General features: G+C 40.2%; 4 protein-coding genes across 7 annotated transcripts in view; 2 read left to right on the top strand and 2 right to left on the bottom strand.

Moving 5' to 3' along the window:
- Nucleotides 1-23,652, top strand: part of GRIA4 (glutamate ionotropic receptor AMPA type subunit 4) — a 398,719-nt gene extending 375,067 nt beyond the window's left edge. The window contains exons 15-17 of the mRNA XM_079788918.1: nt 15,623-15,737; nt 17,997-18,131; nt 23,295-23,652. Of these exons, the coding sequence (XP_079645044.1) occupies nt 15,623-15,737; nt 17,997-18,131; nt 23,295-23,459 (415 nt within the window). The 3' untranslated portion in view covers nt 23,460-23,652. The remainder of the gene's footprint in view (nt 1-15,622; nt 15,738-17,996; nt 18,132-23,294) is intronic.
- Nucleotides 23,653-32,555: 8,903 nt separating this feature from the next.
- MSANTD4 (Myb/SANT DNA binding domain containing 4 with coiled-coils) lies at nt 32,556-42,983 on the bottom strand. Of its 3 annotated transcripts, none has more exons than XM_079787362.1 (4): nt 42,911-42,983; nt 41,779-41,865; nt 36,168-36,766; nt 32,556-35,814 (listed from the first exon to the last, which is right to left on the bottom strand). In XM_079787362.1, exons 3-4 carry the CDS (start codon nt 36,627-36,629, stop codon nt 35,239-35,241), a joined length of 1,038 nt encoding a protein of 345 aa, XP_079643488.1. In that variant the 5' UTR covers nt 36,630-36,766; nt 41,779-41,865; nt 42,911-42,983; the 3' UTR covers nt 32,556-35,238. The 3 variants fall into 3 exon arrangements, with proteins under 3 accessions (XP_079643488.1, XP_079643487.1, XP_079643489.1); XM_079787361.1 differs by having other exon boundaries at nt 42,869-42,975; XM_079787363.1 differs by lacking the exon at nt 42,911-42,983 and adding an exon at nt 42,576-42,850.
- Nucleotides 42,984-76,111: 33,128 nt separating this feature from the next.
- KBTBD3 (kelch repeat and BTB domain containing 3) lies at nt 76,112-105,924 on the bottom strand. Of its 2 annotated transcripts, none has more exons than XM_079789255.1 (3): nt 105,795-105,924; nt 83,369-83,614; nt 76,112-81,514 (listed from the first exon to the last, which is right to left on the bottom strand). In XM_079789255.1, exons 2-3 carry the CDS (start codon nt 83,587-83,589, stop codon nt 79,912-79,914), a joined length of 1,824 nt encoding a protein of 607 aa, XP_079645381.1. In that variant the 5' UTR covers nt 83,590-83,614; nt 105,795-105,924; the 3' UTR covers nt 76,112-79,911. The 2 variants fall into 2 exon arrangements, with proteins under 2 accessions (XP_079645381.1, XP_079645382.1); XM_079789256.1 differs by lacking the exon at nt 105,795-105,924 and adding an exon at nt 99,200-101,940.
- Nucleotides 105,925-106,096: 172 nt separating this feature from the next.
- AASDHPPT (aminoadipate-semialdehyde dehydrogenase-phosphopantetheinyl transferase) lies at nt 106,097-133,618 on the top strand. The gene is made up of 6 exons (XM_079787437.1): nt 106,097-106,369; nt 108,200-108,425; nt 124,635-124,756; nt 125,312-125,473; nt 130,863-130,934; nt 131,503-133,618. Exons 1-6 carry the CDS (start codon nt 106,226-106,228, stop codon nt 131,665-131,667), a joined length of 891 nt encoding a protein of 296 aa, XP_079643563.1. The 5' UTR covers nt 106,097-106,225; the 3' UTR covers nt 131,668-133,618.
- Nucleotides 133,619-144,179: the final 10,561 nt, after the last annotated feature.

Genomic DNA, 144,179 nt, shown 5'->3' with positions numbered 1-144,179 from the left:
TTACCCTACCAAAATCTGTGAATCCCCTGAAATTGTATGCCAGTCTGTGGTTTTTTTAAGTTTGTACATTTTTTCTGAGACAATATACATGGGTTTTATTGACTTCTAAAATATGTCCATGACCCAAAGGAGGATAGAAAATTCTACTCTGTGATCCAAAATTGACAAAATGCATAAAATATCTGTTAAATGAAAAGACACACTCAACACTAAAAATATAATTAAATTTTTCATTTGTCAAAATCTCTTGCTAGGCTCAAACTAAATTACTGGCAGATATCCTTGCAAAAATCACAATGTTCCTTCCAAGAGTTACATTTTTCAGACCTAGTTCTCAAATAGGAATTAGTCATGCAAATTCCAAAGAACACACAATTTAGAGACAATGCTTGGAATCTAACCCAGTATCTACTTTTTCAGTAGATACTGTATCTATTTGTTCAGTTCTTATTGATTCACCTTGTGTATGAAACACGAAGGTCTCTATACACTAACTTAATTGTCTATATGTCTTATCAAAGTGGTTTTCAAATTATCATAATACATCATGTTGGATCTCAATTGTCTTTCAACATTGAAAAAAAAATGTTTCCTCCTAATTTTGATACTAAATTATTGATCAGTAGTGCCATTTAGGCAAATCTTGCCAATGCATAAGCAAACTAGAGTGAAAACTTAGTATCTTTTCTAAAAACTTTTGCATAGCAATTTAGTTCTAATTCTGCTTTTGAAAATTCGTGCAAAAATCCAATGAAGCAAAAAGAGTTTTGTGCTTGTTTACTGGAAGGAATGATTTGGGAAGAAAAATAATAAGACAGCTACAAGTTAAATGGAAAACTTAGTGGAGCATTGATAATGCTGAGAACTGGTTACTCTCCCAGGCCTGATAGTCGGTGAACTCAAATACCTTTCCTTAGAGCAGACATATTTGGTTCTTAACTCCTTATTATTCAACTAGAGGCCCAGTGCATGAATTCGTGTAGGGTGCGGTCCGGCTGGCCCGCCCCAATCAGGGCCAATTGGGTAGGGCGGGCCTGGGGGAAGGGCCGTGGGCCGTTGGCAGGCTGGCCCTGCCCCCTGGTCAAACTCCCAGTCCAGGGGACAATTTGCACATTAGCCTTTTATTATATAGGATAGCCTATTGATTTGTATTTAATTTTTATATTTTCTTGATTGATATAACAGGGTTTTTTTCAGTGAGTTATTTACTTCATACAAAGTTGTTGTTTTTTTGTTATAAATTATCAGTTTTTCTGCTAATTTCCTCCATCCACCTTTATTTGGGGGACATCATTAATTAAACCACAGAAGTCAAATCCCATGTGATTTTTCTCCTCTCTACCTATATCATCTTGTTCTATGAGACAGACTTTTATGTGACAATATTGACAACACAACCTCATTTAAATAACAAAATGAATAGTCTGTGCAGTTTATTATTTATTTTTTATGAAATTACTATTTTCTTATTAGAATAGTCCTGAAAAAGTTTCTGCATATATTTCACTGCTGCATGACAACGTTTAAATCAAATAAGTTTTCCAATCAGGAATTTTAGTTTGACTTCAGAAATGGGGTACAGTAAATATGTAGATCTTTAAAAATTAAATTTAAAAAGATGCATTGAAATACACTTTTTTCTTAGGATCTCTAGCGTAGTTGCCAGGCATGCAATCTCTTTTTCTAATTGCAAAGATATATACTTTTTCTTTAATGGCCCACTTAGCACGACTCAAGTCTATTGCCAATCACAATCATTTAATTCAGCTTTAGGGGGGGAAACTCACCTTCTCTATCTAACCATGTGTGAAACAGCAAGTCTTCTCTCCAGGCCACTGAGAGTTCTATTAACCTCCTGCAGATCCTGTCTGATTGGGTAGGCCTCCTAATTGGTGCGTTACTCACACTTCTTTGCCTGACTTGTTCCCCTCAAATAAGGTAGAACTTAGAACTTCGGCAGAAACCAAATTCAACACATGTCGTCCAGCCTGTAACTAGAAACACAAAAACAAGTGGATCAAAGCAAACCATATAATCAGGAACAATTAATGTTTTTCTGAGATTCTTAAGAATAATTCCTAAATTCTATCTCTTCCTCATTTTTTGACCCAAAATAAAATATACATTTTGGTTTGCATAAAAACAATTGTATTAGTCATCCTACCTAATAAAAGAGTAATATGCAAATTAACCATCACTCCGCTACACCCACAAGCCATGCCCACCAGCCACGCCCACCAGCCAATCAGAGTGAGTATGCAAATAAACCCAACCAAGATGGTACAGCCACAGAGAGCAGGAGGGAGGCTTGGGTTTCCCAGGCAACGGAGGAAGCCAAGCTTTCCGCCTGCCCTTGCAGGCCTAAGCCTCCACTCAAGGCTACAAAGTTTCAATTATAGAAGGTAAACAAATCCAAACAGAAATGGCGGCAGCCATGGAGCCAGAAGAGCGGGAGGCTAGGATTGTCCCCGGCAATGGAAGCAAAGCTTTCTGCACACCCTGGCCTGCTCAGGCCTCCGCTTAAGGCTACAAAGTTTCAATTATAGAAGATACACAAACCCCAACAGAAATGGCTGCCAGCCACGGAGCAAGCAGAAGTCTTGGCTCCGCTCCAGGCTACAAAGTTTCAATTGTAGAAGATAAATAAATTCCAGATACCAGGGCCTCCGCTTGGGTCGCCAGGGGGTGTGGCCGGCCTGCAAACCGCCACAGGCCCCTCGCTCAGGCCGCCCCATGCCCCAAGGGAACCCCCACCCTGATCCAGGCCACCCTTCAGGGCAAACCAGCTGGCCCCCACCCATGCACCAGGCCTCTATCCTATCTAATAAAAGAGTAATATGTAGATTGACCATCACTGCAACACACAAGATGGCTGCCCCCATGTGGTCAAAGATCCTGCCCCCATGTGGACACAAGATGGCCACCACAAGATGGCCAGCAGGGAGGGCAGTTGGGAGCCACTAGGCCTGCAAGGGAGGGCAGTTGGAGGCGATCAACCCTGCAGGGGAGGGCAGTTAAGGGTGACCAGGCCGGCAGAGGAGGGAAGTTGGGGGCAAACAGGCTGGCAGGGGAGCAGTTAGACATCAATCAGGCTGGCATGGGAGTGGTTAGGGGTGATCAGGCAGGCAGGCAGAAGCGGTTAGGGGCAATTAGGAAGGCAGGCAGGCAAGCAGTTGGGAGCCAGCAGTCCTGGATTGTGAGGGATGTCCGACTGCCCATTTAGGCCTGATCCCAGTGGGATCAGGCCTAAACGGGCAGTCGGACATCCTTCGAGGGGTCCCAGATTGGAGAGGGTGCAGGCTGGCCTGAGGGACAACCCCCCACCCCCATGCACGAATTTCGTGCACCAGGCCTCTAGTTATATTATAAAATAATTGAGAGGGTTTTTGTTTTCTAGTGATTATTATAGTATCACTTTCATTGTAAAAAAATGTTGGGTGGGTGGAGAACCTTAAAGAACAAAATGCAATCCAAATTAATTATAATTCCTCCATAGCTATAGTTTTCCATTAATATATATTATATTTTATTCACATATTAAGATCACAATGAATATAAAAATTTATTTCTTTTTCACTTATTATACTATAAGCATTTTTTTCTTGTTTTTAAAAGCTTTTAATAGTTGTATAACATTCAGTCATAAGGATCATTGGTACTCATCAATACTACCACCTGGGGAGCTCTGTAAAAATGTAGAAACACAGCTCCCAATTCAGAAGAATTTCATTGAGCGTGGTTAGGCCTGAGCATCTGTATTTGTAATAAGTGGTTCTAATACTCATTTCAAGATTGAGGACCACTGTTATGCACCAAAATCTAATTAATTCTCCCCTTCTGTTGGGCATGTCAATTGTTTGCAATGTTTTGCCATGTAAATGTACAATGCATATATTACTTTATCAACATCATTGACTAATTTTTTAGGAATAATTCCTCAAAGGGGAATTATTATCAATGATTATCAAGGATAAGAACTGTTTTTAATCTTTTATTGTATAAGGTCATATTATGTCTTTCCAATTTTAATTGGAAGACACCCATCTTATTAAATTATAGATTATATTGAACATTATCTTTACTTTTGTCTTTTCCAACATGAATGACAAAAAAATGAATTTTCATTGTTTTAATTTACATTAATTTAATTCCAAGTAAGGTTGGATTATTTTTATATGATTTGTATTTCTTCTTGTGTGAATTATCTACCAATGTTCTTTGCTTATTTTAAAGGATCTTTTTTTTTACACAATTTCTTGTTATTCACACAAGTTTTAAGTATTTAAAAATATATTAAGATTCACTGGGGACTATGAAAGAAAATTTAACATCATTCAGGGAAATATTCTGGATATTTTAATACCTGATATTTAAATGTTATAGAGAGTTTAGTATGAAAAGAACACTCCAATTACGACAGCACAGGCCTAAAACTGAGGAGACTTTCTCATGTTTATTTAACTAATGGATTCTTTCTTATAAGATAAAAAAGCACTAGCAAAATTATACAGTAGTTTAAACAGCTAAACTGGATTAGGTCCATACATTATTGACATCCTTACCAGCAATGAAATGTTAATATTGTTAAGTAAAATGTAACTTAATTTGTTTTAACCAGACTCAATATAATATTGCAAATTATTTATTCTACAAACTATATATGCCCTACATATTCTGTGTGCAGACATTGACTAAACAAACCTAGGGCTTTTATATCAGTCCTTTACAATAATATATTCACAAATCCTGGCAATCATAAAAATACTTTACCAAACTTAAACTTTTAAATGCTTTCTATCTACTTCTGTAGACATTTTATCAAGTGTAAACTTTAAAACCTCACCAATAGAAAAATTACACTCTAATAAATATGTTCTAGAAGTAAATATAATGATTAAGTGCCGGGGTACTTGTCCCAGCCTTACAAAGGGTTCAGCAATCTGGAGAAAGGGGCTGATGCGTAGATTCAAGAAGGAGTCTAAGGACGAAAGATAATTTTGAAAGGCATTGGGGGTCAGAGGATCTTCAGCTAAAAGAACTGAAGACTACTTCCTTGTCTAGGACCCTGCTTTTATTAACACAATTTGTCCTAAGGCAAGGTGGAGACATACACTTCAAAGGTTAAGGTTTCAAAGGGTTTACAGAAGCATTGTCAGTTTGGGGAATAGCCTATAGCTGCTCAGGTGTTTGACCAACAGGATGCAATAAAATGCCCTGAGCTGTCTGGCAGCAGACAATCCTATTCAGGTTTGGGGGAGTGCCGTTTAGCCATTTCCAACAGGTAAACTATATATGTAGCTCAGCCATTGTTGAGTCCACCCAAGTCCCATCAACCTTTTGACAAAATTCTTGTAATTATTACATACTGGAATTGGTTTCCAGCAATTAAGGCCTAAAGTAAGCATAAAAACATGATCACATCTATAGACTTTAGCATTAAGTTACTATGAAAAGGTAGAGAGTAAGAGGTAAATATTTTAGCCTGAATTAAGCATGCCTATAATAAGAATATCTTACTTTGCACTAATTAATTTACTCAAAATCAATAAATGGAAAAAGTTAGGTCTGTTAGGTCCCATCCAAAAACTTCCATTATACTAGTATGTGATATTTCAATAAGATTCTTGGTAACAAAAATGGGTTCCAATGAAGTATGGATTTTAATAATCCCAAATTCAATTGAAGGAAATTTTAGGAATAAAAATCCTTCAAAGTTTTTCAGAGGCCTAGAATTTGTCCAGGTGAGCATTTTCTTTCCACCTCTGAATGAAGTTCTCCATCACCTCAGAACTATGGAAAAAGTTAAATAGGGTTGTTGATTTTTAACATAGAATTCTCCTAAGGCATAAAAGACAAAGGCAAATAAGTGACCTGGGTCTATACTAGAGGCCTGGTGCATGAAATTGGGATGGTGGGGGTGGTGGTGTCCCTCAGCCCAGCTTGCACCCTCTCCAATCTGAGACTCCTTGGGTGATGCCGACTGCTGGTTTAGGCCCATAGGGATCGGCCTAAACCAGCAATCGGACATCCCTCTTACAATCCGGGACTGCTGGCTCCTAACCACTCACCTGCCTGCCTGCCAGATTGCCCCTAACTGCTTCTGCCTGCCAGCCTAATTGACACCTAATTGCTCCCCTGCTGGCCTAATTGACACCTAACTGCTCCCCTGCCGGCCCAATTGCCCCCAACTGCCCTCCCTTGCCAGCCTGATTGCCCCCAACTGCCCTCCCCTGCAGGCTTGGTCACCCCCAAGTGCCCTCCCCTGCTGACCTGATTGCCCCTAACTGCCCTCCCATGCAGGCCTGCCCCCTCCAACTGCCCTCTCCTGAAGGCCTGGTCACCCCCAACTGCCCTCCCCTGCTGGCCTGGTCACCCCAACTGCCCTCCCCTGCTGGCCTAGTCACCCCAAACTTCCCTCCCCTAATGGCCTAATCGCCCCCAACTGCTCTCCCCTGTTGGCCTGATCTCGCCCCCAACTGCCTTCTCTTGCCAGCCTGGTCGCCCACAACTGCCCTCCCCTGCCAGGCTGATCGCCTACAACTGCCCTCCCTTGCCGGCCATCTTGTGACAGCCATCTTGTGGTGGCCATCTTGTGATGATGTCGCACATGACACCACCTAGACTTTTATTATATAGGAAGTCATTGTCAATACACCTGGCCTCTTAAATGTGGTCTAAACATCCAGCAATAAAGTGGTCACTTGTTTCTTCCTCTCTTCAAATATTAATTGAAAACAATATGTTTCAATTGATTTTACTCTGGAAATGCTGGATTTAATAGAATAAAAGGAATAATTAATGTAAGAAAGAACCCATAATATTTTTCTTTTACCTCTTATCAGCTTAACAGATCACTATTACAGCTTCTCTGATGCTTAATGAGGAGAACTTCTTCCCTTCTTATCAATATATTTCTCAAAACTATGTCTGAAATGCATGAAAGGGATTCCAACCGAATGAGAGAAAATGTGCTGCAAGGATCTACCTTCTATGTCCCTCATTTACCTGACCCCTTATAGCTGCCTTAATCTTGCTTATGATCACTCCTTCAGACTTCCTGTTCGTTTTTGCTTGGGTAAAGAACACTTTTTAAAATTTATTCTAGCAGACTGAGTGAAATAACTTTATATATATTTTAAAGTCATTTGCTGATTCTTATCATTAATAACATGTCAAAACAATGCATTCCATAAAATAGAACACATGTTCAAATGATGCTTACATATGTGGTTTATGCTGCAGTTTAATAGCAATTTTAAGAGGTTGTTAGACCTAAACTGTATAAAGAAAATTGTAGAAAACTGGCAGTTTTAACAAGCAAGGAAATCTTGAAACTCTGAAGACTATCTCTAAATATTAATTACCAAATGCCTTCTATATACCACTAAAGAAAAAACAATTTTACATATGGTAGGACAAAGTGGACTTTATTGAGGGACCACATGTTTCTGCAAGGAAAACATGTGAATGAATTGTGAACTGGGCAGTGAGTTATTTATTGTTCAAGTATATTATATTAAACAACTATAGATACATACACACACATATGTGGATAGCAGTGTGAAACTAAGCTGTTTTTACATGGCCTATTAGATGACATAAGAAATACAATTCTTAGAATAATTTTGTAGGAAGCTTATTCCAAATAATTTTCTCAATGTAAAGCTTTTTTTCCTTATCCATTCCTTTATTTTGTTCTTTTTTTTATTTGTTTGTTTGTTTTCTATTGTGCTGTGAAACTGTCTTTGGATATGGCTAATAACCCTGTTAAATAACCCTCTCATGAAATGATTTTAGTTTATCAAAGAAATGGTCTAAACCAACACATAAAAATAATTGGGATGTCACTTTATTTATTTTTTAATCTAATATGAATATTTAAGGCTAAAAAAGGTGGATCATAAAAACAATTTTCTCCAAAAAAAAAAAAATAGCAGTTAGGTTTAAATCATTGAAAGACAAATTTAGTTTCTTGTGGACACAAAATAAAACAACTTATTTGCAGCATTTTAAAAACAAAACAGGTGTCTGTCTCTATCATAATTGAATATTCAGCCTACATTTCAGTCTGGTCCTTTTGGTGATTAAACTAAAAACCTGATATTGTTTACTTTCAGAAGGATATTAATTATTTTACACCACTAATGTGGCACTTACTCGGGAATGTGAGAAAGCTAATTATTTAATTCACATTTAGTAAATGGCCGTCTAACCCTTAAAAACAGTTAACACTCTCAAGGTGTAGCTTACTCAGGGAAATGTTTGCTCTCCAGGTAGATCAAACCATCATAACATGAACATCATTGAAAGTGAGCATCAATTACCTGAAATATTACAAACACATTTGAAGAGAACAAACACTTTCATAGGCCAATTAGTAGTGAAATAAGCAACACTTTTTATTTGTCAACTGAATGATCACTTTCAAGTGCTACTCATTAATATGGGGTTGTTTGGTTTTATTTTATTAATTCATTTGGCGTTAACTGATCACCAAACTCAGTATTTATCAAATAACATAGCACAAACTATACCCAGATTCTCTCAGTATCTAAGCCTTTCTCCAGATTTAACAGAAATTACATTAAAGGCTGTGAAAACCTCTTGAAAGAGAGAGCTTATTTAGAAACTGTAGCTTGAAAGCAAGAAAGGAACCAAATGTATGGGAAGCAAGAGCCTATGAAACTTCTTCAGAAATCCTCTTAGAGAGTAATTAGGATATGCTACCTCTATTCCCCTGCAGAGATTAACATGGAGAAAATCTAATGTAGAGTGGTGTGTTTTGTCCAAGTCCACATCATACGCAGCATGACCTTTAGAGTTTAATAACTTAAACAGTCAAATTGGCTTTGTGATTTGAATTTCTAAATATCATCCAATGCCTTTAAGAATCAATACAAGATTTAAAAAAAAAAAAAAGAATCAATACAAGATTCAAATATAACAGCTTTTTCACTAAAAGCTGCTATTACCTTTCTCTTGACTTCTAGCTCCAAAATTGAACCAAACATGGAAATCCTAGATCCTGAGACCAGCTAAATCATGCAAACCAAACTCCCACAGATAAAAGAGGAATAGCAATTCATACTCTGTTGTCAGGAAATCAGTACACAAAAATTAGTGGCTATTTGTTGGTTTGTTTATTCCATTATGCTTTTCCTTCTGGGAATGAATTTTCATTTCAGTCTCTTTTAGATCATTGACATTCTCTGCAAAGGAATTCAAGACACAATTCTTTCTCAATTACTAGTAAATTCAAGTTATTACTGTTTTGAAAAACAATCCATGTAACTGGTTGATGATGATGTCGGTTATTTGACAATAAATGAACTGTGAAAGTGAACAGCGCTAAATACCACATGTTTAATACAGTTTGCAAGTAGTTACAATTGCCTTTGGTTTGAACTGGTGGAAGGGGCTGCAGGATGGCAAAATGAGAGGTTTATTTAGCGTCTGGGAGAAGCTTGTAAAAGAGCTTAAGTCCTCATTCCTTCTAACATCTTAACAGCTGTGCAGTTTCTTACAAAATATGTTTTATCGTTTCAAGAAATGCTGTTAACCTCGCAGTTTTAAAACTGAATGAACAAGGCCTCTTGGACAAATTGAAAAACAAATGGTGGTACGACAAAGGAGAATGTGGCAGCGGGGGAGGTGACTCCAAGGTTAGCCTCAATGTCACCAAAAGCGGGTAAACAGTATGTAAAGTAATAGGTGCATCTGCTGGGAGACTCGCAGTATGGATCTTCTAATAGCATCAGAATTGCTGGTCAAGTCCCTTCACAACTTAAGTATGCAATTACTGTCAAAGCAAAAATATTTGCAAATGTTATCCATGTGGGAACACATGAACAAACCTAATTAAAATAGTCACTGAAAATCTCTGGCTCTCAAGCAGTTGGGATCAAATATTATAGTTCTATACACCACGGTTTTGGAAGGCAGGAGGGGATGCTGGTTTTTGAAAGAATGATTTGGCAAAGAGAAGAGAGGGTATATCTTTCTTGTTCACCAGAAGTTCTACCTAATGTTTTTAAGTAACAGCAGTAACTCCACCTAGATCTATGTACTTACCAGAAAATCATTTCTCTGTCTAAACCCCACAGGCTTCCAATAAATAATAAGTTAAATGATAAATCAAAGATAGTCATGTGGAACCAGAAATGTTTGGCTTCCCATAAATGGATCAAACTACGAAATGAGCAGACTCTACACACAAGACCAGTTCAGCTTATCTTCCCTGACTCCATGGCATATGTCCAGCTTCATAAAATAATGTTTTATTAAATTTCTAAACAGTGTCTAAAGAAAAAAAATAGGTACACAAATAACAGAATATTCTACTTAGTGTCCCAGAACCCTTCTTCACTATGTATAGACTTAGAGAAAACAGTCCAGACTCTTCTGACTGAATTTTCTTTTCTTACATACCTACACTTGGTATATAAGAATATTGAAATTTTAGAAGTATACAGTCTTGCCTGCCTTTTAAAATCTAGAGAATTGCCCAAAATAAGAAGTCCTGCTTCTCTTCAGGTTCCGGATTGGACTCTAAATTCTCTCACTCAGCCACCCAACCCACAGAAAGATGCTGTTTTTAGTGAGTATCCGTCAGATGGCTGATAACTTCACCTTCTTTCAATGCCGCAAACTTGCCCCTCTCTCCTAATCTGAAGAGCCTCTCAAACCCAGCTCACTTGTATACCCCCCCCCCTAATAACCAGCCCCTCTGCAGGTTACCATATGATTATTCTGGCCACAGAGGGAGGCAGGAAAGAGAGAGAAACAACAGAATTGTGTGGACCCAAGGTCATCCATCTCCTTATCCCGAGAGAGAATCTGAGTTCCTGGAGAACAGAGCTGAGAAAAGCCAGAGAGAGTGCTTAGGGCACCTCCATCTGAGGCACCAACCATATGTTTTCTTAAGGAATATTAATTCTTTTTACTTTTTGGGGCCTTAACTTGCCTAGAATGTTCTGACAGTTTCCATACAATATATATGTACATGTAGATATATGGTGTCCCAAAAAAATGTATACATACTTTCTAGATTCTATTACATTTTGAAAATGAAATGTATTTTAATAAACACTGCCTTTATAATCAAAGTATGTATACATTTTTTTGGGACACAGAGAGAGAGAGAAGAGACAGAGAATTATTCCAGTTTACACTAACAATCTACTATTCCTTCTTGCAAATTAGAACTGTATGAAAGTATGCTCTCATAGCTCCAAAGAAAATAAAAACAATCATATTCTATTCCATTAGAGAAATTTTATTTGCAAAATTTATTTTTTATCACAAATAGAAAAGAAGTGTAACACTGCTTATCAAATAAAATTTTCCAAAAAAAAAAAAAGAATGAAGTCCTATTTTAGAGTACATTAAACTCTTTTCAGAAGAAAATTAAATAAGCAAGCAGAAGCAGAAATTTACACATAATAAAAAAGATCTATGTAACAAAACCATTTTAATTTATTTAAACAAGGTTGGACAACTCAGTTGGGTTTTAATCTGTTTGCATCCAACACATTGTTTGGTGCATAATGGACACAAAGTAAATATTTGCTGTACAAAGAAATAAATATGAATCTAACCTTGTAATTTTCAAAAATCAAACTGCTTGTTCTCATAGGTATTCAGTACATTATTTTCAATAAACATGAACTACAAAATGATATTCTAAAACATTATTTCAAATCTTAAGAAGTAATTTTCTAAATTGTTATGAAAAATTAACCTAAAATATTCCCCAAAAGGAAATTGCATTATGTTCTATTTTCCCTCAGGAATTTTGTTTTCATACTAAAAAACATCCCTAGTAGGCTGTATATTGACATATTTATCATCAAGAGAATAGGTGATTGCAATCTAAATGTTAATAATGCCCAACTCTGAATTCGTAATAAAAGGTGATATTTATATGTCTGCTTGACCTCACTTAGTTCAAAGTAAATTACCAAGAGCAGTTATTGCTTTTTCATTTTTGTTTTGTACCTTCTTCAGGTGACTGATTTTCTTTTTAGACTTACCTTGCGCCTCCCATTTAGCCTGGTTTTCCTCAAAAGTGGTAAAATAAGGAGCAAAAGTGCTGACCTGGAGACTGAAGGTAGATCCGGAGCCTTTGCTGGGTGTAGATCCAAGCAGAGGAGCCAATGAAATACTGTAGGGAAAACTCACACTCAGGGACTCAGCCCAAGCACTCGGAAATCGGTGTTATCTTTCCAATACCGAATCTTGGTAGGAGAAAACTAAGGGGGAACCATGGGAAGCTGTCCCACACATGAATAGGTTCCCAGGAAGAGACAATTGAGGGTTGCAACCAGGGAGAATATGTCCAGACTTCTATTCAGCAGAAAATTATGAAATCTCTAATTTAACTGGGACATGGAACCAGTATCTGTGGGGGGAAAGGGAATTACCCACTGTTTTTTTTTCTTCAAGGAACTTATGATTTAATATAACCAACAACTGAACTATTAGTCACTGTGGCCACTTCTAGTCACATCCCCTGGCTGCAAAATAATTAGCATCACCATTTAGCTGCGAGACATTCCCAGAGCATGAAGTTCTGAGCAGGCATACTCATCTTGTGAATAAAATAACAGGGGACCAATTTAAGAATATCATTGCAATGTCTAAAACTCATTTCCCCCTTTGATTAATCTGGGGGGTTTAGCCTGAGCACAAACCATATGCAGAAATTTATGCCAATTCTTAGTGGTTATTTAATCCTGATTCTAGATGGAAAATTTGGGAAATGCCTGTAATCAGTCACTAAAACTATTGATTTTTTCTGTTTTATACTTTCCTTCTATATATATCAAAATAGGCACACTCATGGATGAGGATGTTCATTTAAAAATCATTTTGTAAACATAACAAATATTGTGTCCTTCAGGAATTATATTAGATCACATAATACCCAGTTTTTAATTTAGCCCTTTGAAAAATACAGCCCATTCCTGACTTTAAAACATTTTATACTTATAAATGGCCTACGTCCCTTCACCACAGACATGGAAACCAATGCAAGAATAAAGGGATTATTATAGAAAACATGAATTCATAAATAGGTGGGGAAGGTTGTGGTAAACAAAAACCACTAAGGGAAGCTAACCGTTGGAGAAGGGATATCCCTGTTATGAATTACTTGCTAAGTGCTCTACATTCCACCAGTTGACTGTTAAGTTTGATTAATAGTAAGTATCTTATATTCAAAATCCCAATCTTACCTCTAAAACAAGACTGCTCAAGTGAGTAGCAGAAGGGACAAAGAGGCAAGGGGAAAATGAAGGGGGTAGGAAAAATTAGGACTTTAAGAAAAGGGAGAGAGATGGCCAACGGCAGTCTTTATCTAATCCTCAATTTTGCCTTCAACCTTCCCTTCTAGAAAAAATTTCGAAACTGTTCATTTCCTCTCTCTTTTCAGCATTGTCCTCCTCCTCCCACTGTACCCTATTTAAGAAGTGTAATATAGGGTAATATAATGTACCTACACAGGTTTCAAAAGGCTTTGGCAAGCTGGCCTGGGGATCTCAAACCTCTTGTAGTTATCAATTAAAGGAAAAAGCTTGTTTTCTATTCAAAATAGTTTGAATGTAGCCACTTTATAGAGCACTTACTCTCAGTGGATATCCTGGTAAATACTGTTTTACACAGATGAATGAAATGTGGCTTTTGTTTTCAAGGAGTTCACAATTCACCAACCATGTGGTTTTGTTAATAGTTGCTAAAGTGTGGAGGGGGGGGAGGAGGTTGTATAGATAGCCCCTAGGTTGGGGCTAAATTAACCAAGCAACCCAGGTAACCATCACCCTCACCCCACCTCATCCATCCTCACCCCAAATTCAGCTTTTAGCAGAAAGTGTTAAATCATGCTTATGTTAGATTTTAGTCCAAAAAACAATGTTCAAGGAAGGTGGCAAATGCATATTACTTCTTAAATGGAACAATGAACCTTGTAAGATCTTATAACATTCATACAAAAATTAAATTGTATTCAGAAATCAGATAAACAAAAAGAAAAACATATTTTGGAAACATTTTTGAGAACAAACAGTACAAAATAAATGGGTTTTAGTTTAACTGTTAACCAGAGCACTCGATTAACCAGAAACCCCATTTCCTGAGTCTTACATTGTTAATGCTTTTAATTGCACAGCTATGAAGTCAGACTATTACAAATCCTGATTCCTCTGCTTCCTAGTTGTGTGAACAGAGGAGTTAACCTCTCTGTGCCTTGGTTCCTCATTTGTAAAATGCAGATGATAATAGTAATTAGGTATGTAAAATGCTTTTAACAATGCCTGGTACATAGCAAGTACTCCAATACTCCGCAAATGTTTAGCTATCATTATCATTATAAATAAACTACCTCGTTTTGTAGATAGGTTTATGGAATTCATCTACTGATAACCAGAGAAATGCAGGCTATGTGTCTCTATGCACTCAGCATTTCCTCGGAGGGAGGCACTAGAAGATACGGCCAGACAAAATGATAGTGGCAGCCTTAGAAATGTCAAGAAGAATACAAGTCTCTCTCTGAATGTTTATAAAAGTGAAAAAACAAACACACACACACACACAATAACAACAAAAGATGCTAGGAGTTACTGCTTTCCTTTCATCTTCTTGCCCTTTATTTTGTATACAGAGAGATTAACATGAGGATGAAAACAGAATTCTTAGCTTCATTGGAACATTGGTGATGACTGACTACTGACCCTTTCCTCCTTGAGACTCCTTTTAAAACATTTAGTATTGAAGGACTCTGAGATAGTAGAAAAGAAAAATGGGATTTTACAGTCCAGGGAGTTTGTTTATTTGATCAAAATCTTTTTTATCCCTAACCTATCAGGGGTTTATTGGTAAGAATTAATAAAGTATATTATAGCCACTTCCCTTTGTACTTAAAGTAAATTAATGTGGTAGACACAACATGGATGAAAATTGCTTCTGGTGATACTATGAAAGACAAATACGAAAGTTCAGAAGGAAAACGTCAGCATAGGCTTACACTTTACAATAATGATTCACATATTTGTGTTTATAAGGACCTGCATGAGGTGGCCCTAAATAACATTTGAATCACCCACCTCTTTCAGTTCGTTCCTGGATGAGAGAGATGGAGGACTCCATTTAATAATGGACACTGTAGACATCCTTCCATAGCATAAACTAAAATCCCTCTAGCTGATCATATGCATGTGAGAGATGAAACCAGTCCTAGCTAGCTTCTATGTAAGTCCACCTGTCACCTGCAGCCACTTCCATTCATTTTGGAAAAAGACAAAAAGGAGCTCTGAATTTTTAATGACTCCCATATCCATGCGGGGAAATTATAAATGCTCAAGAAACCCAACCCAGGCCAATAGTTTTGGATTCACAGTAATTGCATACATTTTATTTAAAAATCCTCCCTAGCAGTATGTGCCTGTTACCTAAAGCGATGGAGCAGGCCCCAGTTTTATGTCTGATTCTAAACCTGGGCCTACGGTACAAGACATAGCGCCTACTGTGGCCTCTGCTCTGTCACTTTGCCATGCGATTCTAATGTAGTTTTACTTGAATAACATAAAATAACATATATAATGTTATTTATGTTATTTTCCACGTGAAGAACTCCTGTAAACCTTGCCGTTTTGAAACTCAGTGAGGCAGGCGTCTTAGACAAGCTGAAAAACAAATGGTGGTACGATAAAGGTGAATGTGGACCCAAGGACTCTGGAAGCAAGGTCAGTCGCTGCAGTTCGGGGCCTCCTCTTGTGTTCACAAAGCAGTAAACGGGAGCAATTGTCAAAAAATAAAAAAGCGTATGGACACAGTAAAAACTAAACATGTCTCTCTACACTGCCTAAATTCGAAGTTAATGTCACAAATTTCAGCCACAGGGACAGTCTTTATAGAAAATTGCAACCTGCTCCCCAATACTAAGGCTTTTAAGTAAATTTAAATTACCTACAAAAATACATAAAATATTAAAAATTCCTTATATTATTCTCAAGCTTACGTACCACTAATAAAAGTAGTGCTTTTGAGGTTTAAGATTTTTTTATTGTTTTGGAGGCAAAGACCATGAAATATATTCTTCCAACAAGAAATGTATTCACAAAACAAAAAATGGGAAATTGATCAGTAGTCATTCAGAAAAAGATTTTAAATATTAACTATATCTTATTCAGAAGTTCAGTCTTTTGTGACTATATTGCCAACCATTCCACTTTAGTTTGAAGAGGCCCTTTTATATTTTTGTGCTGACAGATCAACAGAGTGAATCTTTCAATTCTATTCTGTCAAAATGGTTTAAATAAATCAGTGTTTATGGATGATAGCCTCAAGTTCTAAGATCTGTTGTTCGTGAATTCCTTTTAAAATATTTCAGGAAGCTATAATCCTGATTCTGTTGAAAATAGTGTTAGAAACATTTGTATTTTAATTCCAAAGGGGAAAAAATGTAACAACCTATCAGTGAATCTAAATACTGCACAAATTAATAGAATGTAGTAACAGTGCCTGAAAGCCATAGTCGATGATTCTTAGAATCTTCTTTTATTATTTTTCTATATCTCCTTTTAGAAAGAAAAAAATAGATGACAGATAGATAGATAGATGATAGATAGATGATAGAGAATTCTAAGTCTAAACAAGTGACCAGCTTAGAAAGGAGAGCATCAATTAATTTAACAGAGACAAAGTAATGTTAATTGATCCCTTTCTAGGGCTTATCCCTATGTTTTAATCGCTTTTGTCTGCCTTTAAACCAGAGTGGAATGAGATAAACTTGGCCAATAAAGAAATAGCTATCCCAAATCCTATGTCAAGCATAAATACTTGAGTGATTTTTTTAAAAACGAAGTTACCCTAAACTTTTGGTTCAATCAGTTGATATCATGGCTAAGTAGACAGTGTACATAGTACATCTTTGGAATTAAACCACGTCCTTAATAAAATGATTTAAGTGTCTAAATCACATTTTTCACAAAACATACTGCCAAGAAGATGATGGCCAGAGGATGTCCTTCAGATAGTCTACCCAAAATACGTTTCAATTAATGTTATGTATAATATGCATATTTATAATTTATGAAAAAGTTCTGAATTCTTGTTATAATTTTAATATCTTTCAAGCATACGCTTGACTATATCTGAATTTATGTATACTAAGGCTCTGGAGAATAATATGTCTAAAATAGTAATTGATGAAGCATTTTTAAGTGGAAATGGAATCATTTTTAAATCAATAAAAATAGTAATATCAGTTTGTCCATACATAATTTATTTCTCAATTGACCATAGTAATTTGTGTATTTTTAAAAAGTTATCTTTTCAAAAAGTCACCTGTGATATGTATACAAATATATAATTATTCCTAAATAGTAGATAGAATGTAAAAGTGATACTTTCCATAAGATTTCCCACAGATGTGACTAAAAAAACAAATAATGTGTACCCTAGCACATTATCTGTATATATTTTGTAAAGTAATGATGAACAAATTGTGAAACTGATAGCTTAAAAAAAGCTTAGTTCCTTAATTAGGAAATGTGAAGTAGGGTTTATTCAAGAGCTATCTCAAACATTAAAAATACGTTTTAATGGCAGGAAAACCAAAACCCCTTTCCATGTAGCTGTATTTTAAACATGTCATTCTCAAACTTAATAATAAGCCCACTTCTGCCACCCTTTGCAAATACATAAATGCTTATTATGATTAAGTACAGTGGTTTTCATTGCATAGTTAACAATGATAAAATGTTTAAGATTTTATTGAATGTAATCCTATCCAATTTATTGGTAATCATCATAATTTCACTTCTGAGAGCTATAAGCTTTATTTTTAAATTTGTAAACCTACATCAGTGATTTATACATGTAAATGATGTCAGGTTAAATTAAGCATTTGTGCTAATTAGCTGTTTGGATTTCATGTGTTCTTTTACCGTCCGGATGTGACATTTCCACAGTTAACTGAAGCGTGTTTATCCCCCCCGCAGGACAAGACGAGTGCCTTGAGCCTGAGCAACGTAGCCGGCGTCTTCTACATTCTGGTCGGCGGACTGGGCTTGGCAATGCTGGTGGCTTTGATAGAGTTCTGTTACAAGTCCAGGGCAGAAGCGAAGAGAATGAAGGTGGCAAAGAGTGCACAGACTTTTAACCCAACTTCCTCGCAGAATACCCAGAATTTAGCAACCTATAGAGAAGGTTACAACGTATATGGAACCGAAAGTATTAAAATTTAGGGGTAGGACTTAGGGCCTACTACAGTGAGTGGGTGATGCATCCTGTAAATGCAGTGTTGTGACTGTCTGTCCCGTGGTGGTATTGCTTGCTTCTCATTAGAGCTTTATATTTTCTAAAACTTCAGCGCAAAAGTGGTTTGGTTTTCTTTGGCTGCAGATGTACTGTTCGAATCTTTATGTTGCCAATAGATATCTGCATTGAAAGGGTCCGAAAGACAAAAACAAACCATCAGAATTGCTCTGTGAAATTATCTAAACAGTATATTCTACCCCAAATTTGAGAGAAATTGGAAATTAGATCTGGGTTTCCTTTGTACATAGACTAGGCTAATCTTCTCTGGAACAAGTTTTAAAATAAGTGTTAACAAAATAAGCATAAAACCTAATTCAAATGACCAAAGCTTAGACAGCTGCCGGATAAGGTTTTCTGAGAAAAATTATATGTAACAGTTCCAAGGCAAAGAGTCAATGCTCAACAAATTTTAGCTCCTATTCTAGTTAGTTTTACATTAGCCATATTCTGTATTTTTAAAGAGTAAAACCTGTTTGCTCATCTGACAGTAGTCCTTGAGCCAGACCTTGAGGCAGGAGTCATCAGGATATTGACCACAATTCACATTTATTTCATGAAATTCAACTTTTATGTTCACAATGTCACTAAGGTGAGCAGACATTTTAGGCAATTTAGCAGTTTCCCCATTAAAAATATCAGTAATATATGTGTTTCTTAGGAGGAACACAGTAAAAGATAAAAATTGCCATGAGTTATTATGGATTTTTTATTTAAATTGCTTTTAAGTAAGCCAGCTCAGCCCCACTTACTCATATGCTCTCATCACGCCACAATAAAAAAAAAAAATTGTAGGTATTCATGTAGGTATTCAATGAAATATAGGAAATGGAGATCATTTTTAAAGAATCTAAATGTCCACCACGTTTTTCCTCTAATGGTTGCAAGTGGCTTTAAAATAAGATCTAAAAGCCTTTGCTATTGCTCTTCCTAAAATCAGGTCTCTAAAACTCATTTTCTAAAATTACATATAATAGCCAACTGAATAGGCTGCTCATTCTGATTAAAATGATAAATGAGCCTTTAAACCCATAAGAGACATTCCATGCTTGATGTCAAAAACATAATATAATTTTTATAGTAAGATGTATCTGAGCCCTACCAGGTTTAGCTCAGTGAATAGAGCATTGGCTCAAAGACTGAAGGGTCCTGGGTTAGATTCCGGTCAAGGGCACATACCTTGGTTGCACACCGATCCCTGGCCCTGGTCAGAGCACATGGGGGAGGCAACCAATCAATGTGTCTCTCACATCCATGTTTCTCTCTCTCTCTGGCTCTCCCCCTCCCTTCCACTCTCTAAAAATCAATGGAAAAATATCCTCAGGTGAGGATAAAAAAAAAAAAAAAGATGTACATCTGAGATTATGCCAGGTAAATGTGCTTGACTTTAAGATTTATTTATTCATATGAAAGCTATTGAAATACTTGTATCTTAATATCTAATTGCTTTTATCTACAATCTGGAAATCAATGACTAGATATAACTACACAATGGTAAGCCCAATTTTGTGGAAAAGAATTAAGAACAAAACCCTCAATTCACTCAGATCAGAATGTTTTAGCACGTTTTCTAATAGCAAAACAGCAAGCTAGGATGATATAGATGTCTGAGCCATTATAATTCTTTCATCTTAATATTTACAGAATTGAGAAGAGATTTTCTCAAACTGAGAAAAAGAATACTTGAAAGTTTTCAGAGCCAATTATTTAGACTTCATTCTGAGATGAATTTTATAACCAGTTTATTAAAACCGAGTTTTCTTTGGCATAGCAAAAGCATTCCAACCCTCAGTGAGGTCCAAAGGCAGAGAAGCAAAGCAAAGAAAAAAGAATATTAGAAAATTCTAGACCAAAGCCATGTTGGCTCTGTGGATAGAGCATTGGCCTGTGGACTGAAGGATCCCAGGTTCAATTCCAGTCAAGGGCATGTATCTCGGTTGCAGCCTCGATCCCATCCCTGGTTGGGGTGCATGCCGGAGGCAACCAATTGATGCATGTCTCTCTCACATGGATGTTTCTCTCTTTTTGTCTCTCAACCTCCTTTACACTCTCTAAATATTAATGGGAAAATATCCTCGAGTGAGGATTAACAAAAAAAGCAAAACAAAAATTCTAGAAAGAAATACTCATGGGTGTCAGTTTATTACAAAGTTCTGGGAAGGTGTTAAAAAGATATATAAATTCCCAGGTTATGTACATACAATTTACATGTAATAATGTTTTTAGTTAGAACCTGGCATTGCAGTTCATCACATGAATTGCCTTTTAGACCTGGGGTTGAACTTTTAAGACAATAAATTTCATATAAAAAATAAAGCATTCATTACCATACGACTTTTCAAAAGACTTAATAGAATTCAGGGTAAATGAAATGATCTGCACCTATAGAGAAGCCTTGAAAGTAAGTTATTTTTGTTACACTACTATATTAATGGCTTTTTCCTTTCAAAAACTCTATTGGCCATAATTATGCAAATACTTGATAATTTAGATAATATTGTCCCAGAATCTCAGAAACAAAATCTAAAACCTTCAATATAGAGTAGGATTCAACTTTAAAAGTGACCATCCCTTCAGGAGAACACTTACAATTAAGGTCATGACCATTAGTCACAACAAACCAACCAGGTGCAGAATATGTGGAAATTTTTAAGAAAATTTTTCAGTTTGAGCAGGCTCAATAGGTTCACACCAAGATGAATAGAAATGACCTTTTATGGAAGAATTGAAAAATACAAATATAGGATGCTGAGAACTAAGAATGCCAAGACTTAAAGAGAAATTAAGGAGTTGACAAAGATTTATTAACTAATACACTAGATTGAATCAATCTATAGAGAAGGAGAGAGTGCTCAAAACTACGTGGAATCTTTCCTCTTTGGATGTTTTCTTTTCCTCACAAAGGCAAACAAGAAGGGAAAAGAAACAAAAATAGATTTTATGGCAAAAGCCTTCTGCAAAAATTCAAAAAATCACACTGCTTGCCCGGCCAGCATGGCTCAGTGGTTGAGCATTGGCCTATGAACCAGGAGTTTACAGTTTGATTCCCTGTTAGGTTACATGCCCCAGTTGCTGCTTGACCCCCAGTGTGGGGTGTGCAGGAGGCAGCTGATCAATGATTCTATATATTCGTCGTAATATATTTTATTGACTTTTTACAGTGAGGAAGTGAGAGAAGGGAGAGGAATAGAGAGAAACATCGATGGGAGAGAAACATCGATCAGCTGCCTCTTGCACACCTCCTACTGGGGATGTGCCCGCAACCAAGGTACATGCCCTTGACTGGAATCGAACCTGGGACCCTTCAGTTCGGAGGCCAATGCTCTATCCAGAGAGAAGGGAGAGGAATAGAGAGAAACATCGATGGGAGAGAAACATCGATCAGCTGCCTCTTGCACACCTCCTACTGGGGATGTGCCCACAACCAAGGTACATGCCCTTTACTGGAATCGAACCTGGGACCCTTCAGTTCGGAGGCCAATGCTCTATCCAATGAGCCAAACTAGTCAGGGCTCATCGTCGATGTCTTATCTCTCTCTCTCCCTTCCTCTCTGAAATCAATAAAAAATATATATATATTTTAAATCACACTGCTTTTATTAATTGTATATTAGTATTTCTTTTTCAAAAAATTAAAACAAAACTGCTAATTTTTAAAAAATAATTATCTATTTTTCTAAATATTAAATGTTGAAAGGGAATTTGAAGAAGCAAATTCAGACTTTGGTCTTGGTTTGTTTTAATTTAATGATGACTAGGGTTTCTATAGAGATTGTATGCTGACCTCTGATTATGAAAATAAGTATTAATTTTTTAGTTGTTCACTAAAGCAGAACTATGATAATGACCTGATTTTTATCATAAATGTGTCATTGCCTAGCAATTTGACTTCAACTTTCTAACATTATAGCGGCCTGATCTCTAAACCTTTTTATTATAACTGTTTAACTCCAGTTACTAATTTTGTTATTTAATCAATAATTATTAAAATATTTAAATTTCATGGCAGAATAAATTCAGGATGGAATTTCCTAACAAATAAGGTTAACTTAAATTCACAATATGGAATTGAGATACATTATGAATTATGAGAAAGTTCTGATCTAAGCCATAACAAATTTAGGTAATATCTTGTTTAGCTTACTTTCCTCTTGAGCTAACATTAAAATTCAACTCTTGAAAGAATTTAAAGCCAATGAATGAATAATAAGATTTACATAATACCACCTGTATCTCCACTGTGTGATGTTGCTAACTGCTACCTAATGTGACAGAGAGCAAGAATTTAATGAGGATTTCAGAGACCTGACCCCATAACCTCAATCTGGGAAGCTCCCCAATGATGACCATCCTGATGGACTGAAAGATGCCCTGTTCAGTGTGACCCCTTTGAGCACTTACAGCTTCTTAATGAGCCTTAGCTCCATGTTAGGCATAGAATGAACTTTATGTCACTAACTGTGCTGTTCTGGGCCATGTCTGTAACTGGTGTGAACGAGTGAAGGTGTCTGTGGCTAGGTCTGTGTTCTGAAAACAGGAAGACCTGTCATGAACACTCTGTGTATATAGTTTGTTTAGACAATTCATCACAATTTTAAGAGCATAATCCTTGCAAAGGACTTTACAAATCCCTGTAAAGATAAAAAGACTCAAAGAATGGCGTAAAATCTGAAGTACTAGGGTGTAGAGTGCAGCAAGTTAAAAGATGTGACCTCCCCAGATTTGCTAAGCAAAACCTCCTTTGGTGATTTTTGAATGGGTTCTGAAACAGGTAGGACCACAAACTCTAGGCCGATTCATGCCTCCCTACCGGTGACCTTTTCTTTCTCCTGATAACCAGTTTTCACATGACCGAACGAATATGGGGAAAAATGCAGATGTCTACTAGTGATATCTTGGTGTTTGTTGTGTCCTAAATTGCTGAAGAAACAGACCTAGTGTAACACCCCACATTCTCTCTGTTTCCTTTCCATGCCCCCCAGCTGACCTTTTCTGAAGCCATAAGAAACAAGGCCAGACTCTCCATCACTGGGAGTGTGGGTGAAAACGGCCGCGTCTTGACGCCCGACTGCCCGAAGGCTGTACACGCTGGAACTGCAATTAGACAAAGTTCAGGATTGGCTGTCATTGCATCGGACCTACCATAAAAACCAAAAAAATAATTGAGTGCCTTAATTAAACTGTGTTGGTGACTGACGGGAACAGCCCGGGGAGCAGGCCCGCGGGGCCCTGGCTAGCCCCATCCTCCGGCTGAGAGCGCCGGACATCAGCAGCAGCGACGTGTGCATGAGCTCAGCTCGGGAACCCAATCTCAGATTTTCTATCAGGAAAACTCACAACTTAGGTTTTCTTGGGACGTGGGCGGGGGGATCTGGGACGGGTGTATTAACAGCAACAAATTTCACTCCGGTGGACTTCAAAACTAATCAGGCTTGCGAGTTAGCGCATCAACTCTGCAGTTCTTGCTCACCAAGGCCTTGGCCTTCACAAGCAAGGGATGAGATAGTTGTAGAAGTCAACGAACAGGCTAACTGTCTCCAGAGCACCCATCTAATCTACTGAAGACTGTCCAGCTGAGAAAACACATCACTAAACTGTGATAAGAACATAATAAACACACATGTAAATCCTGTGAAAAAAAATTAAAGGAAGTATTTACATTTACTTTGGAGAAAAAAATACTGAAACATGCTTGCTTTTTAAATGATGTAAATTCAGTAGAGGACAATACGATTCTTTTTTCTAACCATCTTAGGGAACAGTACATTGCAATAATTGATATAAATGCCATCACTGTAATAAACTCTAGAGACTTTTTTTTAATAAAAGTTGTTGGTCATCTTGTTTGCTGTAACCTTCACTTCGTCACACGAATCGGTAGCCACAGATTGCATTTGTCTCAAAACCCGGAACAGAAACAAAAGGAAGACGACGTTAACGTAAAATCATCAGTCTGCAATGTAGAACCAAGAGACTAGGGGTCACTCATGGTATCAATATTGTTTATACTCTTGTTCCGTGTACAAAATTGTGGTTTTTGTACCCACCAAAAAGAATAAAACAACAGACATTCTTACAATATCAACAAGGTTTTTTTCTTATCGTTATAAAAGTTATTTGAGAAATTTTAAGATTGTAAAGTGTGGGCCATATTGGAAACTATAGCTAGCCCTTATTATTTTTGCTTACCAAGCTAGCTTCTTTTACAGGTCTTTGCCTCGTTAGCAGGTTAATGTCAAAGAGGGCGTGTTTGAATTGGGAAATGAATCATTGTCAAAATGGCAACAAACCCTGTAATTGTGTGTTGAAATTTTACTTGACTGTATTTTGCTGCATAAAATAATTGTCTCTTTGGGCTTCTCCCCCATTCTCATTATTCCATTTAAATCATTTGAAGGCACTGATAATACTTTGTGGCAGGCAACAAATGAAGACTCAGTCCTTGTTTGCAACTGAAAATTGTGAAGAAAATGATACCCATGTTTATTTACAAAGTCACCTTATGTTGTGAATGGATTAACATGGATCAAAAGAAGGTTTGAGTCATTTGAAATAATAAATAAGTATTATAATACAGATAAACATCACAATACTTAGAGATCACAATACTTGACGGAAAGCACAAGTTAGGATTATTTTGGAAGTCTAGCTTTGGGGGGTAAGTTGAGTTCATAGGTGGAGAAGGTGCTAAAAGCCTTAGGGATGAACAGTGCCCCAAAGCTGCACATGGCAATGGCTTGTTTAAGGACTGGATGCAACTGAATAGACTGGAGAGAATACAGGGGTGATATCGTGGAAAATAACGTTGGAAAACGTCAAGGATTGATTATCTTGCCTCAGCGCTCAAGATTCCTATCCCCCTTTCAATCTCTGTGCTGCAGTAAGAGCAATTTGTAAAAGTTCAAATTTGTTAACAAAACACACACACAGTTCCCTCAGGAAAAATTCCAAGCTCTTGAGCAGAGCAAATGAGTCCCTTCATGACCTGGTCCTTCTGTATCTTTTCATGACTTCTCTCATCCCTACCCAACCTCTCCTTGCTGCAAACGAACCTCAACAGCAGCACATGGGACACTGTATGTACTATTTCTTCTGTCTATAACTCTTTCCTCTCTCCTCTTTTCCTGACTAACTTGTACTCACCCTTCAGTACTCGAATTTTACCTGCCCTGGGAAGATTTCCATCCGCCATCCCCTGCCTACGAGACTGAGTTAGGTGCCCTTTTAATGTTTTCTTCCCATCAATGCACTTACCATACTGCATTGTAATTGCCTGTGTACTTGTCTGTATAACTACTAGACTGTAAGCTCCTTGAGGGCAGGGACTGTGTCTATCTTGTTCACAGTTGTATCCCCAGCACCCAGCACAGTGCCTGGCATATTGTAGGTGCTTAATAAAATATTTGTTGAATGAATGAATTGAATTGAATTTGATTACGTGGAAACAGAAAGATACTTTTCCTCATTAACAGTCCCTAGAGTGTGTATTAAGTATATGATGAGTCAAAATGAAGGCTGAAGGCTGATTTCATGACCTTGTCTACCTCACTGGAAGGAGTAGTCATGAAGGAAGAAAAAGAGGAGAGAGAGGGAGAGAGAGAGAGAGAGAGAGAGAGAGAGAGAGAGAGAGAGAGAGAGGGAGAGAGAGAGAGAGAAAGGAAGGAAGGAAGGAAGGAAGGAAGGAAGGAAGGAAGGAAGGAAGGGAGGGAGGGAGGGAGGGAGGGAGGAAGGAAGGAAGGAAGGAAGGAAGGAAGGAAGGAAGGAAGGAAGGAAGGAAGGAAGGAAGATGAATTTTCTGATCCAATAAGAAGGCATTTCATGCAATTGTACCTAACTATGGAAAATGTTGTTTAGCTGGGAAGATTGTCACAGGCAATTAAATAACCTAAAACAGGGTTTTGCTTTGGTTTTCAGTCATACTTCTAAAGATATCTTTCACTTAAATCTGAGTGAATTAGTGATGTAAAGTTAAGAAGTTAATTTCTTTTTTTAATATGTTTTTATTGATCTCAGTGAGGAAGGGAGAGGGAGAGAGAAATAGAAACATCAATAATGAGAGTCATTTATCGGCTGCCTCCTGCACACCCCTACTGGGGATTGAGCCCTCATCCCAGGCATGTGCCCTTGACTGGAATCGAACCCGTGACCCTTCAGTCCACAGGCTGACTATCCACTGAGCCAAACTGGCTAGGGCAAGAAGTTACATCTCTTATAGTTTTATTTCTATATTAGTTATAGTAGTATATGCTTAATTTTCTACATTTCTTATAAAACAATTTTGCTGAAAACAAAATTTAAATTTGACTTTACTAAAAAGATACCTATCTGGACTCCAATCTGAGGAAATGCTACAAAGCTAGGAAATGTAACTTTAAAACATTTATGTTTAAGTTAAAAACATTTAAGTTAAAACATTTAGTTCCATAAAGAGGCTCAGTTGCTAATCAAACGAGAGTACCATCTAGTGCAGAATTACCTGATGTACCCAGCAAAGCCAATTTTGAAGCTGTATCAGCTAGTTAAAAGCATATAGTGATCACGTTTGAAAGATAAAAAGAGCCTTCAGGAGAACCATTTTGCCTCACTCAGTTCAATAGCTACTAATTGAAAGTGCCAGCCACACTGTTCTTGCACTTGCTTTGGTGTTAGTTCTGGCTACTCCTTGGTCTCCATCCCTGTCAACTGATTCCATTTCCCTGAAGCATAGCAGATAGTGGGTGTTCAATGTATATTTGTCAATGCATAAACACAACTTTATATATTGCCAGTATCAATGAAAAAATGTTCTAATAATTTTCCCAGAGAACAGAATAATGCTAATAGGAATAAGAACTAAATTAAAGTGACATCCAGGAGAGTTTCTGAAAAGACAAATCAAAATTGTGCAGATTCATTTTCCTTATTAACATAATGCTGCATGAAAAGTGCCCAACAATATTCTGTGTTTAACTCTATGCATAACAAAGACTGCCAGCATCATTCATCTAAGGTCACCACAGAACAGGCCAGATCTTCTGAATCTTTGGGCCTCAGATCTGCACAAGAATTTCTGGCACTTTGACTTGAGTGTCACTTGAAACTTTGAACCCTTTAGGCCTCCATTCATATCATTGTTGGTCACAGCCTCATGTTGAAATCATCCTAATAATCTCTCTCTCTCTCATCCCACATTCTCCTCCCAATATTTTCCTGCACTTCTTACCTTTCTCCAATTTATCTTCCCACTGCTTCCCTCTGTCCCTGACCTTGACACCATTCTTCTTACTGACTTCAGTTTAAACTAAGGACATTTCCAACATCCTCAACCACTTCCCACAGCTTTGTCCAATCTCCAGATAACATCACTCTACCTGATTATATCAGTTCATATACTATAAATTTAGAAAGAAAAGAGTGGCATTCTTTACTATTACATCTTTGCCCCATGAATTAAAAAACCCTCCTCTTTGTAACCATGCTGTAAAAATAGACTGCCTATTTGTCCATTTGGTTTTCTGACTTCTGTCTCATTGCTTTATATTTGTAAAGTGTTGCAGAAGACCGGAGAAAAACCAAGCAACGCTTAGAGAAATGGAGTCACGCTTTATTATTATTATGCTCAGGCCCATAGAAAAATGCCTTTCAAATTCTGGGCAAAGAAACATGGAGGAAGCTTTCCTATTTATACTTTTTCTAGCTCTTTGGTTCCCAAATAAGGGTTTTTTTGGTCCCCTTTGCAAGTTCTTAAAGAGCCCTATGCGCTGGGGCTTTGAGACCTCAACCAAAGGCCTGGCCTGGCACCAGCATTGATAACTTGTCTGGGGAACGTTTATGGCCTCTCTGGAATGGGAGTAGTCTTATTTTCCTTATTATTTAAGCAAGCAAGTGTTTACAGAAGTCAAAATAGCAGGGTTAGAATTTCAAACAGCAGTTTTTTTGTGTGGGTTTTTTTTTTGGGTTTTTTTTAAAATTTCTTTATTGATTAAGGTATCACGTATTTGTCCTCATGCCCCCATTCCCATCCCCCACCCCTCCCCACACATGCCCCCACCCCGCTGTTGTCCCCAACCGCTGGTTAGGCGCATATGCTTGCACACAAGTCCTTTGGTTGATCTCTCCCCTTTACCCCCACCCTCCCCTACCCTCCCTCTGAGGCCCGACAGTCTGATCCGTGCCTCCTTGTTTCTGGATCTGTTCTTGTTCATCAGTCTATGTTGTTCATTATTTCCCCTAGATGAGTGAGATCATGTGCTATTAGAAATACACTTATAAGAACTGAAAATGAGACAAGCAGTAATGGTTATGGTGACAGGAAATGAATCAGTCTGTAGTGAGTTTCTTTCTGGGCCAACAGTTCTTTTGAGACCCAATTACAATGTCCAACAGTTCCTTATGTGTACATGTCAGCACTAACATTACAGTTTTGGATGGTGGACAAATGGTGGTAATGCAGGTCCGACTCTCTCTGGTTTGGTCCTGGGCAACCTGCAGTGATGCACAGCTGCTAACTGCTAGTAAGGGAAGACCACGTCAGCGTCTTCCATCTCTGGACTGCTTCTCTTCTGTCTTCATGGCTGGAGTAGTCCTGTCGATTCCTCTCTAAACAGCAGTTTTTATATAAGATGGATGCTTCAAAAGGACTGTGGCATTTGGCTACTTTTTTCTTTACACCCTAAGTTTTATCACCTTCAGCAACTTCAAGGTCAGTGCAGATGCTGTATTTAAGCCCTAGTCCTGCAGTTCCTTGATTCCCATTGGTCTTAGTCCCTATCTTATTAAGTTACTCATACCAGTAGACATGTAGCAGGCCATATTATTATTTACCTTGTTGTCTTACTCTAGATGATAACTAAATTCTCTCCTTCCTTTCTTATCCTAATCACTGAAAACAGTGGCCTTTAATCCCTTATTTAACCCCTTTATTTTGCTCCATCACTTCACTAAAATATCCTTCCCAAAGTCACAATAAACATCTTGCAGCCATATAAACTAAACATTCTCAATATGGAACTAAGCCAATTGATCTTTTCAGTCTTTAGTTTTTCCCCTAAGCCTCTATTTCTTCCTCCTCAGTCTACTTTATGCTCCTCTTTTTCTTCAACCAAAACTTACGTGTTGATATTACTCAGGATTACCTTGTGCCCCTTTCTCTTCTCATAGGACTTATTTCACCTGGTTGATCTCACAATTATTAAATGTCTACAATCACCTATGTACACTATTAACTCAAAAATATCTAACTTCTAATCTAGTCCCATATATCTAATTTCCTACTGGTCATCTCTTTTTGACTTCTCAATTGCCACATGTCAAATTCCTCATTTTTTACTCTACATCTCTACCTCTTCTTGTATTTCATGTCTCAGTGACTGGCACAACTATTTATCCAATCTCCCAAATTAGAAACATGAAAATCATTCTAATACCCCTTTTCTTCATTATTCTCACATCCAATTAATCAAGATCTTAAATTTCTTGTATCTCCCAAATATTTCTTTACTCTGTTCCATGCTCTTCATCCATATTATGGACTGACTTAAGTCAATGGCTCATAATTTTTCACTGTTGTCATAATTGTCTCCTAATAGGTCTCCTTACTCCTTGCCTCACATATCCCCTTTTAGTCCATTTTCTACATGTCTGCCAGAGTGATTATCCTAAAATATAAATAACTCTCCTGATTCAGTATATAAATAGAAACTGAAGCCACTGGAATTGCTGAGCATCAAGGTAGAAAGTATAGACCTATAGTTTCCAAACAGTGTGCATGAGAATCACCTGAAGAACCTATTTAAAACATAGATTATTGGGCCCCATCCGAGTTTCTGATTAAGTGTGATGATTAGTTTTGTGTTAACTTGGTTAGGAGTTTAGGAACCTCATAGTTCAGAAGTCTGACATCAAGGTGTCAGCAAGGTTATTATTTCCTTCTAGAAGCTGAAGGATAATCTGTTCCATGCCTCTCTCCTATCTTCTGGTCATTACTAGCAATGGCATTCCTTTGATTACAATTGCATCTTTCCAATCTGCATCTATCTTCACAAATTCTCCCGTGTGCCATTCCCATATCTAAATCTCTCCCTCTCATAAAGACACTAGTCATTGGATTGAGGGTCCACACTGATCCAGTAAGACCTTAACTTGATTACATCCATAAATACTATTTCCAACTAACATTACATTCACGTACCTACCATTGGAACTTCAACATACCTTTTCAGGACAGAGTTCAACACAGCACATGGTTTTGGAGAGTGGAGGAGGATAGACTAAAGAGCCACAATAAAGTTGGCAGGCAGTGTTGAGAGTCCAGAAGGGACTGAGAATTTAGAATAACACCAATCTCGCAAAACTCTGGGGGGTGAGGGAATATATGGGAGTGGGGGGGGGGGCAATGGTAAGATATGTACACATATAATACCTTAATAAAAAAAATTGGGAAAAAATAGAATAACACCAATCTGCATAGGTATGTGAGTGAAATGGTGATCATGGAATTTGAAGTGGGGGAAAAAAAAGTTATGAAAGACAAATTGTAAAGGGAGTGGACTTCAAGTCCTGAGGATTATAAACACTAGCAACAAGTTGGGAAGCTTGGGGATTCTAGTCCCTGAGTTGGTGTTTGAATTTGTCATTATAAAAAGAGATGGCTCGGTCAAGAATATTGTGACAGCCCTAGCCGGTTTGGCTCAGTGGACAGAGCATCAGCCTGAGGACGGAAGGGTCCCTGGATCTATTCCGGTCAAGGGCACATGCCCGGGTTTCAGGCTCAATCCCCAGTAGGGGGCATGCAGGAGGCAGCCAATCAATGGTTCTCTCTTATCATTGATGTCTCTGAAATAATATATATATATATATATATATATATATATATATATATATATATAAATTTTTTTTATTTTTTTTTAAAGAATACTGAGACACAAGTGTTTGAGATGGAAGTGGAAGAGGTGAATGGGGTGATGAGGACACAGAACAAAGTGGCCAAAGATTTTAAGGATTCTTCACTTGGACACCAAAATTCCTTGGGAACTTCCTACGATTACCAATGGTAGAGATGAGTCAATGAATGTGACCAAGAACAGTAATGAAAAGAAGACAATGATTTTGGGTGTCCACTTCAAAGGTGCAAGAGTGTTTTTTGTTTTTCAATTGATAGTATTATAGATATATTATCTCCCATCCCCCCCCCCACCTCCTCCCAGCCCTTACCCCACCTCACAGGTATTCACTACCCTATTGCCCGTGTCCATGGGCTATGCATGTAAGTATGTAAGTTCTTTGGTTTATCTCTTCTCATCCTCCCAACCCCACATCGAGGTATGTCAGCCTGCTCCATGCCTGCAAGGATTTTTTGTTTGCCATATATTATATATATATATATATATATATATATATATATATATATATATATATATATATATATATGAATAAAGCAATGATCTAGAAATGGCATAGGAAGCAGAGAACTTAAAGCCAACAACTCATAGGAGGTCTCATAGGAGGGCACCAGAGTACATAGCTAATACATTTGAATTAAAATCCTTGTCACTCTTTTTACTTGTAGAATCAAGAGAAACAGTAGGTCTGGGTCAGAATGCAGATCATCTTTAATGGGAAAGAGAATCCTCCAAATGGCAATTACCTCAGGGAATGCAAGGCCATGCCAAATCCACTTCTGGTACAAGCGCCAATAGCACAGCCAAAGGAACAGTCACAGGGTACACACATGGCCAGGGCTCATACCTATAGTCTAGGAGCAGTGTTCAGACAAGTGGGGAATGAGTCATAAGCTGAGCAGACTGATGTTGACTTTAACATTTTTATTCAAAAGTTCCCTATGGAGACTTTGGAAGACATAACAGTACCAATTTTATATGGTAAAATATTCCAATTTTATTCAGCAAAATTCATTTTAATATGTTTAAATTATGGTAGAGAATGGTAGAAATGGTCAAGTCCCTGGATCTGAAAAAGCTTTGCTCTGCTGATTGCCACACAAGGATAAAAAATGGAAAGGTCAAGGAAAGCAACATGATTCAAGAAAAATTAATGGAATATTTGCCCTGGCCGGTTTGGCTCAGTGGATAGAGCGTCGGCCTGGGGACTGAAAGGTCCCAGGTTCGATTCCGGTCAAGGGCATGTACCTTGGTTGCGGGCACATCCCCAGTAGGAGGTGTGCAGGAGGCAGCTGATCAATGTTTCTCTCTCATTGATGTTTCTGGCTCTCTATCCCTCTCCCTTCCTCTCTGTAAAAAATCAATAAAATATATATAAAAAAAAAAAAAAAGAAAAATTAATGGAATATTTGGAGGGCAGCTTCACAAACATTTAATCATGTTGGTAAGAGAAAATCTTAAAGTAGGCAAAGAACATTTGAGGACTTGATACATGATTCAGAAGGGAACGGGAGACTCATTTTAGGTAGAACACATTTGCAATACTACTAAGTTGCTCTCAAGTTTTAAACTGTATTTTCATAATACTAATGCTATTATTCCATACATGGTGAGAGTCAAGCATGGCATATGTTTGATGTAACAGAGACTAGAACAATGGGGCTCAGAGACAATTACTGTCCACATCACCCGGCAGGTAAGTGGAGCTGGGACTGGACCCCGATCTTTCCAGCACTCTGCTCCTCTTGCACTTCATGCCCTGTTTATTCTCAGGACATGATAAAGGCAGTACTTTGGAGAAATATATTCTGGAAGTGTCATACAGGGGGAATTAGGAAGGAAGGAACTGAGAGACAGGAGGCTACTGCAATACAGGTTGTAAATGCCACAGGTGAGGTTGGAGGAGGTTGATCAGAAGCATCAGAAGACAAGACAGGACTTGATCAATAACCTGGGTAGAATGAGGAAGGCAAAAAAACTATGAAGCATAGGCAAAGCAGGTATCATTAAGCCCGTTTTATAGAGGAGGAAATCAAATCACAGACAAGTTAAATGTTTCACAAGTAGTATGTGGCAAAGCTACAGCACATAACTACACCTCCAAACTTTCACTACAACTTCTCCATAGAGCTCTTACACTAAAAACTTGGGTCAGGATTAATGTCATTTTTCAGGTATTTAATTAATTAAACTGATGAGGCACTGTTTCCTTTCTTATAAAAGTAGGCATAGATGACTTAGCTGAAGGGTTGTTCTGAGGAGTATATAAAAGAATGTATGAAAAGCAGGCAGCATAGTGCCTAACACAAATGTTAGGTCCCCTGCCCCCATTCACCATGATAAGGTTCTCTTCCAGGCTGGATAACCTCAACGCTCATAGCACAAGTCTTACTTGAAATGATAAGCTTCCAGAGAGTTAGTATAGGCAAATTTTATTTCTAGAGTAGAAGCATTTATTTCAGTTATAGAAAAATAACACTATGTCAAGTCAAGGTAACTAAGCAGAAGTCTATTTTTCCTTGTGTACCCATACTCCGATATCACATATGGTTTCAAGACATTCTTACATTAACAAGGAACAAACGCAGAATCACGGTAATATCTGTCAACAAAAGGGATATATTAAAGCTACACATCAGCCCTGGAAATCAGAAAATACAAAGTGATCTCGTGCAGTGATTCTCAACTTTGGTGTGTATTAGAATCACCTGGCTTGTGGAAAAAGGACCTCAGGGGGCTTTAAAGCAAATCACCAGGTTAAGCAAAAGCCCTTGGTCTCGGAACAAATACCGTACCAAAGGGACTGAAGATAAAAACTTTGTTCCTCAGGCAGGAGCAAAGACAAAACACACTACAGTATATGAGATCAGCCCTTCATTCAGTGTGTGACTTCTCTGAGCCTCAAATTAAGGAATATTAGGTACTACCCTCAAGAACTGTTCTACAGTTTAGGTCAGACAGTGCTTCCCTAATTCATAACACACAGCCACTATTATCATTATTTCATCATCATCATGAATCAGAGGACATTCTCTCCCACCCCTACTCCCAAAAAACTATTATTTATTTTAAAAATCAAATAACCACTCACTGAGTTCAAGCTCATGGACTACTGGTACCATTTTTACATTGGCATCATTTTTACTAGCTTCAACCATTCACTTACTTGAAGATTTCAGTACATGGTTGAAATGACAATTTTACAATGGATTCAAAGAAGAAAGGGAACTAAAGCTTAAAAAGTGTGTGTTGCTTCTAAAGCACCAATAGTTAGATGAATGAACTGTTTTTCAAAGTAACTCATTTTGGACAATCACTGATGTTCCCTGTATTGTTTCTGAAGCAGGTTATTTATAGATGGAAACATGGAAATAAATTATCTATAACTTCCATCACTTTCTAAATTCTACATACTACACAGTAATGTTTCATAAAGTTTGCTGGCCATTTAAGTAACTACCCACACAAATATCTGAGATTTAATATTCTGAAACTATAAAACAAAGCCATAGAGGTGCACAGTCAGGCTGGGATAGGGTTTCCCCCCTCAGTAATACTGACATTTCTGTTGGACAATTCTTTTTGTGGCGGGTTATCCTGTGCACTGCCGGACGTAGGCATCCTTGGCCTCTACCCACGACGTGCCAGCAGCAACGCCCCCACCTCCCAGTTCTGACAACCAAAAATTGCCAAACATTGCCAAATGTCCACTGGGGGCAAAAATCACCCCCAGCTGAGAATCACTGAGCTAGAATTTTACGCAGACATGATTGTAAACTGAGTGCACAGATTATACACACTATGTAATTTCACTACTTTAGTGTACAGGGCAATAGCTCCTGCTATGCTGTCTATGCTAGGGCACGTAATTTTTACATAATACACTATTAAGCATACAGTTACCCACATACAACTATCTTTTTTCCTACTGAAACACTGACATTAAATGGGGAAAAAAACCCAGCTAATCCTGCGACCATCTTCATATTACCTGATACAGAGAAAAACCTATGGTTTACAAACACTTGCTAATGGAGACCTAGAGAAATCACTGCAAGTGTCCTTCCTTCTGAATTCGGAGTCTCTCTTTCTCTACTTGTAAGCGTTCCTTTTCAATCTGCAGCTTCTCCGATTCAAATTTCAAAAACTGCAGCCTATCTTTTTCCAGTTGCAAGCGTTCTCTCTCGAGTTTTAACTTCTCTGTTTCTATGTCCTGGGGTTGAAGTATGGGCTTTTCTCCTTGACCGAGTTCATTTTCCAAAGACGGTTTCTCCGAGTTGACTATCTGTAACCTGAGCTTCTCTCTCTCAATCTGCAGCCTCTCCTTCGCCAGCTGCAGCCGCTCGTGCTCCATGTCTAAGTGCCGCAGCCGCTCTTTCTCGATCTGCAGGCGCTCCTTTTCAACCTGCAGTCTTTCGGCCTCGATATCCAGCCGTCGCTTTTCCAACTCAAGCTTCTGTTTCTCTATGTTTACAAGCAAATGGGGCTCATCATAGGCAGATCTAGATGGTGTTGAGTTTAGAGTAAAAAACTCATCGATGTGAGGGAAGTCAGGAAGTTCATTTTCCCTCCGGGAATCTGGTATGACCGATGACAGTATTTCCTCCTCCTCCTCGATCTCAAACTAAAAGAAAAAAAGCAATTTTCAGTATTATTTCTATCTCATAATTGTTATTTGTCTAAATATTTCTTAAAATCTTTTTGTATTGTTTGAGGACATAAAACCATTTACTTTGCATTTTGAATAATTTTGCAATGAATTAGCTGATGTCACTAACAGATAATTGAGAGAAGTATATTTAGGTGAGAAGAAAGAGATTAATGATATAAAGAATAGAAAATGGAATGAGTTTATATTCTATTTTGAAGTTAGCTTGAAAATGTGGGAGTTTCTTAACAGCTCCTGGACTATAATGAACTCACACATCACAACTGAAGAAATTAAATGAATAAAAGGGCTCACAGGCTAATACTTACCTCAGGACTCTGGGGATCTCTTTCTTCCTCTTCCACTTTGACCTCAGTTAAGGATCCACCTGCATCCCTGAAATCTGCCACATTTTGCCAATCAAAATTTGCTTCATTTCGGAATCCAATCTTTTCATCTATCTCTTCTGTAAGAGAGTCATCTAAATCAGATGAAGGAAGGGGAAACCCAGAACCAACCAGCTTAATGTTGGCTTTCATCCTCTTTCTCTTCATAAGTGCTCGCCAGTCAAGGTACCTCCTTTTCACTTCGGTCCCCGTCCTCTGTTCTCCTTCTCCCACGGCATTCACACACTGTGCGATCTCCTCCCAAGCCATGCGCTTCATCACATTAATTGTTGTGTTGAGTTGCTTGGAAAAAATGACTTCTTTCCTTTTTGTAATTTCTTTCAAAAGAGTCTGAGTTTCTTGAACACTAAAATTGCTTTTCCTTTTCCTTTTCAACTGCTTCATATTTCTAACTTAAATGCAGTTTTTAATGTAAGAGAAGATAGGATTAGAATTTTAGGAATGCTACAAAGTACAAAAATCAAGGTACTTCGTTTAAATCAGTTTCTGTTCCATAGTAGCAAAGGCAGGCTGGATAATTCCTAGAGAAAAAAGTAAAAACAATCAACCTGTAACTTCTGCAATGTACTTCAGCCCACTCAGCTATATACTTTTTTTTTTAAACCCTCTAAATATGGCTCAAAACTGCCAACATTTACTTCTGCCCTACAGTACCATCTTCTCACCTGGGCTTCTGTAATGATTCCTAACTAATTCACTCTTGATCTACTTCCTACTTCTCCAGCTCCTTCTCCCCAATCCATCCTTAGTCCAACTACACTGGCGTTCTTTTAGTCACCCATTCTCATCCAGCTCTTTCCCTGTTCAGGGCATTTGTGCACACTGTCCCCCCTGCCTAGGAATGGACTGCTCTCTTCTTGGCCTACTAATTCCTCCTCATGCTGCAGCTCCCAGACTAGACATCTGTTCCTCAGTGAAACTTTCGCTGGCAAGTCAAATCGCTCTAACAGAAGCTATGACTACACACCTTCCTTCCTTGTCCTCGCTAAATGTCACATTTGTGTTTACATGTAGCCAAGAGTCTCTCTCCCCATTTCACTAGAAGTTTCGTGAGGGTGGCAAGGTTCTGCTCACCGTCACCTTCCCAGAGTCTTGCAGAGTTTCCGGCACACAGCAGACATAGCATAAATAATTTTTTAATGAAAGAATGAGCCAATTTGTCAAAATGACCACTAGTTTGAGATGTCAAAAAGGAAAATTCAGACTGTAGAATAATTTTAGAGGGACATTAAAAGGCTGGCTAAAAAATCCATAAAATTCAGAAACAACTATAGACAATGTAATTTGATCAGAGAAATGACAACTACTTATATTTTACTATTTCTCAAATTAAAACTCATTTTTAGGTTACATCTACACATAAATACCAAGCTTGTTATAAAATTCCCGAAAAACAATAAAACTATTGTAAGAATACAACAGAATTAAAGGGGTAACATTAAAATGGCAAGCCACCCGACCTAATTAATCAGTTAAAAAAAAAAGATCACCAATTAAATTTTTTAATAATTATATTCTTAAACCTTATGGAAACCAATGCACATTTTCATGGTTCCCCATTGAAATTCTGTCACTCAATGCTCATCACATCCTCTCCCTCCTTCAATCCAAACCACCTAAACAAAAGCTCCTAACATCAAGCAAAACAAAGTTGAAGGCTATATTTGTTTCTAATTAATGCTTTTAATTATTTGCCTTTCTTTGAAGAACTTCTCAGTACCTTACAAATGTCCTAGACCATTTTAATAGCAGAGTTAAAGGCAAGTAAGTATACTTGGAGCCTCCATGAAATAAATTTTAAAACAGACATGGCTAAGTTTTAATATAAATTCTGAATGGGAATGATCCTCTTGTAAACATTTCTCTTACATGGATGCAAGACAGAATGTTTCTCCAGTTTCCAGAAACTCATGCTGTCAAAGCATCAAAGAGGGTATATGCACTGAAGTTTGTTATACACACACACACACACACACACACACACACACACACACACACTGAGTGGCCAGGTTATTATGCATTTAGAGATCATAATAATCTGGCCACTCAGTGTATATATTAGAGGCCCAGTGCATGAATTCGTGCATGGGTCGAGTCCGGCCAGCCTGGCCAGGGGGAGGGGACATTGGTGGTTGGCCGGCCTGCCTGCTGGTCGAATGGACAATTTGCATATTAGCCTTTTATTACATAGGATATACACTGAGTGGCCAGATTATTATTCGTTCAGAGATCATAATAATCTGGCCAATCAGTGTATATCTGATTCCCTTAGGTTATATCTCCTTCCACTTTATTAGCAGCAGCTTGTGATCCCTAAATCTTAGAAATGCATTGCTAAGTTTTGAGATTCAACTATTTTGGAAGATTTTCAAAAAGAGCAGATGCTAATATATGTGGAAGGTTCTGATAAAGTTCTGTATACAGGCAGGAAAACACTTCAAAGCTTCAACCAGGTAGGTTTCACTCTACCATGGTTTCTCCTCTTAAATACTTTAATATCGGCCAATTTAAAATTCTTATTAATGTAAAAAGTATTTCTCTAGTATTGGCAATTCAAATAATATCTCCTACTGAAGCAAAACATAACAATTGAGTAAGATTAACTAAAGTTAATTGAAAAGTAAACACATATTTTTTACCATTGTTTGAGTCTTTTCTGTTTAGGACTTAAAAGTGAATGCAAAGTCCTTATTTCCAAACTCAAATAAAAAGGTATTTTTATTACAATTTCACTGAAGTTTTTCAAGTTCCCAGTAATCTCTGTTTAACTGACTCTATGTATGTAATAACATCACCAAAAAGATGCCCATCACTATCTTTTTGTTTCCAATTACTCATGTGGCATAATTATACGAACTGCCACTTGCTGCTGAAATGGAGGTCAGAGAGAACTGAAATTTCAAAAGAGCAGAAAACGAACTCTCAAAAAATCAGTCAATTTCACACTCCTATAAAAAGGGCAAAGCATTCAAAAACAAAAAAGATTGCAAGCAAATCAATTCTAATGTAGACTTCCAGCTCAGTGGTTGAGCATCCACCTATGAACCCAGAGGTCACTGTTTGATTTCCAGTCGGGGCACATGCCTGGGTTGCGGGCTCCATCCCCAGGAGGGGGCATGCAGGAGGCAGTCAGTCAATGCTGTTTCTCTCTCTCATTGATCTTTCTATGTTTCTTCCTTTCTCACTCTCTAAATATCAATTTAGCCTGGCCAGCGTGGTCCAGTGGTTGAGCATTGACCTATGAACCAGGTGGTCACGGGTTCGATTCCTAGTCAGGGCACATGCCTGGATTGTGGGCTTAATCCCCAATAGGGGGAGTGTAGGAGGCAGCCAATCAATGGTTCTCTCTTATCATGGATGTTTCTCTCTCTCTTCCCTCCCTTCCTTTCTGAAATCAATAAAAATATATTTTTTTAAAAATCAATTTAAAAAACATTTTTTAAAAAGAAACAAGTAAAAATTATTATACTTTATTTAACCCAATATAGCAAAATACTATCATTTAAATACATAATCAATATAAAAAGTAATGCAGATATTTTACTTTTTTTCATTGTTTTCAAAATCCAGTGGGTATTTTACACTACATTTTACAGTGCAATTTGGACGAACCACACCCAGATTTATGTGGCTACTGGCTACTGTATTAACAGCACAGTTCCGGCTTTCGTGATCCCTGCCTCAGGACTATCATATGCATTCCTTTAGCCCAGCCTCCCAACTCTCAGGGTCCATGCTCTTTTGTCTGGCCAATGACTACTTATCCTCAGCCCGTGGCTTAAATATCTGTCCAAGATGCCTTCACTGTTCTCATTCATCTAACTCTAACGTCTTTGCTACATGCTTCCACTATCAAGCTGTATTATAATCATTTATTTTACATTAGAAGCAATAAGGGATCACAGAAGACTATAGTACTCCAGCTATTAATTTATAATCTTGTAAAACATTGTACATAAAAAATTTACATGAAAAATTATATTGAAGACTACAAGCTAGAAGTTGTGATGTGAATACAGACTACCTAGACTTGTATGTTAATTCTACCATTTACTAGCTCTATGTTCTTAAGCAAATTACTTAACCTTATAAACTTATTTCCTCATCTATAAATGGGAAAAATAGTGAATTAATACACATGATGTTTTAATGATTAAAATAGATAATCCAATTAAGAATATTACAATGCCTAAGATATAGTAAGCCCTCAAGAAATACCAACTATTAGCCATTTCCAAGTACAGTGTCTGGATACAGTAAGCAAATATTTCATTACTGGATGAATGTGAATATATAAAAAGTGCAACAAGAGAAGTACTAACAAAATACACTGGGTGTTCAGAAAAAGTAGAGATGTTTGGTGGGATCAAGGATGTGAGAAATCAGCATTTAATTTGGATCTTATAAAACAAAAAGACTAAATAGAGACAGTTATAAAGAGGAGAAACTAGGTTGGGGCCAAATGTCAACAAATCTTTAATGCTGGCTTACTAATACCTTTTCCTCTGCTAGAACACTTACTACAAGAGATAAATATATCTATGAAAGTTCAGATATATTTTTGAAATTCAAGCAGGTTACCTTCTATATGGAGGCAATGTTACTGTACTAATATATAAACTGTAATACATAAAATATAATGTGTCTAATAATAAATGATTACAGTTGTCAAGAGAATCCTAATTTATGCAGATATCCATCCTCAGATTTTGCTGCTCTTAGACTATGAGATCAATTTAGTAATTGGACTCTGATAAACGTATCATACCTGGCAAACATAACAGTCCTCTTAAAACTATGCCTGAGTCAACATGTTTTTACAATTTGGCAGCATTTGTTATTCGCATTTCCTATTTTTTCCCAACGATCTGTAGCTCCATGCCTCTATCTTACAAAAGCGGTATCTCTTTGTCCCTAACTGTTCTATGTTAAACTGATGGACTATTTCACTGACCAAATGCACTTTAACACACATATTTAACTTTACTGAAATTGATATTGGCATGTATCTTGGATTTCTAGCCAGTCCTGGCTTAGTAGTATAAAATCCTTGACATCTTCTAACGAATGGTGGAAAGCACCTTAAGTTTAAATTTGGTAGCTATGCTTGCAGGGATAGAAACTAACCAACTAACCTTTATTTCCATTACTGTAGTTTGTGTGTGTGTTTTTTTCCTATCCTCTCCTTTACATTTTGGTATTCATATAACAGAGCCTGGGTTTTCTCTCATCCATTATCCAATTCTTTACTCAAAAATATCTGTTGAGCTCCTACTATGTGCCAGGCACATATTCTTGGTTCTGGGTATATAATGCCTCATAAAATGTGAAAAGATGCTATTTTTTATGTCAAATGCTATCCCTTTTATACTGGTGGCCTTCCCTATCTTTACAGAAGGGAAATCAGTAGTTGCACCCTCTAAAAATTCATAAATCTCCCGTGCTCGGTCACAGCGAACAGCCATTTTCCTGAACCCAATCTCACAATCATTCTTTACTGGTTGGAAGTCGGTATAATAAGTAGTTCACTTACGTAATCCTTTTGAAGATGATGTACCGCCAATGGCATATGATAACTGGTCAATTTTTTCTCAAGGACTAACACTGGAGAATGAAGTTCCTAAATATTGCATAATAAGACAGAATTAAAAGATCTGAGGAAAATCAGGCAGTAAATTCTGGGTCCAAAAAAAAAAAAGGGGGGGGGGGAGAGGGGGGTTAATTCATTAGGCCATTCAAGAAAAAAAGCATCACAACATCTACAAGCTGCCCCCACCTGACCCACCACCCCAACCACCAGGTAGGACAGCGATTTTCAATCAGTGCGCCAGGGCACACCGACCTGCAGCAAGGAATTTAAAAACGTGCAATACCTGACTGGTCGAAGGCACCCACTCTTTTCCTTTACATCGTCAATTTTTAAAATATGACAGCCAATTCAATAATAGACATCAAAATTATATTTCCTTTTTTGTCAAATCGGCAAATATATATATATATATATATATATATATATATATATATATATATATATATATAAATTTTATTTATTTATTTTTTTTGGTGTGCCCCAGAATTTTGGTAGTTCACGTGTGCCAAGAGGTGAAAGGGGTTGAAAATCGCTGCTATTCACTACCTTGCCGTATAAAATGCTCTTCTCTAGAACTTGCAGTAGGTAAGTAACCAAAGTTTCCTTAAGGTCGCCAGACACCTGATTAATCAAGTACCCCTCACCCCCTCCTGCCGCTTCCCTGGGGACCGCCCGGCGACCATCCCCGGGAAGAAGCCAGAACTGAACTCCCAGGAGGCCTCGGGCGCCGGGAGTCGCACCTGCCTCGGTCACAGCGCTGCGGCTGCCCCCACAGGAGACGGGGCGACCTCAGACAGCCTCTCTCCAGAGACTACATGCGTGTCCCGACCAGGTGCCCGCCAACTTCTGCATCCCGTTCCCGCAGCGGCCTGGGCCCGCCCCACCCTCCGGGTCAGGCTGCAGCCGCGACTGGTGCTTCTCCCCAGCGTCGCAGTCCCGCTACGCCGCAGAGCCGGGGCCGAGCCGGCTGCGGGGGAACCCAGCCGCCGGCCGCTGACCCCGTGGGCACCTTCCTCGCTGCGAGGGCACCAACCGTCTGCGGAGCTGCCGCCTCGCCCGGGTCGGAGCCACGCACCTGCGACCCTGAGGCACCTCCGCCCTGCCGCTGCTCAGAGGTCTAGGAAAAAAGATGCTTCATTGACTCCCCGCCCCCCTCCTTCGCCCGCCCCCTTGCCACCACCCATTGGCTGGCGCGGCTGCCACTCGTTGGGTGCGGCTCGCCCATTGGCCCGGAGGGTACTGCCTTTCTGGCCGACGGCCCGCCCCAGGTCTGGCCTCACAATGGGAGACGAGTCCCCAACCGGTTCCGGGTTAGTGCCCTGGAATTCCTCCCCCGTGATTCGCGGCCTCCCGCCCTGCGCTCAGTCTTTGGCGCGCAGCTCTGTCAGTCAAGGGTGCTCTCGGACAGGATTGGACCTTCACGATCAGCCGGCCGCGCGGTTCCGCCTGGTTGGGTCGCTTGCCGCGCCCTCTCCAAACTCTACTCCTGTCCTTGACCCTCAACTTGTAAAAGGGCAGAGAGGAAGTGGGACTCCGGCGCGGCCTCCGCGGGTGCCCAGCCCAGCCCAGCATCACTTTCTGCTCAAGCCACTGCAACAGAGTTTGGCCTCAACCATTGCTCTGAGGTTTCCCTTGCCAAGGTCGCCAGTGCTTTCCTTATGGCTAAATCCGGGCATCACTCCTCAGTCCTTATCTTTATTTCACCTGACTCCTCAAAACATATTTGACTTGTTGACTGTTTCTTCATTGTTTTCCACAATGCGTGCTTCTCCGGGGTTTCCTCCCTCTAGGTCCTCTTTTCTTTTTTTAATATTTTTAAAATACTTTTATTCAGGGTTTTTGGAGAGCAGAGGGATGGGGAGACATTGACCTTTTGCCTGCTGCACGCCACCTGCCGGGGATGGAGATGGGCACGTGCCCTGATCTGGAATGGAATGAGTGTCCTTTCACTGCACAGGATGATGCCCAACCAACTGAGCCATACTGGCCAGGGCAGAGTATATTCTGGTTTTTTGTTTGTTCATTTTTTTAATTCTTTATTGTAGGAAGTATTATACTAGTATATGTCCTTTTTCCCCCCACTGACCTGCTCCAGACCTCCCCCACCCCAGGCTTTCACCACCTTATTGACTGTGTCCATGGGTTATGCATATATGCATACAAGGTCTTTGGTTGATTACCTCCCACCCACCCACTCTCCCCCACGTTCTCCAAGATTCCGCACTCTGTTCCATGATTCCACGTCTCTGGATCCAGTCTATTCATCAGTTTATTTTGTTACTTAGATTCCACATCTGAGTGAGATCATGTGATACTTGTCTTTCTCTGACTGACTTATTTCACTTAGCAGGATACTCTCCAGGTCCCTCCATGCTCTCTCAAAGAGTAAAGAGATTCTTCTTTTTTACTGCTGCATAGTATTCCATGGTGTAAATGTACCACTGCTTTTTATCCACACATCTACTGATGGGCACTTGGGCTGTTTCCAGATTAGGTGCTCTTTTCTATCCCCCTTTGCAGTTGCCTGTCTTTCATTGTCATTTCTGGTTTTGGTAATGGATCTGTTACCCCACCCTATTGAGATCCCCAATTACATCAGTCGCCTTCTTACTGCCCTCAGTATCCTGCCAGCTCTACTATAGTCCATTCTTCACATTGTAATCCAGACGGGCTGCTTCAAGTCTTTTTATGTGATCTCAGGTTTTATTTTTCACCAACATCCCCTCTCCACCCTCTTCCTTCTTCTTTACCCCAATTCCTTTGCCTCATTCAGTTCCTAGATTGACAGTTACGTTGGGACTTAGTTTGCACTGCATTGTTTCCACGTGGAAAGATTTCTTGTGGCCTCTTCCCTGCTGTGCCCAGGATTCCTTTTAGAAGTCACTCTGTGAAGGAAATCTTCCATTTTTCCACTCACCCTACCTCCACTTCCAAGTTGTCCCTCTAATGTAGGTTTGCCAAATAAAAGCTCAGCTAAGTTTCAAGTTCAGATTAATAATAATTTTTAGTATAAGTATACTTAGCATCCTATATTTTTATTTGCTAAATCTGGCAACCCTACCCTGGCATGCTCCCATCATAACCAGTACCTCCCCTCTAACAGCTTTATCACATGTTACATGCTATTGGGTCTTTCTTGTTCACTGTTGTAATTTCTTTGCTTAGCATCTTGCCAAGAATATAATAGATCCTCAAAAGAGATTTGGTAAATAAATAATGGAATATTCTGGACGAATGATGAATCCTTGGTGTATATTCCTGGAGGAACTGTCTTCCATAAAATAAGAAACTTAGGAAATATGCTCTTTGAAATGTAATAATCAGTTTAATCTTTCAGATTTTTACATATATTTTGTGAATGAAGCATGTCTTTACTTTTGCCTAAGTAGAAAATAAAACTTTTGTTGGAAAAACATGAGAACATCCTATCTAATAAAGAGGGATATGCTAATTGACCATCATGCCCTAATAAAGATGGTGGTGCCCACAGCCAATAAGGAGGGAATATGCCAATTGACTGACACATCCTCAAAGATGGCGGCGCCCACAGCCACAAGATGGCAGTACGCAGGCAAGCCTCAGATGGCAGCTGCCCAGCCGACGCCCGAGGTGCAGGCAAGCCTCGGATGGCAGCTTCCCAGCCGCCCAAGGCCAGCCCGAGGTGTAGGCAAGCCGCCGATGGCAGCTGCCCGGCCTCCCAGGGCCGCCTGAGGCTCAAGTAACCAGGGCCAGGCGAGGCTTGTGCTTCTTACAGTGGCAGCAGCAGAGGTGAGATGGGGGTGTCGCCTTCCCCTGATCACTGGATCGCCTCCCGCCCCTGAGGGCTCCTGGACTGGGAGAGGGGGTAGGCCAGGCTGAGAGACCCCCCCACTTCCAGTGCATAAATTTTCATGCACTGGGCCTCTAGTGTATTCCATAATTTTTGTTTTCAGGTATGGTGGATGGTTGTAAGGTGAATGCAGTCAGATTGTAAAAGAACTATCTATCCCTATTATGACCAGTCACTTTCTGTCTTTTTGCAGAGTCTGTTCACCACTTGAATCTATTTATTTGCATCAATAACAGGGATAAAGCCTAAAATGAGTAAATATTCAGAATCTTCTGCTTTTATATCAGAATTCTTTAAGCTTTTTTCCAATTAACCTCAGTTTCCTTGATGGTTGCAAGACCTTTTCCAGATAGCCTCACTTTTTTTCTCAGCTATATCTTGTCTGTGAGGATGTGGACCATTAAGAGAGATTGAAGGTAAACCAAAATGCCTAATATTAGTATCCCATTACCAACCTAATAATGTGTTTATTGATTTGGTTTTTGTTAATATTAATTTCAGGCTAGAGGTTTGAACCACACTTATGCTGGAACTGACCTGTCCAACAGCAGTTGCCACTAGTCAGATCTAGTACAACCAAATACAGTAACTGAATTTTAATTGTATTTAATTTTAATTAAAAAAACTGATATTCAATTTAGTGACTAGATCACTTCTAAGTATGTTAGGGAAACTTGAGTTATGTGAATCTACTTTTTCAACTAAATTTTTGGAAATATAAATACAGATCCAGTGTTTCTGGTAAAAAAAAATAGCATCTGACTTGAGCTATGTTGTAAGTGTAAAGCATATACAGGATTTTGGAGATTTATTATAAAAATGTAAATGGATCATTGATAATTTTACAATGATTATAAGTTGAAATTACTGTATTTTCACAATTGGGCTAAGGAAAATATATTATTAATTTTACCTGTTTTTTTATTTTTTGAAATGAGACTAACATGAAATTTAAACTTATACATGTGGTTTGTGGTAAATTTCTATTAGACAGTTCTGTTATAGACCGTGCCTGGCCACAGCTTATTAAATGCCTTAGAATGAAAATGTAAGTTAACTAAAATATTTCTATATCATTGCTTATTATTTAACCAAAGCAAAAGAACAAAGTCACTTTTCCCATCTTTTCTCCAAATTCAATTTAGTTAAAAATAAAACAACCCAGTGAACATATTATAACATATTCCAGCAATTACATTTAACAGTATTATGCTGTTTTCAGTCTCTGTTTTTGCCTTTGCACATGCTTTCCTCCCCCCTTCCTTTCACATGCCCTGCTTCTTCCTTGTCTTGTCTTTATTACACACTCTTATCTCCTTCAAGCCTGCTCTTCCCTAACAACCCTAGGACAGATTTTCCTTTTTTATATGAATTTTATGCTTATACATATTCTGTTGAGATACCATTCCGTATTGCCTCTTTATCTCTTTACCTCTTTATCTCTAGCACCCAGCATATTACCTAGCACTTAGGCTGGCAAAAATATATTTGATGAATTGAAATGAACACTGACATGATAAAACTCACTCTGCTTTGTTCTCTATGGTGTTCCACCAAATTGTTTGCAATTTTCATCATCAGGTAAATTATAATGGTTAATAAAATGACATTGAAAGCTTTTCACCAGCAAATTTTCTGTTTCTAAAAAAATTATGAATGGAAAGCCAATATGGTTCCTATAGCTATTGTGGCAATTATTTTTCTTTATACTATTTGTCTTATAACTGGGAAAAATAGGAGAGGTTAGAACATGAGCTATTTTAAAATGGTAATCATTATAGCAAGAAGTAGCATTGGTAGATTTTCGTTTCAAAGGTCAGTCTGGTATCAAATCTTGGGAAGTCAAATGGTCCCTACATTCCAACCAGCACCAACTGTAGTTAGGTTGCCATTTTTGTTTATGGTGAGATATTTGGTTTCTATGGGATAGCCTATGAAATAGGATGGGCCAGTGGAGAATCAGTAACAATACTTTTTCAAAAAAAATCATCCTGTTCTTTATTTCAGTACCTATAAATGAAGTTTCCCATGGAAGAAATAGATCAATTGCAAATCTAGTCTTGCACTTTGGAAACTTGTGCTCTGGTAACTTTCTATTATTTGAAGCTCATTTTTAAAAATCACTTTTGGTATAAATACATTTTTGTTTCTCCTGTTTGGCAGTCAAAGAGGTCTCTTGTTGAATAACAATTTTAGCAGTTTTGTAGGAGGACCACCTGTTTCTTTGATTCCCCTGCAGAATTAGTTTTATTTATGCAAAATAACCTATTTTTATTTCTTTATTTTGTTAATCCTTACTGGAGGATATTTTTTCCCATTGATTTTTAGGGAGAGTGAAAGAGGGAAAGAAAGAGGAAACATCAATGTGAGAGAAACACATTGATTGGTTGCCTCCTGCACCAGCTCTGACCAGGGCCCAGGCTGAGGAGAAGCCTGCAACTGAGGTATGTGCCCTTGACCAGAATCAAACCTAGGACCCTTTGGTCCACAGGCCAATACTCTATCCAATGAGCCAAACCAGCTAGGGCTAGCCTATATTTTAAATCACCCACCCCAAATACAACTTGCATATTTATTTACTTACTAGAGGCCCAGTGCACAAAATTCGTGCACTGGTAGGGTCCCTAGCTGGTGCTGGCTGCAAGCCGGGTACTCCCTCCCTTCACCCAGCCACCTGCCGCCAGCCAGGGCCTCCCTCCCTTACTCCAGGGGCCACCACTGGCCAGGGCCTCTCTCCCTTCCCCTGGCCGGCCCCAAACCCTGGTCGAACTTCTGGAAAACTCCTGGTCGAGAAGACAGTTTGCATACTATGCTTTTATTATATAGGATTTATTTCTGTTTTAAATTCTTTGTTGTTTAAAATATTACATATTAATCCTTTTTTCCCACTGACCTCTCCTTGCTCATTCCCACACACCCCCTGCACTTGCCATCATCCCTCCTACTGACTCTGTCCATGGGTTATGCTTATATGCATGCATACAAGTCCTTTGGTTGATCTCTCCCTGCTTCCCCACTACTTCCCCTCCTTCCCCCCACTTTACCCTTTCCCCCCTCCCCCTCCCCCTCCTCCTGAGTTTGGATGGTCTGTTCAATGCTTCTATGTCTCTGGATCTATTTTGGTTCATCTGTTTATGTTGTTCATTATATTCCACACTAGAAGCCCGATGCACTAAGATTCGTGCTAGAATGGACTTTCCTTTCCCTGGCTGCCGGCACCGCCTTTCCACTCCGGCCCAGCCCCTTTCTGCTCAGGCCCCAGAGCCACCTCTTTCCGCTCTGGGAAACGCCTCTTTCCACTCCGGCCCCGTCTTCCCATGCTGCCCAGAGGCCCTGAGAGATGGGGGTGGGGCAGAACACCTGCGTCATCGCCATGGCAACAACGCAAGCATCCCACCCCCGTCACTCGGCGCCTGTGTATGCAAATTAACCACCATCTTTGTTGAGTTAATTTGCATATCACTCCTGATTGACTGGTGGTATAGCGGAGGTATGGTCAATGTTTGTCTATTATTAGGTAAGATATAAGTGAGATCATGTGATATTGATCTTTCTCTGACTGGCTTATTTGGCTTAGCATAATGCTCTCCAGTTCCATCCATGCTGTTGCAAATGATAAGAGTCTCTTCCTTTTTACAGCAGTGTACTATTCCATTGTGTAGATGTACCACAGTTTTTTAATCCACTCATCTACTGGTGGGCACTTAGGCTGTTTCCAAATCTTAGCTATGGTGAGTTGTGCTGCTATGAACATAGGGGTGCATATGTCCTTTCTGACTGGTGTTTCTGGTTTCTTGGGATATATTCCTAGAAGTGGGATTACTGGGTCAATGGGAGTTCCATTTTTAATTTTTGAGGAAACTCCATACTGTTCTCCACAGTGGCTGCACCAGTCTGCATTCCCACCAGCAGTGCACGAGGGTTCCTTTTTCTCCGCATCCTCGCCAGCACTTGTCGTTTGTTGATTTGTTGCATATTTAGTGAAAATTGATCTGGTCCTTTTTGCATCATGTATCAACAGGAAAACATATGCATAAATTTTATTTTAGTAGTAAAAATTAATCATATTGTTTTCTCAATTTGAGAAATTACTGTGACTTTTTGTAACCTCTTGGTTGTGTTTATGTGTGTGCTTTCTTGAGTTTCATAAGAATTGTACAGAATTAGGAGCTTTTCATTTATTGGCTAGATCTCTTTCTTCAACTCATTTTATTTAATTTTTTTTTTTTTAATTTTTTGGTTAATCCTCACCCAAGGATATTTTTTTCCATTGAGCTTTAAGGAGAGTAGTATTAATGTATTTATACCATTTAATACATTATACCATATATATGTATACATAAGTCCAAGAAGGGAGGGGAAGAGATAGAGAAAAACTTCAATGTGAGAGAAACATATCAATTGGTTACCTCCTGCACATGCCCTGACCAGGGCCCAGGATGGATCCTGCGACCAAGGTACATGCCCTTGACCAGAATCGAACCTGACACCCTTTAGTTTACAGGCTGATGCTCCAATCATTGAGCCAAACTGGCTAGGATTTTTCAACTTATTTTTCTTTTTTTAAATATATTTTTTATTGATTTCAGAGAGGAAGGAAGAGGGAGAGATAGAAACCTCAATGATGAGAGAGAATCATCTATCAGCCACCTCCTGCACACCCCCCACTGGGGATTGAGCCTGCAACCCGGGCATGTGCCCTTGACCAGAATCGAACCCAGGACCCTTCAGTCCAGAGGCCGACACTCGGTCCACTGAGCCAAACCAGCTGGGGCTCAACTTATTTTTAAAAATAAATATTGAATACTATCCTATGCCAAGTACTGATTTAAGGGCTTCATGTACATTAATCCATTTGACTATTACAATAACCATATAGGGGAAGTTATAAGTATTCCTCATATTTTTATGAAGAAACTGAAGCAAAATAATAAGATTTTTTTCTCAAGCTTGCACAGTTAGTAAGTGGCAGAGCTGGAGTTTAAAACCCAAATAGTCTACACTTAAACCCCACGATGTACTATCATTCAAAATGGATATGATTGCGACTTGGAAGGAGATTACTTCAGCTGTGGCCACAACATTTGAGAAGATTCTAGTGGAGTAAGAGAACAACAAAACTTCCTCCACAAAACACTGTCTTTTTCCTAACATTTTTTGGACTGTGTTATAAGCTCCTCAAAGGCAGGGGTCATGTCACTTATCTTTCTTTTATCCCCAGCACCTAGCACAAACCTTGTATTTACTGTTTATTCCCAAATAAACTTAGATTTTGTGTTGTGGAATTAACAATGGTCATATAATTCCTTTAACCAGTAGGCTTAGTCAGTGAACCTGTCATTGGTTAGCAGCTGATTGAAAGCTTTTCTGTACTAAACTAGCTATTGCTTTTATTTCACTTCTTCACCAATTTCCATGGAATAATTTAAACACCACAACCTGTTTTGTCCATAGGCAAAGCTCTTGATTTTTTTTTTCTATTCAGATTGTTTGTGGGGAGTAATAGTGGCTGTGATCAAGATACATTAACAATAACACAAATGTAAATGGGATCCTGTTGGCCTAGAAAACTTGCCTTTGGTGACTTAACTCATTTAAATATTTAAATTTTTTAGAGACAGGAGCTGTGATTCCTGGAGAGACTTTTTTGGTTATTCAACTACTAGAGGCCTGGTGCATGACATTCGTGCCCTCTCACAGTCCAGGACCCCTTGGGGGATGTCTGCCTGCCGCCACCAGTCAGACGTTCCTCTCACAGTCCGGGACCCCCCACTCCTTACCACCCACCTGCAGCAGAGGCAGGAGAGGCTCCCACCACCACTGCTGCACTTGCCAGCCTTGAGCCCGGCTTCTGGCTGAGCAGCGCTCCCCCTATGGGAGTGCACTGACCACCAGGGGGCAGCTCCAGCGTTGAGCGTCTGCCCCCTGGTGGTCAGTGCATGTCATAGCGACCTGTCTTTCCACCTTTCAGTCGATTTGCATATTAGGGTTTTATTATATAGGATAGAAGCAAGAGAAAAAGCAAAGAGGACATAGAAAAGTGGGGAGAATCGCATTTCACAAGATCTAAAAATAGGGAATACCTCAAGTTTTAACCTACAAACACTGTATTTATACCATTTAATACATTATACCATCTATATGTATACATAAGTCCAAATATGAAAAATAAAGATTTAAACTATAGTTAACAAGATACTAGTAATATGGGGACTCATGTTGATTACTCATTTTTTCAAAATAATTTCTAACTTCCTAAAAAGATAAAAGACTATTTTATTATTATACTTTGATTTATAATCTGTATCCTTTCATTTCTTTCTCAGAATATTTAATCTCTATTTTACAAAATAGAAAACAGGTCTGGAGCAGTATGTGATTGTGTAGTCACTAACCAGTGGCCAGCCCGAGACCACGTCCTGAGTCTGCTAGCTTCTGCTCTGAGTTCTCTCCACCATACTGTGTTCTACTTCAAAGAGTCATGTTCTGCCACTTCAAATAGCATATTCTTCTATATCAAATTATCTGATTTCTTGAAAACTTCATGACTTGAGAAGCAAAAGATAAAAAACATAAAACAAAATAGACCCACAATGTGTCCTTTCCAAATTCGCCCCATTCCCAGAATTCCTAGCTGGGAAATACTATAACAACCACTGCACTGGGTAAGTGCTTACTAAGTTCTAGACACTATAAAGTGCTTTGTACATATTATCTCTTTAAAGGCTTTACAGTGAGGGAAACTGAGGCCTGGAATTTAGGACATGTTACTGCTTTATGAAAAAGGAAAACAAAGCTCAGAAAAGTTAGGAGGCTTACTCAAGATCACACAGCAAGGAAGTGGTGGAGCTAAGAGATCTCTGATTCCAGCCCCATGCTTCACCTAACCATTATGAAGACTTTTTCTCTGAGCAATCAGTAATTTTTCTGAATTACTATAGAGTTGAATAAACTTTTAGAAATCACTGGCAACTTATATAGCTGTTGATAATTCCAAATAAAATAATTTATCAAAAATCCCAATAGCATAAGCTATAAGTCACATAAAACATCCCTCTCAGAAATGTTGGCACTGTCTCCATTCAGATCATTCTCTACATTTTCATATTTTTTATTATTTTTATATTACCCCTAGTTTTGTTACATTATCACAAACTTAACTTTAATATCCTTTCTACACTGAATTCTTACTAAATGTCTTCCTATTTTTCTCCATTAACCAAAAATGTATAGCTGAAGTATATTTCTATTGTTACATATAATAATTTGATAATCATGTAATAATATTCATAGGTTGAAAAGTAGGTGATAATACTTTCTTAAACACAAAAATTTCCTCAAAATCCCAAGTAACTTCTTTACTAATTTTTAGGCTCTTAATTGCCAATATTTGACTGTTTAATTCTCCTGAAAAGAAACAAAATTATTCTTCTTTATTCATTAATATTTGACATTAATCTCATCATGCCATAAATTAAAGGCATTTTTATAAACATTTAAAAGGCTAATTTTTAAAAACAGAAGAATTGTTTTACTTTTGTTCTACTTTGAGTATTTTCTTCTATATTTTTCTATTTTTTAAGCATGTTTTTCAGTTTGATTAAAGTGCAGCAAACTGTGTCTTATCTATGTCCTAGGTCTAGAAAACATTTTCATACATCTTGGGCATTAATAGTACTGGCCCTCCCTTTTTCTTGGGGACTTGAAAGGAGTTTTATTTTAATAGAATTTGGAAATGGTGTCAGAATCCAAGGATTCATTACTATAGCAACAGCAAATAGAAAGACTAAATGTCAAACACATTCAATGTTGCTATAGTGATAGTCAGTTGCTTTACCAGTTATGTTTACTGTTCCATTCTGGTCAGTTTTTAAAATATGCTTATCTACCGTATATGAATGTTCAAAAAGGGGAGAAAAGGTTCAAACTCATTTAAGAAAGAAAGAAGCCCTTCAAGAGATGGAAGCAATTTGTTTCACTGTCCATTATTTAATAAGAAACTCACAGAGTTCACACAAAGGCTATAAGGGAAAAAGAAATTCTCATTTCTGTTGGGGAAAAAAAAGTATTCTTCCTATTTTCCATCAGGGAAATTGAAACATGAAGTGTAATGCATGTCTGTATTGTCATTTCATGCTATTTCAAGCCATTTTTTTTTTCTGAGCTTCTGAAAATAGGGAATTCTGCTACTTTGACGTGGAAAACTTTTTAAGCTGTAGCACTTAAGGGCTCATGGCTGCCAAAGAACTGAACCTTAGACAAAATCATTCAAGCAGGCAATAATTGATTCTAGCTCCTTATCTTCCTTTTCCCTTCAGCAGCCTCCTCCCCTTGCTGATAAAACATTCTCATTGTCCTAACTCATATAGGCTCTCCCCTTTCCACAACTAAATGAGTTCCCTTGATTTGTACCGTTCTCATCCTCTTCCCTTAATTATTCCCACCAGACTAAAGCTAGGGAGGACAGGGGCCATGCTCACTTTCACATTGAAAATATAGTCCCTAGCACAGTGCCTGGCTCATAGTATGACAAATATTAGTTGAATGAATGAGCTTCCATCAAATGATGTCCTTTGTTTTAGTCTTTCTAAGACTCTACTGGATTGCTCAACACCAAATTCTAAGTAATGTGCAAATGGCCTAGTAGGTCACTTTTCTCAAAATACAGTATGGTTTAGAAATGACTGGTATTTATAGGTTCATTTGGAAAGTGGTTGTTGGGAAGTCAAGATGCAATTATTCTACAGAAGCAATGTGCTAAATGGTAGTTTCTGAGCTTACCAGCAAAAATACATGTAATGTCAATTGTGCCTAAGCTATAAAAATAATAGTACCACTTCCATAATTTCTAGTCGCTTTCATAACATAATAGAAAACTTTTTAAGCTGTAGCACTTAAGGGCTCATGGCTGCCAAAGAACTGAACCTTAGACAAAATCATTCAAGCAGGCAATAATTGATTCTAGCTCCTTATCTTCCTTTTCCCTTCAGCAGCCTCCTCCCCTTGCTGATAAAACATTCTCATTGTCCTAACTCATCAAGGCCCTCCCCTTCGCACAACTAAATGAATTCCCTTGATTTGTACCTTTCTCCAAAATTAACTTCCATTTCATTTTAGGATTTCAGTAGCTTATCTCCACCAGACAAAAATGGTAGTTCTGGCAACAGAAAACATTCTAAGGTACCAGTAATATGTTGGCTAACTAGTAGGCAGGATAACGTTCCCTGAAAGATGTCCATATCCTAATTCCCAAAACATATGACTATGTTCATGTTACTTTACATGGGCGAACAGACTTTCCACATGTGTTTAAGGATCTTGAGATGGGGAAATTGTTCTGGATTATCTTGGTGGGCCCAATTTCATTTGAAAATAAAAGAGGGAGGAGGAAAGTGTCAAAATGATGCATGTGAGAAAACTTGACCACCATTGCTGGCTTTGAAGAAGGAGTAAGGGAACCATAAATCAAGGAATGTGGGTAGGCTCTAGAAGCTGGAAAGTTCAAGGAAATGAATTTTAACACTATGACTCCAATTTTGGAATTTTGAACTCAAGAGCTATAGGAGAATAAATTTGTATCATTTTATGTCACCAGTTTTGTATTAATCTGTTACAGCAGCCATAGGAAACTAATGCAACTTCAACATCTACATAAAGGACATGAGCTCTCAAAGAACAATGGTTCTGATTTTGATTTGGCCAATTTCGATGTTAAAACTCTTCCCTCAGCCACTATACTATCCTTACTTTCTAGTGAGCAAAAGAACTTCACTCATCTTAAAAATGTACAAAGTAACAATAAGAATGAGAAATAGCAATCATTAAAGACAAAAAAGCAAAAGTAAAAATTTTATAAATATATTAATTTCCACAACCAGGTCAAACTAACACAGATGACTTAATAACAATTTTCCCTCTAGAAAATGTTGGCTATTCCAATAATCTGCACATGCCTGTACACAAAAAGAAAGTTGGTAGTACTGCCAAGCATTGTGTGAAGTCTCAGTGAACCCATGATGTACTAGTTTTAGTTTATGAGCATCCAATTTTATTAACCCTTAATAACTTACTAGGTAGGTTACTCAGAATCAGCCCATATCCATATGAAAAAGTAAAGCCTTTGAAATGGACCCTTAAGAACAAAAAAACAGTCTTGATTTGGAACACCTCTAGGACAAAGTATGAGACAAAACTTTGAGAAACAGTGCATAATCATTCTCCCTGCAGGTTTTGTGTAATGAATTGGAGAGGAAATGCCCATTGTGTGCATAAGATGAGGAACTAAAAAGAGGGGTTGGAGGGAGGTGAAGTAACAGAATCTGAAATTTTGATTCCTGAGATATGATCCCATTCATTATATAGGTCATTATAAATTGATTCATTTTCTTGGAACACTTTGTTTTGAATTTTTGTTTTTTACTCATCTATAAATATTTCCAAATGTATCTCTAGAAGATAAATAATACAATATTATAATAATTTACACAATTAACAATCTAATTGGTACAATCTAATCTAGAGTTACCTGCCAGATAAAAATGTGGTTGTGATGCTGTATTTTAGAAAAACTCCATAGGAAACTAATAATAAATGTAGAAATAGTAAGATGGGAGCCATTGGATCACAGGAGTGGAAGGTTCTCTACAGATGATCTAGTTCAAGTAAGTGAATGTTTTAATCCCATCTCCCCAGCACCACTAGGAATTTTCTACCTAAATTTTTCCATTTCCTTTCATTTTCACAATAGTATTTCAAGCATCTTCACACCTTGGCTCTTTAGACTATTTCTAGTGTTCTCTTTTAAAATGTAATATGCAATGTTCTAGATATGAAATGGGATCTCCCCATAGCAGAATAATCAGATCATCATTTTTCTTATTCTGATAATGAATTCTAAGATTACATTAATTTGTTGTTCATCTCTTTAGATTGACACATTTCATACAATAAAAATTTATTGAGGATCTGCTATGAGAACACAAGAAACAAAAATCCTTGCTCTGTATCACTGAGATATAAATGTGAAAGTCCTAAATTTATTTTGAAATCTATTCAGCCAGGTTCTTGTCTGTTTCACACCCTCTATAAGCCGCTGCTTGTCCATGAGATGTCTGTTACTGTTCTATTGTAAAATCATTTTTAAAGACTTGTGGCTTACCATGTGTAAGGATGGTCATTTTTTCACAATAAACATCTTTTTTTTAAATTTAACTGATTTCAGAGAGGAAGGGAGAGAGAGATAGAAACATCAATGATGAGAGAGAATCACTGATCAGCTGCCTCTAGCACCCCCCCACCACCACCCCCCGCACTGGGGATCAAGCCTGCAACCAGGGCATGTGCTCTTGACTAGAATCGAACCCGAGACCCCTCAGTTCACAGGCCAACACTCTATCCACTGAGCCAAACCAACACAGAAAACATCTTTAACTGAAAATATTTTTATCCACTTCTTACACTTGTCATTTAACTCAGAATTATTAACTATTTCTTTTCCTTCTTAAAAAAAATAACATGGAATGAAAATCTGCAGAACTATACTGAGCTATTTTATAAAACAAAACAAAACAAGATACAACCTCTGCACTTTAAGAATGATGAAAAGAAGAAGAAATGATGCACAAATATAAGACCTAAGCATTGCTCTGTAGTCAGTTGCCACAACAACAGCAGCAGCGCATTATTGAGGACAATTAATTAGGAAGCACATCACCCAGCATTCTTCGAGTTGGCCATTTGATTATACTTGTTTCCATTCATGCATGTGAACTTCGGGCATTATTTTAAATTATGCCATAAAGAAAGCCGAACATGGTTTTTGTTTTATGTAGAAAACAAAATGGTTTTGCAGCATCACTGACTAAAGTAATAACTGTTATTTCAAGGCACTTTTTTAAAGCATGAGGTGCTACATTTGCTGAGAAAAAAAGATACCGAAGGTCATTTGAATCAACATAAACTAATCCACAGGGGGTTTCACAGCCAACAAAGGAAGGGCCCTGTTCAACATTCTAATGAGACGGTTGTAATTTTCCCTACCTCCAAACTTAATATTTTTATTTTCTTTCTTCACTTTTTTTTAACTATTACATCCCATCTCCTCTGTGTTCCGGTTCTCAACATCTATTGCCTATAGAAAGGAATGGTTCCTAAATCATCTCCCTGCTCCAAATCATCCGTTCCCTGCCGTCTAGATTCTCATCTCCAAGCATAGATCCCATCTTGTCACTATCTTCCTCAAGAACCTCAACCTCTACCTCTCATCATGCTTCCTGTTGTTGTTTTTTCCTTAACAACATCTCATTTACAGCTTCTGAGTCTTTACAAGGTAGTTTTCTTACCACTAACTGAGCTCTCTACCCCTTCCTATACCTTTATCTGGGACTTTATATATGTGGGATGTTTGTCTCTGTGTATTGTTTGCTTAGGGAAGAAAGGGGATGGTGAGAGAAGGGGGGTCTATGTATTTTTAGGCTGTATACATTCTAATGAATGAGTGAGTTCCTATCTATTTGGCAGGAAGAGGGGCTATAATGTCTTGTCAAGCATTGAAAGTTGGTGAGAAGAGTAGACAAGACAATAGAGTTTGGTTGATACAAACACACACACACACACACATACACACACACACACACACACACACACACACAAAACTCATGGAACTTACGTGGTTTAAATGAGAAATGATGAAGGAACAGCAGGCAGAGTTGGAAATCTGGTGAGAAGTACACTAGACCTCTTTAGACAAATGGGTGTAGGAATCACAGCAACACAAGGATTCAGAGTAGAGGCTGTGTGAAAAGAGGGTTTTGGCCATTTCTCTAAGTATAATTAAATCAACTTGGTTAGGAAAAGCAGTACAAAATACTCTACAATCCATGATTGAAAGAAATTTAACCAGATGCGTATAGGTAGCCATTAATATGCAAGTTTAAAATCAAACACATTTATTAATTCACTTTTGTTGTTCCCATGGAGTGAGATGGTGTGGTGGAGATATCACTGGCTATATATTAAAAGAGATTTGAGCTTGTGGAAGATTATATTTTCCAACAATGGCCACAACAGTATCTCCTATCACCCATCTCTTCTGCGATGTGACCTTTCTACTCACCCATTAAGAGAAGGAGTCTATTTCTCCTCCTCCTTGAATCTGGGCAGGTCCTGTGGCTACCTTGACAAAAACAAACAAAATAATAGTAACAAAACCAGCAGAAGTCATACTATGCTAGTTCCAGACATAGCCCTTAGGTGGCATGTAGCTTCCATCTGCCTTTTGCAAGGCAACCGCCACATAAGAAGCATGAGCACCCCAATGCCACCAAGCATGTGAGAAGTCCACAGCTAGTGGAGAGGTCCTGGAGGACAACATGCGACGTGGAGATGGAAAGACACCAAGAGGCACCAAGGTGGCAGATGTGGGTGAAGAAACAAACCATCTTGGAAGTTGAATCCTTACCATCTACCCCAGCTGATTTTTCATAAATCAGACAAAACCCCAAAAGCCAAAGCTTTCTGGGATTTCTGATCCACAAAAAAGGGGGAGAGATATAGAAACATCAATGATGAGAGAGAATCATGGATTGTCTGTCTCCTGCACATCCCCTACTGGGGATTGAGCCCACAACCCAGGCATGTGCCCTGATTGGGAATAGAATTGTGACCTCTTGGTGCCTGGGTTGATGCTGAACCACTGAGCCACACCAGTCAGGCTACCTCGTGCACTTGATGTGACATTCAAAGAAGGTACATGGGTGTAAGTTTTGTGGAGACAAGATATTATTAATGGCCCTTGAAAATGCCTATGTGTCTGTAATAATTATTTCTGTGTCTACATGTATGTATGTTTTCATGATTGTTTGTTCCAATTATAAGCATAGATAATAGAGATTAGGTCACTATATTTTTTTTGCACCTTTTGTGGTGGCTTTCAATTTATGTGATAGCTTTCCATTTATGTAGCTTTTTATTAAACACTAGTGTCCCAGTGCACAGATTCATGCACATTGAAAGAAATTAATTAAAAGAAATATTTTAATATTGCTATTCAACCTTTCTCTATAATAGAAGTATCAACCAAATTCACAATCGACAATGACAGATCGAAACACACGTCTGCGATTGGCGCCAGCAAGAGCTTTATATGTATTGCACATGCGTGAGTCAACTTAGCCTTATATATATATATCCTATCTAATAAAAGAGTAACGTAACATGCAAATTAACCACCACTCTGCCACAACCACAAGCCATGCCCACCAGCCAATCAGGAGCGAGTATGCAAATTAAGCCAACTAATATGGCTGCGGCCACGGAGCGAGCAGGAGGCTTGGGTTTCCCCGGTAATGGAGGAAGCCAAGCTTTCCACACACCCTGGCCAGCCTAGGCCTCCACTCAAGGCTACAACATTTCAATTATAGAAGATAAATAAATCCCAACAAAAATGGCTGCGGCCACGGAGCAAGCAGGAGGCTTGGCTCTGCTCAAGGCTACAAAGTTACAATTATAGAAGATAAATAAATCCCAGATACCAGGGCCTCCGCTTGGATCACCAGGGGGTGTGGTCAGCCTGCAAACCACCACAGGCCCCTTGCCCAGGCCGCCCCATGCCCCAAGGCAACCCCTACCCTGATCCGAGACACCCTTCAGGGCAAACCAGCTGGCCCCCACCAGTGCACCAGGCCTCTATCCTATCTAATAAAAGAGTAATATGCAGATTGACCATCACTCCAATACACAATATGGCTGCCCCCATGTGGTCAAATATGGCTGCCCCCATGTGGACACAAGATGGCTACCACAAGATGGCCAGCAGGGGAGGGCAGTTGGGAGGGACCAGGCCTGCAAGGGAGGGCAGTTGGGGGCGATCAAGCTTGCAGGGGAGGACAATTAGGGGTGACCAGGCTGGCAGAGGAGGAAAGTTGGGGGCGACCGGGCCTGCAGGGAAGGGCAGTTGGGGGAGACCCAGGCCTGCAAGGGAGAGCAGTTGGGGGGGACCAGGCCTGCAGGGGAGGGCAGTTGGGGAAGATCAAGCCTGCAGGGGAGGGCAGTTAGGGGTGACCAGGCTGGCAGAGGAGGGCAGTTGGGGGTGGGGGAGGACCAGGCCTGCAATGGAGGGCAGTTGAGGGCAATCAAGGCTGCAGGGGAGGGCAGTTAGGGGTGACCAGGCCAGCAGAGGAGGGAAGTTGGGGGCGATTGGGCCTGCATGGAAGGGCAGTTGGGGTGGACCCAGGCCTGCAGGGGAGAGCAGTTGGGGGGGGACCGGGCCTGCAGGGGAGGGCAGTTAGGGCTGACCAGGTCTGCAGGGGAGGGCAGTTATGGGTGACCAGGCCTGCAGGGGAGGGTAGTTGGGGGTGACCAGGCCTGCAAGGGAGGGTAGTTAGGGGCAAACAGGCTGGCAGGGGAGCAGTTAGGCATCAATCAGGCTGGCAGGGGAGTGGTTAGGGGGTGATCAGGCTGGCAGGCAGAAGCAGTTAGGGGCAATCAGGAAGTCAGGCAGGCAAGCAGTTGAGAGCCAGAAGTCCTGGATTGTGAGAGGGATGTCCGACTGCCCGTTTAGGCCTGATCGGGCCTAAACGGGCAGTCGGACATCCCTCAAGGGGTCCCAGATTGGAGAGGGTGCAAGCTGGGCTGAGGGACACACACCCCCATGCACAAATTTCGTGCACCAGACCTCTAGTATAGAATAAACTTGCTTAATTATACCTGCTTTCTGATTTAAACTTTTTCCAGCCCAGTGAAGCACCCCAACTTCTCTTTCAGTTAATTGTCAGCAACACAGCAGTAAATATCAATATGAAGTAAATTATTATTGTAGATCACGCAGGGAAACACAAAGGTAAAATATTTAACTGTAGCAGTGTTTGACTATATTCTGTGCAGTGAGAGAACCTGAAGTCATTTTCAAGTTCCATCATTTCTTACTTCTTTTCAATTGGGTCAAGTTTCTAAACTTTCTAAATCTCCATTTTCTGGCTAATGAAAAGAAAATGGGATTGCACCGAGTCTCCTATCTACCTACTCCAGGACTTATGTAAGCATCAAATGAGATGAGGCATGGGAAAATGCTTCACAAACATTTGGTTAAACTGTAAAATGTTTGCACCTGGCTATAAAGCAAGTTGGGTTCCTGGGCTGAAGAAATTCCAAGGAGGCTAGTCGCTAGGGAGAGGAAGCCGGGTGTTACTACATGACATCTTTACCCAGTGCCCACAGTGACTGTTTCTGGGCTGGGCTGTGGGCTGCATTTTGTGCCATGGGGTCTTGGCAGCATTGGCTGTGATTTGGTGGGGTGTCACTCTGGGGTGGTGGTGGGACCTGTGTCCCACTTTGGGGAAGCCAAGTGTTGGTTTGTCAGTGCCAGGTTTGTGGTGCCGTTTCTTTTTAAATGGCCAGTGCACGTCATGGCAGCTCCTGCATTCAGTGTCTGGCCCCTGGTGGTCAGTGTGCATCATAGCTACTGGTCGGATGGTCAGACACTTACCCTTTTATATATATAGATAAGAATTACCCTATCATGTTATTTTAATAACAATCTTTCAATTACTAGCATTTTTCCTTGCAAGTATATTTTACATTTCATTCCAATATGATTAGAAAGCACCCCTACATAATTTAAGTCATTGAAATGATTTTCCAATCATTTGAACAAATGACAAAGCCTTAAAGGAATTCTATGGCTTATTGTTTCATGACTAAGGTAATTTGAAAGAGGAAATAAAAATCAATTGCACTTCTCTAAATAATAGAAAAGCAAAGGAGAAATCAAGAAAGCAGTAAAAATGTATTGGCTATTTGTTTTTATTTCCATAGAGCAAGCATATTTTTAATTTACAGTCAGCTAAAAGACTCTTAATCTACAGAGTTGGTCAATAATGTAGTTCAATTATTCTCAAACTTTGAGGCATTCTAGTTAATGAAGGAAGGACTCACTTTTTAATAATAATTCCCATGGATAATACCTTAAAATGTTGAACAAAGGCTACATTTCTTCTGTTAATAAAATAGAAAAACATTGACCAAATAGTTTCAAAACTGTGCTACTTCCAACTATAGTTTCCTGAAGTTAAGTGTTCTATTCAATTTAATAGTCTGGTTAATAAAAATTTTTGTAGTGGTATTTTAAGAAAATAGTTCTAGGTTTCATCCTGAGCTGATCGTCTTACCAGTTGTATATTTTCAAGCAAGGTGCACAACCATCTAAACCTCAATTTACTCATCTCAACCCATAAAATGGAGATTATGATACCTATAGGAATGGGGTTATGATGGTTAATAAGAAATGTATGTAAAGTACCTACCATTATGCTTTATGTCTCAGAGCTTTATTTGAAGTGTGTGTACTAGTATATCTATCTTTAAGACAGAACTGCCATGTTGCTACCTGTGTCACGAGTATCAGCCTTGTCGCTTCTATAACCACTGTTATCAGCCGTATTCCCACTCCTTGTTATTGCTCCTGCTGAGTCACCAGAAGTTCCTGAAAGGATAGCCTCATATTTTAACACTAGAGGCCTGGTGCATGAAATTTATGCACGAAGGGAGGGTTCCCTCAGCCTGGCCTGCACCCGCTTCAATCCGGGACCCCTCCAGGGATGTTCGACTGCCAGTTTAGGCCCGATCCCTGGAATACGAGACCGCTGGCTCCTAACCACTCACCTGTCTGCCTGCCTGATCTCCCCTAACCCCTCTACCTGCCTGCCTGATCGCCCCTAACTGCTCTCCCCTGCTGGCCTGATCGCCCCTAACCACCTCTGCCTCAGCCCCCGCCACCATGGCTTTTTCCAGAAGGACATCCGGAAGACATCTGGTCTAATTAGCATATTACCTTTTTATTAGTATAGATTACTTATAGTCCTTTTTCTCTAGATAAGCTTCCCTTGAGCTTGGTAGTGGAAGCTTGAACCCTGCTCCAATCTGTCCCCATGCCAGTGCACAATCAGAGTGCCAGGAGAGTTCTCAGAGTGTGGGGCAGCCAATACTGCTTCCCTCTACCTCATCCAATACAACACACTTCTTCGAGACTCTTATTTCTAGTGTCTCTTATTTAACAGTCCTAAGTCTGTAGGTGCATGTGAACAGGACTCCTAGTGACTTACCCCTCATCATGTCAGACTTTCCAGTAGGTGTAATCCTTCTCCTAAAGCCTTAGGGACTTCACAGCTAAAGATTCCTGATAGTTTGTAGATGATTTTCTACGTGGCAGTTCTTTTGGCACCTGCTACTCTTTACTGTGAAATCACCTACTGTATCAAGCCAGAGGTCAGATCTGGGGCCAGGCTTGCCTTGAGAGTATCCTATGACTGTGAAGACTCAGCCTAGGTAGACATGTTTCTTCTTTGATTTGCCTTTCTAACACGGTTAAAAAGAAACCAGACCGAGAAAGAAAGAGAACAGTGCCTGAATTTTATTCCACTTAAGAAAAAAACATTTCAGCATCTTTAAATATTTAAATCAATACAGTAATTAAATAAAAATCCATTAAGCTATTAAACAGACAAGCTACCAATCTGAGTTGTCTTTAATGGATGCATTTAGTCGTCAAGGGACAAAATGTTTAGAGGAAAGGCTGAGTCCTTGATTTTAAATATTTTTAACCTGGCAAATACCATTTGCATATCCTACAACTAAAAAGAAATGATGATAAAAAATGCAATTTACTTTAGCAAAAGATACCAGAACAAAATATTAAACCCTGTTTTGGAGAATGCTTAAGTATTTACAAAGCATCCACAGAATGGACTGTACTCTATAGGTACTTTGGGACCACTGTAATTTTGGTTAGAGTAGTTCTTGCCCTCAGAAAATATAGACAACAATAAGGAAAGAAGCAGGTAAACATTAGATAGTATATAATATATATATTTATTTAATAGTAGCTCTAAAAATTATTTCTTAGACCATTGTGCAAAGCTACTATTTAAAAATTAGGTTACTTCATATTATTCTCATCTTTAAATCTGAATCCTAAATTAATTATTTTTATATTTGAAAATAAATTGATAATTTAAAATTTCAAAATTAAAAAGAGGATTAATAATAAAACCTAACCCTTACATGGTGCTATTATGGACCTGGCACTATTCAAAGAGTTCTGTACCTGTTCACACACTAAATTCTCATAATGATCCTATGAAGAGGACACTTCTATTATTCCCATTTTTCAGAGAAGAAATTGAGCCACTAAGATGCTAAATAGCTTAGCGATAGAGCTCTCTTGCTCCTTACCCCACATTTCTAGTGAAGGGAAGGAATTAGAGTAAAAGAGGAATGACTTTTTCAAATAAAAATAATTTCACGTTGCAAAATTGATTTTTAAGTTTCTCAAATATTCACAAATAAACAACAGCTGGAAGTATAATACAGAAAACACTAGGTTAAGAAAACTATGTGTTTTAAAAATAAAATTTTTGTTATAGGCATTTTCCTGATGAAGTACCTACGTTAAGCCATTATAGATTAATAAATTAGCAAGAATTAGTTTATGTAGCAGATTTTTTGGGGAAATAATATATAGATAAGAAAAATAATATTTGACTTTGGTTGGTGGGCACACAATGCAATACACAGATGAGTATCATAGAATTGTACACTTGAAACCTACAGTATTTTATTAACCAATGTCACCAAATAAATTTAATAGAAAAATAAAATAAGTTAGCAGAGAAAAAAAAGGGTAATTAACCCTTCTTGACAATTTGGCCTAGAACTAGACTTAAATAAGATATGATTTACCCTCAGAAGATAATTTCATCACCTGGAATAGTTAATGTTGTATCAAACTGCTCTATAATGTATTTAAATTGGTTTTGGCATTGTTTCTGATATTAGGACAAGTAAATATGCAGGTTTCTAAAATCTCATTCAGTTTTTCAACAAACATTTATTAGCAACCTATGATGTTCCAGGTACTAGGTATTTAAGATATCAGGGAAACAAAATAGACAAAGATCCCAGCCTTAAGGGAACTTAAAGCCTATCAGAGGGAGACATAACATATATGATGTATGAGAAGATGAGCAGATCTGTGGGATAAATAAAGGAAGAGTAAAGTGTGAGGTCTGGAGGCTTTAGGGGAAGGTTGAAGGTTTACACAAAGTACTAGGTAAGCATAGTTGACCACGTGACATTTGAGTTCAGCTTTGAAGGTGGGGAGGTATTTAGCTATGCAGATAGCCGGGGGAAGAGCATTCTAAGCAAAGGAAGCAACAGTGCAAAAGCCCTGAGGAGGAACTGCCTGTGCAGAGAGAGTGAAGGGGAGAGTACTCAAATAAGAAAGGGGGTAGAGAGAGAAGAGGGAATGGATCCATTGCATGGGCGTGGGTTTTCTTAGATTTGCAGCCATTGGAAGGTTTTGAGCAGAAGAGTGAAATAATCTGATCTATGGATATCTTAATGGTATCCCTCTGGCTGCTGTGTTGAGAACAGACTGTACAGGTAGTAGTGGAAGCAGAGACTAGTCAAGAGCTTATTACACTAATCATGTCAGAAACGATGTTAGCCCAGATGGAGGCAGATGAAGTGGCGATTCTGGTTATTTTCCCAAGGGGAAGTCTACAGGAATTCCTGGTAGGTGGCATGCAGGGGTGAACAAGAACAGCTGAAAATTGCTACAAAGGCTTTGTCATGAGGACATGGAAGGCTAGAAGTGCCATTACTGAGTATCTGGGTTGTAAGAGAGTACAATAAGAGTTTAGGTTTGAAAATTTTAAGTTTTTGATGTCCATTCAATATCAAGTAAGAGTAATATGTAAGAATTTTGAGGTACAGATTTAAGAAGGTGTGGATTAGAACTATATATTTGGAAGTCATCAGCAAATGGATGGTATTTAAGTCCTTGACTTGGATGAGATCACTCAGGGAGTTAGTGCAGATGGAGAAAATAGAAATTGTCTTAAGAGCTGATCCATGGGGCACTCTAACATCAGGAGACTAGGAACAAGCATAGGGACTGAGATGGAGTGAGGAAGAAGGAAAGAGAGGAGAGGGTGTCATTCTAGAAGCCCTATGAGGAAAGAATATCAAGAAGGAGGGAGTGATGCACTAGGTAAAAAACTGCTGGTAGGTCAGGTAAGAGAAGTATTAAAAGCAGTTTTGGTGAAATGCTTGGCACAAACCTGAGAGAAAGAAGATAAGAAATGGATGCATAGAGAGAAATGGGGCAGTTGCTGGGAGGCATATGGGATCAACATGTTTGGAAGCTGATGGCAATGACCCACAAAGATGGGGAAATGGATGCTGAAGGAGAAAGGATATGATCTCTTCACAAGTAGGGAGTGGACACAAGAACAGTTCATCTATTGTGAAAAGGGGGAAGGTAGAGTATTTGAATAAAGATGCTGGCAGGTGAGCACATGTGTGGGAATGTATAGAGTTTTCATCAGACCACTTCAGTTTTGACAAAGCAAGAGAGGAGTAAAAATTTGAGCATGGAAGCATGGGAGTGATCATAAAGTTTGACAGTGGAATTTACCTTACAACATAATTTTACCTTGCAATGGTAAGAGAGAGAGAGGATATAGAGGCAGAGGTTAGACGGAATATGGCTGCCAAACAAAGATAGTACACGTAATGCAAGATAGCAAGTGAAGAGAGACGAGGCTGAAAAGGGGCCACATTCTGACATGTGAGTACCTACTCCCCAGGGAGAATTCACAGTTGAATTTGATATGGTGATTCTGTGTTAAAAATGGCACCCAATGAATCCTACCTCTATGCTTCTGCATCCTTTACAATACATCTTTGTTATTTGCTATAAAGTCTATTTCCCCCCTCTTGTTGTTGTTTTGTGAATTGCTTTGACCAATAAAATGTAGACGTGGTGTCTGAGACATCCAGGGCCAGGTCCTGAGGCCCTATTGCTCTGCTGTCAGAGAAGCCAGGCACCATGAGAAGTCCAAGCTACCCTGCTGGAGAAAGACCACGTGGGGAGAAGAGCCCGAGAACAGTGCTTTCCTAGAAAAACTTCTGCTATGATGGAAATGCTATACATCATCCAATGTGTCAGCCACCAGCCACATATAACTATTGAGAACTTGAAATGTGACATAGAAGCTAAATGGTTAATTTTTTAAATTTTTGAACAATATAATTTTCTATGTAAACTAGAGGCCCAATACATGAAGATACGTGCAAGAATGGGCCTTCCTTCCCCTGGCTGCTGGCACTGCCTTCGCTCTGGCCGGAGCAGCCTTTCTGCTCCGGCCTAGAGCCGCCTTTCAGCCTTCCCACGCTGCCCAGAAGCCCCGAGCGGCTGGGGTGGTGCAGAACGCCCCGGGCGGCTTGGCGCCTGCGTATGCAAATTAACCTGCCCTCTTTGTTGGGTTAATTTGCATACCCACTCCTGATTTGCTGGTGGGCATCGTGAAGGTATGGCCAATTAGCATGTTACTCTCTTATTAGGTAGACTAGAAGCCTGCTGCACAAAATTTGTGCACGGGGGTGTGTGTCACTCAGCCCAGCCTGCACCCTCTCTAATCCAGGACTGCTGGCTCCCAACCACTGGCCTACCTGCCTGATTGCTCCTAACTGTTTCTGCCTGCCAGCCTGATCACCCCCTAACCACACCCCTGCCAGCCTGATCTATGCCTAACTGCATTCCTGCTGACCTGATTGCCCCTAACTGCCCTCCCCTGCTGGCCTGGTAGCCCCTAACTGCTCTCTGCTGCTGGCCTGGTTGCCCCCAACTGCCCTCCCCTGCAGGCCTGGTCCCCCCATCTGCCCTCCCCTGTAGGACCAGTCACCCCCAAATGCCCTTCCTTGCAGGCTTGGTCCCCACCAACTGCCCTCCCCTGCAGGCCTGGTCACCCCCAACTGCCCTCCCCTGCAGGCCTGGTCGCCCCCAACTGCCCTAACTGTCCTCCCCTGCAGGCCTGGCCCCTCCCAACTACACTCCCCTTTTGGCCCGGTCACCCCTAACTTCCCTCCCTTGCCAGCCTGGTCACCTCTAACTGCCCTCCCCTGCCAGCCTGATTGCCTCTATCTGCCCTCCCCTGCCAGCCTGGTCACCCCCAACTGCCCTCCCCTGCTGGCCTGGTCACCCCTAACTGCCCTCCCCCGCAGGCCTGATCACCCCAACTGCCCTTCCTTGCAGGCCATCTTGTGTCAGCCATCTTGTGTCCACATGGGGGTGGTCATCTTTGAGCACATGGGGGCGGCCATCTCGTGTGTTGGAGTGATGGTCAATTTGCATATTACCTCTTTATTATATAGATAGCCACATGTGGATAGTGTTTACCATATTGGACAGTGCAGCCCTAGAGGAAAGAGGCCACATGAAGAGAATTGAGGTGTCCCACTGTCTGCCAGCACCAAGGCACCAGCTACGTGAGGCCGCCAGCCCTCGGGGAATCTCTGCAGCCAACACCATGCGGAACAAAGAGAAGCTGTCCCTGGTGAGCACTGCTCAAATTCCTGACCTACAGAATCATGAGCAAGAAGATTGTGGTAAGCCATCAAATTCGATGTAGTTTGTCATGTAGAAATACATAATTAACACAGACATGGCGGCTACACGCTCCTGCCATTATATGAGGACCTGTGCAGGGTAGCCCTCTGGCTTTTCGTAGGTGACAGTGACACCTAATGCCAGGTGCTTTTCCATTCAGACTATGACAGTGTTATTCCACAGAAAGGTTGACTGCACCTAGGCGCCAGCTGAAGAAAGTAAGATGCTTGAAGCAGAATGTGCTGGAGGAAACCGTCTTCATTTGTTAAGCACCAGGGTCTTCATGTGCAGGCTTCTCCTGAGATGACTATGATACAGTGAAGTTTATAACAAGGAAGTCTGGGCCCAGCCACTGGATTTGAATGTCTCTTCTTTGGCCTCAACAGAATCTATAAATCCAGATCCCTCCTATTCCCTGTAAGATACCCTACACTTGTTTCCTGCCCCCCCACACCCCCCCTCCCAAAGACATAGATTGGCATAACTGTTGGCCATAAGGCATTATAGCCAAGTTAAGGCCAGAGATGTTGGCTGAGCAGAGCAGGGTAGAGAAATGATAGTTTACAGCAGCTGTTGAAATAATGCCTCTTATAGAATCACTGGTTTCTCTCCTTCAGCCCTCCCCTTTCCACTGTGGCCCTGACTCAACACTGTATAGATCCCCTCAATATTCCCGGTCACTTGCAATTTATACTGCTTGCCTCTGCTTCCTTTGACTCCCCCAATGCTGCATTAATTATAGTTTCAGGATCCAGGAGGGCTCTTAAATCATTGATGAGAGGGATCATTATACATAAGAGGAATTTTTCATGACTGACCATCACCATTTTTATTTCTAAATATAAATAAGCTGACCTTTGCAGATTTTCTTAGGTCTGCTCTATTGTGATGAGGATGTACGCTTGGGGAACTGATGAGAAATGGTAATTGCACCAACTTACCAGGTGAAAAAATATTAAAGTACTACTCTGCATGATACCTGAGAGTTTGCCAACATGGCACATTATATACTGTAGATATACCAAGGTAAGAGATTATTGAGAAAAAGACATTTTTAAAAATTTTGTTCAAAGATTTGTCTACATTGCAGTTTGTGAAATAAAATACTGGATAGATTTGAAATTCCTTGTAGACTGCTAAAAACTCCCCGCCATTTTAGGACCACTCTAGGGGTCAGACCCCCTGGTTGTGTGACCCCTCCACTCCTGTGTGCAGGAGATGTGAGCTTTATTCTCCATCTGGCATCAGGCACAGGAGCCATGGCTGAACTTGGGAGCTGTGGGTTGAGAAGCAAAATGGAATTCTCATCTGGGCAGTTCAGATGTAGAAGCCAAGGAACTGAGAGAGAGTGGAAAACAAACAAACAAAAAAATGAGGCCAAATTGAAAGTGTTAGCAACAGAAATCAGGCAAAATCAAATTTGGAGAGACTGCCAGGAGTAGCCAGGTACTTGGAGATCAGGGGACACATCTGATTTTCTCGCTATTATACCTTCAATCCTGGTATAGTGATGGCACAAAGGAGGAGCTCAGGAAATGGTTGTTAAATGAATCTATGAGAAGCTCATGGTTGAGCCTTGAGGGAATGTTTAGGGCCAAGTCAAAGCCAAACTGTGGATTAGACCAAGTTTTACTTTGTTCCATCAAGTCCCTCTGTCAAAGTAGAATTAGGTACTTTTCAGACTTAAAATGTTATCTCTACTTGTAGAGTATAAGACTGTGGTAGCATATTAGAGAGTTAGGAGAAGATGGCTTCTGCTGAATTCGAACAAGAAAAAAGAGAGGGAGGAGAGAGACATGTACTGAACATTTTCCATCACCATGTACTGTGCCAAGTACGTCACATATATTATTTGATTTAATTCTCACAATAAGATTTTGTGGTAGGTACAACTATTGTCCAATTTTACCAATAAAGAAACTGCAGCACAGAATGTTTACTAGTAAGTAACTTGCTCAAGTTTATATGGCTTTTAAACCACTCTCTATGCTAGGACTAAGATTCAAACCCAGGCCTGTCTGACTTCAGAGCAGGGGTCTCAGCATTTACCCAGTGTTCTTCTTAACTTGCTCAGCAATAAGAATTATTTGCAGTGCTTGTTAAAAATATGAGTTCCAGCACCCGAATCTAGAACTAACTAGATCAGGTTCTTGATTTGGTATTTTTAACAGGTACCACAAATGACTTGTTTTTTTAAGCAGGTTTGAAGAATACTGCCTGACACTGTATGTGGCTGGTAGACATACCATTACAAAAAGTATTGGTTAGAACGTCATTTCACTCATCAATGGAAGAAATTCAGATGCTTTCAACCTTTGTTTCTTTTTATTTTACTTGATCGATTTCTTACAGAGAGGAAGGGAGAGGGAGAGAGAGTTAGAAACATCAATGAGAGAGAAACATCCATCAGCTGCCTCCTGCACACCCCCTACTGGGGATGTGCCCACAACCAAGGTATATGCCCTTGACCAGAATTGAACCTGGGATCCTTCAGTCCGCAGGCCAATGCTCTATCCACTGAGCCAAACCGGTTAGGGCTGCTTTCAACATTTGAATAATTTTCTTCATAAAAATTCTTAGAAACCATCTATAATAATAAAGGCATAATATGCAAATTGACCGAATGGCTGAACAGTGGAACGACTGTGCAGATGAAGCCAGGGCTGTGAGGGCCGAGGCAACTGGGGCTGCGAAGGCCTACTCTTGTGTGAATTTTGTGCATCGGGCCTCTAGTAGTGCATATAATTTGTGCTTGTAAGAGAACTGCATTTAAAAAGAAGAATACTGTGGCAATATAAACTCCTCCAGTAATAGACAGAAGGTGAATACCATTTGTAAAAGAAACAAAATTTTACTGATTTGTTAAAAGGGTGTTTAAAAGAGGAGCTATAAATAGTTTGAATTTCAATTAATGTTTCATAACATAAAAGAGTGGTTAATCTATAAAAGAAAAAAACATTAAGGCTAATTGGATTTCTTAAATCTGAAAAGCCTACAGGGAAAGGTTTTCCTTGATTAAAAAATTTAAACTCATTTTATAGCATACATTTTGCTCAGGGTTAGGGAAGGGTAATTAACTTCCCATGGAAGATTCACTAATTACCACTAGAGCAAAATCAGGTTCAACAAGCCCTGAACTCGGAAGAAATGCAAAAGTATTTATCAGGTGCAGTGGAATCTAACTCTGTAAGTACTAGGATGAGCTGTTTAATATGTATGCCTAGATTCCCCATTTTAAGTTTGGTCCCACAGATTTCTTGATTTTTTTTCATGAATAATTAATTTGCTACCTTAAGTTTTAAAATTACAAAAGCCAATAAGTACAAAGAAACTTTATCCTGGAAACTTGGATTTTACACAAATATTTAAAAATATAGTCTGTAGTTTTAATTAATTAATGTTCATTAGGTAGATTGATTTAGTGATTTAGTGCTGCATTGCTGAAAAATTCAATATTTTGTAGTTTCAAAAACCTCAAAACACTTTATAAACATGATCTTGAAACTTTATATTCACAGTGAAGAGTATTACTTTTTAAGAATTATATTCTCTGGAATATATATGTGTATATATTGGCTAATTGCTACAAATAGCTTTTGACAAAACATATTTTGTAACATATTGCATGCGTAAGTGCCTGCAGCACAATTTAAGTCAATCTTAGTGATTTGAAAGCGACAAATCGCTAGTTTATATGCTCCTTGCAATCTATTTTCTGTAAGGATGGAGATAAAATTTTGAAAAGGGGCTTTTACCATTTTTTGTCCTGTAGTGGGGGGAAAGGGAGAAGTACGGGCAGGGTTGGAATTCAGGGAAAGAACTTCATATGCCAAAGCACCAGACTGCGATGATTAACCATTCTGATTAGTGACTCAAGAGGACAGCTTCACTGGGGGCCTGCGAGTGAAAATGTTGACTGAGAGAGGAGACCCCCGATTTGAGGGGGACATCCCCAACGACATGGAAACAGGCCAGGTCTTACATTTTTAGTAACCTTTGTTAAAGGCTTCTGCCTATGGGGATTAAAGAGAAGGAGATGAGTCACAGTTTGAAGGCAAAGTGCACTGGAGAAATCTGGAGGCACGTAGAGATTTGGAGATAATAAGGGAAAAAGTCTGGAGCAGGTCAGTTGGATCAAGGATTAACAAGAGAGCAGCGGAGAGCCTCAGGAATTCAGGGAAGGAAACGCCTTAGGCAGCCAGGTGGGATGAAAACAGAGCTAGGTCTTCAAGGGGGTTTCCAAGGAGGAACTCTGTTTCTACCTGGGCAGTAGTCTCCAGAGAGTGTCATGGGAGCCAAGGTCATTTAGTAAATCACAGCTCATCACCTAGGAAAGCCAGGGACACGACAGAAAAATGGGCCTGTCCGGAAAGAGGAAACATTACAGCAACTGCAATTGACAGCGCCTGTTCAATGGAAACATTTAAATAGCATTTTCATGGTACCACCGTGTCTCAGACTTTGATCCCAGTCACTAGCTCTACTCCATGAGCATTTGGGCACATGAGGTAGGAAGGCTTACACTGGCAGCTGTCTGGTCCCGGGTGGGCCAGGACCTGGTCCTGCACGTTCGGCTAGCCTCTGCTGCCGTCACTTGTGGTTCATAAGTATCAGGTCTGTTCTTAGCTCAGTCAGGGGCTGGAGGCCTCTTCCCACCCATGACTCATCTGAACTCTAGCAGGTATTCCATTCTTCCAGACCGGGGTGTCCACCCTGAAGTCTATATTACAGGACATGTCATCAGAGCTACAGAAGCCCCCCACCTTGACCATTGCAAACTCGGTAATTCTGACTCTTCAGAGCCCTGCAGGGCATCTGGGGAAGGGGAGTCAAGAAAACAAGAGCCTTAACATCCACCTTTATCCACCCCTTTTATTTCTAATGATAACAAACACAAACAATATATTCTTTTCTGAGATACATTTTAATAAATAATTGTTTTCTAGAATTGACATGTTTTATTACACGTTAATCTTGTTAACATGAACCTGCAAAAATGCTGATTTTATTTCTCACAGCCTATGAGAAAAGCCCACATTCCACAGACAGAGAAATTAAGCAAATTACTTGTGTATGCAATATAATTAGCTTTGAGAAATGGGAAAAAGGCCACTAAAACTATCATGCTCTTATAGTAGAAATGGTTGACTAATAATAAAATTTGTAGTCGTTGTCTTATCTATTATTGCCTTTGAAAGGAAACAGAGAATTAGTATAAATAAAATTCAGAGAATAAATAAGCTATAAGCACTAAAAAAATAGGTGGATAAATGACTTTGAATCTATAATTTCACTTTCAAGAACCAACTATGCATATCCTATACAGTTATATAATCAATTATACATGTTCTCAAAAGGTGGGCAGTGCGCTGGATAATGCAATTTCACTCTCAAATAATAATAAAAAAAAGCTTCATTATTAACTTTCCCATATACTAACAAAAACTGAAGTTGTGTGAATTACCTAACCCAATTTCTCAGACTTTAAATGAAAAAGATATTAAATATTTTTAAAAGAACACATAAATAACTCAAGTACAATGAGATAGCATTCTAAAATGTAAAATCCTAATGTAAATCCAATTAATGTCCTTTGTAGATGAAAAAAGTTGCAAAATATGCAATTATAGCAAACCCATTCAGTAACAATGTAACTAATAAATATATTTTAGTTCACATATTGGCTCAATATATTATCAGTTTATTGGATGCCTTATTATATGCAGACAGTGTGCTAATTACTAGGTCCAGTAATGAGGAATGTACGTCCCTATTCCTAAGAGTTTCCAATTTAATGAGGAAGACAGACATGTAAAGAAATATTTACACAATCATGATACTCAGAGAACTGTACTACTCTCATTACTCCAGCAACCTTGTTACCCTTGGAACCAAATTCATAATTTGTTGAGCTAGACAGTTATGGTTGGGAATGTGGTAAAAAATATTGAAATGAATAAAGCTACATGACTCATAAAGTTTTTATAATAATGTCACTGTTTTATGGAAATATACTCTATCCAACTGGTTACCAGCACAGATGAATCTCCTAACTTAGATTGTTATCACCATAAGGCTGGTCTTAATTAATTTGCAAGTAAATTGTCCTCATTAACCACCCAGGATGTGGCTGCTTTGGTTTCTTTTTTTTGTACACTTTTTAGAGTCTTGTTTTAGATGTGTTTTTAAAATTCTGAAAACCATATCCAATGACAAATGATTTAAAGACATTAAAATTTGACTTTAGAATTCCTCTCCCAGAAAATGTTTGTGATTATGTTAATAAGAGTAGAAGGAAGGAGTGAGGGAGGAAGAGAGAGAGAGAGAGAGAGAGAGAGAGAGAGAGAGAGAGAGAGAGAGAGAGAGAAAGAGAGAGAGAGAGAGAGAGAGAGAGAAAGAGAGAGAGAGAGAGAGAGAGAGAGAGAGAGAGAGAGAGAAGCTCCAACTCAAATTGGATTAATAGGATCTACAGAGATGCCTGAATTATCAAGAGTTTCTGCAATGCTGGTCAGGTGCAACCCACCAAATAGAGGCAATTATACAAGGAGAAGCATGCCATCCTGGCCATTGTGGCAGGTTTTGAAGTGCTAAACATTTAAATAAGAAGGAAAATGAGGCTTTGATCTTAGAGAAGTGGGACACTTATGGAGTCAGCAACCTAAAACCAAGGGCTGGAAATTATTACAAGGAGGCAGAATTGCTTTTAATGTTAGGAAGAACTTTCCAATAGAACTGCTCAAAAATGGAGGTGGTGAGCTCTTTACCACTGAAAACACTGACTTAGAAATTTTTAAAAAATCATCATTCAAGGATGTTTTAAAATTTAGAGGGGCTTTCTATAACAGGTGGAAAGCTGTATTAGATGCTAAGGTTATTTTGGTTATTTTGAAGTTTCAATATGGTTTAGAATAGTTGTCTTTTGATGTAATAACACCATCCTCTGATTATATCCCCTATTTAGATATTAAATTTGATTAAGCATAGTGCCATCAAATATTATTTATAAATACATCTACATTTTTAAGATATAAAGATTTCTCTTAAAGCACACAATCTTTAATAAGAATCACTACATTTAAATATATAGATATATTAGCAGCAAAATAAGAACAATAATTCAGGTACTGGTCTTTCAGTTTCTATTTATATAAAACAAATGTGCACCTATGGTAGGCAGAAGGAAAAATCCTTATTAGCAGCTTACTATAATGTCAGCACCATTTGCAGACTTTTTCCTGAGTAATTAAAGAACACAGAACAAATTTTCTTTCATAGGAATGCTCTTGAAATGATGTAGTTTTAAGACTCAAATCCTATTTAAATCTTAAGTATGCAGAACCATTGAAATCGTTACAAAACTCCTGAATAAATTGGAGGAGAAAGCAAGTAGTCACATGTCAGAAAACTATTAAGATAAAAAGGTGTATGTAAATAGAATGTAGAAATCTTTGGTTGCGCATTCCCGTGTAGGAATTTATTGGACTAATTGTGTGCCACATGCCTCAGTCTTCCATCGTTTGTCTTGTTATAGATATGGCTTTATAATTTGGAGTAAAGTTTTTTCTTATGTTGAACAGAAATCTGCTTCCCTACAAATTCTAGCCTGTGTTCTTAGGTTGCCCTCTAGAGCTGCCTATTGGAGCCATTTTTGAGTCTTACAAATTCTATTCTAAATATGAGAAAATATATTCCAAACACTGGATCCAACTAAACTGAGAATGGTGATCTAAAAGTAACATTATATAGTCAACAATATATTTAATCATTACATTATATTTATTGCTTCCATATCTCAAAATGCAAACAAATGCTTCCCTATATACTTGATTCCAATTCCCAAATCGTGTAACTTGAACTGGGTACACTGAACATATACTCAATTGCTCTTCTTGGTATCTGGGGAAAATGTTGCAGGACGTGGTGATAAAGACCTCTTTCCATCCCCAGACTAGAGTTGAGTGTTATGGGAATGTAGTTAATTTTGATTATTCTAATATTCTTCATATGCTCCATCTCCCAGGCAACCGATGAACAAAAGGTGCTCCACATTTTAAATCAAGTTTGAAGATCACTCTAGGAATATCCATTAACTTTGAATTTACTTCAAAAAAATGTTAAATGCAATCTTCTTTATATTAGCAATGCCATATACCTACTTTCAATTTTAGAAGATATTACAATATCAGCATTTTTGTGTGTGTGCATAATCCAAATGTAGTGGAGCAAGAGAAATTGATAAAGGATTAAAAATGCTAAATAGAGTTCTTCCACAAGATTGAAAGCAATCTGGATAATGAGCACAATCATTCTGTCTCTTACACTGCGGCAGTGGCTGAAGAATGATAATGAAAGAAAATCAGACTTGGAGGAAAAAAAATACTTAAAAAGAGGTCACTGATAAAAGAATATTATTCCCTCTTCCCTAATCTTATAGGCAGAAAAAATAGTTCCTTCTGGGGGTACTGAATAGAAAAGAGATCATTGAAACTTGCACATCAGAGATCCAGAATGGAGAGTGAGATCTGAATTTATATATATATGGTTCTTGGACAGTGAAGCCACAGTGATTGACAAGATCAGAAAAATATAACCAGTTTAGTCACTGACCATGTGTCTGTGTGGTTGGGTTCTTGAGGATTTTTGAACACACAGAACCAGCGCAGATAGATCAAATTAAAGTGCTATCATATAAGAAGGCACAAAATTAGAACAGCATCAACTACTAACAGGGACAAGCCTAGCACAGGTTACAATGGTGCCAAGGAAAAGGAACAGTAAAGGAAGAGTTTGGGGATTTGTGACTAGAGAGAGTGCTTTTCTGGCAGATATAAAAGATGAAGAGCACTCAGGCACAGATGTAAAGGGATGGCAATAAGGAAAAATGATTAAGTAACCTGCAGTAATTATAGAAATTAAGGTAGGAAGTCTTATGCATTAGAAAATATATTATACCAAATGCAGAGGGAGCCACCCAGGCCTGGATTACAAGGCTATTTCCAGAAACGTTACCATTAATCAATGGGCAATGAGAAGAGTGATAGAGTTCAGTGAATCCACATACATATAGGCCACCCACTGTTATGGCCTGAATTCAGTTCCAAAGCCAGAGACAGAGAGAGAGAGAGAGAGAGAGAGAGAGAGAGAGAGAGAGAGAGAGAAAGGGTGGAGCTAACTAAGGTAGGCAGGGAGGAAGGCCACCAATTCTACAGAATGCTTCCTATCTGATTAGGGCCGGACTTTGTAATTGCATGATAATGTGTTCTAATATGCTATTGTATTTTGAAAAATACATTTGAACTTATGATTGTATACATTTATATGGTAAAATAAAAGAACCTTCACTTAGGTATATTTCCACTTTGGAACATACTCCTAAAGAATATGTACATTTACAACAGATTAACATTTACTACAGAGTATGGGAACTACATTTGAGAAATCCAATCTACACATTGCCTGAGATGTAAATAGGGGGTCTTAAAACCTAAAATGCTTCTATCTTTTAAACTGATTAAAGAAACATATCCTTTTGCAAAACCAGAATCATCCTAGCTGAGAACAAGGATGATTAATACTTTTCCACTGTTTGGGTTAAAGGTGATTGAACATCTAAACAGATGTTGGTAGTGAATACTGCTATCAATACCAACATTTTCTAAATTTAAATTTTGTCCTAAATTTAGAAAATAATTCACTATGAATAATTTACTAAAGTAATAAACCAACATGGTGCTTTACACTTGGATATCATCACAGGCAACTCATATGGTACTAATTTAAATGCTGAAATTCCTATTTGCAACACAAAGTTGGACATTTAATAGTTTAAGGAATACAACGACAATGATTCACTTAGCCAGAGGTCCTCAATTATGTTGGAACCTGGCAATGATACTGAAAAAGTATCTCAGCATTTCCATCCAAGAATCCGAGAACTTCACTCAAATGGGTTACATGTTAAGTAAGCTCAGGTCAGTGTAACTTAGAACTAATAATTAAATCAAGAATGTTAATTTACTAAGCTTGAGCCAGAAAATAAGGGAGCTATTATACTGCAAGATATCCAAGCCAACTAACACCGAGAACTAATAGGAACAGCAATTTTAAAAACATTTCAGTAACTGCTGGTAGCATTATGAAAGTATAATATGGTACATTATGCTCTTAATGAGGAGTTGAGTCATAAGTTGAATTATAAAAAATGTTCATGTTTAGTGTACAGTTTAGGATGCTGGGGTAACACATTGCATTTTAGAAAAATTTCTGACCAAATAATGGTGAAAGAAAAAAGTTCTTAAAAGAAGCTAACTATGATCAGAAAGGATAGGAATTCAATAACTCTTAAACCTGTAGTAACAGGGTAGGATTCTCACCTTTTATTTTTCACTTCATAAAATATAGTGTACATAATTCATTTTTACTACCTAAAGAGATTTCTCCCATTTACATAGTACAAATCTGTGAACTTTGATTTGTTTTTACTATTTGATTTGTTTTTGTATTTCACTGTTAAAAATTAAAACATTCAAGCCTATGAGTTTTATTTACAGAAGGAAATACAAGTATTCTGGATTCTCCAAGATTAAATTATATTCAGTATAATTTTTGGTAAAATGCATTTTATATTTTAAGTTTCTGGGAACTGCTAATTCTTACATAGTGTACATTCATAGTAATTCTCTAATATAAGGTAAATTTTAATTTAAGATGTAAAGACCTTTTCTACCAACTGTTATTTAACAAACCTCCCCTAGGTTTCTAGAACCGGAATAGTTTTACAATGTCTAGGCACACACTACTTTTAGAAATGATTAGAAAGCCAGGGGTCCCGGTATTTGTTAAACTGAATCACCTGGCAGTAAAATTCGGTTAAGGCTCTTGGCATTGGTGACACTTCCTCCCACTCGGACCTGCTGCTGTGGTAGACCTGCACTTCATCTGTGATTTCATCGGGGGCGTAATCACCACCTAATATGTAAATTTTATCTTCAATTCCAACTGCACCTGCATTAAAGCCTGCACATTCAAAAGATCCTTCACCCTTCCAGACACAAGTATCTGGACAAAAACTATAGACCTTATAGGTGGAAAGGTCACATATATACAGCGTGCAGTTTACCGGGACAGCTTTGATGAGTGTGGCATGAAAAAACTGCCCAAACTCTGCTACTAATTCCGACCACTGATCAGTTGTAGCGTTGTATCTAAAAAAGCAATCAAGTGATGGGTTAAAGGCATCTGTAATCTCTACCTCTGATCCAAGAACATAAATTACACTTTGGCATGCACTTGCTTCGGGGTAGTAGATGCCCCTGGGCAACGGGCTAACAGACATCCATTCTCTGGAAAGAGGGTTGTAAGATTCAACATCTAAGAGGCTTTTAATGTCCTGAGATCCCGTAGTCTTTCCACCTATGACAAACAATCTATTGAGAGCCATAACCGATGTATGCATGGTTCTTGGTGTTTTCATAGTCGATACTGGGAAGAAATCATTTTTGACTGGACAATAGCACCAGGTTTGATCAGTGGCGTCATGATATGACTCTGCAATATGAAGCCGAACTGTTCTACAACACGGCCCCTTGCAACCACCGGTCAAGAATATTTTTTCTCCGTAACTTGCCAGACTAGATCCGGGCAAATCGATCAGGTGTGATTGTGGCAGTATTTTCCACGAATCGGTTTTAATATTATAGCAAAATGTGTGTTGATTTTCGCCATTTTCCTCAGTTTTGTGAACAAATATGTATTTTTCAGTTGTGGATGGTCGCGCATCAGGGAAAAGCCCACCAGAACCTTGCACACACTTAACTGCATCCATGACTATGTCAAAGCAGTTGGTGTTTTTGAGTAAACACTCTTCACTGAGCAGACAGTCTTGAAGTGTCTCCTCAGGTAATTGATGTAATCTTACTTTTTTAATCAAATAAGGCAGATGCTTTTGCCTCGCTTCTAAGTTATATTTAGTCCAATTAAGGACAACTTTCAGTACCGTTTCTTCTTCAGGAACATCTAATTCATCCGATTCCAGACATTTCTGCACTACTCCAAAATTCATCTCTAAGAAATCACTGGATTTAAATAACAAGGAAAAGTGATGCTGTACAAAGTATAATGCATGATCAAACAAACGGGGTGAGCCGTAGCTATCTGATATAGATAATAACTGTAAACAATTGACAATATTAATACTTTTTATTAAGAAGTCACTGCAGGCTTTGGATAGGAAGGGAACTTGGAGAAACGATGACACCTGGAAGAACATTTCCACGTTATCACCTGTGATCTTTGCTTTTCCAGTATAGGCGTAATCAAGAAAGGCTTTTACCGCTTCAGAGGACAAATTGGTAATGGTAACACTCCCACCATCTCTTTCTTTCATGTTTACTTCAAACATAGCCCTGCAAAAATAAAGAACATAGAAGAAGTACACAGAAATAATCTATTCCATGAAAATTTTCAGTATTACCTTGAAAAGATTTCCTTCACCCTTAAGTTGATTTAAAATATATTTATAACATATATTTCAAAGCATCCTAATAAATTAGTTTAAAGTCTTGAATAGATACATACAATACTATTTATCTACAAAACATATGTATTACATAATTCCCACATTGCAAAATATTCATTATAACTGAGCTATAGCAACTATTCCAAAGAAGGCTATAAAAAGATTCAAATTTTGTACGCTGATTTGATGTTCTTATGTATTATTCATAAAATCTCTCTCTTATGGCTGAATTTATTTATTTATGGGTTGGTTAATTAGTACCAACTCTGCAGGTAATAACTAAAATTATTTAAGGTACATAATGCTTCTGCACTCAGTATTTAAAAGTCTCTTTCAAATGAATTTTTGATTTGGCAGTACTGAGACCTATGAAAATGGAATACAGTGAGTTATCAGATGCTGCAAGTGCATCTGTCTGTGTGGGGGAATCCACCAAATAAGATAAACACACATTTCATATGGCACTTTAGGAAAAAGGGAAAGTGATTTCAAAAAATGAAACAGCAACCACGTCCCACACCTACAGTCACCTATCTAATAAATGGTAGAGCTGGGATTTAGATTTAGGGCATGAGTATTATGAGGCCAAGTGCTGCAGCACTGTACCATACAGCTTCCTCTGATGAAGAGGTGACATGAGGATAAGGGGGCAGAAAAGAACTACTTGGAAGAAAAACTGGATTAGGATAGAGGGGAAGAGACTGGTGGAACCTGAGAGTGACAGAGCATAAGAACAGTTAGGGTTCCAGGGAAGTATAAAGAAAAATAACAGAAGTTATCTGAGGACACATATGTAATACCTTAATCAATAAAGAAATTTAAAAAAAAAAAGAAGTTATCTGAGAAAATAACTGAAAACAAAACAAAACAAAACAAAAAAACAGAAGGAAACATGCAGTGTAGTTAGGCAAACAGCTAATAAAAGTTGTATTTTTTGTCTTAAATCTTACTCTTTCATTGTTTGTTTATAAGAGATTTAAACCCTGTTAACTTCAAATAAAAATTGCTTGAAACTTGAACATAATGTAAAAAACTGCAATGAGGACTTAAGTTTACTGCAGAGTGACTAGGACGGCTGAAGTCCAGGATGCCACCAAGAGGCCTCACAGGGTCATGGGTTTGACCCCAACCCTTGCAGAATTCCCAATGTAAACAGTGGGTTCTTACAGTGCCATGACTAGGACACTCCTTGTAAGATGATCTACATGGGAACCAACTTATATTCAGAAGGTTTCCAAAACTGGAACAAGCTGGGTCCCCTTCAGAAATGCTTCTGGAGGAACTTCTCACTAGTATAGTGAGAGGTTCCAGAGAGGAGAAATCTTGAAATCCTCTGGGTTGGAGTCCCTCTCTTCCTGATAATACATTGATACAATCAATACGTGACTGAAATGTGGTTCAGATGCCTCATTTTCTTTGAACTTTGCTTTCATTTTGGATGAATCTGTTCTTTCCTCTTTTTCTAAAGGACACAGTGCAGGGATCCCCTAAATAAAATGACTGTAGATGAAAACAATTTTCCCATGAACATTTTAAGGGACTAATGTTCTATAAAATATCACAAAAGATAGTCCTAAATTTTCATACTCAAAAATAATTAGTTAATCTAGGCTCTAATGAGCTCTTTTCAAGAAATAAAAATTACTGTTGCATGCTCCTGTGGTGGAAAATTGAGGAGAGTTTAAAAAGCTAACTTAATTATCCATATCATAAAATCTGAGGCATACACAAAGTAAAGTACCTGAAAAAGTCGCTGCACGCTGCTAACACACAACGATGACATGGGATTATTTCATCTTTCATGATTATTTGGAAATCATAAAAGACATTTTGTTCTCTAAAATTCTGTAGTACACTCAAGATTTTCTGTCCATGATCTTCTGACACAAGTAAGTTGTTTGTTTTCTCAGATGGAATTCCATTACATGAGCTTCGTTGACTGAAATCATATGAATTATCCATATCCAATTTCTATTTGGACTTAGAACTGAAATGAAAAAAAAATCACTGAAGTAGAGTTCTAATAAAATTTTCAGATCAAAATTTGCCCACTTATCAATTATAAAAAATGCTCACTAAGAACAATGACAAAATAGTAGTCCTTGTTCTAAACATGTTTTCATGACACTTAAAAATAAATTCCTTTTAAATTTGTATAAATGTGCTCACTGGAATAAAAAGTTAATAATTAAGGGATAAAGTTCAAGATATATAAGTGTGTTCAGTAGCACAATTTATAAATTGTATAAATAGCTTATATAGGATCTTACTACATGACTAGTCTTGTTTTATGTAAGAGCCATTATTTATATAGTAATCATTTGGGTATATACCCTCTCCCTGCCCACTCATTTTCTTCTGGTAACGAAGCAGATGTTAAATATTGATTTTGATTCTGACACAAATAAGTTGTTTGATTCTGACACAAGTAAGCAGAATTCCCAATGTAAACAGTGGGTTCTTACAGTCAAGACCAAGACACTCCTTGCAGCTATATGCCTTTTGACTTTTAAAAGACAACTGATGGGGCGAGGGGGGGGGGTTTGGGGTGGTGGAATCTGTGTTAAATTGTATTAACTAATTATGGCCTTTACTAAGTAAGAAAAAGGCAAGCATTGATCCAAGTTGGCTTATTTGAAAGCAGAAAGAAACAACAAATAACTTTATTTTAAAGGCCTTTTAAACAGGAGGTCAGAAATCTTGGATAGTTGAAGACCAGATAATTGTGACTGTCCCAAACTGCACACTCAGTTCTAAGCATGAAAGTGGACACCACCAAAAGCAAGGAAGTAGGGAACAGAAAGGAAAAGATGACTAGGAATGAGAGTAGGCAAAAAAATATAGAACCTCGATTTCTTAGGACATTTCTGTTTTGGTTATCTACTGCTTTGCAAATCACCCCAAAATTGAGTGGCTTGAGACAAAAATTTGTAATCTCTTATGGTTCTGTGGGATTAGCTGAAGCTTCTTGCTTGGGGGTTTTCATATGGTTAAAGTCAGACGGCAGCTCTGGCTGAAGTCATCTTGTTACTGGAAAGGGATCTAGCCCTTGGTGGGTCTCCTAGGACCCACCAGTAGTGTGTGGGTTCTTGACTTAGTGCAGGAAAAATTTCACAACATGAGACCAGGTGACTCTGAGGGAACATTTTTTGAAGCTGGGACAGTAAAACAAGAAAGGGCTTTGCATAGAAGCAGCAGCAGGAGAGCCTAGGCTGGGCTGCCTTAGCTCTCTGGGAAGGCAGAGAAGAGGGGGCCTTGGGAACAGGTTCAGGGGTTAGCCTGGGAGGAGCTGCTGCTGCCCATTGCTCCCCTGGTTGCAAGTCTCACGGGGTCCTTTAGGGTTTAGGAGATGCATGCCTGTGGGGGAACAAGAGAGGGAAGAAGGGAAGGGGATGGCGGGGCTGCTCCCCACAGGGAATGCCCAAGCTGGGTCCTTTGCCTGGAGGCGTTTCTCTTTCTCTTGTGGGTGGGAATCTTAGTGGAGGTCTCAGGGAAGGGTTTCAGCAGATTACTCTCAGTTTTCTAGGTGTGCTCCTTCAGGGTCATGGTCTCCACTGATTGGTCAGTGTCAGGGCAGGGGGTCCTTAGTCATTGCAGCTGGGCCTGGTGTTGCCCACCAGGTTTTCCTGCTTTTCTGGACCTGGAGCTGAAATACAACTGAGGCCTAATGTTATCTCTAGAGTGGTGACTTTCTGTATCTGCTGTCAATTGCTCTGCCAATTTGTTCAGCTCTCTGTCTGTTTCCCTGTTCCACTTGTCCTGGCTTACTGGCCTGTCTCAATCTGAAGGCCTGACTGGGTCAGAGGTCCAATATGGCTTTTTCATTCACATTTCTGATGCTTCAAATGGATTGCTAGAACACATGGGGTTCCCCCCCCCCACCCCCCACCACCCCAAGATCTCTCCATGTGGCTAGTTTATACTTCCCTATATGTGGTATTTGGACTTCTCAGCACCAAGCTGGTCCTCCCAGAGGGGATGTTTCTAGCCTAGGTGGAAACCAGACACTAGAGAAGTAGTCTGAATGGTCCTACAGCATCAAAGCTCCATTCGAGGACTGAGACAATCTACTGCTGCAGACAGGAACAATGAGCCATGTTTAGCTCTCCAATTACTTAAAATAATAATAAAAAAAAAGTTTCTTAGTTGCTCTAGTGATATTTTAAGTGATCAGTAGCCATATATACTGGTAATGTGATGGTTACTTTTATGTGTCAAATTCACTATTTGGCTAACTATTATTTGTAGGTGTGTCTGCCAGGGTGTTTCTGGATGAGATTATCATTTGAATCAGTGGACTGAATAAAGCAAATTGCCCTCCTTAATGTGAGTGGGACTCACCCAATCCAGTGAAAGCCTGAAGAAAACAGAAAGGTAGGAAAGAATAATTTCTCTCTGCCTGACTGTCTTTGAGTAGGGACATCAGGCTTCTCCTTGAACTAAGACTCTGATAGACTACAACTTTACTATCAGCTCTCCTGGTCTCCAGCTTGCTGACTGCGACTTCTCTACCTTCATAAACATGTAAGCCAAATCCTTAGAGTCAATCAATCAATCTACCTACCTACCTATCTCCCTCCCTCCCTCCCTCCCTCCCTCCCTCCCTCCCTCCCTCCCTCCCATTGGTTCATTTTTCTGGAGAACCCACAACATGTGGTTAGTGCCTATTATTTTTCATAGCACAAATAGTTTTACTGGATAGTTGATGTACTATATTAAGAATAGTATGGACCTGGTTGGTTTGCTCAGTGGTTAGAGCATTGGCCCTCAGACCAAAGGGTCATGGATTTGATTCCTGGTCAAGGGCACATACTTCGGTTGCAGGCTTGATCCCTGGCCCCAGTCAGTGTGCGAACGGGAGGCAACCAATCAATGTGACAACCAAACAAAAAATGCAGACTTAATGCCGAAACCAGTTTGGCTCAGTGGATAGAGCGTCGATCTGCGGACTGAAAGGTCCCAGGTTCGATTCTGGTCAAGGGCATGTACATTGGTTGCGGGCACATCCCCGGTAGGGGGTGTGCAGGAGGCAGCTGGTCGATGTTTCTCTATCATCAATGTTTCTAGCTCTCTATCCCTCTCCCTTCCTCTCTGTAAAAAAATCAATAAAATATATATTTTTAAAAATGCAGACTTAAATACTAACATATCAATAATCGTAATACATGTAAATCAATAAGTGTAAATGGTCTATATGCACCAATTAAAAGACAGACATTAGCAGAGTAGATTGAAAAAAAAAGAACCAACTTTATACTTCCTACAAGCAACTCATTCCCAATAGAATTATATACTTAAGTAGGTTGAAAATAAAAGGATGGAAAAAGACAGACTATGCAAGCATTAATTAAAATAAAACAGGTATGGCTCTATCAAGTAGACTTCAGCAAGGGAAATTATCAGAGACAGAGAGTAACATTACATCATGTCAATCCACCAAGAAGAAAACTAAAGGTGTATGTACCAAACAAAAGAGCTGCAAAATATGTGAAGCAAAAACTAATAGAACTGAAAAGAATAACAGACAAATATACTATTAAAGCTGGAAATTAATACCTCTTTCTAACATTAATCAAGAAGTCAGTAAGTCAGCAGTGATATAGAACTCAATAATACCATCAACCAACACAACCTAATAAACTTTTATAGAAAACTCCACCAAACAACAAAACACACATTATTTTCAAGTGACTGTGGAATATATATCAAGAGTGACAGTATCTTGACCTACAAAACAAACCTCAAATGATTTAAAAGAACTGAAATCACACAGTCTATGCTCTTTGACCACAATGAAATCAAACTAGAAATAAGAAAAAGATAACATAAAATTGTCCACACTTGGGAACAAAATAACACACTTCTAATTAATCCATGAGCCAGAGAAAGTCTCAAGGGAATGAAAAAAAAACCAAACACATTAGACTGAATAAAAATGAAAATACAACATATCAAAATGTGTATGATGTAGCTAAAACAACACAGAGAAAAATTCATAGCACTAAGCATGGACATTAGAAAAGAATAAAGGTCTCAAGTCAATGATATAAGCTCCCATCTCAAGAAACTAGAAAAAAAAAAGCAAATTAAACTCAAGATACGCAGAAGGAAATGTAAAGAGCAGAAATCTATGAAATTGCAAAATTAAGACCACAATGAAATACCACTACTCATCTATTGGAATGGCTAATATGGAGAATAGTGATAACACCAAGTGCTTAAGAGGATGTAGAGACACTGGGTCATTCATACATTGCCAGTGGAAATTACTTGACAGTTTCTTAAGAATATGAACACAAGACAGTGATCCCATCTGGCCAGGAAACTCGATGCACAGTTTTGCCTGATTCAAGACCTCAAACAACGAGCCTTGCTGGCTTGGGAGCCAGTTATGCTGCCCCGTTGGGCAGGGATTCCAATTCTTAACTGTCTACTGCTGAGTGCAGCCTCCAGTCCCACCCCACCAAGAAACCTGGCCAGAGCACCTGGGAAACTAAATAGGCCAGTAGTACATAAGCAGAGCACCCAACCAGTGATTCTGCCCATCTGCAAAACCCAGCTGGTGACCCCATATGGCCAGGAAGGTTGGTGCACAGTTTTGTCTTATTCAGGTTCCCAGCTAGCAAGCCATATCAACTGTGGCACCTGTTACCCGACCAGTTTGGGAAGCAAATTCGAAGCCCTGTGTAGGGCTGAAAACAGCCTCCAGGCCTACCAAACCATGTAGCCTACCCAGAATACCTGGGTAGCTGCAGAGCCCAACCTACAGCTCCGCTTACAATGGCACTGGAATAGAGAGCTGAGCCAACATGACACCACTAAAGGAAAGTAATAAAGCTCCAATAACTAACCCTAAAGAAAAGGAGATTTATGAACTGTCTGCGAAGAATTCAGAATGATCCTCTTACAAATATTGACTGAACTACAAGGAAACACAGACAGTTAAATAAAACTAGAGGCCCAGTGCAGGGATTTGTGCACTGGTGGGGTCCCTCGGTGTAGCCTGCGGGGATTGGGCCGAAATTGGCAGTCCACCACCACCGGCTGCCCCTGCTCATCCCCGCCACTGTTGTTCAGTAGGCTCGCTGCCACTCTGCTGTGGTCTCTGGGCTACAGAGGCCAGCACTGAGCCCTGCATCTGGTGCCCATTGATCAACTGAGCAGCATTCCTGCTGTGGGAGTGCACTGACCACCAGGGGGCAAATCCTGCATTGAGCGTCTGCCCCTGGTGGTCAGTGTGCATCATAGTGACCGGTCAACAAGTCGTTCAGTTGTTCAGTCATTTGGTCACTTAGGCTTTTATATATATAAACTAGGGGCCCGGTGCATGAAATTCATGCACTGGGGGGGCCCTCAAACCAGCCTGCCCCCTCTCACATACTGGGAGCCCTCAGGGGATGTCCTACTGAGGCGACCGGACTGATCAGGGGAAGGCACCAGCCCATCACCCCGCTGCTGCAGCCACTGCCAGTCACCGCAGCCACCAAGGTGTTTTCATCAACACGGACTCCAGTCCCTTCATCATGAAAAAATGACAACTTTCTTTAGGCATTTTCAAGCTGTGTCTTTCATAGGATATGACATTTCTTTCTTTCTTTCTTTCTTTTTTTTTATCCTCTCCTGAGGATATGTTTCCATTGATTTTTAGAGAATGTGGAAGAGAAAGGGCAAGACAGAGAGAAACACCAAAGTGAGAGGAACTCTTTGATTGGTTGCCTCCTGCATGAGCCCTGACCTGGGCCCCAGCCAGGGAGGAGCCTGCAACCGAGGTACATGCCCTTGATCAGAATCGAACCAGACCCTGCAGTGGCCAAGCCTAGGCATTATCCACTGAGCCAAACCAGCTAGGGCAGGATATGACATTCCTTAGCCCTCCAGCAGCGGACCTTCATTTTTTTCTCCAGGAGTGTGGTGGAAAAGCCCTAGATCACCTTTTAGGATTCTTATACTCAAGTTACTAAGAATATCACCAGTGGCAAACAGGGAGCTTAGCCAATGAGCGGTCAGAAAAGCTATTTCCTCTGTAGTTCACACCTATCGCCTCTGATGTCTGGCTCCGCCCCTGCCAAGGCCTAAAGCCTCCAGGCCTGGACAGGGGACCCCCAGCTCCCTCCGATCGCCCGATTGCCAGGCTCTGCCCCTGCCCAGGCCCCAAGCATCTGGCCTGGATAGGGGACCCCCAGCTCCCTCCGATCACCTGGCTCCACCCATGCCCAGGCCCCAACCCTCTGGCCCGGGCTTGGGGCCTGGACAGGGGACCCCCAGCTCCCTCCAATCGCTAGCTCCACCCCTGCCAGGCCTATAGCCTCGGGGCCTGGGCAGGGGCCCCACAGCTCCCTCTGATTGCCCGGCTCCGCCCCTGCCCAGGCCCCAAGCCTCTGGCCGGGGCTTGGGGCCTGGACAGGGGACCCCCAGCTCCCTCCAATCACCCGGCTCCGCCCCTGCCCAGGAGCCCCCTGGCTCAGGCCCTTCCCAGGTTGCTCAGGACCCATGGGGGACCTACCTCAGAGTGACCTGTGTGCTGAGAAAGTTCCCGGGACCCAGGCTGCTGGGCGCCTACGTATGCAAATTAACCTCCATCTTTGTTGGGTTAATTTGCATACTCACTCTGATTTGCTGTATGCATAGCGGAGGTACAGTCAATTTACATGTTTGTCTATTATTAGGTATGATGAGCAAAATAATGCATGAACGAAATGAGAATTTCAACAAAGAATTAAAAATTATTAAAAAATACCCAGCAATTTTAAAGTTGAAATATATGACTGGCCTGAAGAATTCATTGGAGAGTTTAAACATCAGACTCAGTCAAGCAGAAGAAAGAATCAGTTTACTAGAAGGAGGAGCACAAAGGAAAATAAAAAATGAAAAAGTGAAGAAAGCATATGGGACTCATAGGATACCATCAAAAGAACAATATATGCATTATGAGAATGCCAGAAGGAAGAGAAAGAGGAAAGGACAGAAAGTATTCGTAAAGCAATAATGGCTGAAAACTTCCCCAACCTGCAGAGATAAATGGACATCCAGAGTCATGAGGCCCAAAGGATGCCAAATAGTGCTACACAGAATCACATCATAATGACATTGTCAAAAGTCAAAGACAGAACGATATTGAAAGAAGCAGAAGAGTAAAACATCACATACAACCCCCCCCCACCACCACCACACCCCCAATAAGACTATGGGCAGAAACTCTGCAGACCAGAGTTTGAGGTGATATATTTAAAATATTGAAAGAAAAAAAAATTATCAGCTAAGAATACTATACCTGGCAAAGCTGCCTCTCAGAAAAAATGAGAAGTAAAAACTTTCCCCAAAAAACAAAAGCTGAGGGAGTTCATTACTACTACACCTGCCTTACAAAAAAATACAAAAAATCAAGCAGAAATAGGATGCTAACTAAAATCATGAGAATATATGAATATTAAGTGTAACACTAACTAGTAATGGTAAATACACAGTCAAAGTCAAATTCTCTAATACTGTAATGGTGCTACATAATTGAATGACAACTCTAGTTTAAAAGTTAAAAAACAAACATATTAAAAATAACTATAAATACAACTATTTGTTACTGAATACACAATATAAAACTGATATAAATTGAAACACCAATAACCTAAAATATACCAGGGGAGGAAGGGGGCAAAAATGTCCAGTTTATATGTAAGCAAAATTATCAGCTTAAAGGGTGTTATATTTTATGTAAGCCTCATGGTAACCAATAAGGAAAAACCTATAGTAATTACACAAAATATTGTGATACAGGAGTCTAAGAATATTGCTACAAAAAGTCATCAAATCACAAATAAGACAGAAAGATAAAAAGCAAGGAACAAAGGATATACAAAACTGTCAGAACACAATTAACAACATGGCAATAGCAAGATTTTACCTAACAATAATTACTTTACTAGTAAATGTAAATGGATTAAAGTCTCCAATCAAAGGACAGAATGGCTGAATGGATAAAACACAAAATCCAGCCCTAGCCGGTTTGGATCAGTGGATAGAGCATCGGCCTGCAGACTGAAGGGTCCCAGGTTCGATTCTGGCCAAGTGCACATGCCTGAGTTGCTGGCTTGATTCCCAGTGGAGGGGTGTGCAGGAGGCAACCGATAGATGATTCTTTCATCATTGAAGTTTCTACCTGTCTATCCTTCTCCCTTCCTCTCTGAAATCAATAAAAATATTTAAAAACAAAAACAAAACAAAACACAAAATCCAACAATAAGCTGCCAACATAAAACTCACTTTGGCAATAGACACACACAGAATGAGAGTAAAGATGTATTGAAAGATATTTTAAACTAGTGGTCATTAAAAGAAAGCATGGGGTAGTTGTACTTATAAAAAAATAGATTTTAAGCTAAAAATGGTCAAAAGAGACAAAGATGACAATGGGGTCAATCTATCAAGAAGATATAAAACTTATAAATATTCATACACCCAACATCAGAGCATCAAAATATATAAAGCAAATATTAACAGAACTATCAGGAGGTACAAACAGCAAAACAGTAATAATTGGGGACTTTAATACCCCCACTTTCAACATGGATAGATCATCCAGACAGAAAAATCAATAAGTAAACAGAGGATTTGAACAGCATTATAGATCAAAGAGAACTAACAGGTGTTTACAGAACATTCTGTCCAACAAAAGCAGAATAATGATTCTTCTCAAGCATAAACAGAACATTTTCTAGGATAGACATATGTTAGGCCACAGAGCAAGTCATAGCAAATTTCAGAAGACTAAAACCATTTCAACTCTGTTTTCTAGCCATAATCATATGAAACTAGAAATCAGTAATGGGAGGAAAATGAGAAAATTGGCAAATATTTGGAAATTAAACAAAACATTCTTGAACAACAAATGTATCAAATAAGCAATTAAGCAGGAAATAAAAAGTATCTTGAGACAAATGAAAATGAAATTACAACATACCAAAACTTATGGAATGAAGAAAAAGTAGTTCTAAGAGGAAAATTTATAGCAATAAATGCATAAATCAAGAAAAAGATATCAACTAAACAAATTAATTTTACATCTCAAGAAACTAGGGAAAGGAAATAATAAAGATTAGAGCAGAAATAAATGAAATAGGAAAAAAATAAAAAGATTGACAAAACTAAGACATAGTTCTTTGAATAGATGACAAAACTGTACCTAGACTAACCAGAGAGAAGGGAGAGGTGGAGAGATCACAAATGCATAAAATTGTAAATAAAAGAGGAGACATTGTAACTGATATCACAGAAATACAAAGGGTCATAAGAAACTACTATGAACATTTATACATCATCATACCAGATTACCTAGATGAACTGAATAAATTCCTAGAAACAACCTCCCAACTCTGACTCATGAAGAAATAGAAAATCTGACCAATTACTATAAGATTGAATTAATAATCGGAAACCTTCCAACAAAGAAAAGTCCAGGAGCAGATGAATTAATGGGTAAAATTTACCAAACACTTAATAAAAAAGAATTAAGGCCAATCCTTCTCAAACATTTCCAAAACAACTGAAGAGGAAGGAACACATAAACTAATTTTACAAGGCCATCATTACTGTAATACCAAGCCACATAAAGCCATTACATAAAACTAGATGCCAATCCCTAATAAATATAGATGCAAAAAAATCTCAACAAAATATAAGCAAGCCAAATTCAACAGCACATTATAAAAAGATTATATTCCACTAGAGGCCCGGTACATGAAATTCGTGCACGGGGGTGTCCCTCAGCCCAGCCTGCACCCTCTCCAATCTGGGACCCCTCGAGGGATGTCCGACTGCCCGTTTAGGCCTGAGTCGGACATCCCTCTCACAATCCAGGACTGCTGGCTCCCAACTGCTCACCTGCGTGCCTTCCTGATTGCCCCTAACCGCTTCTGCCTGCCAGCCTGATCACCCCCTAACCACTCCCCTGCCAGCCTGATTGATGCCTAACTGCTCCCCTGCCAGCCTGTTTGCCCCTAACTGCCCTCCCCTGCAGGCCAGGTCCCCCCAACTGCTCTCCCCTGCAGGCCTGGGTTCCCCCCTAACTGCCCTTCCCTGCAGGCCCAGTCACCCCCAACTTCCCTCCTCTGCCGGCCTGGTCACCCCTAACTGCCCTCCCCTGCAGGCTTGATCACCCACAACTGCCTTCCCTTGCAGGCCTGGTCCCTCCAAACTTCTCTCCCCTGCTGGCCATCTTGTGGTGACCATCTTGTGTCCACTTGGGGGCAGCCATCTTTGACCACATGGGGGCAGCCATCTTGTGTGTTGGAGTGATGGTCAATCTGCATATCACTCTTTTATTAGATAGGACAGAGGCCTGGTGCATGGGTGGGGGCCAGCTGGTTTGCCCTGAAGGGTGTCCCGGATCAGGGTTGAGGTTCCCTTGGGGTGTGGGGTGGCCTGGGCGAGGGGCCTGTGGTGGTTTGCAGGCTGGCCACACCCCCGGCAACCCAAGCGGAGGCCCTGGTATCTGGGATTTATTTATCTCCTACAATTGAAACTTTGTAGCCTGGAGCGGAGCCAAGCCTCCTGCTCGCTCCGTGGCTGCCGCCATTTCTGTTGGAATTTATATATCTTCTATAATTGAAACTTAGTAGCTTTGAGTGGAGGCCTAGGACCTCCAGGGTGTGTGGAAAGCTTGGCTTCCTCCATCGCCATGGAAACTCAAGCCTCCCTCCTGCTCGCCTCTGTGGCCGCAGTCATCTTGGTTGGGGTTAATTTGCATACTCGCTCCTGATTGGCTGGTGGGCATGGCTTGTTGGTGTAGTGGAGTGATGGTTAATTTGCATATTACTTTTTTATTAGGATGATTCATGCCTGGTATGCAACTTATACAAAACAGTAAATGTGATTCATTACATTAATTATAAAGATACAGATCGTTATGATCACTCAATAGATCCAAAAAAAGTATTTGAAAATTCAGTCTCTATTCATAATAATTCTCAACAAACTAGACCTAGAGTTTATTATGTTAAGCAAAATAAGTCAGTTAGAGAAAGACAACTATCAGATGATATTACTTATATGTGGAACCTAAGGAACAAAATAAACTGACAAACTAAATAGATCCAGAGGCATAGAAGCATGCAACAGACTAAGGAATCTTGGAAAGAAAGGGAGAGGCAGGCAGTAAGAGATTAACCAAAGAACTTATATGCACACTAGGGACCCAGTGCACGAATTCATGCATCTTAAAAGGAACTGTGGGCCGCGAGACTGTGGTGGGCACAAGGGCAGGTCTCAGCCCATCCTCCACGCCCCTGCCTGACCCCTCCTGCCACGGCCCCCGGCCCCCTGTCTTCTGGCCGCCGCCGCTCCCATGTGTGAATGGTGTTGGCCCTGCTTGCATCCGCTGATGGTATAGAGCAACTGGGGTCAGCGCCAGCGCCAGCAGTGGATGCGAGTGGTGGCTGCTGCCATGATCGCCCCTCAGGAGCAAAGAATTTCCAGTAACCACCAGAGGCTCATCCCTATGACAGTGACGTGCACCCTGCCTTGGTCTGGTGCTTCCGCTCACCTGCTCTACAATCCCGCCGTGGCCAATGCCTGCCATGTTCCGCATGCACCCCCTGGTGGTCAGCGCACGTTATAGTGACGGGTTGTTCAGTTGTTCTGCCGTCCGGTCTATTTGCATATTAGGGTTTTATATATACAGATATGCATTGCCCGTGGCCACAGACAATAGTGCTGTGAAGGCCTGAAGTGGGACGGGAACCAGATGGAGGAGCAATGGGGAAAAAGGAGGGACATCTATAATACTCTCAATAATAAAGACAAAAAAAATCTCAACACAATAATAAAGGCAAACTATAACAAGCCCACAGCTAACATCATGCTCAATTGTGCAAGTTGAAGGCTTTTTCTCTAACATTGGGTTTAAGAAAAGGGTGCCCACTCTCACCACTATTCAACATTCTACTGGAAGTTCTAGCCAGAGTAATCAGGCAAGAAAAATAAATAAAAGGCATCAGAAGTGGAAAGGAAGTCAAACTGTCTTTTTTTTTTTTAATACATCTTTATTGTTCAGATTATTACAATTGTTCCTCTTTTTCCCCCATAGTTCCCTTCCACCCGGTTCCCACCCCACCCCATGCCCTTACTCCCCAACCCCCCATCCTCGTCCATAGGTGTAAGATTTTTGTCCAATCTCTTCCCGCACCCTTCACACCCCCTTCCCCCTGAGAATTGTCAGTCCACTCCCTTTCTATGCCCCTGATTCTATTATAATAACATTTATTCTGTTCCTCAGATTTTTTATTCACTTGATCTTTAGATTCACTTGTTACAGCATTTCATATAATATTGGTTTGGCGGTGATGAATGCCTTTAGCTTTTTCTTGTCTGTGAAGCCCTTTATCTGACTTTCAATTCTGAATGATGCCTTTGCTGGATAGAGTAATCTTGGTTGTAGGTTCTTGCTATTCATCACTTTGAATATTTCTTGCCACTCCCTTCTGGCCTGCATAGTTTCTGTTGAGAAATCAGCTGACAGTCGTATGGGTACTCCCTTGTAGGTAACTAACTGTTTTTCTCTTGCTGCTTTTAAGATTCTCTCTTTGTCTTTTGCCCTTGGCATTTTAATTATGATGTGTCTTGGTGTGGTCCTCTTTGGATTCCTCTTGTTTGGTGCTCTCTGCGCTTCCTGGACTTGTAAGTCTATTTCTTTCACCAGGTAGGGGAAGTTTTCTGTCATTATTTCTTCAAATAGGTTTTCAATATCTTGCTCTCTCTCTTCCTCTGGCACCCCCATAATTCAGATGTTGGTATGCTTGAAGTTGTCCCAGAGGCTCCTTACACTACCTTCATATTTTTGGATTCTTTTTTCTTTTTGCTTTTCCGGTTGGGTGTTTTTTGCTTCTTCATATTTCAAATCTTTGACTGGATTCTTGGGATGCTCTAGTCTGCTGTTGGATCTCTCTGTATATTATTCTTTATTTCAGTCACTGTATGCTTAATTTCTGATTGTTCCTTTTTCATATCCTTGAAGGTCTCACTAAATTTGAGAGGTTTCTGGAAGATTCTTGAGTAACCTTATAACCATGGTTTTGAACTCTATATCCAGTATTTTGCTTTCCACCATTTCTTTCATTTGTGACATATTTGTCTCTGCATTTTGTCTGCTTCCCTGTGTTGATAGAATGGCCTTGTGTGCTAGGTGTCCTATAGGGCCCAGTGGCTCAGCCTCCCCAATTATCTGAGGTGGACACCCTTGGTGCACCCCTTTGTGGGCTATGTGCACAATCTTGTTGTAGTTAAGCCTTGATTGCTGTTGGTATCACTGGGAGGAATTGACCTCCAGGCCAATTGGCTGTGAGGACCAGCTGTGTCTACAATGGGAGACCAGCTGTGCTGGAGACATCCTTATGGGGCAGGACTTGCTTCAGTGGGGCTTTGGTGCTCACTGAGTCTGCCCCTTGAGTGTGTCGCTTATGGATGTGAAGAGTTGTAATCTGGTGTGGTCTCACTCTGACCACCTGGTCTTGTATCTCCAAGGAGGTGCAATGTCGGCCACTGCCTGAGGCCACCCAGCAGGAGCTGCAGAGAGATCTTCAGATTCCTCCTCTTTGTTTGGGGATTGGAAATGCCCAGATGAGGCCCAGCTGTGAAGCAATGCAGGCTGCTGCTGCAGGGCCTTAGGCCTTCTTTTGGAAGCTTTGGAGCTCTCTGACCCAGCTGCAGTTTGTTATGTTTTAGGTTGCAAAAGGCCAGGCCATTCATATGCAAAAGCCACTGCGCACAGCTTGGGTAGGTTGTAATTGGATGGGGTGGGGTCTCAGGGAGTCACCAGGGCGGAGCAAACAGTAATGTCTGCCAGTCAGCCCTGCCCTGGAGAGGTCCCGGGGTCTCTGTGTCCTGCAGCCCCGTGCAGGAATAATGATCGCTGCGGGCACCTCCAAGAGAAAGCCGCCCTCACATTCCGGCCCAATGCCAGACAGTACAGTTTCTCTCCATATGAGTCTGGGTCCCCAGAGTCTCACCCAGAACTGGAGTTCAGAGCAATTGGGAGCTTGTATCTCCCTCCTGATTGAAAAAAACAATAGCACCCCCAGTTGCCAGCCCATTTCGTGCACGCCTCCATACGTCTGCACTTCCACACCTCTGCACCTCCTACCGGTCTCAATGTGCTTTTTTCTTTCCTTCTAGTTGTAGAACTTCCACTCAACCAGCTTTCCTGTGGTTCTGGATGATATTTGTTTTGTCTTTTAGTTGGAGTTTTGATGTGGTTGTAAGAGGCAGCAAGTACAGGTGTTTACCTATGCCGCCATCTTGGTTGTTCCCAAACTATCTTTTTTACAGATGACATGATTTCCTATATAGAAAAGCCTAAGGACTCAACCAAAAAAGTGTTAGAACTAATAAATGAATCCAGTAAAGTGGCAGGATATAAAATTAACATATAAAAATTAGTAGTACTACAACAAATTATCTAAAAATGAAATAATAAAAACAATTCCAACTACAATAGCATCAAAACCAATAAAATACACAGGAATAAATTTAACCAAGTAGGTGAAACATTTATATACTGAAAACTAAGAGACACTGATTAAAAAAGTTACATAAATGGAAAGATAACCCGTGTTCATGGATCAGAAGAATTAATATTGTTAAAATGTCCATACTACCCAAAGCCATCAGTAGATTTAATGCAATCCCAAGATTCCCAAGGCATGCACCGGCCCAGTAGGTTGGAATGTCTGAAAACCAAAAAGAGTTTCAGATTTGATCCTGGCCAGGGCACGTGTAGGAGGAAACCAAAAGATGTTTTTTTTTCTCTCTCTCTCTCTCTAAAAAAAATTAAAAAAAAAAAAAAGATTTCTAAGGCATTTTTCACACACACAAAAAAAAAACAATCCTAAAATTCATATGGAACTGAAGACTATAAATAGCCAAAACAATCCTGAGAAAAAAACAACATCAGACACATCACATTTTCTAATTTTAAACTATATTACAAGGGTAGTAATCAAAGCCATATGATACTGGCATAAAAACAGACACAACAGACTAATGGAAAAGAATCAAAAGCCTAGAAGTAAACATACAGAATCAACTAATACTTGACAGGAAGCCACAAATACTCAATGGAGGGAAAACATTGTCTTTCGTAAATAATGCTGGGAAATTGGATATTTACATGCAAAAGAAGTGAAATTCGACCTCTATCTCATACCACTCACAAAAATTAACTCAAAATCAATTAAAGATGTAAATGTAACACCTGAAACCATAAAACTCTTAGAAGAAAAATAGAGAACAAGCTCCTTGCCATTAGTAATAGCAATGATTTTTTTGGATCTGACACCTAAAGTCAAACAATAAAAACAAAAATAACCAATGGGACTACATCAAAGTAAGAAGCTTCTGCACAGTAAAAGAAACAACAAAATAAAAAGGCAACGTGTAAAATGGAAGGAAATATTCTGCAATCACATATCTAAGGTGTTACTATCCAAAATATATAATATACAGCCCTCGTCGGTTGCTCAGTGGTTAGAGTGTCAGCCCACGGACCCAAGGGTCTTGGATTGGATTCCTGGTCAAGGGCACATACCTGGGTTGCAGGTTCCCTCCCCATTCCTGTTTGGGGCGAATGCAGAAGGCAATCAGTTGATGTGCCTCACTCACATCGGTATTTCTCTCTTTCTCTCCCCATCTCCCCTCCCTTCCACTCTCTCTGAAAAGCAATGGAAAAAATATCCTCAGGTGAGGATTAACAACAACAACAACTCAGTAGCACAAAAATTCCAACTAATCCAATTAAAATGGGCAGTTGCCAAAATAATTTGGCTCAGTGGATAGAGCGTCGGCCTGTAGACTGAAGGGTCCCGGGTTCGATCCTGGTCAGGGGCACATGCCTAGGTTGTGGGCTCGATCCCCAAGAGGGGAGTGTGCAGGAGGCAGCTGATCAATGATTCTTTTCATCATTGATGTTTTCATCCTTCTCTCCCTCTCCCTTCCTCTCTGAAATCAATAAAAATATATTTAAAAAATAAAAAAAATAAAAATAAAAATGGGCAGCTGGGCTGGCATGCCTCAGTGGTTGAGCATCAACCTATGAACCAGGGTTCAATTCTTGGTTGGGGCCCAGTCAGGGCACATGCCAGGGTGCAGGCTCAATCCCAAAAATTTATAGATGATTTTTTATAGCAGCTTTAAACTGAAAGCAACCAAAATGTTGCTCAATAGATAAATGAGTATATAACTATGGTACATCCATATCATGGAATATACTCACCCTTAAAAAGGAATAAATTATTTATATAACAACTTAGATGAATTTCAAGGGCATTATGATGAGTGAAAAAAGTCAATCTCTAGAAATTACATACTATATGATTCCATATCTATACTATTCTTGAAATGACAAAATTAGAGACATGGAATACAGATTAGTGGTTTCCAGGGAGATTATGGTTCACAATCCTCAGTTGTGATTGAGGAAGATGAGGAGGTGGGTACGAACAAGATGGGGGTGGGGGGGTGAGGTAGGCACAAGAAGACCTTTGTAGTAATCTATAATCTGTAAGTTGATTGCAGTGGTAGTTACAGGAATCTATCTATATATGTGATAAAACAACAGAACTATATGTACCAATAACAAATTCCTGGTTTTGATTTTGGTCAATAATTTATATAAGTTATAACCACTGAAGAAACTGAGTGAAGGATACATGTGATCACTCTATACTATCTTTATAAATTCCTATATCTGCAATGTTTCAAAACAAAAATTGAAAGAAAAATACAATAAAATATAAATTCAGTTCAGAAACGATTTTGATATCCCAGTTTGTTCTAATTTACAACACATAGAAAATGCAAAGAAAACATTGTTGTTGTTTTTCGGTATCCATTTGTGGTTCCTCAGTTTTTAAAAACAAGTTGAGTAAGACAAAACAGCTAAAAGGTACCCAAACCTGAAACTTTCAAAAGGATAAAAACTGTATTTCTGCCTAGTGGCACAAATCTTGAGCATATTAATTTTAAAAAGCCCACACAGCCCTGGCCTGTGTGGCTCGGTTGGTTGGAGCATCACCCCATGTGCCAAAAGGTTGTGAGTTCAATGCCCAGTCAGGGCACATACCTAAGTTGCTAGTTTGATCCCTGTCAGGGCATGTAGGGGAGGAGCCTATAAATGCTTCTCTCTCATATCGATGCTTCTCTCTCTCCCTTCCTCTCTAAAAAAATAAGTAAATAAAATCTCATATGTAGCTATTCACTTGTATAAAGTTGCTAAAAGTTAAAGCCTTTCATGTATATCCTAATGACAAATCTATAAAGCTGAAATTTTTATTTCTTAAATTTGGTTTGAGTAAGGGTCCTAAATGGCTCATCAATCACTAGTGACTTCTATTGTGGCTCTTTGAGGGTTTGGCTTGCTCATCTGCCAAGTGGACACACCAACTACACTGTACTATTGTAATGCTTAATTGATATCATTAATATTAAATATTGTCAAGTGGTATGCAAATATTAATGGTTAAAATCAATAATGACATGTACTTAGCCAGTAACATTATTTTAATTCTTGGCAAAATATCTGTAAGGCATTTTTCCCCTCCAAACATTCTGCAAATTCAATATCATATTTCATTAATTTTGACACTTTTTTCCACATTGAACATATCTAAAATTGATAGGTATCTTAAAATCACTTTTGGTCAGGGAGCAGTCATGCCATATTTGTAACTATGTGTACACGCCTCAGAGTGTGAAGAATGGGTATCAGCATCTTAAAGAAAACCCTGGAGATAGATAACAATGGAAACTCATTTAAGAAATGATACATCACTAATGTTCGTAACAGAGAACGGTATGTGGTAAAATATGGACATCAAGACTCTGAGTTGAAAGTGAATTGGAAGAGTTAAAAAGATTCTGAATGTGAAGAAGTTTTAAGAGCATCTCAACTAATTTTGCTTATATATATATTTATATATGTACTAGGGGGGGATATATAATTTTTTTTAGAAAAGGACTTTCCATAAGTATAAAAAATTCCAAGTGATAAAAAGTTGCCATAGTTAAAATGGCATTTTTCTTTCTTAGTAGCACATAAAACAATGGTATATGTTATAGAACTGCATCTCAGCTTCATTTCACCTTCCTACTCAAAACATTGAATCAATTTTCAAAACTACTATGTTCTTGTTCTCTTTTGGTGTCTTCCATTAACATTTTATTTAAATAATTGAATCAATAAAAGTTCAAGGATCAAGCCTAAGGACCAAGCCTTTGATATAATGACAAAAAAAAAAAAAAAGTCACTCAATCAAGGCTTTGATTTCATTGGTCCCCCCAGTGGTATTAGTTTGGTCACTGATGTTGTAATGAAGAGCATGATTTCTGGCCTATTTTATTCCATATTTATTATAGAGTGCTAACTACATTGCCAGGTACTGAATTAGGCACTAGAGATGGCATGGAGAATAAAGTCAGACTTGGTCCCTGGTTTCTTGGTATTTAGTATCTAGTGGGAAAGACTGACAAATTATAAATTACTAGAGGCCCGGTGCACGAAATTCGTGCATGGGGGTGTGTGTCCCTCAGCCCAGCCTGCACCCTCTCCAATCTGGGACCCCTCGAGTGATGTCCAATTGCCTGTTTAGGCCCGATCCTACCGGGATCGGGCCTAAACGGGCAGTCGGACATCCCTCTCACAATCCAGGACTGCCGGCTCCCAACTGCTCGCCTGCCTGCCTTCCTGATTGCCCCTAACCACTTCTGCCTGCCAGCCTGATCACCCCCTAACCACTCCCCTGCCAGCCTGATGCCTCAAACTGCTCCCCTGCCAGCCTGTTTGCCCCTAACTGCCCTCCCCTGCAGGCCTGGTCACCCCAAACTGCCCTTCCCTGCAGGCCTGGTCACCCCTAACTGCCCTCCCCTGCAGGTCTGATCCCCCGCAACTACCCTCCCCTGCTGGCCTGATCGCCCACAACTGCCCTCCCTTGCAAGCCTGGTCCCTTCCAACTGCCCTCCCCTGCTGGCCATCTTGTGTCCACATGGGGGCAGCCATCTTTGACCACATGGGAGCAGCCATTTTGTGTGTTGGAGTGATGGTCAATTTGCATATTACTCTTTTGTTAGATAGAATTATAAATACTGTGAAGAAGCACCTGAGAAAATGAAATAAAAATGAACACTGTGAGGGGAAGTATTCAATTTCAGATAAAAATGGTAACAGTGAACACTTACATAGTGTTACTATGTGTCAGACTCTGTATTCCATACTTTATATACTCTTTAATCTTCTAAACCACTATTATCCCCATTTTATACACAGGGAAAAGGAAGCTTTGCGAATTTAACTTAATTGCCCAAGATGATGTAGCAAATAAATAGGGTGCTGGCATGTAAACTCACAGTCTAATCCCAGGTCCTTGTTTTCATCCACCACATTAGGGAGAGAGAGCCTTTCTGAGAAAAGTGTCATTTAAGTTGACACCTGAACGATGAGAAAGTAAGGGGCTGCTGAACAAAATTGTGTATAAAGCCCTGAAGTGGGAAAGGGTCCCAAGAAGACAGGGCACTTACAAGCATCAAATCCTGTCTTACAGCAAGGTGTAGGGGACAGGATTATAAAGGGGAAGGGCCTGAGGTGAGGCCTGGGGGTCTGCAGACATCAGCTTTTGTAATTAGTCATCAAGGGGGTGAGGTGATGTTGATGAGATGATGTTTTGACTCCTGGTGGGTCGGTCTGACCCTGCTTATCGGTTCTGCTTGCTGGATTCACAGCTGAGTAACCTCCCTAATCACTTCACACAGCCCTTGAAAAGGAAAAACTTACCTATCCTATATAATAAAAGGGTAATATGCAAATAGACCGACTGGCTCAACGACCAGTCGCTATGAGGCACTGGCCACCAGGGGGCAGACGCTCAATGCAGGAGCTGCCCCCTGGTGGTCAATGCGCTCCCACAGGGGGAGTGCCACTCAGCCAGGAGCTGGGCTGACATCCCCCGAGGGCTCCTGGACTGCAAAAGGGCGCAGGGATCTCCCCAGCGGGTCTCCCCCACCCCCAGTGCACAAATATCTTCACCGGACCTCTAGTTCACATATAAAAAACTTAACCCCCTATTCATATAAGTATATGTCCTAAGATTTAAAATGATTATTTCTCAGATTAATGCAGGTGGCCTATCTATTAGATTATAAGTCACCCCTATCACTTTCATCACTGAAATATAACTGAGAGCTAGGAGGTAGGTGAGATAGGACTCCAGAAGGCCAGTGCTACCTCATGCAGGATCCCATAAGCCACAAGAACCTGAAATTTTATTCTAAGTGCAATTGGAATCACAGAAGATTTTGAACTGAACAGTGATAGGATCTGATTTATATTTTTAAGTATCATTCTGGCTGATGTTTGAAGAATGAATTTTAAGAAGGTAAGAGAAATCGAGTCCAAGTTACTTATTTATTGAACACATTTTAAAAAGTTTACGGAGTAGCTAATATTGTGGCAAGCTCTTTCCAAGGTACTGCAAATACAGCAAAAACAATACAAAGTCCTGCACTCTGGAATAAACTTGAGTGGTACACACACACACACACACACACACACACACCCCTCTCTTTCCGCTACATCAACAATTTCTTCCACTCTACTGGACATTTTCCATCAGTGTACAAATTTTAGTACCTCCCATCTTTAAATAAACATCAAACAAAACTATATCCTTTGACCTTTTATTCCCCTCTAGCTATCATCCCATTTGCTACTCCCTAATTGAGAAAAACTTCTTTAAAGAACAGTCTATAGTGCCCTAGCTGGTTTGGCTCAATGGATAGAGCATCAGCCTATGGATTGAAGGGTCCTGGGTTCGATTCCGGTCAAGGGTACATGTCCGGGGTTGCAGGCTCTGTCCCCAGTAGGGGGCGTGCAGGAGGCAGCCCATCAATGATTCTCTCTCGTTGTTGGATGTTTCTACCTCTCTCCCTTCCTCTCTGAAATCAATAAAAATATATTTAAAAATAAAAACAAAAAACAGTCTGTAGTACTTCACCTCCAGTTAGCAGAAACCACTATAATCAGGGCCCTCCCTTTCACCCCACTAAAACAAGTATTACTAAGTAGAATGCCTTATACTTTACATTATCTTTACATTTTCTCTTATTGTAGCATTTTTGTACATGCTTTATCTGCTCTGCCCGATTGTAAACTCTGCCAGGTGTAAGCAGACCTTAACTATAACACATTGACACGGGCTTTTATAGTATTCGCTAAACTCATATATCAAGCGAGTATTTCATTTTACAGCTTTTTTTGCAGACTTGTGTATGTGTGTGTTCAAAACCCCACTTATCTGCAAAGTATTGAAGGGGGCTCATGATATCACGAAAAGCTACTAGAAACCAGCACAGATGAAAACGGAATACAACCCACGTTAAAGAGGATGACTGTGTTAATTAGTAATGCTGGCCTTTTATTGACATTCCTTGGCAGCCAAAGGAAGAAGAGAATCGGAATCCCACAGTGTGTGCAGCATTTCACCAACCACAAAGTTAGGCATTTACATTCACCTGCAGAGATCAACTTTTCCCCGGACCAAAACCCGGAAGGGGCTTTGACCACGAGGGCTGTCACAAAAGTCACCGACAGTCTACCTGGAACAACAGCTGTGGAAGCAGAGACATCGGTAAAAATAACGGAGCAAAGACAGAGTAGCTCCGAAGGGCTGCTGACGTTATTTAACTTGTCTCTGCTGCTTTCAGAGCAAGGACCCCCCCCCCCCCCCCCCCCGTGAGACGGTGGACCCCCCGGCGCCTCAACAAGAGAATCCTCCGCTTTCTCCCCTGGGATTCGGTCCAGGCTGGGCAATCGCAAAACAGCATGAGTCACTTGATGGTGAGAACCAAGGGTCAACAGGAGCCCAGCGGCTCGGGGGCAGCCTCGGCCCCACTGGGCTCCTTGGGGGCAGGAAGTGCCCTAGGGGAGCGGAGGGGTCCAACCCAAGGGGCTGGGGGCGGCAGGCAACGGGCACCAGGCAGTCCCTTCCCGGACGCGGAAACCTCTCCCGGTCCCGAACACGAAGGAGCGGCAGAGGCAGCCGAGGCCAAGGGGATCCTCTCTTCTGTGGGTCCCGGGGGTCTCCTGGAATAAGATGCTATCACCCCACTCGGTACCGACCCCGGAGATCACCCACCTGCCACGGCGGTATCCGAAGTCTCCACCCCAGTCTCCCGGCCTCCAGAGGGCTGACTGCGATTGGCTGGCGCCGCTGTCCCGTTAGCTCTTCTCCGCGTGTGAGTGGCACACCTCGCCGGCTCTCGGCCTTGGTCCCGCCTTCCGCTCGCGCCGAAGCACCGCCCCGTGACGTCACGCGCTGCCGCAGAGCGCAGAGGCGGGTCTCCGTCTCCGCCCAGCCGCGGCGCTGGGGGCGGGGAAGTGAGGGGGTCCAGGTGGGAACGTGCGCGTGAGCTGGGGCGACGCCCCGCCTCTTCCGCCCGGACGCCCGGGAAGAGGGGGTGGAGCCCGGTTAGCGTCCGTGCTCCCAGGCCCGAGGTGGCGGCGAGGTTCCTCTCCCGTGGATGGTTCCCGGTTCCGCTCGCCCGGCGGTTCTGCTCGGTGCCCGCGATGGAGGGCGTGCGCTGGGCCTTTCCCTGCGGCACGTGGCTGCCGAGCCGCGCCGAGTGGCTGCTGGCGGTGCGATCGATCCAGCCCGAGGAGAAGGAGCGCATTGGCCAGTTCGTCTTCGCCCGGGACGCCAAGGCGGCCATGGTACTCACGGGTCTTGGGTGCTTTGAGCCGAGGGAGCAGCTGTTGGGGGAGACGGGCCGGCGACACTCGGGGCGGGTCCGGGCGAGGAGGGTGGGCGCTGCGAGTCCGAGCCTCGGCCTGGCCTCCACGGCCTTTGTCGTCGCTTCCGAGGCCTCGCTCGCGGCAAAAATGAGCCCCTCCCACGTTGTCATTGAAATGGAGACCCTGCGAGAGGGTGGAAAGGTGGAGGGAAGGCCTACGGAGTACTTGGATTTCTTTCCTCGTAATGAATGCTTTTATATTTCTATTTGTTATCTTTTTTATTTTTTGGCTGGGCGCATGCTTGGGCGTCTGCCTATTAAATATCCCACCGCTGCCTGAGGGCACCCTGCACGTGATAGGCCCCCCAAAATACTGGGGGTGTGACTGCCTTTACCTTTGCACACCCCGGAGCTGGAGGAGGCCTAGACCCGCCTCCTTTACCAGGGAAACGGAAGCCCACGGAGGATGCGGCCCCAGGTGTACCTTCCTGACCACATAGCGTGGGAAACAGCATTTTAAATAGGATTACTTATTTTAGTTACGTATTTTTAAGCAACAAATGGAAAGTTGGATTTCAAAATTATTTCTGTGTAGCGCAGTTTGAAACAGCCTGCAATTGCCATCCCTTCAAAAACAGTCATTTCTTGAAATTGTTCCTATATTGAAACACCTTTTCACTTGAAATTTGGGCTAATTCATTAATTTTTTGAAGGCATATTGGTGAATATTTTTGTACTCTTTTTTTTTTCAATTGTAAGAAATTGTGAAGTTCCAAGTATTGCAGTATCTAAAACTCATTGTTAGATGAAGCAAAAAAAAACAACGAAAGGTATCTTACAAAATATTGTATACTTTGTTATACCCCTGAGTTTTTTTGTGTGATTATAGTAATTTCTTAAGTATTAGGTGGAGGTGGGGGAGAGTAGGAGGGAGTGTATGTGAAGATAGATCATGGGTAGCTAGTTGTTGAAAGTGATTGGTATATAGCAGCAAATTTCAACCTTTTTCATATCATGGCACACATAAACTTCTGAAATTCTGCGGCACCCCCAAAAATATAATTTTTTGACCATCTGACCAAAAAATAGGCATAGTTTTGATTTGTTCACTCCTATGGCTGTTGTTGTGTTGGCTGTTGTCATTTTATAATTTGACAATCTAAGGGCAAAGAGGTCAGTGCCCCTGACTAGTCTGATATTGCATGTTTTAAAAATTCTTGATCACACCATTTGGAAATCGCTGGTGTGTAGGATCTAGAAATGCTTGCACATAAACACAGAGATGTATGTACAACAGGGTTTGTTACTCACTGGGGAATTTTTTATAATAGCAAAACTAGAGGCAGCCTAAAATGTCCAATAATGGAGTAAGTCAATCTATTTATACTTCCTTGATACTGTGAAACACTATGCTATAGTTAAAAGTGTACAGAACAGATGGTTATGGACAGATATGGAATAATCCCCAGCACAAGTTAAAAAGATAATACATGGTAGAATACTACATAGAGTAGGATCACATATGTGTAGACAGATAGATAGCAAAATCATATGCATATGAACTTATATTTAGGTATTAAAAAAAAAAGACTGGAAGGATGCCTACTTGTTAATATTGGTTATCTGTTGAGGGGAGAGAATTGCTAAGGAGAGACTTTTTCTCCTATCTTCTTAAGCATTGCTTAAATCTTAATGCAATGTATTTTTTAAAAACCTAAAAAATGTTTAAGAAACCACCAAAATATACTTTACTTTGTATGTTACAGGCAGTGTACTTACACATATCAAATGTTTATGTTTTATTTAACAGGCTGGTCGTCTGATGATAAGGAAATTAATCACAGAGAAATTGAACATCCCTTGGAATAATATTCGTTTGCAAAGAACTGCAAAAGGAAAACCAGTTCTTGCAAAAGACTCATTGAATCCTTACCCCAATTTCAACTTTAACATCTCTCATCAAGGGGACTATGCTGTACTTGCTGCTGAACCTGAGTTACAAGTTGGAATTGATATAATGAAAACTAGTTTTCCAGGTAATGTTGCATTTTTGTAGTACAAGAGTTTGTATCTCCTTGTCTTCATTCATACCTATTTATGAGTAATCAGGCCAGGAGATGTATTGTACTTAAATTTAGGAAAGATATGCTCAATACTCAAAGGTAGTTTATCTGAGAGAGCATATATGTATATATCTAAAGGGTATATTTCTTTGAATATTAATGGACTTCTACATAAAGAATAGATTCTCTCCTGGCCTGTGTGGCTCCTTGTTTGGGCATCGACCTATGAACTAGGAGGTCATGGTCCATTCCGGGTCAGGGCATATGCAGGGGTTGCAGGAGGCAACAGATAGATGATTCTCTCTCATCATTGATGTTTCTTATCTTTCTCCCTCTCCCTCTCCCTCTCCCTCTCCCTCTGAAATCAATAAAAATACATCTTAAAAAAAGAATAGATTCTCCATGTAATGTTTTGTCAGAGGCAAAGTGAAATGTAAAGATTTTTTAATTATACCTCAGCTTGTTAAGAAAGACTAAATTTGAAACTATTTTAGAAGACTTAAATGTGTAAAGAAAAGTTTTTCAATAGCTCTTATTATCTTATTTAAATGATGTTAAATTGAACTGGGCTTGAGTTAATTTTCAGTGGTGTTCTATTAAAAAACATAATACTAATTATAAGAAGTTTGTTTCACTTAAGCATGTCTCAAAATTAAGCAATAAATTGGTTTATTTAAAAGGTAATCTCAATGATAAAGTTTATTGCAGTTCTTAGGAAAAGATGTTATATCTACAACTCTTAGTAGCACATTTATATAAGTAAAAATGAAGAGCAAGCAATTATTGAAATATTTAAGTTGCTTATATTTTGCCTTAGAAATTTGTAATTGGTGGATGTAGGAACTGCTAACATTTATTGTGGGTTGAATATGCCCAGGGAATTTTATAGAACACGGGTTCTCTTAACTATAATTTTTATCATAACATTTAGTGAGCACTTATTGTGTGCCAAGGCATTTTACTAAGTGCTCTGCATATATTCTCCGATTTAATTGTCCCAACCACCCTAAAATGGATATACTGTTGTTTTTATCAAAAGATAAAGTAGCAAAGCAGAAAGCTATTAATAGAGACAACATCTTCCTTATTTCATAGTGCAACTTCTTCAGCTCCACACTACCTCAGGATCTTTTCTTATGTTTTCCTGGGTCTGGAAGATTTGTATTACTTTTATCCCCCACCCCAATTTCTGTGTAGATAATTTATTGAGTGGTTATCTTTCACCTCAGTCTTATTTTAGGGAAGCCTTTGTGAACTTTTAATCTAAGCTAGGTTTTCTCCTTGTAGGCTATCTTGTAAAATGTATTTCCTGCATTCTGGTAATATATCTGTTTATAATTATCAGGATGATTGATTGCCATTCCCCTGGTTCTTATAAGCCACATTAGAGCAGGAACTATGTTAAGCTACATCTGAGTTTGTTCACTATCACATCTCTTAGCACCCTCTCCTAGGTTATAATAATGCCCAGTAAATATTTGTCAAATGGGCTGCTATAGTAAGGTTTCATTCAGAGTATGGCTGTGAACCTCACCTCTCACTTTTGCTGTAATTGTCTTTACCTTGAATTTTCCCACCAGCTACTTGTTCTCTGTCTTGCTCAGAAAACCTTTCTATTACAACTCTATTGTTAACTTTGCTCAGCAAGAGGCTCTGCTAGTAATGACAGGGATTCTTGACCTGAGACCCTGGATAAGCATCAAGTCATTTATTTTAACCTACTGAAATTATTTGCTATATTTTGAGTGAATTTTTCTCAGGAGAGGATCTGTTTTTCAGCAGTGTCATAAAAGGCTTATTCTGAAAGAGCCACCGCTGTAGAGGATTTGGAATGAGCCCTTAAGCTTTCATAATTTTCTGTTGTCCCTATATGAACTTTTCCTGAAGTCAGAAATTACCAGAGAGGCCATTGCTCCTCAGAATGCAGTCAGCTTAATTATATTGAAAGGTTGGCTCATCAGGTTGATATCTGCCTGGAAATTATGCTTTACTGTAAGACATATTTTATTACCAGTTGCCTTGATGGATCCTGTTGGCTTTGATCAACACTAAATAAGTAGGTAATTACTAATCGAAACTTTTAATAAATGATAGGATGATAATTGAGCATTAATTGAAGATCTAGTTTCCTGATAATTTTATTAAGACTTTTTTTACCCCCAACTTTTGTTAATTAATTTGACTAAGCATAGTAGCCATGCCTTTTCCTATTCTTTGGTTCATTGCCAAAAAGCTATGATATATTAAAAAAATCATAAGCCACACAATACTTTCCAGTCGGCACTAGTATTGTTATCATGTCAGTAATTTCTACTAGTGATAACAGTGATGGACATTATTTCTCATTGAGGGTGGGTAGTAGAGAGTGGTTTATTTCACTGGAGAATCATTTGAATCACACTGCTTATCAGAATAAGTAAAGAAATTGTACTAAGGGACATTCCCAAAAGTTACTAAATGATGGAGGGTAAAATTTAGGACAGCCTCAAGTGCATTGTAGTTTGTACTGGACATGTTATTAGATTGTCAACGCTGGAGATGGAGTCAATCTTTGTGGGCATCATTTGTATTTGAAAGACTCATTTTCATTACTCCTATTTTGTCTGCAGGGAAACATGTAGGAACTTGTGGAGTCTTTCCTTGTCACATTAGCCATTTCTACTAGATGCAGATCATTTCCCTCCACCTCCTCCCAGTTCTCCCATTGCTTCTATGGCAGGGAGGAGAAAATATAGTAATGGATTTAGTAATGGGTTTCTTCCTTCTAGCCAGATGCCCACAATTGAGATTATTGCACTACTTTATTTGCTTAATGGAGAAAGGACCTTGATAAAAAAGTAGCTGGTGCATAGTTGGTACCCAGTAAATATTTGTTTAATGAATGTCTAGAGAAAAGTAATTATAAGATATTGGGGACCTTGATAAAATAAATTATCAGTGCAGTACTTTCCTAACCCTTGGGGGGGAAGTGTTTTGTAAGTCATCATAATTTATGTATCATAAGTGTAAAAGAAAGCATAGTTGATAACAGTGATGGCGAACCTATGACACGCGTGTCAGCACTGACACGCATAGCCATTTCTGATGACATGCGGCCGCATGCCGAGGATGAAACATTTGCTGCTCCTGAGGATGAAACATTTGTGAAATAATGTTTTTTCCTCAAAGTGACACACTACCCGAGTTATGCTCAGTTTTTTGGCGAAGTTTGACACACCAAGCTCAAAAGGTTGCCCATCACTGGTTTATAAGCATAACCAATGGACGCAGACAATGGGGTGAGCATGAGGGCATGATTGGTGGTGGGGGGGGGGGGGGCAATGGGGGGAAAAGGTCACATATGTAATACCTTAATAAAAAGCTTCCTTTGTGAATTGTTCAGTTTTGTTCCCATATTTACAAAATAAGGCAAGATAGATATAGTATAAAAACTATGATTTAAATTTGGGAAAAGAGTGTTGCCAGGGCTGACCAGCAGACCCTGAGTGACTGATGAATGGATTACTCCAACACAATGTTTGCTGTGAAAGAGAGGGCTAAGGGACTGCTTGGCTAAAGGAACCAGACAGCCTCAATTGCCTGCCTCGTTAGGCTTTTATTGCAGCAGCAGTTTGAGATAAAGTTTATCTTTTAGATATAATCAGTAGGATAAGTAATATTGGGAGGATACATGTGTTTGTAGTGTCCTTTAAGAAAGGACACCCAGAAATTAAGCATAAAGATTCCAGTAGGCACCCGGGGGTCTGCACGTGCACAGACTTGTTTGGAAAGGTCAAGGAATAATTAGGGGCACCGCCTTCGGCACTCCCCTAAGTCAGAATTCGATAAACAGGGTGGGGACCTTCCGCACCCTTCCCTTTTTTCAGAATGTCCTCCTTACAAACTTTCCAACCAAGTCTCATGCTTCCCCACAACTATGATACTTTTTCCCCAAGGTTTTTACATTTTCTGCTTTACATTGTTATTATAAACTTTTCTGGATATTAATTAGCACAAAATTACTCAATGTTTTGAGATTTAATACTAATTTAATAGCTTTGAAATGACTATCATAGGACTGTTTTCTAGAACAACTGTTACATAAATTAAGTATAATAAGTATAAAGCAAGTTGTATATATGATGGCTAGGACTGCGGTAGGACCTGTTTCTTGTCTCCTTCTAATGTAGCATCTCCTATACTATTTTAATGGCTTCTTAATTGATTTCCCATTTGCTTTTGTACTCACCCCGTTAATACAGAGTTGGTGTGGTCTTTAAACAAACCTACAGCAGTTTTCTTAAAATTCTTAGGTTGGTTCTTTTTAAAAAATATATATTTTTTATTGCTTTCAGAGAGGAAGGGGGAGAGAGAGAGAGAGAAACATCAATAACAATGAGAGACAGTCATTGATCAGCTGCCTCCTGCTTACTCCCTACTGGGGATCAAGCCCCCATCTCAGGCACGTGCCCTGACCAGGAATCTAACCATGACCTCTTGGTTCATAGGTTGACACTCAACCGCTGAGCCAGTGGGACGTAGTTGGCTCTTAATAAAATCTAATCCTTTTAACATGACCCTGTCATCTTATTCTCATTTACCACCATTTGCATTTCTAACTGCTCTCTCTGCTCACTATTTTCTGTCTTTACTCTTTTATTACCTTGAATGTAGCATACTTTGTCTTGTTTAAGGTGGCAAAAAACGTGGTCCCTCTGTTGTTCTTCCACCTACGCTTTCCTTGGGTACCTTGGAAGGATGAGAAGTAGCCAGTGCCTCCTCAGCAGGCTTTTCCTGACTACTTGATCTTCTTCTCCTTCATGCCCTTCTCATCTGTAACTATGACTTAGTTATTTGATTATTATCTGTTGTCCCTCATAAGATAAGTTCAGGAACCATGCTTGTTTCCTTTTTGCCACAGTATACCTAGTACTTAAAAGTGTCCAGCACAGAGCAGGTGCTCAATATGTATTGAATATAAAAATGATATGAGTTCTCATTTTTGCTGAAAATACTAAATTTGTTGAGAAATGAAAAAAATGGCTACACAACCATAATGAAAATTGGTATTCATATCTGATGCTAGTTAGAATGTGAACTGTTCTCATCAGTGACTTATGATTAAAAATAGTTCCTCCTTTGAGTCTTCCTCACTCTCCATTTATCTCCCTAGCTTTTTTCTCCTGCATTTCCATCCTGCTTAGATTCAGTTTTCAGCTTTGTTCCTGCTGCAGTCTATTCCACTGTCATTTCTATCTACATTCTTGTAGATTTGTTTTTTGCAGTATATGCCTAATTAAAGCACTTTTTTTTTTAAGCTTGGATATTTAGAGCCTATAAGTAGCTTAAATAAGTTGCACTTACTGAAAAACCAGGTCTTCACTGGCAGGGAGTATTCCTTCTTCTGTTATTGAATGGATCTATCCCAGTGTACAGAGGATTTGAGTGGGGTCATAATGTAGAACTGGTATTTATTGAGTAACTCGTATGTGTGTGACATTGTGTTAAATGCCTTGTATGCATCATCTTGTTTCATCCACTTAAGCCTAGGATGTAAGTTCAGTTGACCCTTGAACAAACACCGGGCTCAGGAGCACTGAACTCCCATGCAATTGAAAATCTATGTCTAACTTTGGACTCCCCAAAGACTTAACTACAGTCATCCCTCGGTGTCTGCAGGGCACTGGTACTAGGAACCCTTGCGGATACCAGAATCTGCAGGTGCTCAAGTCCCTTACATAAAATGGCATAGAAAAATGCATACAGTCAGCTCCCTGCATCTGTGGATTTCCAACCTTGCATCAAAAATACTGTCTGTCTTCCTTTTGTTAAGTTGTATGAGTTCCTTATATATTCTCAAAGTCACTAATCATCAGAGAAATGTAAATTTAAAACACAGTGAGGTATCACATCTCACACCTGTCAGAATGGCTGTCATCAAAAAATCAAACAACAAGTGCTGGTGAGGATGTGGAGAAAAGGGAACCCTAGTGCACTGCTGGTGGGAATGCAGACTGGTGCAACCATTATAGAAAACAGTATGGAGTTTCCTCAAGAAATTAATTATGGATCTCCATTTGACCCAGTGATCCCACTTCTAGGAATATATCCTAAGAAACCTGAAGTACCAATTAGAAAGAATGTATGTACCCCTATGTTCATAGCAGCACAGTTTACAATAGCTAAGATCTGGAAATAGACCCACGTGCCCATCAGTAGATGAGTGGATTATAAAACTGTGGTACCATGGAATACTATGCAGCATTAAAAAAGAATCTTATCCTTTGACACAACATGGAGGGACCTGGAGAGTATCATGCTAAGTGAAGTAAGTCAGTCAGAGAAAGACAAGTATCACGTGATCTTACTCATGTGGAATCGAAGTAACAAAATAAACTGATGAACAGAGTGGATCCAGAGACTGGAAGCATGGAACAGAGTGCGGAATCTCAGAGTGAAGATGGGGGAGGGTGGGTGGGTGGGAGGTAATCAGCCAAAGACCTTGTGTGCATATATGCATAACCAATGGGGTGCTGAAAGCCTGGGGTGGGGGTAAAATTAAAAAAAAAATGCTGTCTGCAAGTCCTGGCTGGTTTGACAGTGGATAGAACAATGACCCTCGGACTGTAGGGTGCCTGGTTTGATTCCAGTCAAGGGCACATACCTTGGTTGCAGGCTCGATCCCTGGTCCCAGTTGGGCACATTGGGGGGGGCGGGGCAGCCAGTCAATGTGTCTCTCTTACATCTGTGTTTCTCTTTCTGTCTCTCCCTCTCCCCTCCACTCTCTAAAAAATCAATGGAAAATATTTTTGGGTGAGGATTAACCAAAAATATATATATATTTGGTCTGTGGTTGGTTGAATCCACAGGTGTGAAACTCTGGGATATGGTGGATTGACTATGTTTATTGGAAAAAATCCACATGTAAGTGGACTTTTGCAGTTGAAACCCCCATTGTTCAAGGGCCAGCAATGTTGTTATTTTATAGAATAGATTAAGACACTTGCTCAAGGTAACTTAAACAGGAGAAGATCATGGATTTGAACCCATACTACAAAACCTGTGTATTTCGGCATGACACTAGGCCTCTCAATACCAGGCTTTATTGATAATGTTTAAGGATTTACAATCTCTGGAGCTAGGTTAAATTTAAAGTTTTTATAGAGGAACTGATATCTAAGAAGACTTGCCTTACCATTTTTAAAAGAGGCATTATAAACATGAGTGTGGTGTTAGCAAAAGAATAGACAACTTGGAGAGAGAAGAATTAGAGCCCAGTATTTACATATTATCTTTTGAATTGGATTTTATTTTTTGCCATATGAATTTTACTTGATTAAATATACTTGTCTTTTCCTTGATAAATTCTGAATTCTGTCTTATTTGGAAGAAAAAAAAAGGTAAAAGATTTACTCTCTATCGTAGGTTATAGAGTCTCCTAGATTTTAGTTTAAAATTTATTTTTTATATTTAACTGTATTCCTGTAGAATTTGTGTGTATATGTACATAGTATATTTTAGATCCTGATGGCTAAACAATTCTTCCAGCATCAGAGTTGGGTAGATAGGAAAAAACATGTAAAGTGAATGGTATTCTTAAGTACTTGATAAAGTTAGCTCTAAGATTGTTGTGGTAGCTGTTACTGTTATCTATACTAATAATAGAGAAATATGCTAATTATCTGTTACAGTATCACGTCACGACCAGATCAACAGGCTGGATCCTCACCCTCTGCTCAGGCAGCTGCAAGGCCTGGGGTAGGATAGGATATGATAGGAGGGAATAAGAAAGGAGAGGGAGAGGAAGGCAGGCCTGCATGCAGACAGGCCTAGAGGAGAAACAGAAATACAGAAAGGGAACAAGAAATAGATGCAGGAATGGAAAAGGAAAGGAAACGTGGGACTGCACGCAGGAGGGGTGGCGACCGCGGGGTGGGGGGAAGCAGGTGCACCCGGCAGGGCGGTGGTCCCCGTCGCAGGCTGTGGGCAGGGAGGCGCCCATGGGTCCAGGACGGAGTGGTGGACGGTCCGAGGCCTTCTGGGCCGAGGTGCTCCTGCTTTGCAGCGGTGGCAGCAGCTCCTAGGCTGTGCGGGCCTTGGCCACCCTTGCTGGGCCGGGCGTCCTGGGCCAGGAATGGGAGCAGGACGGCAGCGGGGAGGCCGGGGAAGGAGGGGCGGTGAACACCTGGCCGGGCTGAGCCCTGGGCTGGGGGTTAATGAGCCCCCCCCCCCCCCCCCCCAAACAGAAGCTTTAAGAAGGAAGGGAGGGAGGGAAGAACTTTATAAAGGAGTCAGTAGGGAGCAGAGTTAAAGAAGGAAAGAGAATGCATGCGTGTGAACTGTAGGAGCTATAATGAAAATCAAGTATAGTTGTATACTGGGGACAGATTTGAAAAGTAGGAGTCAGAAAATAAAAAAGATAAATGGTAGTGAATAATTAGGCAGGTAGATAGATAGATATTAAAACAGTGCAAGTAAGTAGAGAAGAATGTTTGAGAAGGGTAGGATGAGAGAGAAAGAGGGAGGGAAGAAAAGTTTTAAAGGGGAGCCGGTAGAGCTTAAAAGGAGAATGGGAAGAAGGAAGAAATGGGGGAGGGAGCAAAGCAGGTCTGAGGGAGAAAGTGAAGAAAAAACTTAAGGTGGGAAGGAAGGAAGGGCAGGAATAAAGATAAAGGAAAGAAGGAATGTGAGGAGGGAAGGAGGGTAGAAGATGGGAAGAAGGATGATGGAACAGGAGGAGGAAATAAGGAGGAAAGAAAAGTTAACCCTTTGCACTCGCTCGCTTTTTTCTCGAGCTGCTACCGATGCTAACCGTGTTGAGTCACACTCGACATCCGAGTGCAAAAGGTTAATAAATGATGATTCAGGAAAAAGTATTACATAAAGGAGAGAGAAAAATTGTGTGAGAGGGTGAAGCCAGTAAGGAAGTCAAATACAATTGTGTGTTAAGGGAATAAGATTAAAAAAAAAAAAAAGTTAAGCCCTGACGGGTTTGGCTCAGTGGATAGAGCATCGGCCTTCGGACTGAAAGGTCCCAGGTTCGATTCCTGTCAAGGGCATGTACCTTGGTTACAGGCACATCCCCAGTAGGAGGTGTGCAGGAGGCAGCTGATTGGTGTTTCTCTCTCAATGATGTGTCTAACTCTCTATCCTTCTCCCTTCCTCTCTGTAAAAAATCAATAAAATATATTGAAAATAAAAAGTTAATAGGGGCGACCAGGTCGGCAGGGGAGGGCAGTTAGGAGGATCAGGCAGGCAGGCAGAGCAGTTAGGGCAGGCAGGCAGGTGAGCGATTAGGAGCCAGAGGTCCTGGATTGTCAGAGGGATGTCCAACTGCCACGGGATCAGGCCTAAACTGGCAGTTGGACATCCCCCAAGGGCTTCTGGATTGAAGAGGGTGCAGCTCGGGCTGAGGGACCCCCCCCCCCCCCGCACGAATTTTGTGCACTGGGCCTCTAGTCGTATATAATAAAACCCTAATATGCAAATCAACCAGAACTGTGGAACAACTGGTTGCTATGATGTGCACTGACCACCAGGGGACAGATGTTTAACACAGGAGCTGCCCCCTGGTGGCCAGTGTGCTCCTATAGGGGGAACGCCACTCAGCCAGAGCTGGGCTCATGGCTGGCGAGCGCAGCGACAGTGGCTCGAGTCTCTCCCACCTCTGCTGCAGGTGGGCGGTAAGGAGCCACGGGTCCTGGACTGTGAGAGCCCCGGACTGCGAGAGGGATGTCTGACTGCCAGCTTAGGCCTAGATCCCCTCGGCAGGCGGACATCCCCCGAGGGAGTCCCAGACTGCGAGAGGACGCAGGCCGGGCTGAGAGGACCCCCCCCCCATCCCCCCGAGTGCACGAATTTCATGCGTGGGCCTCTAGTATGTATATAATGTTGTTTCTAGAATGATGGTAAGAATATTAAAATCAGTGTGGATGTTTATTAAAAATTCAAATTTTTTTGAAACTACCTAGCTTACTGAACCAGAATTTCTGAGATGCACCTAAGGATTCTATATATAAATGAGAGGCCCAGTGCACCAAACTCGTGCACTGGAGGGGGGTGGGGGGGATCCCTCAGCCCAGCTTGCGCCCTCTCACAATCCAGGACCGCTGGCTCCTAACTGCTCTCCTGCCTGCCTTCCTGATGTCCCTAACTGCTAGCCTACCTGCCTTATGCCCCTAACTCCTCCCTGCCTGCCTGATTGCCCCTAACCACTCTGCCTGCCTGCCTCATCGCCCCTAACTGCCTTTGTCTGCCTGCCTCATCGCCCCTAACTGCTTCTGCCTAGGCCCCCACTGCCGTGGCTTCGACAGAAGGATATCTGGAACGACGTTTGTAAGGTCATTTGGCTGTCCAGTCTAATTAGCATATTACGCTTTTATTATAGATAATTTCCCAGGTTAGACATATTGATGCTTGGACAACATATTAGGTGTAATTTACAGAGTCAGCAAAGAAAATGATTATAACCAACATTTAAATAATCATAAAGTCCTTTAGATCTTTGTTTCACACTGTATAACAATATGGTTAGAGTTAGGTTTTAATAATAAATAGAACACAATAGAATTGTATAATTGGTCTGACTTCTTAAAGGATGTCTTTTAAGCTTAGATAGCCAAGAAACTACAAAGTCAGCTGATGTGATTAATTTCATATTATGTCTTTTTTCTCACAAACCAGGGAATATATTTGTGGCAAAATCTGACAAAGGTTAATGTTGTTAATATATAAAATGCTTGTGATGCCCTAGTCGGTTTGGCTCAGTGAATAGAGCGTCAGCCTGCGAACTGAAGGGTCCCAGGTTCAATTCTGGTCAAGGGCACATGCCCGGGTTGTGGGCTTGATCCCCAGTGGGGGACTTGCAGGAGGCAGCCGATCCATGATTCTCTCTCATCATGGATGTTTCTATCTCTCTTTTCTTCTTCCTTCCTCTCTGAAATCAATAAACTATATTTTAAAAAAAATGCTTGAGTATTAATAGGAAAATCACTTAAGACTTACTTGATGAATGGACAAAGAACCCGAGAAAACAATTCACAAAAGAGGAAATATATATAACAACTACCCCAACAACTTTAGATCTAAGATTTATTAAGTACTTAATAGTTCTGGGCACTTTACATCTTTATTTCTTAACTAGAGGCTCGGTGCACTGATTCGTGCACCGGCGGAGTCCCTTGGCCTGGCTTGCACCCTCTCACAATCCAGGACCCCTCGGGATGTCGAAGAGCTGGTTTTGGCCTGATCCCCACAGGCCAAACTGAGGGACCCCACCGGTGCACAAATCTATGCACTGAGTTGGTTTCACCTGATCCCCGCAGGTCAGGCCGAGGGACCCCACCAGTGCACGAATCCGTGCACTGGGCCTCTAGTATGCATGTAAGATCTTTGGTTAATCTTTTCCGGCCCTTCCCCTTCCCTCTGAGATTCATCAGTCTGTTCCATGTTTCCATGCCTGTGTGTTGAGTGTCTTCCCCCTGGTGGTCAGTGCGCGTCATAGCTACCATTTGGACGGTCGCTTAGGCTCTTATATAGATAGATATGGCCAACTTTTTGTCACTAATTTATAGCTTTAAGAAAGTAAATTCATCCCATCCCAGCACCCTTAAGTCTTAAACTATTCCAACATTAACTTTAAAACCTACATCTTATCTAAATATCAACTCAAAAAGTTCTAAATCTCATTATCTGAATCATCTAAATTAGGCCTGGGTGAGACTCTGTGTGATGCAATGTGGGACAAAATTCCTCTCTCATCAGTGAATCTGTAAAACGGGAGAAGAAATCATCTGCTTCTAAAACACGTTGGTGGGGCAGGCACATGGTAGACATTTCCATTTTAAAAGGGAGAAGTTGGAAGGAAAAAGGGGTCATGCATGGGTCTCAACCAAGCTCAAAACCCAGGGGAGCAAATTGCATCAGGTGTCAAGGCCTAAGTTTAATACTTTGTGGCTCCCTGCTCTGTCCTTTGGCTCCTCAGGGTGGCCCCACCCTTTGCCCTTCGACCCTGCTTCTGGAGTCCTTCCATTTACTTGAAGGATAACACCTTTGCAGCCAAGTAGCCCAAACTGCAGGCCCTTTTCTTGCCTGTGTGTACTGATACATGTAGGTGTTGATAAATGCACGTTGGAATAAAAACACTAAGCAACTGCAGTTTGGGCCTGCCTAAGTGGTGGAGAGTTTCAAGCCTGTGTCATCGTATTTCGATCTAGTGTTCTGTGCTGAGCCACTTGTATGGAGGGCTTAAGAGCTCCTTTGACATTAGCATGCCACAGGCTTTGTGGTAGTTTATGAAACCTATATTAGCAGCTTAGACATTTTTGTTTTATTCTGAGTTTGTATCTGGATAAATTCCCAGACAAGTGAGCTGGTAAGTCAAGCATTATTGTATACACTAGAGGCCCAATGCACAAAAATTCGTGCAGGAGTAGGCATTCCTTCCCCCAGCTGCTGACACTGGCTTCCCTCCAGCACCTGGGACCCGGGCTGGCTTCCCCCGGGCCGCCCACAGACACCCAGGACCCGGCTGGCTTCCCTCCAACCCAGCTTCGTCAGGAAGGACGTCCGGTCTAATTAGCATATAACTCTTTTATTATTATAGATATTAATGAAGGTTTACAATAGCAGCCTAGGGAATTGACTATAAATTATCTTGTTGTAGGTTAATACTATGTGTTTAATAAGCTTCCGAGTTGCTGTATGACCTTGATTAGTTTATTATTGTGAACATTTAGTTAATATCTAATACTGCTTTCCTTCAAGATTAAACTAGAAGATGGGGATTCTGGTTTTTTAAAACTTGATCAATCTATATAAATTTTAAGTAATTTTATCGTATGTGTATACTTGTTTCTACATGTGCAGTAGTAGATAAAAATGAAGATTGTAGTAAACATGAATATGTGATGGTATTATTAGGCAGGTTTGCCAGTTGGTATGTCCAATAATTGTGCTGTCTTCAGATAGTTTGAAGGACAAATTACTATTGTGGTATTTCCTACTGATTTTTTTTATTAAATATTTTGTCCAGTTTCTCTAGCTGTTTTTCTTCATTTATATACAAACACACACACACACACACACACACACACACACACACACACACACACACACATATATATATATGTTTATTTCAGAGAGGAAGGGAGAGGGAGAGACAGAAACATCAATGATAAGAGAGAATCATTAATCAGCTGCCTCCTGCATGCCCCCCGACCAAGCTCAAGCCTGCAACCTGGGCATGTGCCCTGACCCTGACCCTGACCCTGACTGGGTTTCGAACTGTGATCAGCTGGTTCATGGTCGAAGCTCAACCACTGAGCCATACAGGCTGGGCTGATTTTTTGTTGTTTTGTTCAAATTTTCTAAAAGTCCTTGAGTACTCACCCACTTTGTATTTCCACCACAATGCCACAGGGTGGCACTGTTGTGCTTTGGCTGAATGTTTACAAAATCATCTTTTTCTTTTGCCGTCAAATCTCTTATTTTGTAGAATAAATAAGATGCTTTCAAAAGTATATGAAAATGCACTCATATAATGTACTTTTAGTTGTACATAATCAGTTATATTATTGCTTTCCAGTGATTGTGCTAGGTTGCTTTTTGTGTTAATCAGATTTATTGGCATGCATATTTAAATGTTTTTTTCTTGATTGCCCCATCATATTTAGTTAAAAATCAGAGGGCTTAAAGATTATGAAATTGTAACTTGAAGAAACTAACAAATAAAATTACTCTGTATATGACAACAAGTATATCTTTTAAAATTTTAGGCTTTTATATAGTATTGTTAAACTACAGTTCCGCTCCAATTATATAATGCTGTCTTCCAAATCCAAGGTAGCTAGCTTCCCATTGTTATTATTTACCCTGTTTGTGCCAGAATCTATTCAGGAGGAAACAGTTCATGATTTATGTAGCTATTGTGCTCCCTTTAGTTAAAATCTTCAGATGTACTTTCATCACTTTGGCAAGCTTGCTTGCTTTACTTTCTTTAGTGTGTAATTTATCAAGCCAGTATGTAGTAGTGATGCTTGCATTTTAACAGGATAGTTCTTATTAAGGGCCTTAAGGAATAAGCATGACTATCACAGGGATTCATAGCCCTGGGGCTCCTAAGATCAACAATGCTATTACATGAAATGCCTTTATAGCTTTGCTGGGCTACTTTTAGGAAATAATAGTTTTAAATTAACAAACATTAGACATCAGTTGAATTCATAAAATGAATTGTAATGTTATTCTTGAGAAAATGAGAGGGCTAGGAATACATAGATGAATTAAGTGAGTTTAATGAACTTGAAAATAAAAGAGGATCTTTGTCTTGAATGAAAGGACCATGTATTATTGTGGGGTTGTTGGAAATATCTCCTGGCTAAACAAGAGGAGACCTTTGGCTGTCTTGAAGTGGGGATGATGGGGGAAGCTTAATTTTGAGGAGAACTGCTCTTAGTAGAAAATAACTATGGGAACGGTACTTCTTTACTGTAGGACAGTGATTTTCAACCAGTGTGCTACAAGAATTCTTAAAGCATGCAATACCTAACTATTTAGTTAGGGGTACTAACCTTTTTTCCCTTAGACTGTTAAATTTAAAGATGACAACAGCCAATACAACAATAGCCTTGCAGTGTGAATGAATCGAAATTATACCTATTGTTTTTATATGTCAAATCAGCAAAAATACATATTTTTGGGTGTGCTGCAGAACTTTAGTAAATAGTTTATGTGTGCCATGAGATGAAAATGGTTGAAAATTGCTGCTGTAGGAGAAATTTTAAGCTCCCTATGAAGATAAGGATCACATCTCTTTTCCTCATCATGATAGTCCCAGCGTCTAGCACTTGGGCACTTGAGTGTGAATAATCATAAGAGTGCTAATTGTTGAATTGTCACGGGGGAGATAGTTATTACATGCCAGTAAAGCATTAAGTAAGGGGATTTGACATCTTTTTTCCAGACATGCTGTGTTGGCAGATGTCATTTTTTAAGACTTGTAGTCTATCAGTTAAGAATGTCAGATTTTGGAGTTGGATATTTTAGAAATGGGAGGCAGAGTAGATAAGCTACTTTGACAGAATCTCCAGAGGGACTACATTCAAGAGGTTTTCTGGAAAATAATGGGGCACATTTAGGAAATAACTTACCAAATAATGGTTAACATTCATTTATTCATATAGTAAACATTTGTGCTTACCTACCTTGCCTTGGGCCCAGTTTTCTGATAGGCCACTTAAACTGTAAGTGTGTGAGGGCAAGAACCATGACTGGCTTGTTTTAACGATTAGTTCAGTACATATTTGTGTAATATTTTCACATATTTTACATACCTGTAATAAATGGATGATAATAGAAAGTTCCTGCCTAATAATAGTAAAAAGAGTCAGACACATAATTATAATATTTTGAAAAATACAATATGAAAGGCATACTGTATATTTTAATTTGTGTCTTAGTCCTTTACTCTAGGAATCAGATTCTTTGAGTTCTGTCCTTTTTGTCATGTATTTTTAGAATGCTATGTAATATTTTGTTGTCTGTGGAAGTAGGTGAGTTAGGGATATACTACAAATATTTTTTAAATGAGCCTGATTCATAGTATCCCCAAAAGAATTGAAATTAAAATCTGTTTTATTTGGAGAAGTAATATTACAAAACATTAAAACAGTTATTTTGGATGAAATAAGTACATTTTCCAGTCATGGTAATAACTTATAAAGGAACAACTTTCAGCATTCAACCCATTTCCAATAAATTATAATAAAGAAATTATTCCCCATTTTTCCTATTATATAGCAAAATAAAATTTAAACCCCAGGGTAGACTTGCTCTATTTTAAGAGTTCTTATGGATTTTATTATATTCTATTATATATAGGGATTTTCTCCTGACTAAAACGTACAACATGTTTGGCTGCTAAATTTTTTCAAAATTTTAGGGGCATCTATTGATATAACCACCTGGTTTCTCTCCTTAAATACTGAGTAATTCACAGACTTTCATTATTGCTATTAGCCTATCTTTTTTGGGGGGCTAAACCCAGCTTGTCACAGTGTGTTATTCTTTTAATTCCCAACTTAATTTTGCTTAAGATTATTGTGATTATTCAAAAGTAAGGTTGGGCTATAGTTTTATGTGCTATCTTTAACAGTTTTGGTAATAGAATCGCTGTTTTTAATTTACTATTTCCTCAATTGACAGGTCGTGGTTCAATTTCAGAGTTCTTCCATATTATGAAGAGAAAGTTTACGAATAAAGAATGGGAAACAATCAGAAGCTTTAAGGATGAATGGACTCAGCTGGATATGTTTTATAGGAATTGGGTATAATCTCTTTCTAATTTTCAGAGTAAACGACTGAAAATATTTCATTATCTTTGCAAAAAGTAGGAGCAGAAAAATTTGGGTTATTACTTGGGAACTTAATTCTTATGTATGCATTATTGCATTATAATGACATTTAAGAAAATATTTAATACTCAATTAGAAGGTTTACTTTTGGAGCTAAAACAAGGCATTTTGTTTATCACTTTTTAGAATTGTTTTCTGTCCTAAAGGAACTCATACAGATGAGGCTTTATTTAACAAACACTTATATAAAATTTAGTATATGCTGAAAGACATTAAGTGTTTTATAAGTTAGCTAATTTAATTATTATGAAAGACCTATGAGGAAAGTACTATTGTTGTTGCATGTTACACGTGAGAAAGTGGAGGTACAGTGAACTTAAATGATTTGCCTTAAGATTATACAGCTGGTTTGTCTCCAGGCCTACTTTATTGCATCCAGTAAAAGATCCAGCTTTTTGGGGCCTGTAGAGTTTATGAAAAATTTTATCTACTAAAAGCTCTAAGAGAAAATGTTTTTCTGTATCTTAGGCTCTGAAAGAAAGCTACATAAAAGCCATAGGTGTTGGACTAGGATTTGAATTGCAACGGCTTGAATTTGATATGTCCCCATTAAACCTGGATTTAGGGCAGGTTTATAAAGAAACACGTTTGTTTCTGGATGGAAAAGAAGAAAAGGAATGGGCATTTGAGGTAAGAAATTGACCAGATTGCTATAACTGTTGTAAGGACTTGCTAATTTTGTGCATTTGTGTGAGATTAATTTGGGGAGGCTAGTCATTGGAATGAAACGCAGCTGGAATTGAATCCTGGTGCTCTGAAGATGAAGTCAGGGAAACTGAGAATCTGCAATATTCAAGCTGATACTGGAAAGATTAGTCAGAGTGAGTTAAGAAAAATGAGAAGGGAAAGAGGCCCTGAATGGAAAGAGCTCTCTGTATGCACAGCCAAAGAAGCCATGCTGAGGGGCTTCCATGTTAGATTGGTAACATCATATAGGGCATTATGGATCAGGTTGAAGATGTTTTCTTTCTGTAATTGATTCTTAGTTGCTAGGAGAGAAACCCCACATAAACTCATTTCATCCAGAAAGATACTATATAGGCTACTAGAGTGCTTCATGTAACTGGCCCACAGGATTCACTAGAATTAAGGACTCGAAAACTCAGAACTCTTTTCTATTTTACTTTTGCCTTTCTATATATCCTGGCTTCAGTTTTCTCCCACCATTGTTTCTCATTTTGTACATCGGCTTTCTTAGCTTCTGGTTTGTGTAGCAGGAATGACTGCCTACCACTCTTACCTATAACAGTTTACAGGTTAAAACCCAACAGAGATTGGTGAGCTCTCTTTCTGTTCCAAGTCCTAAGAGTCCTGGAGGAGGGACTCCCAGACCTAGCTTGGATCTGATGCTTATCTTCTGACTAGTCACTGTAGCCAAGGAAGTGGTCTGCTGTAATTGATCCAGCTTGGATCAGGTGTTCAGAGCCCAGCAAATGGGTTGAATACTAATGCAGTTATTGCCGCAGTAATCATCTGAATTGTGTTCAGAGTAGGTGGGTGCCCAGAATAAAGAATTAGTGATGAGTAGATAAAACGAGAAGTGTTCACCAATTTTCTCAAAAAGAATTTAACCAGTATTTACTAACAGAGAGTGATAAGGTCAGATTTGTATTTTAAGACCGAGTTCTGTCTAGGTGGAGGTTAAGGAAGTGAGATGTCAAAGATGTTATGATGTTATGATCAATTCTGTGACTTCTATGGGACCCTCTATTGAAAAAATGAATACTAGGGAGCAAGTTGAAGGTGTCGGTGAATAGAATGAAGGGCTGGGATAGGGGTAAAAATCATGGTCGTTGACATGTGCATGGTAGTTGAAGCCAGGGGGGTTAAGTTGCCACTGTGAGGTTACCTAAATTTGAAGAGAGGAAGGCCCTAGGACAGCATCCTGAGAATACGAATAATTAAAGGTGGAGTGGAGGAGACAAAAAGAATGACAAAAACAGTTAGAAATAAAACAAGAGAGTAGTGTTAGGGGATCCAAGGCGGGTAGAAAGTATTTTGAGAGTGAGAGCTGGGTTAAAATTGCTAACATACCGAGTAAGGTAGGGATTTTATCAATTAAACAGTAAATGATATTTAGGATATTTTAAGAGTACAATTTTAAAAATTGTAACCAAAATTATGTAAAAACCTTTAGTACTTACAAGGTTAAACCTTAGCCATTTCACTCATGGGGAGAGAGAGAGTAGGCCTAGTAGCAAGGTGAGGAGGGAAGAGTCAGTGACTGGGCCAGATGAGCTTCACCTTTTTGGGTGGTAAAGATGTCTGAGTTCTTAGGACCAAATAGATGCTGTGGAAAGTGGTGGCCACTGGGCCTGAAGTGTCTAGAAAGGACCACACTCAAAAGGAACTCCAAAAGGAAGAGGCAGTGGGCAGTCTGCTAGTTGCTGAGGGCAGGAATTGTCTTGAATACACTGCTAGCTCTAGGCAGTGGTACAGAGAGCGCTAAAGAACTGAAAGTACCACAGGTGCCCACCCGGTGAGATAAGCTAGCATTCCATAGTTCATATGACTCGGGGTTCTAAGCACGGCCTTAAACAGCTTTGGCCATTACTCTGCCCCTTTCCTGCAGTCCCCTTCCTTTGTGTCCCCTACCTTAAGGAAACCAGAGGGAAAGGAAGAGTGCAAGAGCAAGGTGAGGCCAAGGGGGAAGATTGTGCATTTGTTCTAGGAGTGAAATGGGTGTGTGTGTTTTTTAAGCTGAAAGTGACTAAAGAGCTTGTCCAGGAGCTGGGAATGGAGATGCATCAGGGTACTTTGGAAGGCAGCCATGGAAGAGTAATGAAGTTCTTCACCAAATGTCCCTGAGTGTTTTGTCAGTTCAGTGTACCAGATACCAAAGTAAGGAAGCCATGTGTATTAGATGCATATATTTAGGCGTGGGTTGTTTATTACACTATAAGCAGGCCCAGGAAGAGGGAGTGAATTGAACAGAATGAGTTTGGTGGTGTGGACACCCAGAACTGGGGTTGAAGAAAGAGGATGAGTATAGAGCAAGGAAGGCATACGTGGAGTTGAGGAACGACGGTGGGAGGTTCCTGCCACGGCATCTCCAGAGCACCCACAAGGTAAAGAGCCAGCCTTTGGGGCATGCAGCTGAGGAAGGACTACGACAGCCCTGGCATGAGTGATCTTCACGGCCCTTTCCTCCCCTTCACCCCTTTGCATGTGCGCTCACACGCTAAATTCACCCAAGCTGGAAGAACTAGAGACAGCGTAGTGAATTGGGGCTGGGGGTCTGCAGTTAGAAGAGAGATGAAATCCAAATCAATCCCCTTCCCCGTTGGAGGCTCCCAAACCTGAATTAGATTTACGCTGGGTTAGTGGGAGGAGGAAGGTCGTTATGAGGTGAGAATAAAACTGAATTTGGATCAAACGGCATAGCGTCTTGATTGAGAGAAAGTTTGATACATGGGGGTGACTAAAAATGAGACCTGTTCAAGATTTCATCCAAGGAAAGAGAAATGAATTGTCAGAACTTGTTTAAAGGGAAATGTGACAGAGAACAAGTTGCCTTCTATTCCTGCACTATGTTGTCTAGCTCCTTTAGTAAATGGAGAACAAGGTGTGAAGCCCTTCCCACTTTTTACATGTAACTCTAAATGAAAGATCTGCACTGATCAGCTTGGCCGCAGTCTGCTTTCCTCTTCCCCTACTATGTAGATACTACTTCCTGAAACACCAGGGTCATGACCAAACACCATTAGCCCCACGCCCAGGTTTTTCCCAGATGTATTTGTTGACTAAATTTAAATACACAGGCCATTTGAGGAAGTACTGTCGCCTGGGTTGGACACAGGACAGATCCCTAGTAAAAGCAGTACATGTCAGAGACTATGGTTTTCATTAATGCATAGAGCAGTGAATATCTGAACTGTGGTAGACTTATACATTCTCTTCATAGTGTGAGAACGGATTTAGCTAAGCTGAGGGGGGAAGGTCCTATTTCTGCAGGCAGCCTTAAAAGAATGACCCCTGCAGGGGTCAAAGCTGCATATATGTAGCAACCTTAACTTCAGGTGTACATTTGGAAGGTATCTGTTGACACCCAAGTAAATGATGCAGAAGGCAAAGGATACTAGGCTCATCCAAGCAGAACTAAAGGACAGTGCCTCATAGGATATATGTAAAACGCTACATGCTGAGAGAAAAGGGGCATTTATTTCCTTGAGGATTCAAAAGAACACTATCAGTGAAAATTACGTGAAGAAAGAGATTCTTAAAAATATCTACTTAGTGACTTTAGTAACATTCAAGAAAAGAGCATATCTGAAATGGAAGATGGGAGCCTTAAGGGAAGAATAGGCTTAGCATTTTAGTGGACTTAGTGGACAGACTGAATGAGAAAACTGGTTATTGCCCAGGATTACCTCTGATATGCACCTAAGATGCAGAAACTGTAGAACTGCTGATCTAAGTGGTTTTCCAAAAGTAATTTTGTAGCCAAAACATCTCTGTATGTTATAATGTTCAAATTATTAACATATTTAGTGTAAAGAGTGGGAGGACAACCATGTGTTAAAAAGTATAGTTTGGTTTATAATAAACTAGAGGCCCGGTGCACGAAATTCGTGCACGGAGGGGGGGTGTCCCTCAGCCCAGCCTGTACCCTCTCCAATCTGGGATCCCTCTCACAATCCAGGACTGCTGGCTCCCAACTGCTTGCCTGCCTGCCTTCCTGATTGCCCCTAACCACTTCTGCCTGCCAGCCTGATCACCCCCTAACCACTCCGCTGCCAGCCTGGTTGATGCTTAACTGCTCCCCTGCCAGCCTGTTTGCCCCCAACTTCCCTCCTCTGCCGGCCTGGTCACACCTAACTGCCCTCCCCTGCAGGGTTGATCGCCTCCAACTGCCCTCCCTTGCAGGCCTGGTGCCTCCCAACTGCCCTCCCCTGCTGGACATCTTATGGTAGCCATCTTGTGTCCACATGGGGGCAGGATCTTTGACCACATGGGGGCAGCCATATTGTGTGTTGGAGTGATGGTCAATCTGCATATTACGCTTTTATTAGATAGGATAGAGGCCTGGTGCAGGGGTGGGGGCCAGCTGGTTTGCCATGAAGGGTGTTCCGGATCAGGATGGGGGTTCCCTTGGGGCGTGGGGCAGCCTGAGCAAGGGGCCTGTGGTGGTTTGCAGGCCAGCCACGCCCCCTGGCAACCCAAGCAGAGGCCCTGGTATCTGGAATTTATTTTCCTTCTACAATTGAAACTTTGTAGCCTGGAGTGGAGGCCTAGGCCTGCCAGGGCAGGTGGAAAGCTTGGCTTTCTCCGTTGCCGGGGGCAACCTTGGCCTGCTCTCTCCAGCTCCATGGCTACCGCCATTTCTGTTTGGATTTGTTTACCTTCTATAATTGAAACTTTGTAGCTTGAGTGGAGGCTTAGGCCTGCAAGGGCATGCAGAAGCTTGGCTTCCTCCGTTGCCTGGGAAACCTTGCTCTCTCTGGCTGTAGCCATCTTAGTTGGGTTTATTTGCATATCTGCTCCTGATTGGCTGGTGCGTGTGGCTTGTGGGTGTAGCAGAGTTAGGGTCAATTTGCATATTACTCTTTTATTAGGTAGGATATTGTGAGCTTGTTTTCACCTAAAGGGAAAATAACTTTAAAATATTAAATCTTTTCTAATACTTAACTGATTATATTTTTCCTCTTTAAATGTATTTTTCTAAATTTATTCTTATTGAATTTTAGATTTTATTAATTTGGATATCTTAAAATATGAAGATAAGAAAAACAGGGTAAAGGGATATAAAGTTCCTAAGTAATTCAGTTTCTAATTGTAGTTTGCTTTAGTAAAGTGGCTTTTTAGTGAAAATTTTGTTTAATATTTTTATTTCAGACTAAAGGGTCAAAATGTATTTGACTTCTCCTTAAGTATTTGGGGGAAGTGAGGGAAAATGTGTGTGTGTGTGTGTGTGTAGAGAGAGAAAGATAGGTTGAGATTTTAAAGATGTAAACAAAAGTATATCTAAGTTTATGTATTTAGTAATCTGTATTTTTTACTTACCTTTTCTTTTTTTTAGGAAAGCAAAATAGATGAACACCATTTTGTTGCAGTAGCTCTTAGGAAACCCGATGGATCTAGACATCAGGATGTAAGATTTTAAGATTTCTCTGACTTCCCTTTTATTTTATTTTTTTAAACTATATTTTATTGATTTTTTACAGAGAGGAAGGTAGAGGGATAGAGAGCTAGAAACATTGATGAGAGAGAAACATTGACTAGCTGCCTCTTGCCACACCCCCTACCGGGGATGTGCCCGCAACCAATGTACATGCCCTTGACCAGAATCGAACCTGGGACCTTTCAGTCCTCAGACCGACGCTCTATTCACTGAGCCAAACCGGTTTCGGCTGGTTTCCCTTTTAACTCATCTCCTGAATTAGAATTTTTGGATGTATGACTCAGTAAGTCGACATTGTAAACAAATAACACAGGTTATTGCTGTGTACAAGAAGTGTGAGAATCGGGTTATTTCATATTTTTCTGAATTTGCTATATTGGCAACATATACGGGGTATAAAACAATTAGAAATCCTACTATGTTGTACTTAATATTACTGAAATGTTATTTGGTCTTATTTGTTATTTTCCTAATTATAAAGTTGATCATAAGGTTAACATGCAGTATAACTGTCAGGTAATCAATTTTTCCCTTTTAGGCTTCATCCCAAGATGATTCTAAACCATCCCAGAGGCAGTTTACTGTTCTTACCTATAATGATTTAATCTCATCTGCTGTTCCTATGACGCCTGAAGATCCTTCATTTTGGGACTGTTTTTGCTTCACAGAAGAAATTCTGATACGAAATGGTACAACGTCATGATATGACAAGTAACAAAGGGAAGTGAAAGCTGTTTGTAATATTCTGTATTCACTAAAAAATAAAGGCCTGATACTATTATACTATTAAATTTTATTTCACAAAACAGTTTGAAAAAGAAAAACAACTTTTCCTATTATAAAGCTTACTCCCAGTTCAAAATGGCTTAGTAGAATACATGTTTACCTTTTCTCCCTCCCCAGAATCTCATGAATTGACAGAAGAAATAGAAAAGGGAGGCAGAACTTTAGTTGACACAGGCACCCCTTGGTTCACTGCACTTTGCTTTATTGTGCTTCACAGGTGTTGGGTTTTTACAAATGGTTAGCAAGACCCTCCACCAGCAAAACGATTATTATGGTAATCTGGGACTGAATCTGCAATATCTGAAGCATGCCTGTACATGTTTATTGTAGAAAAACAGAAAATGCAGTAAGGGAACATTTAAAGTCCTGTCTTTCAGACATAACTATATCAGAGGTAACTATTTCTAAACCATTTTATTGGCAAATGAGTCCATATTAATGTATTTGTTTTTAATAAAAAATGGGAACATACTTTTTTTTTTTAACTGCACATCTACTGTTCATAAATACTTCTGTGGCAAAACTTTTCCTGGCTCTAAAGTATTCTATTGAATAGCTAATATCAGTTAGGATGCTTTGACCAGAGGTAACAGTGTCTAAATATAATTGAGATAATAAATGTTCTCATACATTTATTATCTCATACAATACACAGTTGAGAGGGGTCATTAGAGAGACTTCTTTTGCCTCAGCCTCAGTTTGTTTTGCCTTAGACTTGGCTCATGTTTATGAGAGCTGCTGTGCTATAACTTCCATTTCATGTCATAAAATTGCATATAAAAATAGGGAAGGCTGTTACTCTTCTCACCTCTCAGTTTTGTCAGTGAGGAGGACATTTCCCATGAGTCCCCAGAAGATTTCCCCTCAGTTTCCCTGGACTCAGGTCAGATCACTGAGAAAGCCAATGTGGACTCTGGGAAGCAGACTGGGTAAAGAAGATGCTGAAGTGAGGTGGGGAGAATGGCATCCAGGGAAAATTACCGCCTGTGGTAGGGGTATACCACAATTGACTCATTTTTTCCTCTGTTAGACATTTGATTTACTCTAAGCAGTGGTGCAGTGACTATCCTTGTAAACACATTTTGAGATATGTGCTTATGTCCTTGAGAAAGTTTCTGGAATTGGAATGGTTTGGCTCAAAGGGATTACACTTTTGTAGAGCTTTGATAAAAATTGTCAAATTGCTCTCCAAAACGGTGGTGCAACTTGCACTTCAAGTTAGTTTTAAATGTGTGACCCACCCTTTCACCCTCCACCTGCATACTCCCTGGTAAACTCTAGATTTTTTTTTTTTAAATTTAATCTTTGCCAATATAAGTGGAAAATGGTTCCTTATTTTTTAAATTTCTATTTCTTTCATTACAAATAAGATTGGTATGTCAGTGTTGTTATTGGCTGTTTGTATTCCTTCTTTAATGAACTGCCTGTTCATTGTCTTTGCCTGTTTTCATTTTAGTAAATAGGACTTTATTTCAAGTGGGAACATAATATATAAAATGCCAAGACCATCATATTGATGACAGATCTATGATATGGTTGTAGTGCATGTCTTGGGGAGTTAGTCTTGTTATTGCTTAATATCAAAAAGTGAAATAAGTTTATTGTTTCCATTACTATAATTGAAAGTTGTGTGAAATTAGATGCTTTGCTTAGTAAAAAAAAATTGGAATGTTTTATAATATTTTATTAAGCATGCCCAAATAGTCCAAGAATAGTAAATAACGTGTTTTAAATGGATCAAATGGCATTTACAATAGGAGAAATGGCATCATTATCCTTAGCATGAATGTAATGGTAATATGAAAAACTGTCATCTGTCTTGTCATTATAATAATAAAATGATTAACATTAAATTTTTATGAGCCAGATATTGTGCTAGATTTTGTTTTTGTTTTTCTATTCTTTCTGAATCAAAGTGGCACATTACACATACTTTAAAGAGTCAAATAGATCTATAATTTTCTAAATGAAAAACACCACTACCTTGACCTCTTCCCATTTTCTGTCTCCAGAGCAAGCTCTTTCGACTCCTTTAGCTGATTTTTGTTGTTATTTATAACCATATCTCCAAATAACATTCATATATTGCTTTTGCTTGGTTTTTCAATTTTTGGCAGTTCTGTAATTCCTAATATAAAGTGTTGCTATTCTTCTTCCCAACCATCACATATTTCCTTTCTTGCTCCTTTTCCCCGGCATAATTATTGTAATTCATTGTTTACATTAACAACTGAATTAAGAATGTTTGTTATTAAGATTATCTAATGCTCTGAACAGCTGAATGTATTACTTTCACCCCCTATACTGCATTTGTTTATTTTACTTTTTTCTCTGTCCCTTTGAAATGTAGGTAAATCCATTTTATTTATTTTTTAATTTTCATTGGGGTGACATTGGTTAATAAAATTATATAGGTTTTAGGTGTACAGTTCTATAATACATCATCTGTATACTGTTTTGTGTGTTCACCACCCAAAGTGAAGTCTCCCGCCTTCCATCACCATTTACCCCCCTCGTTTACCCCTTCTACCTCTCCCTACACCCCTTTCCCTCTGGTAATCACAATACTGTTGTCTGTGTGTAGTTGTTTTTTTCTGTTTGTTTTTTGCTTAATCCCTTCACCTTTTTCACCAACCCCCTTATACTGCATATTTATTTTTTTGAGTTAATAATTGACTTTGTTTGCATATGTTTCCATGTACTTACTGCTAATTTAACCCCAAACATCTACTAGATGTATGAATTATCTTTTTCATATGTTCAGACGTATCAGTTCTTCATTTTCATCTATCTTCTTGAAGAAATTGTTCCTGTTTTGTTCCGTCTTGACTTCTTGCCTCCTGTGGCTGGTACACAGCTGTCATCTTATCATTTCTTTTCACCATCATCCCAGGATTGCTTGCCTCTCCCCTATGTGGGATTCCCTGACCTCTCACTTCCTGAATCTCATGTCTGTCTGAGATTTACTCCTTCATTTGTGTGTGATGTGAGTGCCACATCCGTTGCGGCTAGGGTTCAGGATCTGGAAGAGGGGCCGTGCACAAATACACTAGACAAGAAAGAGGAATTTAGAAGGCATGGGGGCCAGGCGGAAATCTTCCCTCTAGTGGAGAGGCTCCCTGGCCCTGTTAGCTTTTATTCAATTTTAGAATACACATCTTGCCCTCAGTTAGGCAGGCAATCCGGTAGCAGACAGACTATCTTAAAGGTCAGTAAATATTAGCAAAAATTTACTTTGAGACTATTAGGTCAGGAAATTGCTTGAGCTACCATTATCTCGACAGAACAATCGGTGCATGGCTTTAGCCCTTGCTAAAGCTCAAGGACCATCAGCCTTCCAAGTTCCCTGTTGCACTTTCATGATAGTGTTGACAATGGATAGCTTCCAGCAGTGTATCATATCCTTGAGTAACTTTCTGAGCACAAAGAGGACATGGGAGATACATTTTGAGACCATAGTACAGCATCGTTTTGATGTGTCCAAAACTATTCCTTATATTGTACATTACCCAGAGTATAAGTATTGGTGTCTATTATAGTTTCCTGCATAGGAACTCTGATGAACTGATTTTAAAAATACATCTGTGGCCTGGCCCATGTGGCTCAGTTGTTGAGCATCGACCCAGGAACCAAGAGATGGAGGTTTGATTCCCCGTCAGGGCACATGCCCAGGTTGCGGTCTCAATCTCCAGAAGGGGGCATGGAGGAGGCAGCTGGTCAATGATGTTTCTTTCTCACTGGTGTTTCTATCTCTATCCCTCTCCCTTCCTCTTTCTAAAAAAGAAAAAAATCAATAAAAACATAAACAGAATGGGTCTGTGTATGTGTGCATGTGCACATACATACCTTTTTTGCTTTTGAAATTCAGGAGTTAAATAGATTTGCATAAATTTTCTAAAAATTAGGATCATTCTTGATTCTCCCCTTTTTTATTTTAAATATTTTTATTGATTTCAGAAAGGAAAGAAGAGGGAGGGAGAAAGAGAGAGAGAAACATCAATGATGAGAGAGAATCTGATCGGCTGCCTCCTGCATGCCCACGTGTAGGGATCAAGCCCTCAGCCCAGGCATGTGCCCTGACCAGGAATCGAACAGCTGTCTTCCTTTGTAAGTGCTTCACATGCATGAAGCTATTCAGTCCTCATAAGCTTATAGAGCAGGTTCTATTTTCCCTATTTGGCAGGTGGGGAAAATAAGGTCTTGAGATATTAAGCAACTTTCTATATATCATATGTCATTGAATAGGGGACTCGATTCTCAAACCATACAGCCTCAATCCAGGGCGCTAACATACTAAATTCAGTGGTATGCTGGCAAATTTAACAAGGAGCATCCTAGAGCAGGGATGACAAGGTCTGGGAGCCTTTATTTATGGCTTTTGCTGACTTCATAGAGTACTGCCACACTTGTAACCAACACCTAGGTTTAACACATAATGCTATTTTTGCCATGCCTGTTTGAAAAATTACCCCCTTCAGATGCAGTTAAAAGACCTCCCACCCCCAGTAAGCTCTCCTTTTTCAAGGAATAACCTATCACTTGTATGCATATAATGAGTATGCATCCATCGCCAGGGGGTAGTGTTATGTCCTATATTTTCCTATTAGGATTGAAACATCAAAATGGGAATCTTTGTCACTTAAAAGTGGTAATAGTGTCAATAATGAGCTCATTTAAACCCAAACTTCTCAAGCATTTAGCAGTTAGTCACTATGGCCTTGGTGAGTATAACATTGTTTTGAGGTGTTTTTTTGTTTGTTTTGTAAGAGAAAATTTATTTGGTAAATCACAGAGGTAGAAGAAGTAATTCCTTTGAGGCAGTTGTTTTGGACTGCCAGGGTATACACACAAAAAAAAGTAAATTGAAAGCAAGGGTGAAACTTCACAAAACTTATGGCAACTACAGGGGAGGATCTTATCTTTTGTAGCTGATAGAAGCACTCCTCCTCTCTGAGGGAACCCGTCTTACCCTTACACTCTCAAGAAACAAAGTATCAATGACTGCACCTAAGACAGTTCTCTCACAAGGGAATATCAGTTCTCAGATCCATACTTTCCATCCATCTTTACTTACTAGAAAAGAATAAATTAGCCCTGGCCAGGTGGCTCAGTTGGTTGGAACATCTTTCTGTACACCAAAAGGTTGTGGGTTTGATTCCTGCTCAGGGCACATACCTATGTTAGGGGTTTGATCCCAGGTTGGGGTTTCTCACATCGATGTTCCTCTCCCTTAATCTCTAAAAATCAATGAAAACATATCCTCAGATGAGGATTTAAAAAATAAAATAATGATAAATTAGATGTCAGTGTATCCCAAACAGAAGTACAAGATCAGATCCAAGGGAAGGCATTGACGCAGAAGGGTTGCAGGATATTATCACTTTGATTGGTAGGAGTTTGGGGAATAGCTGTAGGAATGAATTCTAAGGGTATTAAACCAAAAACGATGATATAAGAGAGGCCAGACACATTGATATGGGTGTACTCACAGGAAACACGATTCCATGTGTTGGCTTGGGAACCTGGGTGTGGAGAGAACAATGACTCAATGGCTGCCTACAGTCAACTGGTTTGAAATGTCAGAACTTTCCTGGCATGCTATAAAGGGCAAAGTCCTAGGGAGATGGGAATGTGGGTCTGTTGTGTGGAAACCAAGCTCAGTGGCTTACAAAAACAGAAATGTGTTCTCTCTCAGGTCTGAAGGCCAGAAGCAAATTCATGTCACTGGGCTGAGATGGGGTCGGCACGGCTGTACTCCCTCGGGAGGCTCTAGGATCTGGCACTCTGTTCTTTGCCTCTTCTGGTGGCTGCCTTCACCCCCTGGCTTTTGTTCACATCACTCCAATCTTTGTCTTCGTGGACACCTTGACTCCTTTTTGCTTGTGTCTAATCTCCCTCTGAGATGTTTGTGAGCACATTTAGGGCCCACTCAGATCTTTACCTAAATCATATCTTTGCTCTCTTTTCCCATAAAGTTAAGTTCACAGATTTCAGGGATTAGGACTTGATATCTTGGGGTGCCATTAATTAGGCTACTACAATATGTCCAACAGGCCAGTGGTTAAACAAACTGGTACATCCATACCCTGGGGCACTAACTCAGCAACTGGATCTACAACCTGGATGGGTCTCCAGAGAATTATGCTGAGTGAGAAAAGGTCAATCCTAAAAGGTTACGTACTGTATGCTTCTATTTATATAGCATCCTTAAGATGATACAATTAGAGGAATGGAGAGCAGATTCGTGATTGCTAGGAATTAAGGAGGGAGATGGGGGCAAAAAGAAGGCAGGTCTGGCTGTGGGACAGAGATCTTTGTGGAGATGCTAATGTCATGTATCTTGATTGATCAAAATCCTGATTGTCGATACTGTTCCACAGTTTTGCATGCAAAGGGTAGAATATCTCTAGTATTTTATCGCTGTGTGTGAATTTACAATTATGTCAAAGAGCTGAATTAGAAACCTCCTTTATTCTTGAAATAGTGAGGGGTTTCTGTTTTCCTGACTGAACCCAGACTGACATAACCCCCATCTCAAATTCATAATCTCCCGACAGTGTTTGCCCATGTCAGTCACTGGGAGCTCATGATTTTAGGTTCATCCCTGAGAAGGTTGGCGGCTGTCCCCATATGTTTCCATCTGTCACCCCTCACCATCTACTGAAACCCTTTTCTAGTGCCCTCGGGAATGCAAGATCAACCATTAGCTAACTCCTCTTTATCCTCAACCTTTCCTCTGAGAGTCCCTGCACTCTCCTGCTCTGAGACGTGGCTCTCCTCTGAGGGCACCATTTCCCCTCCAGACCTCTCAAATGTGGCTGTTTGCATTCCCACTGTTCTGAGACCACTGGACCTGGAGGTGGCACAGATTCTCTTCTTGTTCCTTAATGAACTAGCCCCTCCTTTCTCCTGTCCCTTTTGTCATCATCTGTTCCACGTACATGTGTCTCTTCTTACTGCAGTTGTCTGTGGACTTGAGGCACTTCCTTGGCGCTCTCTCCATTACATTACTACTAAACTCTTGGTGACGCTAATGTACATGTCGATGATCAGCCCAATATTCTAGCGTGTCAGATCCTTGACCTCTTGTCCAACATTCTTCATCTTACCTCAGCTACTTTCTTCCATGAGCAATTCCTGGACCTTAGTAACTCACCTCTCTATCACCTCATTTTCAGACATCCTGCTTTCCAACCACCTCCTCTCTTTAACTAGAATCCTCTGCTAACTGGACTCCAGTAATCTTAATCTCACTGATTCTTCAATGCATTGATCCTGTTACAGTTTTACTAGCTCTTAGTCCCTTCATGTCCTTAATTGCTTTCTTGATCATTTTAAATTCTATGATCAAACATTCCTTGCATAGTCTCTTAATTTCCTTCCCCTTTCTTTGTTAAACATTTGGGTAAGCCACAAACCTGGTTAAACCCACTCTCTGTTTATTCTGTGCCTGCACTCACATAACTGAACCTGGCTGGAGAAAACTAGGTTTCATGATCTCAGTTTAAATTCATGATAATTGACCACAAAGCCGGCCACCCCGTGAGTCATCCTACTATAATTCATTCAGTCTACCGTTCTTCTAAATTTCTGTTTCATACCTCTCCTCCCTCTCTCAAACCCCTGACATTGCACTGTATTGCTCTCAGCGGATGGCATTGCTTATTTCACTGAACAGAATTTGAAGCTATCAAAAGAGAACTTCCATAAACTCTCAGCAATATCTCATCAGCCCACCTTCCTGCCTCTGTTCCCACAACTCTGGTGTCTCTTCTGTTACTGTGGATGCGTCATGCTCCCAACTGAGGCACCTGTGGACAACCTCCCATCCCCTCTCATTAACCAGCAATGTGGCTCTGGCAGCTCTTCCCTCTCTCCTGTGTCACCACTTGTTTCTTCTGAACTGGATCATTCACATCAGCATACCAGCTTACAGTTGTTTCTCCCTGTTAAAGTTAATAATTAACCCCCACCTGCTACCGCCCTATTTCTCTTTTTACCTTATAGTATTGTATATACTCAGTGACTGCAAACTCTTCTCTCATTCTCACTTAAATCTAATTCTGAGTAGGTTTTCACTCCCACTTGTCCATAGAAACGGTTCTTACCTAATTTGTGAGTGACTTTCACATTCTAATTGACACCATTTTATAGACACAGTTAAATTACTTTCTTTAAATACTTTCCCCACCACCAGTCTTCAAGAACGTGGTATGCTACTTGTTTCCTCTTCCCACCCCTCCTGTCATTGTTTACCAGGGTCTATGTGGGTTCCTCCTCCTCTTCCTAAAATGTAGAGCAGCCCGAATCTTGGTCCTTGTACCACAGCTCTTTTCTACCCATCCAACCTCAGGCTTCAAATCTTCTGACAAGCCTTTGCCTCCCAAATCTTTGTATTCTGCCCAGACCTATCCAGACCTCTTACCTGTCTTCAAACTCATAATTCCATCTGCCTACTAAACATGTCCACTTCACATCTACTGGCCTCTGCTACCTCTCTGATGTCATCTCCAATTATTCTCCCCACTAGAGGCCCGGTGCATGAAATTCGTGCACTCAGAGGGTCCCTCAGTCCGGCCTGTGCCCTCTCGCAGACCGGGAGCCCTTGGGGGATGTGTGACTGACAACTTAGCACTACAGCAGAGGTGGGAGAGGCTCCTGCCATCACTGCTCCGCTCGCCAGCCGTGAGCCTGGCTCAGGGCTTCTGGCTGAGCGGTGCTCCCCCTGTGGGAGCACACTGACCACCAGGGGGCAGCTCCTGCATCGAGCGTCTGCCCCCTTGGTGGTCAATGCGTGTCATAGTGACCGGTCATTCCGCCGTTCAGTCAATTTGTATATTAGCCTTTTATTATATAGGAGGATGTGTACTCTGCTGCAGGCACACTAGCCTCCTCCCATTTCTTAAATGTCAGGCACACTCCTGCGTCAGGTCTTTGCACTTGCTTTGCCGCTGTCTGGAGTGTTCTTCTCCCACATATCCAAGAGACCCCCTCCCCCATTTCCCACAGCTCTTTAATCTGTCACCTCCTCTGTGGGGCCCTTCCTAGCTACTCTGACTAGAATTGAAAACTTCCCCTTCTCCCACTCCAGCACTTCTAATGTCCCTTCCCTACTTTATTTTTCTTCATGGTGCTTATTTATTTTCCTTTCTTGTTTACTATCTGTGCCCTGCTCCAGTCCTTGCAAGACTGTAAGCTCCATGGGGGACAAGAATTTAAATTAGTTTTGTTTATTGCTGGGATTCCTCAGGGAACTAGAACAGTTTCTAACTCATATAAAAGGTCAGAAACTATTTGTTGAATGAATGTTGGGATTTTCTATTAGTTTATTAGGACTGCCTTAATAAAGTACCTCAGTCTGGGGGGCTTAAACAGCAGAAATTCCAGTCCTGGAAGCTGGAAGTCAAGGTCAGGGTATCAGCAGGGTTGGTTCCTTCTGAGGCCTTTCTCCTGGTTTGTAAACGACCACCTTCTCACTGTGTCTTCACATGGTCCTTCCTCTGTGTGTGTTGGTGTCCTAGTCTATCCATAAAAGGATACCAATTATAATGGATTAGGGCCCATCCTAATGACCTCATTTAACCCTAATTACATCTTTAAAGACCCAGTATCTAAATACCGTCACATGAGGAGTTTAGGGACTTCAACATATGAATTTGGGGATATACAGTTCATTCCATAACATGTTTCTATCTATATTGCATATTTTATGCATATTTAATATATTTATTTAATTAATTTGTTATATTATTGACACTATTACAGATGTTCCATATTCTCCACCCCCTTTGCCCACCTCCACCCAGACCCCGCCCTCCCCTCCCTCTGGCCCTCACCACACTCTTGTCTGTGTCCATTAGCTATGCATATATGTCTTTTGGCTATTCCCTTCACCTTCTTTCATCCAGTCTGCCCCTCTATTGCGTTTTAATCACTTCCTCAGATGGGTTATTTCTGTCCCCTCTCCTCCATCATTATTTACTCACTTGGTGCTGATGTCTTTCATTCTTTGCCCTTATCCCAGTTTGTAACTATATATCTATACTAGAGGGCCGGTGCACGAAATTCGTGCACGGAGGGGGGTTGTCCCTCAGCCCAGCCTGTACCCTCTCCAATATGGGACCCCTTGAGGGATGTCCGACTGCCCTTTTAGGCCCGATCCTAGTGGGATCGGGCCTAAACGGGCAGTCGGACATCCCTCTCACAATCCAGGACTGCTGGCTCCCAACTGCTTGCCTGCCTGCCTTCCTGATTGCCCCTAAATGCTTCTGCCTGCCAGCCTCATCACCCCCTAACCACTCTGCTGCCAGCCTGTTTGCCCCCAACTTCCCTCCTCTGCCGGCCTGGTCACCCCTAACTGCCCTCTGCTGCAGGGTTGATCACCTCCAACTGCCCTCCCTTGCAGGCTTGGTCCCTCTCAACTGCCCTCCCTTGCAGGCCGGGTGCCTCCCAACTGCCCTCTCCTGCTGGCCATCTTGTGGTGGCCATCTTGTGTCCACATGGGGGCAGGATCTTTTACCACATGGGGGCAGCTATATTGTGTGTTGGAGTGATGGTCAATCTGCATAGTACTCTTTTATTAGATAGGATAGAGACCTGGTGCACGGGTGGGGGCCAGCTGGTTTGCCCTGAAGGGTGTCCCGGATCAGGTGGGGGTTCCCTTGGGGTGTGGGGCGGCCTGAGCGAGGGGCCTGTGGTGGTTTGCAGGCCAGCCACGCCCCCTGGCAACCCAAGCGAGGCCCTGGTATCTGGGATTTATTTTCCTTCTACAATTGAAACTTTGTAGCCTGGAGCGGAGCCAAGCCTGGGGCTCCCTCCGAGGCAGGCAGCCATTTGTGTTGGGGTTATAATTGAAACTTTGTTGCCTTAAGCGGGTGGGCCCGGCCAGGGTATGCGGAAAGCTTTGCTTCCCCTGTTGCCGGCGGCAACCCTGGCCTGCTCTCTCAAGCTCCATTCTGCGGCCATTTGTTTGAATTTGTTTACCTTCTATAATTGAAACTTTGTAGCTTGAGTGGAGGCTTAGGCCTGGCAAGGGCAGGCGGAAAGTGTGGCTTCCTCTGTTACCTAGGAAACCTTGCTCTCTGTGGCTGTAGCCATCTTGGTTTGGGTTAATTTGCATAATTACTCTGATTGGATGGTGGGTGTGGCTTGTGGGGGTGTTGGAGGTATGGTCAATTTGCATATTTGTCTACTATCTAATCTAATAATAGACAAATATGCAAATTGACCGCACCTTCACTATGCCCAAGCCACGCCCACCAGCCAAGCCACGCCTACCAACCAATCAGGACGGATATGCAAATTATGCAAACAAAGATGGTGGCTAATTTGCATATCACGACAGCTTAGAAAGAAGCCAAGAGCTGCAGAAGGGAGCAAAGCTGCAGAGAAGCAAGCAAGCGGGGGGGAGGAGAAGGGAGGAGCGGAGGCGGGGCCGGGGGAGAAGGAAGTTGAGCAGGCGGGGCCGGGGGAGAAGGGAGGAGCGGAGGCGGGGCCAGGGGAGAAGGGAGGAGTGGAGGCGGGGCCAGGGAAGAAGGAAGGAGAGCGGGCTGGCGGAGAAGTTAGAAAAGCAGTGGGGCTGGCGGAGATCGCGGGGCGGGGGACAAGGGAGGAGAGCAGGCAGGGTGGGGTAGAGTGCAGCAGGAAACCCTATTGCAGGATTTTTCCTGCAACGGGAACGCTAGTTAGATAGGATATTTATTTGTATAATGTCTGTGTATTCCTTCTAATTCAGGATTCTCAGTTCCTGACATTGTGTTAAACTTGAATTATTTTCATGCCCTAGCCAGTTTAAGCTCAGTGGATAAAGCATTGGCCCAAGGAATGAAGGGCCTCAGGTTCAATTCCGGTCAAGGGCACACACCTTGGTTGCAGAGTCCCAGGCCCTGCTCTGGGCGTGTGCAGGAGGCAACCAATCGGGGGGTCTCTCTCACATCGATGTTTCTCTCTGTCTCTCCCTCTCCCTTCATCTCTCTCTAAAAATCAATGAAAAAATATCTTCAGATGAGGATTAACTACAAAAAACCTGCAATTATATTCTTAACTTGAACACCATAACCTCCCTTCAAGGTCTGTATGATTACTCTCATTTTAAGAGTATACAAACTGAGGCTCAAAAGAGATTAGGTAATGTTTCTGAGATCACAGTACTAGTAGATGGTGTCATTGTGATTTTAATTCAGTTCACTCAAACACCTCTTTTTTAAAAAATATATTTTATTGATTTTTTACAGAGAGGAAGGGAGAGGATAGAGAGTTAGAAACATCGATGAGAGAGAAACATCGATCAGCTGCCTCCTGCACACCCCCCACTGGGGATATACCTGCAACCAAGGTACATGCCCTTGACCGGAATCAAACCTGGATCCTTCAGTCCGAAGGCCGACGCTCTATCCACTGAGCCAAACTGGTCAGGGCAAACACCTCTTT

This window comes from Cnephaeus nilssonii (assembly GCF_951640355.1).
Source record: "Cnephaeus nilssonii genome assembly, chromosome: 13".
NCBI classification, from domain to species: domain Eukaryota; kingdom Metazoa; phylum Chordata; class Mammalia; order Chiroptera; family Vespertilionidae; genus Cnephaeus; species Cnephaeus nilssonii.
Note: the sequence above shows the minus strand (reverse complement) of the source record. Positions and strands in the feature narration are given on the sequence as shown.

What these genes read in the sequence shown, in the direction of transcription:
- MSANTD4 (XM_079787362.1), bottom strand. Translation starts at nt 36,629, where the DNA reads ATGAAGCAGTTGAAAAGGAAAAGGAAAAGCAATTTTAGTGTTCAAGAA. An exon ending in GAGATCCCCAGAGTCCTGAG is followed by an intron (nt 35,815 to 36,167) that starts GTAAGTATTAGC and finishes TTTTTCTTTTAG; the next exon opens with TTTGAGATCGAGGAGGAGGA.
- KBTBD3 (XM_079789255.1), bottom strand. Translation starts at nt 83,589, where the DNA reads ATGGATAATTCATATGATTTCAGTCAACGAAGCTCATGTAATGGAATT. An exon ending in GCGTGCAGCGACTTTTTCAG is followed by an intron (nt 81,515 to 83,368) that starts GTACTTTACTTT and finishes TTATTTTTGCAG; the next exon opens with GGCTATGTTTGAAGTAAACA.
- AASDHPPT (XM_079787437.1), top strand. Translation starts at nt 106,226, where the DNA reads ATGGAGGGCGTGCGCTGGGCCTTTCCCTGCGGCACGTGGCTGCCGAGC. An exon ending in ATATGTTTTATAGGAATTGG is followed by an intron (nt 124,757 to 125,311) that starts GTATAATCTCTT and finishes TCTGTATCTTAG; the next exon opens with GCTCTGAAAGAAAGCTACAT. An exon ending in AAAAGGAATGGGCATTTGAG is followed by an intron (nt 125,474 to 130,862) that starts GTAAGAAATTGA and finishes TCTTTTTTTTAG; the next exon opens with GAAAGCAAAATAGATGAACA.